General features: G+C 41.9%; 1 protein-coding gene and 2 long non-coding RNA genes across 5 annotated transcripts; 2 read left to right on the forward strand and 1 right to left on the reverse strand.

Moving 5' to 3' along the window:
- Nucleotides 1-34,193: 34,193 nt before the first annotated feature.
- LOC109023967 (uncharacterized) lies at nt 34,194-47,335 on the forward strand. 2 transcript variants are annotated; one of them, XR_002003439.4, is made up of 5 exons: nt 34,194-34,314; nt 35,146-35,314; nt 39,729-39,822; nt 45,216-45,302; nt 46,025-47,335. It is a non-coding gene; the product is annotated as an uncharacterized lncRNA (long non-coding RNA). The 2 variants fall into 2 exon arrangements; XR_008673541.2 differs by lacking the exon at nt 39,729-39,822 and having other exon boundaries at nt 46,025-46,188.
- SMIM21 (small integral membrane protein 21) lies at nt 45,296-82,732 on the reverse strand. 2 transcript variants are annotated; one of them, XM_004059560.3, is made up of 4 exons: nt 82,224-82,732; nt 63,865-64,125; nt 45,995-46,125; nt 45,296-45,401 (listed from the first exon to the last, which is right to left on the reverse strand). In XM_004059560.3, the coding sequence occupies exons 2-4, from the start codon at nt 64,042-64,044 to the stop codon at nt 45,398-45,400; spliced, it is 315 nt and encodes a 104-aa protein (XP_004059608.2). In that variant the 5' UTR covers nt 64,045-64,125; nt 82,224-82,732; the 3' UTR covers nt 45,296-45,397. The 2 variants fall into 2 exon arrangements, with proteins under 2 accessions (XP_004059608.2, XP_063555386.1); XM_063699316.1 differs by lacking the exon at nt 82,224-82,732 and adding an exon at nt 74,042-74,107.
- Nucleotides 82,653-95,613, forward strand: LOC134757383 (uncharacterized). Its single transcript, XR_010131258.1, has 3 exons — nt 82,653-83,906; nt 85,348-85,467; nt 91,661-95,613. It is a non-coding gene; the product is annotated as an uncharacterized lncRNA (long non-coding RNA).
- Nucleotides 95,614-144,179: the final 48,566 nt, after the last annotated feature.

Consider the following 144,179-nt stretch of genomic DNA (forward strand, 5'->3'; position numbering starts at 1 on the left):
TAGATCACAAGATCAGTAGATATCCCTATTTTTATTCTGAAGTGGACAACTGCTACCACTTACTAGGGCTTGTTTTAGTTTATTTTTGCTTTTTGATGGGTGACTTACATGCGTGCTCATTGGATTTAAAACAGCTCACTTCCCTCATTTTATCCATAAGGAATATTCTGAACTGAGGGGTTCCATGATCCATCCCACCAGTGGGCTATATCTATTGGAAATCTGCCTGCTGAAGAGGGTAACTTGGCGGTGTTGCCTGTGTATCAGTTAGCTGTGCTGCATAACAAACTATCCCTAAACTAGTGACTTTAAACAACAATATGTTATTTAGCTCACGATTCTATGGGTCAGCAATGTGGGCTGTACTCAAGTGGGCAGATCCTCTGGTCTCAACTGCGCTCACTCAGGCATCTCCAGCAGGTGAGCCCAGGCCTGCTCAGGTGGTGGCTAGGCCACAGGTTCCAGGAGCGTGATGGCATTCCAGGCCTCTGGAGCCTGGGCCTTGAGCTGGCCTGCTGCCACCTCTGCTACATTCTATGGGTCAATCCAAGTCACTGGCCAGCCCAGATTCAAGGGGTGGGGAAAGACTTCACCTCATGATATGAAGAGCTTCAAAGTCACACTGCAAAGGGACATAGGAAATGGAAGGAAGACAATTTGCAAAGAATTTCCCGTACCCTGATCCACTGCACACTCCCCGCCCCCTCATGAGTGAGAAGCTCTTGTGGGAGATGAACGGGGAGGAGAAGACAGCTTCTGCCCTTGAAGAAATGACAAACCACAGTTTCCAGCATGAGAAGGGCTATCAGTCTGGTGTGGAAGAGACCACCCTCTCATTGTGAGCTATCAGGGGTACGATTTGTTACCTGCATATGTGTTTATCCATGTTCTTCTGTGTTAGGGATTTTCTAACTTTTTTCAAAGGGTGGCATAGTAAATATTTTAGAGTCTTTGCTGCCTACCCACCTCCAGCATTGTGGCATGAAATGTGTCACCAAGTGGATGTGTTCCAATAACACATTTTGCAGAAACAGCCGGCGGGCTGCACTGGCTCTCAGGTCATAGTTTTCTGACTCCCTGATCAATTTCAAATCTATGTCTATCTTTTAGTTTTCTTTCTAGAGGGGCTGTATGCTAGGGCTCTTGTGGCAAAAAACTAGGTGTCAGTTGTTATTTTTCTTGTTGTTGAAGAGCCTCTTTCCTGGTGTTCCCAGACTCTGCAGTGATGAGGGAGCCACAGATCCACCTCTCTGAGCTCATGTGCATTTCAAGGCCTGCTTCCATGTCGTGAATGTGCATGACTCTTGAGGCCAACACTGCTGTCTGTCTCCTAAACACTGATGTGGCATCTCCTGAAAATGAGCTTTGGGCCACACTCGATTTCCTGAAATATCATCACAAAGAATATTACAAATAAAAGAATTTGGGAGCATCATTATATTATATCATCTTCTTGCTAAAATGTGAGATCGCCTTCCTGGGCTCCAGGCTGGAAGGAACAGTAGAGTATTATTAAAGAGTTAGCTATGACAAGTGGATAAAAAGCAAAACCGAATGCAGAAGTCTGCTATTTAATGTAGTGCGCGCCGGCGTTTACCCAGCTCTGTGTCTGTCATGCACGGCTCTTTTCTGAGAATGGCACAGACTGTTCTGCATTTGGTTTCCAGAATCAGCAAATTACATTGGCAGAACAAAGCTGTCATATTTGGTGGTATTTTGTTACATCCATTATTTCACTTAAGTTTAAACATCTCTTTGCAAAATCAGATCCTACTTTAAAAAATTGCCGTGTTTTGCAACATTAAACAAAATGACAAGCTAGAAAAAAAGTTGATTAGTAAGCAATGCATTGAGGAAAACTCTCCTTTAGGTTCAGAAATGCAGACTTAAGTCAACAAATGCAGTCACCTTTCTTATAAACAAGAATGTGGTTTGGAACTTGCAAAAATTTCCAATTAAGTTACGCTCAGTGAAACCACAGAGTCTGGACCACTGGCCCTTGGTAGCTGGGCAGAGGCTAAGTGGGTCTTGTTGCTACTGACACAAAGAAGCCTTGGCTCAGCCAGCACACTTAGCACCTCGTTAGCCCCGTCACCAGCACGTGCCGATTGGTCTCGCCCATGGAGACCAAACCACCTGCCAATGGACTGAGTGCTCTCCTGTACCGTCCTCTTGTTTGGCTTCATATAGACACAACCTATGTCTAAAGCCACCTTCTGATAAAGGAAAGATAATGCAGATATAGTCTATGTCTTAATCAGGGTTCTCCAGAGAAATAGAACCAATAGGATGAGATACACAGACAATGGGAATTTGCTCTAGTCGTTATGCAAGCTGAGAAGTCCCATAACCTGCCATCTGCAAGCTAGAGACCCAGAAAGCCTGGTGGTGTAATTCAGTTCAAGTATGAAGGCCTGAGAACCAGGAGTGCCAATGTCCGAGGGCAGGAAAAGAGGGAGGTCCCAGCTCAAGCAGAGAGAACACATTTTCTCTCCTTCCACCTCTTTGTTCTAAACAGACCCTCAATGCCCACCCACACTGGGGAGAGTGATGTCCACTCAGTCCACTGACACAAATGCCAATTTCTTCCCAAAACACCCTCACAGACACACCCTGAAATCATGTTTTACCAGTTATCTGGGCATATCTTAGCCCAGTCAAGTTGAAACTTAAAATTAACCATCACAGTCCAAATCTTTCTTTTCCCTATTTTTATAAACAAAGCATAGGGAGCAGAAGCACACTTTACAAATACATGTGCGACTGCCATGAAATTGCGCAAATAGTCACAGCTCGTGGTTGCACCTGTCTGCATCTCTGGTGTCCTCTGGCTGCGGGGGAGAAAGTGTGTTTCCCACAAATGTCTGTGGTCCAGATCCTGCCTGTGCCATCCTCCAAGTATTCAGTGCTCTATTCTTGGATTCTACTCCTCCCTACATTCCTCCGTGGTTCCCAGTCTTGGAGCCTGCTAATGGGGTCTGGCAAGTGTCTGTACACTTCACCTCACCGAGGCACCTGCATCTTCTGTCTCTCTTTACCAAGCCAGATGTCAGGTTGGGTGGATTTCTTTCCCACTTACCTTCTGACCTCTTCCTAAATAAGCACTTCCTGCTAGGCCTCGTGCAGCCAGTTGGTATGGTGCTGAGCAAGACCCCGAGGCCCTGGAATGTGAAGCCCCTGTACCAGGGGAAACTCTCCTTTAGGTTCAGAAATAAAGACTTAAGTCCACACCTGGCACAGGCAGGTGTGGAGAAGGCACTGGCTTTACCTGGATGAGCCTGGGAAATCATGGCGGTGATGGAATTTCAAATGTGTTTAAAGAAGGGCAGAGACTGATGAATAATGTTTATTCATTCTCAAGGGAGCAGATGCATTTAGAGCCATCATTTAAAACAGGGATCATCAAGCTTATTCTATAAAGAGGCAGACAGTACATGTTTTAGGATTTTTGGACCACACAGTCTCTGTCACAATGACTCAGCTTTGCCATTGTAGCGTGCAAACAGCCATAAACCATATGCAAACAAAGAGGGTGTGGTTGTGTGCCAATAAAACTTTATTTACAAAAGCAGGAGGACAGTGGAGTTGGCTTGCAGACAGTCATTTGTAGAGCCCTGATTTAAAGAGTGAAATGTCAGAAAGAAGGGATCTTTAAGGGATCTTTAAGTAGATGCATTTGTGATTGGAGCAGAGTAGGCTTGTTGCGGGGGTAGGTGACAGGTGAGAGGCAAATGTGAATGTGAGATTTATGGACTTAATTATATAGAGATGGCAAGGCACTTGGAGTTCCTTGGAGGGGTTGGGATGGACCAATCACAGGCAGAGAAAACAGTGTGTTACATTTTCTACTTTTAGGACATTGGTATATTATATTCTAAATTGTTAATTCCTTGGGGAGGAGGAAATAAAAGGAAACCTACAAGTGATTATTGGTTTTAACTGTGCTCCTAGTGAGGTGGACTTTGTCATCTCATTTTATACAAAAGAAAGTTAAGGGTCTGAGAGGTGGAATAAGTTGTCCATGGGGACTTTCCTAAATTCACATTCTCTCCTCTCAAGCACACGTCCCTGGTTGGTTCCTTTTGAATTCTTTGTGGCACCTGGCAGAGCTCTCACTTGTCCTGAGTGACAAATAACTGTTCTGGCCAGTCTTCCCTCTCTCTGCTGCTGAATCTCATGGGGAGCCTGCTCACCCTCCCCTGCCCTCTGTGTGTTTGAAGGCTGCATTTCCTGGGCTGAGGAGTCGGTGGCCATTGGCTAGGTCTGGCCCTTTCGGGGCATGGATGAGAGATGGAGGAGTCAGAGGGAGAGGCCTGGGTGTGCTTTCCCCTTTGCCTGGGGAGCTGGGTCTTCTCTGGGTCTTCTCTGTGGGTGATCTTGTTCTGGCCTTCCTTTGGCCCTCCAGCCTCCCGCTGTTGTGACTTTCTGCTCTTACAAATGTACAGGCTGCCTCAATGTCCCCTATTTGAGTCTTAAGCAACTCCATTACCTACCTGGCTGCTTCTCCGCATTTAACTCCTGGTTGGACCATGCCTGATGCAGAGTCTGTTATTTTAAAGCTTCACTTATTTGTAAATATATTACTTCTTTCAGGTACTATTTTTTTTTTTGTAGGCTAAAACTTTGAACCAAAGGAACAAATGTAACAGACCATGTCTGTTCTGCTTTCAGATAAGCCCATGGAGCAGATGTATTCCAGGAAAAACACCTCTCAGCCCTGGCCCCAGCAGCTTCATCCTGGTCATTTGGGTGCCCAAGTATTCCACTCATAAACCACACTGACCTTTCAAATACCACAGGACCGTGCACTTGGCATCTCACATGAATTGACTGTGGTCTTCTTAGTGAATTAAACGTATTTTTTTAAAAAGCCCAATTTCTTGCTAAGGATTAAAAACTCTAAGACTACATAAATAATATTGTTTTGAAAAGTAATTATTCTGCTTCTGATTTTAGCTCTCATTTTGCCTATGTGCAGCAGCAGAGAAGTTTCTAGATCATCATTAAAACAACAAAACAGTATCTAGATCTTCTTTCCCTTGTTTAACCTTTTAATTTCCATAAATTGAAAAACAAAATTCCAATTTAAGAAGAAACGTGACTTAAAACGTCCAAAATGTGTAAAATAGTTCATTCTAGCCCTTCTGTAAATTCTTACAACTTGGAGTCCAAAGAGAAGCAGCGATGCTATGGCCCTGTAATTATTGAGCCCGGGGGACAGCCTGTCCTTCCTTGCATTCGAGTTCACTTCAGCTGCAATAATACAGACAATGAATGTAGCCCTGGCCAACTCTTTCATTTTAATGAAATCCACACTTCTGGTATAAAAATGAAAAAGCAAGACTCAAAGATACTCAGAATCATCATATTTTTCCTAAAGGCAACTATGTCGCTGTGTCCTGCATGTCAACTTGTGCTGTGTGCACATGCTTATGTGGGCGTGCTAACGCGTGCGCACTCGTGTGCAGCTGTGTGTGTGCGTGTTTATTCCTAATTGAATGGTGGGATGTTACCATTAGTTTCCTGTTTGCAGACAAAATAAAACCCAGCAGAGACCAGTTAAACTTTGAGACTCTTGCGGCTTACCAAACTCAGACTTGCAGTGAAGAGAATAAGAGACAGAGAGAGAAAAGGATGAAAGTGGAAGAAAGAAAAGAGCCTGGTGGTTGGGGGGAGGGATTGTGTTTTTTTCTTTTCTTGAGAAAGTGAATAATGTCATCGTTGATTTAATTAGCAAATTCTAGATGTGCTGACAAAGGAGATTTTCTTGGGAGATGCACTGGGTTGTGTCAGTGCTGTAAATGAATAGGCAGAGCCGAGTTCCTGGTAATCACAGATGAACAACACAACTCGCCAAACCTCAAACAGTGCATAAATCAATTTGCTGGGAATTAACCACTCGCTTCAAAATTAGGGGTTACTTGACAGGGTTTCAGTGATTAGGTTGTCAGGGACCTGTATTTCTAGCTGGGATTTATCTATCATTGATATGAGCGTATCTCCCCCTGAGCTGCAGACTGACTTGCATCGCCAGCTTGCAGGCCGAGCTCAGAGGGTGGGGGCCCTGCCTTCCGGGGAGCAGACGGCCCTCTGGAGGTCACCCGGGCAGAGAGGAGAGGGAAGATGTGCTGGCTCTTCACACTCCTCCTAATGCCTCTCATATTAGTCGGAGAATTGTGAATGAGGGAATGTGTCTTAGAATCCTTCTGACATCACATGACCCCTTTGATAGCATAAAGAGCTTAACAATTTGTTAAATGAGATGCCTAAAAGTGTACAATTGCCCAGAGAAATTAGTGAAAAGCAATAAGGCACCGCGAGGTCACTGAGCTCAGGGAGCTGGATCCATGGTGTCGTCAGGGTGCAGAGCTCTAGGCCTCTGACTTCAAGCTGGGACCGGCTGCCCCTGCTGAGGGCGTCAGCAAGGGGCCTTCCACTCTGGGGCAGGCGGAAGAGGAAAAGGCTGTGATGATCCACCTCCTCAGGCCAGACTGAGCATGAATTGGGGAAGGGGCACGCCTTCGGGCCAGGTTTCTTATCTGACACGTTTCCTTTATTGGCCAGCCCTTCACTGACCATTACTCGGTGCACTCCTGCGCACTTAGAAGTGTACACTCCCACTTGACAGCTCCTTGCTCCCTAAGAACGATCCAGGCGTTCTATTAAGTTTAACCTGTAAGGAGCACAGTTTATTAGGCTGGACCCAAGGACATTAACCCTGCAACACTGTCAAACAACATGGAAATACAGGTCCCTGGTCCCATCACCATAATTTGATAGCAGCAATGCCCAAATCGTTAGCCACATTCCCAGAAATCTCTTACCATCCCTTCTCTTTTCCTCTATTTCTTTTCCCTAATTACCTTTTTCTTTCATTATTTCCCAAGTCGGTAAAGCTTAAGTTGGGCTCCCTCTTCTTGTTTGGGATTTCTGGAAGGGGGTTTGCTTGCATCTACCCTTGTGATTCATTCATCCTCTTCTCACACTCACCCCTGGCACTCTTGGAAAGCAATGATGTGCCTTTCTCTTCATTTAGATGACCTTCAGCACCTCAAAATCACAGCATCTCCAAGCAACCCTACCCAATTCTTGGGTGCCCAATCCAAGAGTGTCAAGGTCAACTTAAATAGAATGGGTTTGCTTTACTGGGAGGTAAAATAAAATGTTCCTCTTTCAATTACTAGAAAATGCCATTGGATTCAACTGTAGCAGTTGTGGTGTTTCCTTCCTGTAACAGCTCTCCTGCTAATCATGTTTCTTTCTCATATCGCTTCCTGTTCGCTTACAGCCCATTAATTGATCATTAAAGTCCTCCTCAATTTCATTGAGTACCCAACTTCCCTATTTCGGTGTCTTCACAAGGCAAATGTTTACAAGATTGTTATTTTTCTTCTTCACTTAAAAAATGAAACTGACCCATCAATTTCTGTGAATCTTTCTGCCACCCTCCCTAAAGTCCACTTTACTTTAGCCATGTTTATGGTCTACTAGGGCAAATATTCAAAAACCTCTAAGCTACTTAAAAACTAAACCCAACTTTACTGATGTATAATTTACATTCCATCAAATAGTTACCTGTTTTCACTGTACAGCCCAATGAATTATAGGAAATTTACATAATTGTGCGACCATCACCATAATCTAACTTTAGAACATTTCCATCAAACCCCACAAAGAAACTCCGTGCTCATTAGTAGTCATCCCCGCCTTTGGCTACCCAGCCCTAGCCAACCACTGCCGTAATTCCTGTCTTAATTGGTTTGCCTATTCTGGACATTTCAAGTAAACAGAATCAAATAATTTGTGGTTTTATGTGTCTGGCTTGTTTCACCTAACAATGTTTTTTGAGGTATATCTGTGTTGTAGCTTGTATCAGTACTTCATTCTTTTCCATGGCTGAATAGTATTCCATTGTATGGATATAGCACATTTTATTTATCCATTACCAGTTGATGGCCTTTTAGGTTGTTTCCACTTTCAGCCCTAATTTTACCCAAGTGCTGGACTACTTGAATAAGTCCATTATTATAAATCCTTCTTTCTCTGTTACAGGCCATACAGCTTGTCTATTTCCAGGAAGCCCAGAGGTCCTCAAGCACATATGTATTTAAAACCTCCTCTTTCCTGGTCCTCATTTCCTTCAGATCATCCTCCTAATGCGTCTCCAGCTTGTGGTCTGTAATTAATTAAGTCAACCAAATAATGTATTTTGTAGAAAAAAGCCAGGAGATAAAACTGATTGCTTGATTTAAATTTGGTCAAAGAGATGAACAAAAATAATTAACGCAATCCATCCCTGGACAGCACAACCCTAAAATCACTTCTGCTCCCTGATTTGTACATCTTTGCTCACTGACCATCTGGACCTTTCTCTTAAATGCTGACTGCAAACGTCTCTCTAATATAGCAAGCTGCTGAAATCTTTAGCCAAGGATCTTCCTGCTAATTCTGAGCATGTGATGTTATTGAAGACTGGCCTCTGCTCTGCCTCTGACACCAAGTCCCCATCTGGGTTCCAAGGAAGGCTGCTCTGTTTGCTTGCATCTAGTTTGAGTTCATTAGGATCTGAATATTTTTGCACTAAAAGAAATAAAACATATTTTGGAGTAGTTAGAGCATCTTGGAGAGTTGAATTTTGGGAATATGTTTGTGCCTTCTCACTTCCCATAATCAGGAAGTTGCTGGAACCAACGATGTTAACGTGTAGCTTTGAGACATGAGTCCCGCCAAAACTCCTCCGTGTGAGCTGCTGACTTCCACGTCCAACCGACATGGCTTTCCTCTCTCCAGGTTTCCTTCTGGATCACCAGGTCACTCCCTGTCAATGTCCTCAAGAGCCAACCTAGAGGATTATCTGTCCTTCAGGAGGAAATCAGGCCAGGAGCAGTAACTGAAGATGGGAGCTTTGTTTGTTGTCTGTTTTCTGTGATTACACCAGGGTCACAAAAGTCACAATGGTGAACTCTGCACAAGAAGGGCTATGGTTTATCCCTGCCTCAGCTCTCGCTGGGCCTCTGCTCGAGAGCTCGCTGCCCCAAAGATCAGCCCCAAGATGGGGCCTGTTTCTTTCCATTGATGAATCTCTTCTCTCATGACAAAAATGGCTACAGGAACAGAAATGGCTCCAAATGAAGCCATTCTCATGACAAAGACGGTAATGAGGACCAAAAAATGGCACAAAATCAATTTATTCTCATGACAACCTTAAGATTGTAATGAGGACAAGAAAAACAGCCTGAAATTTATCAATTCTTGTGACAACCTTGAGACAGTAACGAAAGCGGCAAATGGTATGAAATTGGCCCACTCTCCTGACAAACAGTGAAACAAAACCGGAAAATAGCACCACATTTACCTACCCTATAGACAGCCCGGCAACTGGAACAAGAAGAGAAAAGATTACAAGATTAACCCATTCCTGTCAAAAATAATCTTGAAAGGGTAGCCTCCCACATGTCCTTTAACAATGACCGCACCTAGGTAGAGTTACATGTTAACTCCAGACTTTGCTGTGAGATGGAATTCTTGTTCGCTTGGATTCCCAGTTGACAGTCACGTTTCTTTAGGATCTGTGAAAATTAACTTGTACTGATCTTACGGACTAGGCAATGCGACAGTCACTCTAGATCAGCTTTTATTTGATGGTCTTAAAGTGCTCTCTCAGTCTGGACTTATTAAAAGGATAACGCATAAGGCATATAAGCATTGCAACAGTGATACGGACAATCATTCTAGAAATACCCACGAAAGTGACAAGTGAAAGGGACGGGGAATGGAGGCAACTTTCCGAGTCAGTGGAACAGTTGCTGCTGCATATTCCATAGAAAAATGGAGTTTTGGGGTGTGTGTTACTGAACCAGTATCTGTTCCTCAACCTCAACTTAGCTTTCTCATGCATGTAGGAACTCACAGATACTCTCAAAGAAGACACTGGAGAAGAAGAGCTCCTCAGCAGAGTGAGCATTCACTACAACACGGCTTAATGATTTGGGATCACCTGGTTGCTAGTTAATAATCCAGATACGTGATTTAGTAGGTCTGGAAGAGGAGAATACCAGGAATATACACATTTAAAAAAGAAAATGTCATTTTTGAGCACGCTGAAGTTGGAGAAGCATCAATTTATTGTGTGCAAAGGTACTGGTTTGCAGAAGCTGGATTTATGATTCCTAATCAAAGACTTCACTCACTAATTCCTTCCTGCTAAAACTGCTAAGTTCCATCCTTGACATCACTGATGAGTAAGTAGCAGAGGGCCAAGTTTTAATGTCAATTCAAGTGCCAGTCAGCTTTTCCAGGGCTTATAATAATTATTGATGAGTGATTGAATGACAGAGATTGGAAGTAATGGCTTGCTTTGCTTGGCTGGCAAGTACAGAGATAATAAAGAGACGGAAGTCTCTCCTGTCTGACTGCTGGTTTTCATTACATGAAATGTGAAGTGGTCAAGTCTTTTTCTTTGTCTATCTGCCTATTTACTGTTCCAATTGATTTGGTAGGTGTTGAGTGATAAGGAAGGAGAATATTTTTTGTTCCCTGAGAGTAGATCAATTTCTTCATTATTGCATTCCTTAAACAATTAGATGCTAACTTGAGTTCTAACATTTTTTGTCTACTACAGTTTCTACATTTTCTCCCCTCTCTTTTGTTGGTGGTGGGATTCTAGTGTTTTTTGCAGAGCTCAAGGGGTTGGATGTGAATTGTAAGGTTTTGGCAAAGGCTCTGTGTCCAGTGTCTCATCTTTCCTCCGTTTTGGAATGAGTCCGGTAATGACTGCACCAATGTGTCACTGTTGTTTCCCCAGGCACTCTCTCTGGAGGCCTCTGTCAGTGGGATCAGTGGCCTTGATGATCTGAATATTTTCAGTCAAGTTCAAGGTCAGGACATTGCTGAAGGAGCTACTACAGTAACGGATAAAGAGGAATATATGAGGATTGCTTTCAGGTTAACGTGAATTTTGTCATATGACAAGTTTGTACAATTCTGTATTTTAACAATTCTAGGTGGCCCAAGAGCCAGGAAATTGGATACAATGTTGGGGATTTTCAGATCAATGTCAGTAGAGGTGCAAGTGGCTGAAGGGTGTTTAAGGTGGTAGAGGAGGCAGCTTTCAAGTAGGTAACCTCAATTTAGGGTCCAACAAAGTCATGAGGCTAATAGTCTGGTTGAGCTGGGAGGGGTTGAGTGATAGGTAAGGACAGAGTTTCTTCTTGTTGGTCAACGCTGGGCAGCGGGGAGAGAGACAGAGAGAGAGAGAGAGAGAGAGAGAGAGGCAGGGCGTGAAAGAGAAAGAGAGGAAAGAGAGAGCGACACAGAAATATCATAAATTGAAGACAATAATTAAGTCACTTTTTGTTCTCTTTTTTAGTCTAAATTATCTCAAGTGTCTTTTAACCTTTGTTCAAAGAATCTAACTTCTTCTTCATCATTTTTGTCACTCTTTTCTGCATTCTCTCCAGGTTTCCCCATAAGTTCAGAAGTGTTATCTCATTTCTTTCCACAGCATACCCATGAGGTAACTAGGGTCATTGCTAAGCTCAAATTTACAGATTGGATGAAAGTAAGGCTCGTGGTGAGTAGATGATTTACTCAAGGTCAAACTGCATGGAGGTGTCAGGGCCGGAATTAGACTGAGTCCCCAGGTTCTGCTCCGTGGACCACGTCTCTCCTGGTCCTTTCTCTTGAGATGCATAACAATTACTCAACTTCAAAACTCCTTCTAAAGGACTTCCCGTTTGTTTCATTCAGAATTTTACTTCTAGAAAATAAATACAAATGTAAAAAGTGCTTTAGTGTGGCTGCATAATTCTGTTTCTTTTTCACACTCTTATTTAGGCTGTACTTACACACAGCATCACTTTTACACATGCACAAATGCTTTGTAACTCATGTCAGTCAAACAAATCATTAATTATAAAATTAGTAAATATTTCCTGATGAGTTTTGACGGCCATGCAATTTTTTTCACATTGGTTTGTGGGTGTTTAGGAAGTCCTAGAAAAGATACCAAGCCTGAGGTGGTGAGAGATTATGTCCAGTTTTAGACCTGAACCCAGTCCAGGCTAGGAGAGGGTCCTGTTTCATTTCCATATTGGATTGTAACTCCCTCCAAAATTCTTCCTTAAAGACTGCCAATCCAGGAGAAGTGTCAATGCAGACAATAAGCAGAAAATTGTCCAGATTTTTTTCCTGTAATGAGATGTTGCTGTCTTGGAAACTGCATGGCAGGTAGCGAGTTGTCATGTCTGCCTCCCGTGGGGTTTACAGCAGTGATGTGTTGTCAAAATGGGCTTTGCTAAAGCTAAGTGCCCATGTCCAATATAATCCCTTCTACACAGGTGATACTCAATGAACTGTTAAGAAATCTTTAGTTCACATTCGTCTATTGTATTGGAATGGGCAGAAGCCACACACTTTGGAGGTGTTTGAGTGATTCTTTGCCTGTTCTTTCTTTGACTAGTTAATGAATTCACTCAGAGAAGGGAGTCCTCCTGTTTCACCCATCATCACATCCCTGTGCTCAGTATCATGCACTGAACATAGTAGAGTCTCAATTAATATTTGCTCAATGGGTTAAATGAGTGAAACATTGAATGAGCCTACTCTCATCTTTTCCAGATTTTGAGAGGAAGGAAAACCTGATCTTGTCACATCTCTGCCTAAAATTCTTCAAAGAGGAGAAGAGGAAAAGAGTTGCTACCCTGCATCAGGTCATGCTCTACAAGATGGGCCACCATAACTGAGTGACACCTGGGTAAGGATGTAATGGTGCAGTGAGAGGAGAAGAGGAGGGTTCGGTCAAAGGCTCGCAACAGTGATGTTGCAGCAGGATATTGCAGTGAACCTTGCAGGCTGATGGAGCAGAGGAGCTCCAATTATATGTTGAGACGAGACAGCCTTGTTGAAACATGCCCATATGCCTACTTGGAAGGAAGCAATGGTCACTTAGTGGTATGGTTCTTGGTATCTTTTTGGAAGAATTATGACATATTCAAAACAACTTATGACTTTTTTTAAAGGAATAGAATTGGGGAACATTACCAATTCCAGCTGCATAAATAATAAATAAACAAAGATCCCAATGTCAAATTTCAGAAGCCCACACTTTGTGAATGCAACGATAAATTTTCAGAACCTCCTGCAATAAACAATCGTATTTATTCACCAGGGATCGAATGTTAAGTTGTCCCCTTCACTTGTTGACAAATGAGATTCCTGAGTGTGTGGGGCCACGTTGCATTTACCCAAGTGAAATAAAAGAAGGATGAGCAAGATAAGAAAATCATTTTACAGTCTCCTGTTATTAAAGTCAGCATTTCCCAGCCTGGGTGATCCAGCCTTTGAAAAAGTGTTCATGCTTAACCTCAGTACCACAGGGTCACGTGGAAGACCCCAGCTGGCTCACAAAAACCCCTGGAGGAAGAGAGTGGCTGCAGGTGGAGGGGTGGAGGCATGTGCCCCCATCTCCCAGGATAGGGCTTTTCTCTCCTCTCTCCTGCTCCTCTTTCTAGGAATGAATGATGCCAGAAAACTCCATTATTCCTTAAGCAAAAACTCTCTCCAGCACTAAGAGTAGAGAAACGAAGGTGTAACATTTAGACTTTGCATAGATTCCTCTGTTTGTTTTGAATGGCAGTTCCTGGGTCCATGGGTCAGGGTATGGTATTTATCCCCTTGTCTCAATTTCTGTGATTGAAAATGGGATTGATAAATTTCCTTCTTAGCTCAAAGGGGACATTATACACATTAATGAGTAGAACAGGCTTAAATCTTCTTTTATGTTCTATGGACAACTATGCAAATAAATAGTTTTTCTTTTTCTTTTTTTCCTTTGGATTTCAGCCATATTTCTTCTTAAGGAAAATAAAAATCCATTGTTAAAATCACCGTTGCTCTAGATGCCTACTGCTAATGTGCTTCTGGAGGAACAGTTTTCAAATGAGAAGTAACAGGAGCTGCTCTGATTGAAACAAACTGGTGTTGATTGCAGATCAGCCATCTGTAAAGGAGGCCACCTCGGGAAGGGTGTGAACTAATGAAAAGACGGGCCTGATTTGGGAGCGTGATGGGCTTCGTGCCACCGGCCCCTGTGAGTGGCATGAGATTATAGCAGTGCGAGGAGAGGTAGATTGAGAATAAGTAACTTCTGTCTTAAAGATTAAATGGCAAATTTGCTATTAAATGTGAAAGACATAAAATGGAATTATTGCTTTGAGGACGTTAGCTGTGGCCATACCCACTCGCAGACAGCGTGACGACCTGTCCTCCTGTCAACAATACACCCATTCCAGCATGCCGATTACAGGCCTGGAGAACAGAGTGGTGAACCCTGGGAGTGGCCCACACAGCACCTTCTTCGCAAGGCACTTCCTATGGCCTTCCTTCCTCCAGTGACCTTCCAGACTCGTGAATGTTATTGATGAAGTCATTACATAGCCCAGAAAGCCAGTCGATAATTCCCAGGGATGTTGGTGATCAGAGGGTGGCCTGGGAGAGGACAATGAGAGGCTTCCACTGACTGCTGACCTAGAGAAGTGGTCCTGGAGTTCCAGGAGCCCAGGCTTGTGTGATTATAACAAAGGCAGAACCAGAGGTGAATTTTAACAATGCACCCAATTGCCAGGGCATTTGGAGTCAGTGAAGCAGGATCCCAGAAACTGACGGGCACAGTGGAAGGCGTTCACGCTGCACCTCAGTGCCTGGGAGTAGGCACCCCACAAATACTCCTTGAAAAAATAAAACTTCAATATGTGGTCAAATGTAGGGTCTGTATTGCCCTGCCTGGCTCTAGATACAGCTTCTTCTTCTTATGTAGTCTGTTTGCATGCACCAGCTATAAATAAACATTTTCCTTGGTCCCCATGCCCTGTGTTTGAGACTGTGAATGTTTGAACTTTTTGTCTGACTTATGTTTCTGATATCTGGTAATTTTCTCTGAAGTTAGAAAATCTAAAGAACAAAATTCTAAATTCTCTATTTCTCTGGTTCTACTTTCAGCTCAATCCAGATGTAAACTCTAGTTGTTGGCTTGTGCTACATTGTTCATTGCCATAAGTCAAAGGATGGCTTATGCCATGGCCGTGGGGTTCCCCACAGATTGTCAAAAAGTCCCAAGGCTTTTTGGGGTGAGACTTGGACAGCCTGGTTTCTCTGTCTACCCTTCCAGCCACGATGGGGTTTGCATCCTTCCCTTCTGGTGTAATTGCTGCCTGCAGCCCACCTTGCTCAGACCTCACTGTCTTTATGGGGCTATTGGAAGCTTAGCCTATTTGCACTGATTCCAGCCCACAGGAAACTCCTGCTTAGCATATTGGAGTTCTGTTGGTTTACTAGGAAATATTGATGAATGGGTGAATGAACGAATATGAGAACCAGTAGCAGTCCCTTACGACCTGTCCTGGATCAGTCTTAAATCCCTCTTGGCACCAGAATTCTGCACTCAGGAAAGCTGTATGTGACTGCAGGGAATGGGGAAGGAGCTGCTAGATCTTTCAATCATCCCCGTGCTTGCGTGAGCACGTTGACCAGCAGACAGGCGATGGGCTATGCGGTGTGGCACTTTATTGGGTAAAGGCTTATGTTCCACTATAGTGCATCATTTTATATGCTTATGTGACTTAAGATTATAGGGCACAATCAATGAAATGAAACACAAGTAGTGAAATAAAGTAGACAACACTATCTTTTAGATTGGATATGCGCCATTAATTCCATTCCTTTTTTTTTTCTTTAAAATTGGCCTGTGTGAATTTACTACACATGAATTCAGAGGGCTAAAGCCACTGGCTTGTGGCACTTGTGTAGTGTGCCGGCTGCTTCCTGGAAATTCCCTTGCCTGCTAAAGCATGGCCTGGATCTGCCACCATGCCCTGCAGCATTGGGTTGGAGACTCTCTTGACATGGCCTGGTGGCAATGCCAAATAATATGATAGTTTTGTGATGATGATAATGTCAACAGGGATCAGAGTGAGAGAACCAAGCTCATTTTCACTTTTGACCCAAGAAGGACTCATTCCCAGATTTTCAGATGTAAAAAGCTCATGCACTAATTAGCACTGTCTCTTGCCCTCAGCATCAATTTTGAAAGTCACCAGTTCAAACTGAACACCAGAAACTTCGCAATATAATCCAAAGGATATCCAAACAGATTTTAAATTAATCAGCTTATGAATCCAATTTGCTAGCTATAATAAGACTTTATATTTACATGGCACTTTTTTCTGTTATTATTCTTACAGCTAATAATGCTGGAATAAATATTGATTAAATGCAGTTCAGCATACAACGGACTTGCTATCTTACTAATCCTCAAAACGTTTCTTTTAGAAGGTCACTACGTGTGCTTGGGCTCACACCTTCTCTATCCACCAGTGCCCCTTGCACCGCGTGAGAAAACTCTTCCCTTCCAAAGACTAGATCTGCTGCCCTATCCCCAAGTTTCCTCCTTTGGGTGTTGGTCTGGAGCTGTTCTGAAGATCCTCTTTTACATCACTCTTTTTTGGGTTCCACGATGTCTTTGCTGCCCTATCCCATCACAGGCCTTTATGAGTCACCACGTTTATGTGTGCCCCATGCTGTCTTTGCCATACACCCTGACTTCTGTCTTGACTTTGTCCTGGGTCCCGATGGCATCCCACCTTTTTGCTGGCTGTCAGTCCAGTTTGGAGTCTAGCTCCAGGATTTCCATCTGTCCTGTAGTTGCAGGTGCTGAGACCTTGGATAAGGTGCTCATCATCTATGGCCCCTGGAGAGTCTGGTGGCCCCTCTCTCTTAATCCATGGCCCAAACGGGGCCAAACACTGGGCTAATGATCCTCCTTCTACTCGGAGTGTTTTTTTGTGGTGGCAATTCTTACAGAGTGATTTGCGGTGGTTGGTGAGAGATAAGTCCCCTCTCTACATCTTGCATTATCTGGCACATGGTAGACACTCAATACATATTTGCTAAGTGATGAATTCGCCAGTAACTGAAGGGGAAATGGTGCATATTAAATATTGCATTCATTCATTCATCATTCTTTCAGCATGTTTATTGAGTATCTACTACATCTCAACCACTGTTCTAGGCAACAATCCCTGCTCTGAAGGCGACTATCTTCAAGGGAGGGGAAACAGACACTGTAAACAGAGTAACTCAGTGTATTAAGCGCATAGGAGAAGGTGATAAATATAATGAAAAAGCAAAGGTGAACAGGGTCAAGTGAATGGGCTGTGCCAGGAAGAGTAGAGGGCTTGTTGCCATGTTGTAAAGAATGTCTCGGTGGGGAAGTGGCCTTTGACCAACACAGGAAGGAGGAGTGCTGAGGAGACACCTGAGGAAAGGACTGTCCAGGCAGGGCAGGTAGACGAGAGCCCTGGGGGTGGCTTTGGCTTACCTGAGCTCCTGGGCCAGGGTGTGCAAAGGGAATGGAGCTGGAAGGGAGGTTGGGGAGGCGATGAGGCTGCGTCATGGGAAATGAAGGACCCCGTGAGCTGCCACAAGGACTCCAGCTCTCCTTCTCAGTGAGGCCCAGAGTCTCTGAAGGTTTGGGCAGAACGGTGAGGTGACTTGACTGTAGGGGCCGAGTGGGTGCTGGGAGAGCTGGTGGAGGCCTCTGTGACAATGCAGGGGAGGGAGGAGACAGGCTGCAGCCAGGCTGGCAGTCATGGAGTTCAGGTTAAAGGCTCTGAGAAGTTCTGCAATAAAGAGTCCTGCTTAACCTTACCTCAATGCTTTCCACTTATTTGGGCACAAATCCCTGTGTTTTGCATAATGCCCTCTGATGCCCCATGGCTCTCGTGTTCTGCGGAACACAGTTTGGGAAATGCTGCTCTAGAGATGTGTGTGTGTGCCACGTGCTGGGGGTCATCCACAGCCTCCTCTGTCTCTGGAAATAGGTGTCAGGCTCCATGTCTGTTCCTGAGGCCTGCTGTTGGCTGGAGAGATGCTCTCTTGTGGAAAGGCCCTAGGTCTGAGCAGAACTGGGTTTGAACCTTAAGCAAGTAGCTTCTGCTCTCAAGGCTCCTGCTACCCAACTTTCTAACGATTACAAGAACAGCAACAACAATGGTAAAGTCTGCTTAGACCACTGTTGGGAGTGTATTTAAAGCACTTTGCCTTCGTCTGGTGGATAGGAAGACCTCAGATGCTATCATAGTTACTGCCATTGTTTCAGATGCCATTCTGCCTGCTGAAATCTCAGAACCCTGCTCTCTGTGGGATTCCTTATCAACGTGCCCTGCTCACAGTCCAGGGACCCTGTTCTTGGGTGTGGGCCCTTCTGGCCTGCTCCATAGCAGAGTGACTGTGTCTTCATTGCCCAGTTATTGGTGGTTCCACCCTCTGCAAGCAGCATGCACCTTCACCCCTGCAGCTGGGATGGCACCCTGGGTACCTACTCCAGACCCACAGGGGAGCCCAGTTCTGAGTGGACCCCATCCCCTGACCTGGCCTGCGCTCAGCTGAGTGCCCAAACATGACAGAAATAACGTTGTATGTCAACTAAACCAAGTATGACTTACAAGTGACCTTTCCATTGAGAACGCCAGACTCCCAGCCACTCCTCCTTCCTCGGGGGCATGGAGTCCGGCTTCCTTCCACAGCACTCACTTTCTTCTCTGGCTAAGTTGGGGGCTTAGAAGCACACAGGGTCTTAGTTTTCACTGGGGTTATTGATGGACCGGAATACTTTCCTGAGCACATAATTTAGTGTGATTTGAGTTTCGTGCTGGATTTCCTAGACGTCACTGCAGCTACCGTGCCAAGAGCCCTCCCTTCCTGTGGCAAAATCACCATAGACAAGGCCCGCAATGTTCCTACCTGGGGCCGCAAAGGGGGCTGTTGCAAGAGGATGAGGAAGAAGGAAAAATGTCTTCTGCGGCTGGGTGGCTCACAGAATTGCCCATCCTCTCTGATTCCAATTGTGGAGCTGTTTGGGGTCCCTTTGAAAGCGAAGCTCTTGAATCATGGCTTGTGTACACCTCTCAGGTAGGGTGTTGCATTTATGCGTTCAGCTGTTTGTCTTCTGGGACTCTGCTCGTTATTCCATAAAACCCATTGTCAGTCAACAGCCATCAATCACACAAACTTCACGCACACCACGGATCTGTCAGGAAATCAAAAGGCTGTTAGGGTTGTTGTGATTACCCATTCATGAGCCATTTTGACTGGAAATTTCACAGACCTTCCCTCTTGCTACAAAGAAGGGGGAAGTTTAAATCAATCATTTAAACAATTTGTCAGTGAGGTCTATTTTTGCCACTGAAAACCCCTTTCCCATCCTGTTGCCTGGCCTTTGGCTTCAGCAGTTTTTTGCCTTTTGTGCAGACAGGCTGCATCCGGTTACCAGCGGGTTTGTTTCCAGAGGTGGAGGATCCACAGCGATGCCTTCGTGTCATTTAGTGTCGTGAGTGTGAGGACAGGACCTCCTCCCATTCACCCTGGGTCCTCCTGTTCCTGCTCTGGATTCACATCTCAGAGAAAGAGGGAGGAAGGCATTCGGAGGGGAAACAGGAGAGCAGGGCAGCCTGGGATGATTCCTGTTCCTGAAAGGGAAAAGTCCCTGGCTCTCCAGGTTGGCATTTGCTGGTGGCTCCAGCTCTTTCATGGCGGTACGCCTTGGAGTTTGCCTCTGAACAGGAGGGTCGCTGTGGACTGGGCTCCCTCGCAGTGCGGGCGGGCTTCTTTCCTTCATCCGTCTCCCTGCTTGTCCCCACGTACCTTGCCATCACTGATAAATGAACTGTGGTCCAGCTGATAACCACTTTGTGTGTCGTTCTTTCTTGTCTTTGCAGCAAGCATGCTCGCAGAAATCCTGGAACTGCCACATCGAGCCTTCTGCGTTCAGGCTGACAAACGTCCCTGGGTTGGAGGAGCTGGCTGGCTGGCACTGCCTTGTGACCATGTGCCATGCTGCCATACCCAAGGGGGCACAGGCGAGGCAGCCAGGTGCACAAGAGTTGTGATGCCATGTCAGACACTAAAAACGCAACCATTTCCCAACCACAAGACTTCCTGGCAACTTGTCCAGCTCACCTTGGCCTGGATCTTCTCCTCACAGAGGAGATCATGTAGAGAGAAAGAACATCTAAATAAATGCAAGCCCATTAGCCAACCAACTGACCAATGGGCCCGGCTTTCCAAATAACCATGGGCAACAATAAGATTAGAAAACAAAATATTGTTAGATCAAATGAGCTCAGAAAGAACTGAGGGTCTGACTGCAGGAGATAGTTAAGAACTTTGGGAGGCCCCTGTGTCAACCACTGGCTTCCAGTAACCCCACATGAATGTAAGACTCCCAACATCAAGGGAGAGATGCTCCCCCTGTGCAGCTGTATCCTAGCAATGCTCTCCCTCTCATGGCTGCACGGATATTGATGATAATAAAGCATGCTGCACACAGGTGTGCTGTGCTCGTATCTGCTGCCCCTGGACAGCTGCTGCGGTTACGTGATATCTCAGCCAGTGTGGCAGGTGAAGGCATGCACCCTTCCCTGGAGTGACAATGGCACCCTCCTTGCCCTTTCCCCAGCGTGGTCCCCCCTAGACCTCCCCTGACTACTGCAGTCGTTCCTGCTGAGCGCCGAGCATGCCTGCAGCTCTGCAGTGGCCATGTGCCCACCGGGGGCTCCAGCCTGCCATCCCATCCAACGATGACTCTCCAGGTGGGGGGAGAGGGCACCAAGGGCACTGCCGCAAATCCTGCGTCCTTGATATCATCTTGACCTACTGAGATGCTACTGCTGTTAGCCAGCTCCAGGATGCAACCCCTAGATACTTGCATGTATTTTAAACCAGAAAAAAAATCAGCTGGAAGGTGACAGCTTCCAGAATCTGGATCTTATGCAGTCACACCTGGAAGGAAGGAGGTCTGAGGCCCATTGGACTGCATTTGCCTGCAATCTGTGGCTAGTGCTTAAAGGAAGGGGCCAGAACTAGGGTTGGAATGTGGAACATTTGAGGTCGCTCTTCACCCTGGTGATCTTTGCCAATCAACAGAGGCTTTGAGTAAGCAATCAGCCCAAAAGCAATTCAGAAGGGAGGCAACTTAAACAAATAAAATAAATAAATTCAAAAGGCAAAGGAGCTAAATATGAGAAGAAAACAGCGTCGGCTAATGTTGGGGATTTATGAGCATGAGCTGTGGTTTGAATCTTTTACGGGGTTATAAATAAAGATCCTGATGAAAAGCAGAAGTCCTTCCCTATGTCCACGTCCGTGGTGTTCCTAAACACTTATCTCTGGAATCTGCTGCAATGTCTAAAGCTGCTAGTCACATGGACCTGGCTCAAAGTCATGATTAGAAGATGTCCCGTGAGCCACCTTTGCTAGTGTGAGGACAAGTTCAAATAGCACCAGGGCCTTCTCTCTCTCTCTCTCTCTCTCTCAGAAATATTTGGACTAGAAATGGTTTGGGTCTTTGTGCTATTAACTGCATAATGCGATGTAACACAGGCTCTAATTGCTCACATCTGATATTCCATTTAGATACAACAATAGAAATGTCAAGTTTACCTGTGATAAAGAAACAGAAATGTCATTAGTAGATTTCCAAATAATTTGTCCCTGTGATTTTTAGCAATAAATAACACAGACCTCTCTGTTGCAAAAACTGGCATCCTGCTTACCTGTTTTCTTCTCACTTCTCTTTTGTCAATTGTTGTATTTGGGAATTCTCGTCCAGTGAATAAATTCATCAGCCACTATTTTTGGGCTTCTGTATTGAAAAGCTCATTATTTCAGAGGAAGTGCATTGTGAATTAAAAAAAACTCAGTTATTATAATTAAATAGCTGGTGGTGAGAGGCCCTCTTAATGTGCGTGAGAAATTTGTAGGAAGGAAAGATAAATATTCTCTCCTTCCCTGCATCAAAATAGGAAGATGTTACTTAAAGAATCATGCTGAAGATTAATTTTCAGAGTGGATTGTGGGTAAAGCAGGTAGTGTCACATGTAAAGATTGTTGCAGTGTGACCAAGGTGATTGTGTACTAATGATTTCATGTCGAGATTCTTTGAGGAAGTCAACTACTGAGCAAACCTGAACTGGGGTGTGAGAGTGAGTTGGCACCTGTTGATTGCTTGGGTCAATTTGGCCAACCTGACTGCACGGGGAGCTTCCCTTCCCTGACTTTCCACATGAGTGTTAGCTGGCTCTTCTGAAGAACAACATCTACAAGAAAGGAGCAGAGGTGTGCTGGGGGCCAAACCCTCTCGAATATTTGAGCAGGTTCTCAAAATCCACTTGTGGAAGCAGTAAGAATGATCAAGGAGTTTAATGAATCTTTAATCGGTCCAAGAGAATTTGTGATGGGGCAAGATGAGATTTCCTGCCCTTCTAAATTGTGTTCAATCATCCTGGGAAGAACCTTCTAAATCATGTATAGATCACAAACTTTTCTTATTTAAAAATGAGTGGAGCAAAATCCCTCTCACTCAGGAGACAGCGACGCCTCTCAAACTTTCACGTGCTCATCAATTACATGACTAGTGGGTCCGGAGTTTCGTGTTTCAACCAACTCCCAGGCGATGCTACTGGTGCTGATCTGCAGACCACCTCTGAGTAGCAAGGTCTTAGAGGAAATGCAGGTTTGTTACCTTGGACAGCACATCTTGAAGGAGGCTGCTGCCGCATGACCTGGGGAGCCTTGCCCTTGCAGAGCTGAGATTTCACAAAGAATTCATTTGCTTGCTTTCCCTAAAGCTCAATTTCAGAATTTGCTGCATGAAAAGTCAATATTTCTGAATGCTTAAAATAGTTAAAAAAAAAAAATCTTAATCGGCCGGGCACTGAGGCTCATGCCTGTAATCCCAGCACTTTGGGAGGCTGAGGCAGGCAGATCACTTGAGGTCAGGAGTTCTAGACCAGCCTGGGCAACATGGCAACTGTCTCTACTAAAAATGCAAAAATTAGCCAGATGTGGTGGCATGTGCCTGTAATCTCAGCTACTCACGAGGCTGAGGCAGGAGTCCCTTGAATCTGGGAGGCGGAGGCTGCAGTGAGTGGAGAGTGCGCCATTGCACTCCAGCCTGGGTGACTGAGCGAGACTCCATCTTGGAAAAAAAAATCTTAATTACTCAAACCCCCTTTAAATAAGTCCTACTTATGCTGTTTATTTAGATAGGAAATCCATTTTGCATAGATAATGCCAATTTAAACTCTATCCCAACCCAAAACAAACCTTTTAAAAAATCTGTATTTTTAAAAGATACCATCTGCTATAGAGTGAAGTTTAAGATCACACTTGAGTATTCTGTGTTCCTGTCACCGATCTTTAGTTCCCGAAGGAGCAAACCCTTTCAGAGAGGACACATCCACTTCAGCAGTAATTGCCCTGGAGGGGCCTGAAGATAAGACATTTCTCAACCAACGCAGAAGGCTCTCCCCTCTACTCATGCAAGTCGTGAAGTGCAGGAGAAGAGGAATGTATTCTACTTGCACAGTAAAAGGAATGTTTTTCTTCTTGGGTGAGTAGGTTCTGTATTTCCAAGGTTGTTTTAACTGAAATGTCTCATGGTACTCTATTGGCATTTTCAATACTGTATTTATTTTTGAATAAAAAAGGGGGAAAAACTAAAATTATTTCTTTGGATGACTTTATCCCTCCATCAGCTACCAGAATACTTGTAAACACACTTCGAGTCAGTTATTCTTGGACTACTCTGTCTTCATTGTACATTACGTATTGGTGTATTGAACTGAAACCAATGAAGGTATTCTAGTGAGGCCAGATGTGATCAGTGATTCAGGTTGGACAAAAGGCCAAGTTCACTTCTCTTAACTCCCTCTTCCTTTGTTACTAGTAGGAAGTCTGGAAAGTACACAGAAATAACTACATTAGAGTATATGGGAATGAATACTTTTCTCAATATTTTGTGCTCCATAAACATTAAAACCAGTGATGGATGCTACTAATCATCTGACCATCTATTTGTCTACTCAAGTGAAAAGTTCATCTAAGTAGTTTGTGCGACCCTCACTCAGCGCATGTGTGTGTGTCAAAAAATCTCCCTCTGTTTCAAAAGTAAACAATTTCTTGAGCATTTGACCAAGGTAGATTTCTTTGGAAACTGTTAGATATGGAAAGATGCCTTCAGCAGTAATTTAAGTATCTACTATATCTTGAGAATGATATTGGGTGTCTCTCAGGATATAGTACATACTCAATAAATTCCTACTGAATATATCTTTTCATATCTAATAAGAGGACATGGGCCCATGAAATCATTTCCTAAATAACAAATCCTTCAGGGCATGAAATCTAGTGAGTGGGACAGACAAGTAAACAACTAGCTATACGAAAGGAAAGAATCAAGAAGATGCTGTAATAGAAATGGAGGCAATGTGCTGGGGGTGAGAGGAAGAGACGGAATGCCAATAGTAATAATAACAACACTGGAGAAAGCTTTGAAGAAGGAACGAGGGGACCAGAATTTTGTAAAAACATACTGTATATAAATTGTGAGCAGATTGCTAGCAGGAGTTGGACCTATAATGGAAGATCAAGGGCCTCACATTCTGGGTTAGACAGTCTGGACTTTATTCTATAGGCAAATGGGAGCCATTGATGTTGGTTGAGAAGGAGAGTGCCTTCCTTTGTGTCCCATGACAAATGGGAAGTCAGCAGCAAAGCAAAAATTACATACTTATTGTCAGCCTCAAACTGCTATTTCAGCTCCTTTTTGTCAGTAAAAGGAAGAAGTGTTGGCCTAGATATTAGTGCATCAATTCCAAGTACACTTCGTTATATTTTCTTTCACAGCAAAATACTTGTGGGAAATCATTACAGCAGAACCAAGCTCATTGGGAATGGACACAGATATTGGGACAATTCTTGCTGCACTAGTCTCTTCCTAGATTCTTCAGCCAGTGTGGTAGGAATTGTTCATTATTATTTTTTTAAACAATTTAAACTTACAGAAAAGTTGCAGGAATAGTATGGACAACATCCCTGGACCCATTTCTCAGAAACTCCTTCCAAATTTACCAACTGTCTCACTGATGCCCAATGGACACAGGCCAGGGTCCCAGGCTGCACCCAGCCATCCTGTCTCTCTAGTGTCTTGCAATCTGTAATGGTTTCCTCAACATTCATGACTTTGATACTTTGGAAGGGGATAGGCCAACTATTTTTGTAGATTGTCCGTCAATTTGGATGTGTCTGATGTTTCCGTAGAAGCAGACCCAGGCTGTGCACCTTTGGCCGGAATGTCAGGGAAGGGGGTGCTCTGTCCTTCTCAGTGCATACTCTCAGGTGGACAGTCTGCAGGCTTGTCCCACTGCTGGTGAAGTCACCCTTGCCAAGTTCCTCCACTGAAAAGTCACTTTGTCTTCCTCAAAAAATTGTCAAGTGTTTTGTGGGGAGATGCTTTGAGAGCATGTGAAAGCTTTTCTTTGACCAAATTCCACATTCCGGTTTTAGCATCCATAATGGTTCTCACCCGAATTAATTATCATTGCGATGGCTGCCAAATGGCAATTTAAAAATTACATCATTATTACTACATTTTTTAGTTGGTTTTTCATTACTAGGAAGAGATTTACCTTTTCCCCATTTATGCATTCATGTATTTATATCCTTATGAACACCATGATTACTATTTAATCCACTGGGTTACAGTCTGCTTACTACCGTTATTTATTTTGGCTCTCAAATCGTCCCAGACTTGGCCAAGTAGTAACACCTTCAAGCTTACTGCTACGTCTTTTTGACATGTCCTTATCATTCTTTGGGCAATTTATTTCCTTCTTCCACAAAAATCGATTCTAAACTCATCTTATGTTTTCATACTCTGGTTTGATATTAGCCATTGCTTCAAGGAATCTTTGTTGTTTTAGTGGAAAGTCAAATTTAGAAACCAAGAACTGGGTGGCAGATGTACTCATTGGTACTTGTAGTATTGCTGCTCAGACCTTTAAGGCTAGAAAATGTCTGTCTATAAGTATGAATAAATATGCATATGTACAATATAGATGTATACATACATTTATATTTCTTCCTATATCTACCTATCCATCCATCCACCTGCCCCCTCCCTTCCTCTCTCTCTCTTTTCATCCACCATTGGTCTATCTATCTATCTATCTATCTATCTATCTATCTATCTATCTATCTATCATCTTCCTATCTATCATGAATGTACATCAATAACTCTAATTTGAATCTCACAACACAGGTCTCTTATAGCTTTCTCCCTTTTCATGTCTGTACCTTCTTTCTCCAACAGTCAGAACACAGGCTCCTATGATGTTTACACACACATGAAACATTGACATCTGTACTTATTCTCCTGCATGGGGCCAGTCTCCCACCCTGTCTACTGCTTCTTCACCCACCTGCCATTCTCCCAGGGGGCATCCACTGCTGCTGGCCACTGCCTTCCACCTCCTGAGCCAGAAAGGCTCTTATCTGAAAGTAAAGGAAGAGAGAGGTGAGAGTAGACAGAGAGAGAGAAGAAAAGAAGAAAGTCAAGGAGGTAGGTATCCTGAGAGATTTTAATCTCAATAGCCCCCATTTTCCAAATTAGTAATCAAGGTAAGTGAAAATAGCCTCTTTTATGCTACTGTTATTTCTCTCTACTGTGGAAGAATCACCTGTCTTATGACAAGTGCTGAAATATTTAATTTCTAAAAGAAGGTTCTTAACGGAAAGGTAGCCAGTGCTAAGCATAGTTGGTTTATTTGCGTCTGTGCCTGCGAGTGCCTGAGTGTGCCTTGAAAAATGGAAGCAGTAGGTGTTTAGACACCACAGCGTCACTCTTCATGGTACATACTTCTTTAAATCCAGATTAAATACACAATTTGAAGCCTGACCTTTCTGAGTAATTAAAGATTTCTACTTTATGGTTTTTATAGACATGGTAGGGTAGAGGCAAGATGAAGCCCTTTCATGATTAAGGTAGAGAATGCGTGGTGCTTTCTTGCTGCCTGGATTTTAAAGGGGAAACCCTGGGTAGAATTCCATTCCATCCCTTTTGCTGCTGCTGCTGCTGCAGTGATGGTTTTGGTGTCCATGGCCAGAATGGACCCAGTACTCTCTCCTGCTTACAGGAAGGAGACCACAGAGAGGAGCCCTGAGCAGTGGCTGGATTATAGAGTAAGTGGGAAATAAAGATGAATTGAGGCTCATGCATGGCATCTTGTAATGCACATGAGGATGGAGCAAGGTGCCAGGAGGGGTGGGGGTAAGATGGAGTCGTCCTTTCCTGGTGGGCACGCTACTGCCCTGACGTGCTTTCCAAAGCTCACTGCCTCCTTGTCTCAGGATAAGTACGATAGGCGATGGCCTTCTCACTTTACCATTTGGAAAATGCCTGGGACTCAAGGCATAGCAACCTCACTGGGGAGAGGACACACGTCGAATGCTGCCTACAGAGCTAGACTGGGTAAGTGTGGGTAAACGTGGCCCCAGCCACCTGTATTTCTCGCTCTGTAGCTTAGTTTCTGCATCAGTAAAATCCAAAGGTTGGATGAGACCATTGTGAGGGCCTGCCTAGCTTTGACATTCTAGGATTTTAGGTGCTGATGTGGATTCATGCTAATCAGTAGATTCCATCCAGGAGGAGGACTTTGAAAGGGGAGAGATGCAGGTTTACCTCTAAGGTGGAGAGGGAGACGTTGGGAGTGAGCCAGCAGTGATTGTGTGTGTTGAGGTTGCACAAGCGTCGACAGCCCCAATTCCTTCAACCCAGTTCTGTTCATCACAAGCCCACCTGCCCTTGTCAGACACAGGCCACACTGATTTTCCTAGAAATATGGTGCTGTGCCTGTGCTTCCTGCCTGGGAAACCTGCCATGGTTGCTGCTACCCCCCTTTGGCAGCAACTCCTCAATGCAGAGCCACCAGGGTGCCCTCCACCTGCCACAGCTGTCCTGACAGCTGTCACCCTGGAGGAGGGGCAGCGAGGAGATCCCAGCTGCACAAAGCAGCATTTGAGCAGGTCAAGGTCTGCCCTTGGTGTGCCACTTTGGGCTTCTTTTGCTCTTGCCCTATCGGGGGCTACTCTTCTCCTCCCCCATGTAGTGTTCAAATGTTTCTTCGCCTCTTCCGCACCAAAAGAACACAACTCTCTTAGGCCTAGAAATCAGTGGGTTGTCCAATAGTGTGAGGCGGGGGTCGATGTGTTCCCTCCGGTGTATGTATCTCCCTTTCACATCTGGCTGTGGAGTGCAAGGTGAAGCAGTTTTAAAGGAACTAATATCACTGCCTGTACACTTACAAGGAATCCTTATGCTGACAGGAGGCATCTTTTAGGGACAGGGTGGCCCTGGCGGTCTTCGGAGAGATATGGGGACTATGTACCTAACTTTATTCCAAGGTCAGTGGAGGTTTGTAGGGCGCAATGTCCAGGATGCTCTAAAGAAACCACCAAGGCCTCAGTGGTTGAAACTCCCAAGGGCCCCTATGACTCAGGTGGCCACGTGATTCTAGAATTCCTGTAACTGGGGATATCTTCCTCTTGGTGTTCATGAAAGGAGGACATCATATTCGAGGACCTCAGGTACCAAAGCTGGGGCATAAGGCAGATGATTTAAAGCTGGCATCTGTCAGATCAAAACCTATGATTGCAGTATTTATAATGACAAGGGCCACACTTGGAAAGGAAGCTGTGCACATGCTGGGGGAGACAAGCTCCACCACCCTCAGCAACTCACAAAGTGCACCCAAGCCTAATGAACCCACGAGCTCAGACTATGATCTTCATTTTGTATTTTGAATGGCTCTGTTTGAAGGTGAAGCTTAGTAACTCATCTTTCACAAACTACTGTTCTTCATAAGCTCAGCATTTCTTTGATCTGAGGATGAATGCACACTTTATCTTGATGTTGCCTCCAAATCTCTTTTCTAGAACAGTCATTTAGGAAACAAGATTTGGTATCTAATAGAAAAATACAGGTTGTAAATGAAGTAAATAAGAGATAGATAATTTAGGACATAGTTGATCTGCATATAAACTGAAAGAAAAATGCTGAATCAAATGGCAGGTTGTCATAGTTTTGTTTTAAATTAAAATCATGTTCTCGAAGAGAGAGATGGTCAAGACTCCTGGGGTCCCATCTTGGGCTAAGTTGAGTTTCTACAGTTTCTCAAACTCCATTGTAGCATCTCAAGAACCTTTCACACTGCAAGGGATTGCCCTCAAGTCTCTCATGCTTGAATACATTGATCCTTTTTCTGTTGGTGACCCTATTTGGTAGCATATTATTTTAAATATCTATTGCTATTAACATCAACTAATAGTTAATTACAAGAGAATTCCTATGGAAGTGCATAAGAGAGTCATATGAATGCCAAATGAGTACATTAATAATTGGTGTTATCACGATGAATACAAAATGATTTCATAATGACTGGGAAGGTAACATCTAATAAAAAAGGACTGCTTTTACTTTTATTCACTTGTCTCAGATTTAAAACTCATTCTTGGCCTCCATTCAGAAACCTGAGAGCTTTTCCCTGAAGGTTTCTCAGGAATCTATATATCCTCAATCAAAATCTAAACAGTGTTACTCATCATCAAGTTAAACTTGAGGGTAAATGTCACTTGATTTCTCTTTACAAAGGGCCCTAGAAACACTAGCTTATTGTCTTTGGTGAATTCAGTTTGCTTATTTATTCATCCAATCAGCCTGTAAACATTCATTGAACATCTATGATGCCCCTGGCATTGTACTAGGTACAAAGACTGCAAAGAGAATAAGAGAGAACTCTTGTCATTGAGAAAAGTCAAATGGAAGGCGATATGCAAAAATATAACTACAACGATACGTTTTGTGTGCTACAATAAAGAGAAAGGATGAAGTGTTCGGAGAGGAGAGAAGTAGCTATTACACTGTCAGGGGTTTTGTGGGGAGGTATCACAGAGAAGGAGACCTCTGAACTGGTCTTTAGTGCCTGGGTAGGATATTGGTAAGTTGATGATGGGTTGAGAGACAGATCATTTCTAGTAGAAATCTCAGCAGAAGCAGAAATAGAGAGGCATGAAATTATACAGCCACGCAACAGCCAAAGTCCTGAAACATAAAGGTAATGGGGAAATGTGGAAAGCATCCAGAGAAAAATGAGGTGTTACATACTGGGGAACAATGATCCGAATGGCAACTGACTGTTCATTAGAAGCAAGGAGACTAGAAGACAATAGAATGACTTCTTAACATGTGTAGAAAAAAAATCTGTTAACCAGAATGGTATATCTAGCAAAGGTACCTGTCAAGATGAAGATGAAATGAAGATATTTCAGAAAAACGAAAACTAAGAGAATTTGCTATCAACAGATTTGCATTACAAGGAAGATCATTCTTTATGCTGAAGTAAATGACACCACATGAGAACTCAGATTTTCAGGAAGGAAGGAAGAGTGTAAGAAATGGTAAGTGTGGGTAAAAATATATGGAATGCATATTTAAGATATGTACATGTATATATATGTAAACATATATGCTAGATATACACGTGTCTTAATTTCTGTACGGCATATGGTATTTAAAGCAAAAATTCTACCATTATATTGTGGTACTTATAATACGGACAGAAGGATATTTGTGGAAACAATAGCACAAAGGATGAATAGGGCAATAAATGTAATTATATTGCTGTGAGCTTCCGATGTTTTACTTGCAGCAGTACAATATCACCTATAATTAGATGGTGATAAGTTAAAGCTGCACTTGTAATCCCTACAGCAGCCTCTAAAAAATAATGCAAGAGGTACAGCTAAAATGCCCATGGAAAGATTAAAATGCAATACTAAAAATATTTTATTAACCAGACACAAGGCAGAGAAGGAACAGCAGAGGCACCAAAGAGATGGACAACAGAAATAATAAAAAGGGCAAAATGGTGCCTCTGTGCTTAACCGTATGAATGGGGTGGTGAGTCTTCTCACTGTTACTATTTCTGAGTTGCTTCATTATCCCCTAAATGTCTCCCCAGTCCTTTACTCACCTTTGTAACCAATTCCTTGCATTAAATTTCCTGTGTTTAATTTTTTTCTGTTTTGATCCTCACTGATATATATCAAATGCTAAGGGATTGTTTAACTGAATAATGCTGTGATTAGAAAATGGTACCCCATGCAGCCAGTAAAACTGATATAGGACAATATAAAATGATCTGAAAAGGCATCCTGGGAACACTATAGCTAACAAAACTGTATGCTTGTTTGACAGTAACTTCTAGTATTTACCTACATATTAATATTATTAATATTATTAATATTAGTTAATTCTGAAGATTATGAGAAATTTTTGCTCTCATCTTTGAAATTTCTATGTATTGATTTTTTTGTTGAAAATGAATTATGTTTGCAGTTAGAAAAATGAAATAAAAAGAAGAAATTGGTACGGATTGTCATCTAAGGCAATTGTAGTAGGGGTGAAGGAGAAAGGTGAGGGTTGTGAGACATTTCCAAAGTAGAATTAAGGTGACTTGTGATCAACTGATCACAAAGACAGAGCACCATGGAATTAAGGGAAATCCAAAGCTTGGAAACAGGATGACACATTCTCAGAGAGGAGGAGGAGCAGGTGCCTGAAAAGCAATGTCAAGTTTTGGTTCACCCTAGCTCCAAACTCAGTGCAGGCCTCCAGAGGCAGCCAGACCTAAGGTTCTGCCACTTTGAAATGATCTCGGAACCGGAGACACAGATTTCAAAGTTATTAACATCTCGAAATAGTAATTAAAGCCAAAGGAATTAATGTGTTAACACAGGGAAAGGATGTGGCTTCAGAACAAAAGACCAGAAGAACCCCTTTATTTCATGGTAAAACGCCAAGATTTGAGGAGTGGGTGGAGGAGGAGAATCCATCCCCAAGAGATTGAAGTGAGATATTCAGAAAAACTGGAAGAAAGTCAGGAGATACTGATATCCTGGAAGCTAAAGGAAAAATGTTTCAAGAAGTAAGGGATTGTTAGCAATATCAAATGCTATAAAGAGCTTGTTTAGTGTGCATATCCTTGGATTTGGCAACTAGGGAATTACTGATTATTTAGTAGAGAGCTATCTCAGCAGTGGTGTGAGCAGAAATTGACTTGTGATAGGGGCAAATGGGTTTCCATTTCTTTGCATACAGTTTTCTTTCTACAAGTGAGAGATAAAGATGGTCCTTAACCTGAGAGAGAGTTGGAGAAGAGAAGCTGTTTTATGATTTGGGGCACTTATGTTTTATTTTTAAGAAGAGTTTTGAGCATGTTTACAGATGGGAGAGAAGAAGACAAATTAAATGGAAAGATTAAAGATATATGTGTGTGTCTATGTATGTGCATGTGTGGGGAAAGGTTGTGGGGAGAGAGACTGAAAGAGTCAAAAGTAGCCTGGTCAGATTTGGAGAAGTACAGGAGTATCTTTTTCTCTAACAGAAGTGCAAAGATAGACTGGGTGGGCATAGATAAATTCTAGAAACTCATTATCTGATAGTCTGTATTACTTTGTGGAAAGTGGGTAGCTTCTACTAAGAATGATAGGTAGTGTGAGGTAGGATTTAGAAAGTGTCTTTGAAGGGCCATCAAATTTGGAGCTTATAAAGGGGAGATGATCCCAATTAGCCAAGTTTTGTGGCTTTTCTCAAATCATCGGGATCATAGCTAGATGCTTCCAGTATTACCTTTTTTTTTTTTTTTTTTTTCAGCGTCATAAACTGTCAGGACCTTGACAGGAAGGCGTGTGCCCTTGTATTCACTTTAGTTGTCTCAGTTTTGCCTTCCTGGTGGGTGATTCACAGAGTCACACACGGTAGGTAAGGTGTAGAGGTGGAGGGTTGGGGGTAAAGGAGGAGTGACAGCTTGTGAGGGGAATGATCTTGGTTGGCCCAGCTATTGGTCATACTAGCCTTGGAAAATCCACCCTTTTTACTCACCCACTTGTTATTTCTTCATCTACTCACCAAATATTTGTTGAGAACCTTGGTTTCAGGCACTAGAAATAAAATTCTGAGCATAAGTGGCAAAGTCGCTATTCTTGTGAAGTTTAAAATCTCGTGGGGGAAGACAGACAAGCATCATATAACCTCCAAGTACAGACCAACAGCGACATCAGCTACCTGCTGTGAAGGGGAAGGCCAGGTGCTCTGTGGGTGGCACATGGCCTGTTTTGAGCCCTCAAAAAGAAGGGCTCGGATGTTGCCCAGGGCACAGCATCTTTTGGAGTTGCCCGGCTGTGTGTGGATGAAGGAAGGCCTCTGAGGACCTTAGTGGAGGCCCCCATGGCCCCCGGTGATTTTCAGATGACAAGTCTTTCATGCGTTAGGGCACATCCCCAAATCTGCAGAGCATTGAGCCCTTCTGCTCATTCGGCTGCTGGGAAGGTCAGCCTGAACCCTGCATGGTTGATTTTTTTTTTTTTTGAACACTGGGCAGCTGATTTATACTTTCACCCTTTGGCTGTTTCTGTGAAGGAGGAGTTTTAAACATATCCCCAGAATGGCCTCGTGGGTACACCATGGTTTCCTCCAAGAACACTCAGAGGGGTAGGAGAGGCAGAGGTGGGAAACGTACGCAGGCCGTGAGCAGAAAAGGCAGAATATTCATTCCCAAGTTCGGTCTAAAGCCCATGGTTGACAACTTTCAAGAGATCTCACACTGTATGTTGTGCTGTTTTTGAAATGGGATTGAGAAGACTGAAAAGCAATCCTACAAAATGTTACCCGTGTTTATCTCAAGGGTGGGATCATCAGGTAGTTTCAGTTTCGTTGTTCTTCTTAATTTCTTGCAAATACTCTATTTTCGTGTGGCAAATAGAAGATAAACAGCAAACGTGATCTTTTCCAAGTGGCGTCTGTTTGGGAGCAGACATACCCTGAGGAGATGTTTCCCTGCCGGTAGCTTCTTTGAGGCGAGTTACTGTGAATCTCAACTGCGAAGTCCAGCTCAGGGTGTGGCGACAGCAGCCTCCCTCGGTGAGAGCAGCGGGCGGCAGGGATGGAGAAGGCGCCTGTGTCAAGAGATCCGAGGGGCTTCAGGGAACACTCGAGGGAGAAGGTAGTGAGGCTCAGCCCTGCACACTCTGAAGCCTCCACGTGTGTCAGGTGGGGGCGTGGGGTGGGGCAGGCCTTCCAAAATGACACTTTTGTTTTCAATTAAACATTATCTGCACTGTCCATGGGGCAGAGCTGTGATGTCCAGTGTGTGGATGGGGCTTGACTGTGAGGGCCTCGGACACCAAGCCCGCAGATTCCTGAAAAAGCTCCGGTTCAAAATTACCAAAGCCTTCCGGGTCAGGCTCTGGAAGTCAGTCAGGCTCCGGAAGTCAAGTTCCGAAAGTCAGTAAGGCCTCGGAAGTCAAGTCCTGGAAATTGGCCTTGCAATCATTAGGTGGAGATATTGTTTGTTCTGTGCTCAGGTTTGTCATCCTCCTTAAATTCAAAGGAGATAGAAGCTGCAAATACTTGTCAGAGTTTAGGTGTGATCGGAAAGGAATTTTAAGAAACCTTTATTATGTTTCAGACAGCAGCAGCCTCCCTCATGATGCGGGAAGGCAATGTGGGAGGGAAACCCTCTGGGGGCCTGATTCAGCTTGGCAAGTGTAAGAGAGCACCCGATGAACTTCTCGTAGGTATCCAGAAAAGAGCAGACCCAAATCCAGACAGAATCTTCTTTTCATGTTGGTGGATGGGGGTGGGGAGGAGTAGGCACATGCGTCCAGTCATAGGCATTCCAGAGATTAAAAATGCAGGAGCAGAGGAGGAAAATTGGAGAGATTTTAAACATCAGGAAATGTCTGCATGGGCTATTATATAGTCTTTGGAGGAGGTGGAGAGAGTCCCCGCGCGACCCCTTCGCGGCTACAAGCCAGCCTCATCGTAAAGGGACTTGAGAGCAGCCAAGGGGAGGAGTATTTACAGGTCCCGCATTGGTCGAGAGGCGGAGGCGAGCAGGATGCGGCTTTCTTTCTGGGCCTTGCGTTTCACAGTGAGGATTTTAACACTAATCCTGGTAAAGCCTGCATATCAGCGGGCAGTCAGGGTAAAACAATCGAAAATGTGGCCCTTCCCATTGAATAACCTGTGACCTTACAGCAATTGAACTATTGGCTGCCATCACTGCAAGTTAATAAACTATTTTATAGAACGGAGCCTACAGACTCTGTTTTAAATGGCTATTGGTTTTTTTTTCTTTCTTTCTTTCTTTTTTTTTTTTTTTTTTTTTTTTTTTTTGAACAACATTCCTGCAGAATTCCCTGGAGTGAGACTCAGGACAATATTAAATCCAATGAATCACGCAGCTTTCAGGAGGGCAGGGCAGCACGCTGCAGAGCAGCACTGAATGATGGCTTGGCCTGGCGTCCCTGGTGGCAGCAGTGGCCGCACCAGGCACCGTGTTCTCATTCAACAAAGACTCAGGTTAGTGAGCGAGATGCCTGTACCAAATCTCCCTTCCCTCTTTTTCAAGTTTCTGGATGTTGTGTAATTCTTTTTTGCAGCATTCAGTTCTGCAAGGAGCCTAGTGAATGCTTCCATCAGTGGACTATGCAAGGCATCTGGACAAGCAGTTGCCTCATGGTCTGTACACAATTCATTAATTTGAAAATTACTCCCGGTGACTGTACCTTGCTCTCAGGTCAGACTCAACTAACTCCAGGGAGTCTCATGGTCGGGGCAGGGTACACAGGCCTGGATGGGTTTACTTTGACTGTGCTGTGCTTGCCTGGGCCTGATCAACACCTACCCTCCAGCCCCTGGGGAATTCTGCTCTGCTCTTTACCACCTATTGGCTTGCTTGTGTGAGGGCCTTAAAGGCCATGCTCCCAAAAGTGGGCCTTGAAGACTGGGCTGGCCAAGGGGCCTGGTGCTCCAGAAACTTACCAGAGCACTCAGTTCCATCTACCTCCTTTGGAGTGGTAAATTGCTCATAGGACTTATGATTGTGCTCGTAGGATGTAGTTAGAATGTCTAGTATGTCTGCCCAACTGGATAAGGACCCTGGGGGAAGGAACAGAAGAGTTGAGGCCTTGATGCTCCCAGGATAGTTCAAACACAGGCAAGGCCAGCGGCATTGTCGCGGATTTGTTAGAATTGCACAATCTCTGGCCTCACCCAGACCTATGAATCAGAATCTGCATTTAACTAGGTGACTTCTGAGAAGTGCTGCTTTTTAAAACTCATCTAAAGTTGGGCAGAGTTAAGCATCCCTGCCCCTGATTTGTAGTGTGTGGCTGCAGTGGGAGCATCCTTGCCTCGCCCTGGTTTGCCGACTTCCTATGGAGGGGATACGGCCTACACAGCCCATTTCTCAAATGCCCATTTCTCCAAACACTCTCCCAGCTGTGACTCATTTGTGTGTCAGGTCTTCGAGTGATGACTCAATACTGAGAAGCCCCTTCATGAAGTGTGTCCTTGTGGTCTGATGATGCCACATGCAGTGCTGATGGGACTGATTCATCAGTGATGTGGGGAGATTAATCCCACTCAGCCCTTTGTGGGAAGCACTCAAGCTGGCTTCACAGAGCTTTGTGTTGACAGAGCTGAGTCTCTCCTCTCCAAATGCCTGTTGGGAAGTGCAGGTAGTGCAGATGCAGCCTGGGCATGTCCTCTGAGTGGGACTAGATCCTTCATGGGAGGACTGAGGAATGTGAACCTGGGGCCTCGATTGTCATCGCCGTCACTGCTTCTGAGTGCTTCCATTTCAGTGTACCCAGGATTCATCTCCTAGTCTGGCAGTGAAGGAGCCTGCCATGTTTTGGTTTGATGCCTTGCCACCTCTGCATGTGTGAAGAGAACACTATAGTGACAAATGAGATGAAAAATGGCTTCCAAGAACTTAATTCAAAGAATTGTAACAGGTCCCCTTCCATAAGCTGGTTTCTTTGTGAACACCATCCATTCGTTGTTGACCTCACTGGGTTCACGTGTGATGCAGGGCAATGGAATCTGGACATGACTGTGGGAGATGAAAGACAAAGACAGACTGTTCCATCGGTGACAAGAACTCTGTGTGTATGTGTGTGTGTGTGTGTGTGTGTGTGTAAGAATAGTCTCCATTATAGTATTTTTCTCTGTGACACACAGATGGAGGCTGTGGTGTAAGAGTTACACCTCTGTCATTCCTCCACTTTGTTCCAGGGAGCCCAGCCATCTGCACTCAGGTCCTCAGGTGGATTTGCCCTTTGGTCGTCGGGCTGCACTGTGAGTTCTGAATCCCTGGCTCCCCAGCCGGACTCTTCAGTGCACAGCTGCCACAGGCAACCTGGACGAATCCAGCCAGGCGGATAGAGCAGGGCCAACCTCGTCAAGGACTTTGCAGCCGCCTTAACTTTGAGTCTCCTTGCTTCTGTCAGGAGGTGCCACAACCTTAGACGTAGCTCTTGTTGGTGTTAATTATTTCCTTTTCATTTCCAGCTGGCACAGAGCTTTAGCACCTTAAGTTGCTCAATTTGATCTCTGCACTCAGGAACAAGGTAATTAAGTCAGCCACAATATAAGAAAACTCATCTGCCTCGACTTGTTGCCCGTCTTCAGACAGTGCTCCATCCTAAATCATTTGATAATGTAAGAGGCTTGGTGCAGTTTTCTACTTGACTGAGGGTTAGTTCATTAGGTCACAATCAGTAATTGATTCTCAGTGTGTCTCTGCTGGTTTTATTACAGTAATGAGGACTGTCGTTTTTTTCATCTCCTCTAATATGTTACCCAAACCTTCAGCTTCTCAGTTTGGTGTCAGGATGACTTTGACAGGTTGTTAGCAACTATATGATGTACAGAACATCACAGAAATATCTCAAACTGTGTTGCTGTATACCACACAGAGCCTTAGGTGGTCCCGAAATAAGTGAAAGCACTTGCAAGGAAAAAGTTACAGCAGCAATTGAAAATATGACTACAGGCTTGATGTCCTAATGAAGAAGTTCTTTGCACTGTTGGATCTGTTTCGACACGCAGGGCAGATTTCGCAGGGTTGGGTGGCATCTGCAGCTCTCCTCCGGAATATTCCTGAACAGAAAAAGGAAGAGTGCCCCTCAAGAGCAAAGCAGACATTATCGTTGCAAAAAGTTACACGTTCTTCATTCTTCCTGTGGAGCTCCTTTTAAAAAGTGAGCAATAATCTGCTATCTCTAAGCAATCTGATTTCCTCTTAATTTCTTTTCATCTTGAGCAGGGGAAATCCATGGTATGAAGGCCATGAGAGAGAAACGTGGTGTCATTTATTCTGCTTCTGCTGTGTTCCTGGATGACTTCAAACGTAGAAAGCTGCAAGAGACAAAAGGGGGAAAAAGCATTTTATTTTTTGATAGATATAATCAAAATATTACAATAAAATTGACCATTTGTTTTTATCTAATGAACACATTTTAAAATTTAATTTTTCCCCCCAAGATTTTGGAGTGTTTTGAGGCTGAGGATTGTACTCACCGGAGCAAGTACTGTTTGATGGTAACAGGAATTTTGAGTTCAGAATAGCTAGGAACCCTGGAATAATTCTCTGAGAATGAAACACCAAAGGCCACAAAGACAGTAATGTAGGATGCACTGGCTTCTCGAAGCCCTTACTAGCCTTGTATAAAGGATGATAGATAGAAGTCGAATATATGTGAACTCTGAAATAAACGCTCTCTCTGAACCTTTTCAAAAAGAAGCAGCACCAAAATAGTAGACCAGTCATAATGTTCCCCTAGAAACCAGAAGCCATGAGACCACTGGGCAAAGAACAAAGAGCTCAGGGGTTTGGCCTGACGGCCTCAAGAATGTGTTTTGTTACATGGTGGACACGGCTAACCGTTTTGCTGTCTAACTCACGAATGATGATCCTTGGAAGATGAGACTGTGAGATGTGTCCAAAGTTAGATTCACATGCATTGAGAAAAACATTTCTCCTACCCTGAGATTGCAGAGGAGGGACAGAGGCCTGGAGACAGCTCAGGGGTGGCTTTGCCTCACTGACATTGTGGGTGACATCGTTAGCCAGCTCCAGTGCGCTGGCATGGCATCTAGAACTGCCACTTTAGCCCATGTTTGCAGCCTGATATTATGAAAATCTTTTATCAACACTAAAAATAATATTTAGCAAGCCTCATCGATCCTTCTTTAAATGAAGCACCTATTTTAGGTGAGGTTAGCAATTTTATTCATAGGATTAATTTCATCCTACAAACTGCTGTGCAATGTCTGACAAAAGATCTTTTTATAAATTCAACGTTGGAAAATAAGTCATAATCCCATCTGCTCCCTTCATTTCTCTCTGCTCTATAGAAGGCATGCAGCAATACAAGGTCTCCTGTAGGCTGAGACAGGTAGAACAGATATTAATAAATCACCAGCAAATATATAGATGAAGGTGACAGTAGCTATAAGAAATCAAATCATTACACTTGTTCTGCTGCTACACACTGAGGGACTAGTTCTTGGCATAGAACATGGACCCCAGAACATCTAAACTTCCAAATGTTCCCCAAGACTTCCTGAGCTTCCAGGATCAACACTGTTCTGACCTCTGGCCTTCAACAGATGAAGCCCAAATTCTCCAAGAGAGGGTAAGTACATGTGAAAACAAACAAGGTTTATATTCTCAATCTCTGTATTCAGAGTTTTCACAATAGTTGAGTGTGGGCAACTTTGTTAAAAATAAAGAAAGAAGGAAAGAAAGGAAGGAAGAAAATACTGGTGAATTTAAAGCAGACCCTTAAATAAAACAATCAATTGCTATATAAAACCTGAGTTGAGCAAGATTTCTATTTGCCAGTCCTTAATTAGGTTTTGAAAGAAAGGGAATCCCTCCACCAAGTACTAAGAATATTTTGCTGCCTGCTGCTTTTTCTGGCAGAATCTTCCTGGTTTGTGGAAAGAGTGCTATTCTGACATTGGATGCTGCTGAGAATCGGGCAACAGTCTTAGTGAGGTGACCATCATCTGAGGAGGTATGAGGTTTGGAAGCATCACGGGGCCCTGAGCACATAGGCTCCCATGTTGCTCTGACATGAAACATTGACCAAATATCTTGGCCTCCCTGTGCCTTGAGTCACAGTAAAGCTAGTCTCTTGACGATAGTGATGAGTATTGCATGTGGGTACCAGAGGCCAGGCTCTGAGTGCTGAGTCTCAGGAAGACTCCCTATAGGTTTACAGAACCCCCACTCCTAGTAAAATACTTGATCGAACACACTTGCTGGATTTCTGTGATCAGTATCCGTTTTTCTTTCTCCTTCCCCCTCCCCCAGTCTCATTGCTGTTCGTTGTACCTTGAATTTCCCCTTGCCTGTATTTTCATTCAGATCCGAACTCTTATTTGAATCCAATGCAATCTCACCTTTGGGTCTATATATAGCCTCCTGTCTGTGAACTTTTGGTACAAATGCATCGTCTCCTCTTCTTGGACTTCCTGTGTTCTGATTATGAGACACTCAAAAACATGCTGGCAGTCGCTGAGGTCCAGGCTCCAGGCCTCCATGCTGATGCTCCTGGGCCCCCCTACCTGGGTGTTCCTTGGGCATCCTAAGGATGCTTCCTGAAGAAAGTCTAAGGTGGAATCCAACAGTCGCTCTCCCAGAGACACTTTCTTTACTCCCCATTTGAGCCTCCAGAGCCCTAGCCCATGCCAGATGTTCAGCTGCCAACCTTTCTGTCTCCACACTAAACCCAGTCCATCTCCAGGCTTTACTACTGTGAATTCTAAATGTCTTTGATTTTGTCTGCTTTTATTTTCTCCTGATCACCCCTGTGAAATTAGTTACCTGAACCAGTGGTCTCTGGCTTGTATCTGGAGAAGACACGTAACTATCATCCTGCCTCTAATCTTGCCTCTTTTGGTAACCTCCCATTTTGCTGCTGAACTCTTCTTTCCAGAGCAGAGATCCAATGTCTGTACTTAAACCCTTTAATGATTCCCATTGCTCTTAGGATATTAGTATAAAACAGGACACATAAGGCCATTCGTGGTCTGGTATGATCTGCTTCCCTCCACATCAATTTCTCAGCCTCCCCTGCCTCTCTTCCCCACTTCCCCCACCTTGCAATTTTCATTCCAGCCAGACTGAACAGGTTCTATGTCCCAGTCTCTAGAATATGACTGGTCCCTCTTGTCTCAGAATCTCTGTATAAGGGCCATCCTTGCTTGACTTAGGATGTCTTCCTTCTCCTAAGTCTCATGAGTGCAAACACCTTGTCTACTTCAACACGTGATCTGCATTGCCTAGAACAGGGATGAATAAATTGTAGACACCTCAAATATGTTTAATAAATTAATCAAATAAATGACATATAGGCATTCAAATGAGTGCTGTGCCCTTCATAGTATTTATCTTAGAAAACAATAGCAAAAACAAAAAAAACAAAGAACAACTATTTATTTTGCAAAGATACAAACTCCTGATTTGTACTTGCTTAGGATGATGATGCCTAGGAGTCTCTCTCTCTGTCTCAGACACACACACACACATACACACACACACACACACAGAGTCATTATCTAGCATGGCTATCCATGTTGTTTCCCAAGATGATTTCCAAGTTACTATTGATTATAGACATAAAGTTTGTTATCAAAGGATAAAAATAATTTTTTTTTGTCCCCAAGGAAATGTAAAGAATGTGGCTTGGTTGCAAAAAGTGTTTTCATGTAAATGCAAAGTTACTCCTCTATTTATTGTGCACTTACTACATGCCAAGTACTGTGCTAGGGACTGGAATTGCACTAAAGAATAAAAAATAACTCCTGCTCCATTGACTGCTGAAAAGATGCCTCGACATGCCTGCCGGGTTCCTACTTAAGAGGAACCCACTCCACATATCAGAGGAGGAAGAGGGAGGAGCACTGGGGGAAGGGAAAGATGGGTCAAGGAGAAGAGAGCCCTGCATTACCTCTGAGGCCCAGGGGCTTTCTGGAGAACTACAGTGGCTAAGGAGAATGTATTCAGTTGCCTTCGCTGTGGTAGGAATGGAAAACCTCCTCCAGCTCATCCGCATCATCCAAACCCTCAGCTGTCACTAAGAATGGAGGATGTTTCTTACTGTTGTTTTGTGTCTGTTTTTGAAGAGAGAATAAGAGGATCCGGGAGAGTGGGCATTTGGCACACACAAACCTGGTGGTCTGATGCTTCACCCTGGGTGGTTTTGGACCCTTTGAATGTACCACATAATTGGCTTTGGTATTTTGCGTACCTCGCTCAGGGATGAGTGACACCAGCAAAAAAGAGGGGGAAAGTTCATCTTGGTTTTTGAATTCTGAGAGCATAGAATTCAGAGAACACAAAATATTCAGTTTATAAAATGTGTTTGTAAGAATGGCTGACAATTAACAGTCATGCACCCAATCCTGACAAGATCAAGATTCCTTGGGACTTTCAGATAGGGAAAGAGGAGTGCACAAATACTCCCTCTTCTGTTAGTGGGTCCCTAATGGAAGAGACACTGAGCTCTGTCATCCTTCTGCTGCACCATGAACACCTCATACAGAGCTAACAAAAACACCAGAAAGGATTGGGGAATCTGGGCATACTTTCCCAGGTAAGTCTCCATGGAAGCACCAAGAGCCCACAGTGACAGTGGATATAGGGATCTCAAGGCAGAGGGGACTTAACAGCTGCCCGGAGCTTCCCATAGCCAAGCGGTGATCAGCAGTGGCAGAACAATTCTCTGTGTTCTCTGTGTGGAGATGGGTGAGAGCTTGCAGAGCAGGAGTGGGGCTGAAGGGTCCCTGATCCAGCGACTGGCTCCCCAGCCAGAGGGAGAGGTCTCTGCTGCTGGGAGTCTCTGCTGATGTCAGAATGGATGGCCCCGACATGTGACAACATCTGCGGTCCTGGGGAAGATGAGCATCCCGACTTGCCTGGGAGTGTGCTCCCATCACCAGGCGGAACTAGCATGTGAGATGATAGTGAAGCTCTTAGCTGCACACAAAACAAATGTCCTTACTCAGAGATCACCGCCACTAACAACTCTGAGGGTCCTTTTCTTCCGTGGACACACACAGACTCAACTAAAGTTATATAGGATGTATCTAATCATCCATCAATCATCTGCTTATTCATCTATAGTATCTATCATTTGTCTACAACTTTATTCACTTGAGGTAGCAAAGACATCTTTTCATCTATGTACAGCTCTGTCTCATTCACTTTAGTAGCTACATAATATTCAGCTTAATGGTGGCATTACAATTTATTTAACCATTCCCCTATTGATGGAAATTTGGTTGTTTACAGATTTTAATGAGAGGATGGCATTCCATTTTATGAACTTATCATAATTCATGAAAGCATCTCTTACTGGCAGATATTATGCTGCAGGCAATGTTTACTGTTACAGTACTCAGTCAAAATCCCTGTACATATACCTTTATGATGTTTTTATTTTATTTTTTGTTAGATCCATAAAAGTGAAATGGCATGGCCAAAGGGTATGCAAATATATTTTATTAGATAATTCCAAATTGCCCCCAAAATGTTTGTAGCAGTTGGTTGTTCCTGCCAACAATTATGAAGCTGCCTAGTTTTTAACAGCCTCGACAGCAATCAATGTTAACAATATATGACACGTTGACGATCAGATTTGGCAAAAACTATTTTGTTGTTGTTCACTTCCTTATTCCTTTAATCAATACTGTGGTTGAGCATCTTTTCGCAGATTTATTTGCCGTGTGTACTTCTTTTTTGCCTATAAGTATTCTTTATCCCTTTAGGGTATTGTCTGTCATTTTCTTCCAATGAGTTGGATTTCTCTGAATATGGGATATTAATAGTCAGTTGTAAATGTTTTCCCTCCCTTGTTTGTCACTTACGTTTTAATTTTGTTTAGTCTGGTTTTTATTGGGAAAAAGTTTATAAAATTTGGTAAGTCCCTTCTTTCCTTTTGTTTACTCTCACTGCAAGGCTACAGAAATGTTCCTCCATCTTTTCTTCCAGTATTCTTTGGATTTTATTTTTACATTTAGGTCTTTGATTTAACATACATGTATTTTTGTTGATAATATAAGGTAGGGATCTTCATCTTACTTTTTCCAAATGCATAGTCAGTTGTTCTCATTCAACGTATTTAAAAAACCATACTTTTTGCTAATTTTAAATGCTGATTTTATCATAGATTAGAGACCCTTGTGTACTTAACTCGGTGTCTGTGCTGCTTTTTTTGTTCCATTGGTGGATTTGTCTGGTGCCGAACTCTTACTTATATTTTCATCATCCTTGCTGTCAGTTGGGAGGCTTTTCAACCCCTGGAGTTTCTGGGAGGTAGAAACGACATGTTGGTTCTTCTGTTCCACAGAGGACAGAGCACACTGCTGAACACAGAGCTTCCTTTAGGAGAAAATTTGGATTTTCACACATTCAGGAAGAAATTATTAAACTAAGTAGCTAAAACTGAAGGTAATAAAATCCCTGTTAATGGGCAGGAAGGCCTCCCCAGAACTTAAATTCTTCCTGGTGCTCGTCGTGTGCATTTACATGCGGACAGCATCCTCCCAGGGCAGGGAGAAGCACCTCTGGGAGAGCCTTAGTTTACCTTCCAGCTTCCGGGGTACATGGCCTTTCCAGGTGCCATCTCAAGCAAGGGAGCACCTGCCTCAGGAAGGGCAGCTCCCGCTGAATCTTCAGATGTTAAAGGGCAGTGGGAGACGTCACATTCTCCCAGCAAGAGAGTAGAGAGAACAGGTAGGTGTAAATCTCAGGCAGCTGACTGTTGGAATCCATAAGGCCTACCTTGTAAATAATTCACTTCAGTGCAGAAAATCTGCATATGAGCATGAAATGTCATTTATAACTCATGGGATATTGGCTTGGCTGGGAACAACTTTCCAGCCAACTCATTAAGTGCTGCTAAGGAAGAGAGAATATAGCTGATGTAGAATAAACTCCCTATAGTAAGCCTGTGACTGTACAGACTAGTTAGCAGTATTCAAACTGAAAATAAAACTCAAGACTATGCCTGCGTAATCACTCAACTCTCCGTAAGCTCAGCGGCTCTCCAGGGTTAGCTTGGCTCTACCTCATTTCCCAAGGTGCTTCCAGGCCTGCCCTTCACTGAAACCCGGAGCAGACCAGGAGAAATGTTGGCTGCAGTGCTTTCTCGTGAAGTGATGCGTACTTACTGGCTGCAAAGAGAATATATAATGTTCCAATTAAGAACTTATCACCCTGAAATTCTGGAATCTCACATAGATGACTTGTGGAGAAACAAGATGGTCTTTGTAATGAGCTCCTTTTCTCTCTTTATTAAATATTGATTGACTATGGAAGAAATTCAATTTCCAAATAGAGTTTAAGTCTTATTCCTAGGGTATTTGGTAGTAAGCTTTTTATTTTTTTGTTTGCTTGTTTCAGTTTTGATGTGAGGACTGTGAACATCTCCAGAACAGGAGACATTTGGAAGAGCTTGTGCCCACTGGTATCTGAAACTTGGCTGCTCATGTGAGTGGGTGCTTTATTTTTATTTTTATTTTTCCGAGTGAGGCTGGGTATGTTGAAAACACAAAAAGCCTACAGTGGGAGAAAGAAGGAGTTTTTTACCTGTTGAAGGAAAAATAAAATTAATATGCCTTCCAGTTTAAATATAAGCCTCTGAAAACGTTTCCAGCCAATTGTACACCTATCTGTTGGTACACAGAGACCTTAACTAAGCACAACTGGAATCACTCTAGAAATAAACTCAAAGAAGGGCTGAGATTTCTTGGCCTTCTTCCCAAGAGAGTTATTTACTAAAAGACCAGGAGGGATTCATTATGAAATGGTTTACCTATTAGAAGGTCCCATGTCACTGGCTCTCAGAGGCGATTAGAGATTTGCAGGCTCTCGCTGACGAAATGCTCATCCTGTCTCAAGGAGCGACCTCAGATAGAAGGAGGTAGCTGCAGTATACATGGCTCACTCTGTCTATCTATGTGGCCCCGTGCTCTATCACGGATGGATATTAATTTCATCTGGCCTAATTTCCTTTTTACAAAGTAATTTGATAGCTACCCAGCATGTGCACTCTCCTAGGTGGCTACAGATTGATTGCTTGATGAATGTTCTAGTTTTTTTTTTAACTGCTAAGGTTATCGTTTACTCACTTTCAAAATATGTAGTATTTTTTTTAACTGCTAAGGTTATCATTTACCTACTTTCGAAATATGCTGTTTGTCCTTTTCCAGTCTTCAGAAACCCCTTGTATCCTGCTATGATTCCTCAGCAACACCGTCACATGGAAAAGAACCAACAATGTGAAGAAACGAATATGGTGTTCATTTTCAAACTGGAAAAGGAAATAATTACAGTTACTATTTACAGTGTCTGGCTTTTCAAGCTTCATGCTACAAGCAGCTAACTCTTTGTCAAACAATTAATTTTGTTTAAAATAAATAAGTTTATATATTTAAGGTCGTGTTTCAGAAGTAAAACCAGAACTATGGTTTTTATTGAGTTATAAAATTAGTTGGGGAAAAGGTAATGCATCCAAAACAACTCTTGAGATCTGCCGTGTAGAATTTTAAGTATCAGTGTAAATTAAAAGCAGATTCACAGAGAGTTCTATGAAACCGAGTTCCCTTTTAAGTTGAGGGTGCCAGATTGGATCATTTCTCAGGTTTCTCACAGCTTTTAAATACAATAAGTAAAAGCCCAGTGAGTTATCAAAGAGATCTGTGACCAGTATGACTTTAGTGTTCCAGCGTGATTTGAGCATATACATCACTGACTGATTTTTTTTAGTGGTCAAAAATACATTTGACAATGTGCCAACAAAATTTTTCTCAAATCATGCCATATATCATTGGTTTAGCAGAGGTTACAATTCATAGCAATAAGTTTTGTGCCTTTTATTCTGAATTTCACAGTCTTTTAAGAAAGCATCTTGACTGATAATTGGCTGAAAGACCATAAACAAAATCAATGAAAATTAACATCAATGAAAATAAATGTAGTCAAGGTGGTGGCCACTGGAATAACAGGAGCCCTGAAGTTAAGTTTTATTTAGCATTCTTCTTCTTTCTCAGAAAGAAAAACAATAAACACATAGCAAATTAAATATGTGATCCCAAAACCAACTATATCCAAAAATTCTTGGCTAAAAACTTGTAGATATACTTTCAAGAAGTGGAAAAATGGAAGAAAATGATTCCCTTAAGCTAACAAATGAGAAAATAGTTAATATGGGGCCTTATCCTTTCTGTGGCTGGTGGCTCTCTGGTTGCAGATTGTGTGCACAGGGAAGGACAATGCCTCTTTCGTGTTATGAGGGGTCATGAGCCACCGTGGGAAGGAGAGAACTCAGTATTACCTGCGGTTAACTAGATGAAGCAAAAGTTGTTTTAATTAGGTTGGTTCTCCCAGCTCCCTTCCCCCAATCCCAGCATCCATCTACTGGTAAAATAGGGCTAGGCACCATTGAAGAATGTAGGATGGAGCTTCCAATAAGCTGAAAGTAGTCAAGCTTAGGGTCAGGGATTCACTGATGATGGGAGAAACTGGACTCGCCTTGCTGCTGGAGTATTGCATTGAGAGAGAGAGCAGGTACTTAGCCACCCTTCTGTTTCAAAGCTGGAGCTACTTGGGTTGTATCATGTTTGCATTTTAATAATTTACCAGCTAATAGGCCTCTAGCCTTGAAGAAGTCAAGAAGGAAAAGGAGAAAGGTGGGACTTCTTAATGCTGCTAAAGTCTCTATTCCAGTTATAAAGAGGTGGAATTGGTGGATTTAATTATTGTTGAAATATATGTCGTTGCATCTTCACTACAAAATCAGGGTCTGTCTCTCTTTTTTTAAATTTAAAGTGGTCTTCAACATGCAACAATCATTAGAGAGCTACTCTGTGCATCATTTGGAGACAGTAAGGATTTTTAAATAATTAGGTTTGAATAAAATATACTTAGATCTGTACTGCTTGATTAAATGATGTTTTAATGTTGCAAAAGGGCCATCAGGAGGCATTTGCTTGAGTGGAAACCTGGGCGCTTCCTCACTGGGCTGAGGAGTAAGTGATTAAAGAAAGTCACTGGAGCATTGGGTCTCAATTCTTTCTTTACTTCTATGCTTGTCCTACGTTTGAAGCCAAGGAGTTGCTTGGGGATGTTATCTGGGCATTAACACAATAAAACCAAGTTGGAGATGATGGAGCAGAAAGAAATATTGGGAGCTTTCCTGGGCCCTTTTTCCAGGATCCTCCAGTTTTAGGATCCTCGGGCCCTGCCTGGAGATCCATTGGCCTGGGGATCCACAGGTATTTGTGATATTCCACAAATGCCACCACTGCTAGTAGTGAGAGAGAAGTACTTCCGCAGGAAAACTAGAAGCCAGTGAGCCATTCTTAATGGGAATCCTAAGAGCATGAACAATATTCTTCTCCTAATTAGGATTTCATAACGTGTGAAGTGCATGGAGGCACCTGGACTTCTCTAGAGTCTGAATTTGGAGATTATTTTGTTCTATTTGGGTTGATCGTGAAGCGGTTTTCCTGTGAATGTGACTAACTTAAGTAAAACAAATACAAAACAAAAACCAGCGTTAGGTCCCATGAGGAACTTCCAGAAATATCTAAAGTCTGTAGTCACTAAAGAACAAGTATAATTCCTAATGGCAATGCTTCCTACAGCATTCTGTGTAAACCTGGAACCCCAAGATATTAACAGGTTATTTTTAAGAAAGGAGGTTTTATTAATTTGGGAAACACTTGATAAAACAAAGTGCACAGGGACAGTATTTTGGGGGCAGTGAAACAAAATCCATTCCCCTCTATGATTCTGAGCTGCAGGCTCTCCTATGGCTCCAACCGTGAGATATGGGTCTGGCTGGCAGGACCTCTGCTGTGGCCACAAATCAGGAGTGGAGGGAGCTGAGGAGGTGGTGTGTGCAAGGTCTCAGTGGTCAGGGAGGGTCAGAAAAAATGGAAGATATCATCCTAGTGTTTCTCTCACTTGGAGCTCTGTGGGGTCAGGGTGGGGAACATGACAGGAATATCAAAATAGTGTAAGATACCCAAGAACTTTGGGACTAGATGCCCAACTTCTATGTGTAGCTTGGGGAAGGCTGCAGGCCTGTAGGAGAAGCCTTTGTTCAGCTCAGCTACATGTCCAGAAGAAAGTAAAATTGTGAGAGGAGTGGAACTGTTTCACATTTTTACAAACCTCTGTAATGCTCAGCTTAATAGAAGGCAACTGGGTTTTCTTATCTGCTTCTGCACTGAGTCTTTCGAAATACCTAACCTCATTCAGGCTCTGGAAAACCCCATTGCACATAATACTAATGTCTTAGTATTGTCATGCAAGTAATTTTGAGCTTTTGGATCCCTGAAAACACCTCAGGGACTCCCGGACTACACTTTGAGAACCAATATGACGTGATTGGGGTTGAGACAAAGAGACAACAGAGCCTTCACAAGTGGACAGCCAGAGTTCGGACTCCTTGGGGGACCAGCTTGACCCCCAGTAGTCCAGCCAAAGCCGCCCACCCAGCAGGGCCACTGGCCCAGAAGTCAGCGTAACAACTGTGTAAGAGAGGCCAGTGGGCATTCACAGGATGCTGTGGGAGGCTGAGACCCCTTATTCCTGAGACAGGGGCGCACCGTGGAGAGGGATATGGGGAAGCAGGGAGATAGGAATTTGACTCAATGGGCACCTCAAAGATTGTGTCATCTGAGTCACTGAACATCTTTCGCAGGGCTTTGCATCAACTGAACATTTAACCCCCAGTTTTTTTTTTTTTAATCAAAAGAAACTGAGCTGGCACACTTGAAAAAACAGACTGACCGTTCTTCAAAATATTAAATAGGGTTATCATACAACATAGCAGTTCTGGTCATAGACATATACCCAAGAGAAGTAAAAACATATGTCCACACAAAAACTTGTACTCAAGTGTTCAGAGCAGCATGACTCATAATAGTCAAAATGTGGAAATGATCCAAATGTTCATCAAGTGATGAATGGATATACAAAATTTGATAAATCCGTAGAGTGGAATATTAGTCAGCCACAAAAAGGAGTGAAGGCAGACACATGCTGCAACAAAGATGAACTGGAAAACATTATACTTAGTGAGAGCCAGTCACAAAAGACCACATGTTGGATGATTCAATTTATCTGAAATGTCCAGAATAGGTAAAGTCATAGAAACAGGATGTGGTTGTCAGGGTCTCTAAGGATGGGGAGGAAGGAGTGACTGCTGATGGTCATGAGATTTCTTTACGGGGTTATAAAAATATTCTAAAATTAGTTATGGTAAAAGTTTCACAATTCTGTGAGTATATTAAAAACCACTGAATTGGACACTTAAGGCTACATTTTATAGTAAGTAAATTATATCTCTACATGTTATTTAGAAACATTTTGTCCTTAATTTATCATAGTAGGACTTGAGAATTCAGTAAAAGACTTGAATTCTCACTAATTGAGCTCAATAAGTTTTACTGTGAGATCAGATCAGTTATGAAAATTAAAATTCTGTATTAAAAATAATGCTACACTTTTCTTGCAAATCCCCCCCCCGCCCCCACATTAATCAATCTTTTTTCCTACAGGACTTCCCAGAGGTTTTACACAGATGTCATTATGTCCGGTGAGGGTTCAAGGTTGAAGTGTTTCCCAAAACAGCTGCTCCTTGCACCTCTGCAATCTCAGAGAATTTTGTGTGGCTCTCTTAGTGTCCTAGAGAAATCAGTTAGAGAGGTTGTCCTTTTAACTTTAAGAGTAAAAAGAGGCTTTACTGATTTATATGGAAGGAGAAAAACCTTGGAAACAGAGTTAGGAGATAAATGTGTTTCTATAGAACAGAAACATTTAATTTAAAGGGACCTGAAGAGGAAGGCAGCCCCAGTGACCCTTCCTGGGGTGAGAGCTGTGCCAGGTGCGATCACACCACACCCTCATCTTTCCAGCCAGGCCGTGAGGCCAGCGGGATGTCCCATGTAGCACAAAGAGATATGGAGAAGTCAGTTTGCTTATGGGCAAACAGCGAGAAGGTGATGGGATGGGGCTCTGGCCTCAGGGATGTCTCATGGTTCCCATGCCCTTTTCTTTAAACTTCACAATCAGAAAATATGGAGCCAATAGCACTGACTCAAGCCAATTTCAGGAAAGAGCAGTGAATTAATAAATTACTTGTGCTGTGTTCACCTCTGTTTTGATTGGCTGGAGTATTTCTACTGTGATAAGTGAAATTTATCCATCACCTGTAAATTTCAAGTGTACAAGAGACATAAAAGTCCAAATTTTTTTTTTTACTAATGGCCTTAATGAGCAAAGACACTGTCATTTTAGTGACACGTTTTTGGAATGGAGGCGGAACACAATCAGTTTGTTAGTTGTTGTCTATAACTGTTTTATCCTTTAGTTTTCAAATCTACCACTCAGATTGAACTGTTCTTTGCAATGCGTTGCTTCAGGAATGTTTGACCATTTGTCTCTTCTTCATTCAACAATACAAAAAAGAAGACCACCCATAGTTGTAATCTGACACTTCTAGCTGTTCAGTTATGACTTCTCTGAATGTACAGATATCATTTCTGATCAACCAAGATAAGCCACGTTACAGTATTAATCCACTGGCACTTAAAAATAAGTAGCAAATACAATCAACAAGATTCTTATTTAGTGACTACATTTTATTAGGGGTGTCCATGTCAGGACTAAAAATGGAATATTTACTTTTCCTTCCTTGACCTGAAACTTTATGAATTATTTTAAGATTACACATACAAGTAGAAGCAATATTATGTAGAAATCTGATGAATAATATATAGTTTATGTAATTAACTCAGAGGAGGGAGGATTTCTTTCCATTATTAAGGGGGTGTGTTTAGGATACAGCACTTGGGAGTTTCACACTAATAATGTCCTTGCATGGGGTGGAGGATCACTCTTCCTTCAACTGATAGGACTGTTGAAATCCCTGAAAACTTTGGAAGCATCCCAGTGCACTTGCTATCCTGTCTGCCTGATGCCTGTATCACTCCAAGTCCTGTGCATAGTAATGGATTTTTAAAATCATTGTGACAAGGGATGAAGTGCATGTCCCTTGTCCTAGAGCCCATATCACATTGTAGTAGATGTCTCATAGTGACAACACCCCCGTCCCCCCAATCTCAGCGGTTTGTAACAATGAACACTTCTTTCTTGTTTAAAATGTCTCACTACTGTGACACTGTGTATCTTCTTATTCCCAGACTCAGGCTAAGGAGCAGAGATCTGGGAGAACAGGCCCTTTTCACGGAAGATGAGAAGTACAAGGGGAAGAACCAAAGCACACAATTGCTTTTAAAGCTTCTGCTCAGATATGCTGCACATCACACTCCTCATGCTGTTGTGGGCAAAGCAAGCTACAGGCCAAGCCTGGTAGTGGATCAGCTCCCTCAAGTCTCATGGCGATGGGGGAGTGTATCTGCTGTTACTGAGAAAAGAGAGGGGTAAATAGTTGTGACAGATGATACAAATGTGCACACCTCGCCTGACACAACTCCAGTGGAACAGGCTGTCTGTTGTACTGGAACCAATGTGAGCTTTTGGATTTTCGTTGTCTGTGCATGAGAGAGATTCCAATGGACACCAAGCTTATCCACAGCCTCCATCCAGAGATATCTGGACTTACTGAACACTCAGTCACTGCCTGCAAAAAGGAGATACTGAGTTTCCAGTACATAAGAACTCCTAGATGCATGAATATCTAAGAAGAAATTAAATGTGAAGATCTGATCAGAAACATAGTGGAACCAGTGAACACTGGCCAGAAGAAAAAAAAAAGTCCCATTCCACTGCCTGGACAATAGCAGGAAGGAATTCCTTATAGTTTCATGCCCTGTATTGGCTTTAGAGTCATTAATGAACAGTATCTATGTTGTATGATCCGTGAAGTAGTGAGAATTGTTCACACCTGAAACCATTTTCCTACTGGCTACAGAAACGTTACCATCATATGATTTATTATTAAGTGTTGTTTTCCTTGTCAACATTTTGTGGTTTAACAGCCCACCTAAGTGTGAATCAGTTATCAACTGGCTTTCTTATTGAAAAGACAGACGAGGCTGCATGAGAATGCTCAGCACGTGGGTAGGAAGCAGTGGATGAAAATAGCAGAAGTAGGACCCAGAAGATGAACTCTTTTACATTTGATTATTCAGATTATATTTAAGTTCCCATCCTGCTGAAATCTCTTCAGCAGCAAGTTAACCTCCAACCTAAGAAAGATGGAAGAAATCAAGAGTTGAAGATGGAGGGGACAGGGACAGTCTCTGTATCCGTGTGCTCCCTGAGGTGGGGGCCCCTACCTCTCCCATCTTTGCACTCCTCATGCCTACTGTGTACCTGGTGCAGACCAGCTGCCCTGAAATGTTTGAGGTGCTGTGTTACCATTGCCTCTTTTGATTGCCCACCGAGTGCCTCCTGAGTCATGCACCCCATCACAGCCCTCACGCAAGGCCTGGAGACAAACTCAGCACACACCGGCCTAGTATTAATTCATAACCATCATCATGTACCTAAGATTCTACCTACCTGGACGTTGATTGATGAAATTTATAAAGTATTAGAAGGACTTCAAATCGACTTACAACTATCACATATGAAATGCACAAAACCAGCTTTTAAAGCCTTCTATAATTTGTTTAAGACTGAAGAACTTTAAGACCATTACTCTTATTTATTTATTTATTTATTTATTTATTTATTTATTTATTTTTTGAGGGACAGAGTCTCGCTCTGTCGCCCAGCCTGGAGTGCAGTGGCACAATCTCGGCTCACTGCAAGCTCTGCCTCCCGGGTTCACACCATTCTCCTGCCCCAGCCTCCCAAGTAGCTGGGACTACAAGTGCCCGCCACCACGACTGGCCAATTTTTTGTATTTTTAGTAGAGATAGGGTTTCACTGTGTTAGCCAGGATGGTATCAATCTCCTGACCTTGTGATCTGCCCGCCTCGGCCTCCCAAAGTGCTGAGATTACAGGCATGAGCCACTGTGCCCGGCCCTAGACCATTACTTTTAAAATGTAAAAAAAAAAAAAAAAAAAAGGAAAAAGGAAAAGGAAATAAAGAAGCAGCAGTGGGAATCAAGACAGAGGAAGGAGATGCTACCTGCCTGCTCCCATCCATCTCCTCTTCACAGTCAGAAACACTAAGAGGAACCCTGTGCTACAGGAGAAGACATTCCAGAAATTTTGTCTTAGGACTTTAACCATTCTGATATATGACTGGGTCATAAACTTCCTTTTCAGAAGCTATTGATCACCCCATCACCTCTGCAAATGGGGTGTCTATAAAATGCCGTCTGTTGTTGGCACATTGGCTACTGGTTCATGAATGGTTAAATTTGTTGCAACTTTTGCTTCTGTCCTGTAATGAAGGAAAAGAAACTTTCTTCTAGGAGTGCAGTATCAAATTTGTCTGGGTAGGTTGAGTTTGTAGGTGTTGCAGGTGCACCTAGGCTTAAAGCATTTGGAGGTATCCTTGCATCTGTGTTAAGAGGCTCTCTCTGTAGGGGAGAGATCATTGACTCATTGGCCTGTATACTGATGTAATGTCAAGGGGAGGGCCCAGTACCTTTTCTGAAAGGGGCAGCTCTTCCTCAGATTGGGAATTGGAATTGGGAGGTTGTCTTGGCCAGAACTGAGAAAGAAAGAGCTCTGGATTGACGTCTCATCTTAAACTTCGTAGAATCTGGATTTGAGAGACAGAGCACTCACAGGAGACTGGGGCAAAAGAGTGCTTTGTAGGACCATAGATCTGCAGTGATACGTCTCTCTCGTAACCCAAAGTTAAAGACCCATAAACTCCCTGTGGTAGGTGCTTTCTTCTGCGGCAAATTCCCCTTGAGTATCTGTCCCTTTCCTGCAGAGTCTTGTTTAAATGTTCCCAGCTGTGCTATAGGGAATCAGGGAGGAGCTGTGGACACATACTGGTCCATGTGGGGGCTGTGGTGGTGACCAGTGAGAGGTCTCCTTGATGACAGCGACTCTGAGGACACAGAGCTGGTGCTATGAGACCTGGTAACTAAGTTCCCAAGGAGCTTTTCTCTTCTTTGCCAACCTTGAAGATCCGGCTATTATTTTATGAAGCTGGATGGAATCTTCCCACATGTAGAGTTCTCAGGTCCAGGTATTATTTTATGAAGTCGGATGGAATCTTCCCGCACATGGAGTTCTGAGGTTTCTCAGGTTGCTCTCTGGCTCAGTGATGCTGCGTGAGAATGTTTAACCATATCTCCACAGCACAAGCTTTGGATCTGATGTCAAGAAGCTTTTGTGAGTATTAAAAATGAACTGCATCTCCCTGAATCAAAATAAATACTACTATATGCACTTCAATGGAAACAAAATCTGGGATTCTTTTTGGGCCCTAAGCAAAATGTAGAAATTCATTTTCCCATCAGACTTTTCAGTAACTTTCTTTTAACCTAATGAGACACTCCACAGGAGACTAACATTTCTTTCACTAAATTCCAAGTGTAGGTTTCCTGGGTTGTCCATTTAATTGTTAAAGTGAGAGAGATTCTGCTGGAAGACAAGCACCATGGAACAGCAGGAGGAAAGCTGAATGGAGGTTACTTGGGAGCTACCCCAGGAAGAAGCCCTGTGCAGACCATCATCGCAGGGTGGAGAGTAGCCATGAGACATGTGTGGTGGCCTCTGGATGCTGCTGTGCTGCCTCATGGGAATTTTCACAGATCTTCCACTTTTGTAAATGGTGCCCAATAAGCAGAAAATTAAGTGGTACTTAACACACACATGTTGACCAAATACTTGCAGCGTTATCCCCATAGTGTGGATGGCTTTTGACAAGGTGCCTGATGAAGAGAGATGCACATATATATATAGTTGTGAGTCCCAGCCTACAGAAGCTCATGATGGGTGCTCCACAGTGTTGGTGTTGAGTAAAAATGCCCAGGACAGTATGCACTGTGCTTGACGCACAGTAAGACTAATAAAATACCTGTTATTATGTGAACAGGGAACATATGCACAGCATACAAATCAGTAGCCCAGTGCTGTTCTGATGGTCTTGTCCTGAGTGGTTTTTCCCATCTAGTTGGAGACAAGACTCATTTTCTAGAAAGAAGAGCAAACAATGGTGGGTCCCACCAAGGCCATGGACAAGGGAAAGGCAGAAACGTGCAGAGGGAGCAGAGACAGAGGAGGCTTGAGACCTGTGTGGAGGGACAGGAAGGGAGCTCGGAAGCCCATTTTGTAGCAGATCCCAAATTGTGAAAGTTGATAGTTGTGGAGCACACATATGCAGAGTAACATCTAGAATTCTCAGAGTTGGTGATTTAAAGAAAAGAGAAAAAAAACACTGACTAAAAGTTAATCTTCAATTTCCCATAGGCCTTAAACTTCCAGTTGCTAAAAGACAGTGGGGTGCAGGGGGTGGAAAGAGACCTCATCTGGGAGGGATGGCTTTGCCTATGACAGTTGAGACGGGTGCCAAGGAAGGACGAAGTTGCTCTCTGCCAACTAGACTCAGGGGGGAAAAGCAACCATAATCATGTTTATTTTCATGATAAGCATATGCAAATCAGGCCACTACAATCTGTAAACATGGTAATTCCTCTTTATGGATAAGTTCAACTTAAAAGTTGTGAACAAGAGCAAAAGGATATAATTTTCTAGTTTTCTAATGAGCTCAGAGTTTATGCCCAGTTATAGTTGAGCTCTGGAATGGTTTTCCTAGCTCTTCCTGTCCTTCTGTAGTTCTGGTAGAGAACCTATGAGGACCAGAAACAGAGCAAAGGTGGTTTAAATCCTGGCTGAACCAATTGCCCTCCACATGATCTAGGACAATTGACCCAACCTTTGTAGGCCTCAGTTTCCTTTCCTACAAAATAAGCAGGATAACCAGGAGGTCAAAGTGAAGTGACAAGATGTGAATCTGCTCTGTAAGATAATAAGCACTATTTGCTGGGAAGGGATTGCGGCTTCTTAACTGTCCTTTAAGTGTGGTTGTCTGTGGATTAAGGAAGGAAAATTGGGTGTTAATTCTAAACAGCCCTCTGAATCAACTGGGGCTGAAGACCTGGTTGAGGGTAATCTATAGTCAGTGGATTTTAGGTGGTTAACTTCAAATAATTAGGAACAACACTGAAATATTTTACCATATCTAGTGCATCTGCTGAAAATTCTTTTTGAAAACTTAAACCCTGTAGTAGATTAAACCAGCCTTGGGCTACAGCCTGAAGCATGTGCCAATGCAACGTGGGCCCGCTAAGACCAGGAGAAGTACCAGGTGATAGAAAACAAAATGAATTTGGTGAATCTTACCTTCCCCACCCCTCCCTCCTTTTCCTCCCTTCCCTCATTTGAGGTTTAGATGTCCTGTTTCCTATAAACTCTCACATGCCCTGGTTTTTGACTAAAGCATTTGTGATTAGACGAGGACATGGATAACTAATGAGAAGCCTCGTCACCCACGCAGCAGAGGAGCAGTGGAGAGATCACTCCTGAGTGTGCGTGCTGTGCTTAGCATAGCAGTGCGGCTCATAACCGTAGGTGGGTGTTTAACAGTGCCACTTGGTGATTTTTATGATGTCATGCCACAGTCTTCTTATGTCAGTTGGGCTCCTCCCACACCTATTATGAGGCATGAGAATGAAAGATCCCGCAGTTTATGGGCTGAGTCGCAGTAGATGATTTGTAGGATTAAGATTAATCAGTGGCCTCTGATTAGAGTCTTAGTTAAATGAATCTGCTCCCTCCGTGGGTCTTCGGTATTTAGAGACTTGGTCCTGGTTATCCTGTTAACCCGCTTTATTAGAGAATCTTATTGCTTTATTTATGGGATTGTGAGAGCCCAAAGGTTTTTACTTTCAGCTGCTGCTGCTATTTTGCCCCTAAAAATAGAGAGTAAGCCATATTTTTTTTCTTTGGAAGAAAATGTTTTCTTTAAACTGTCATAGAAAAGGAGACTTTTCAAGCACATAGAAGTTATCTCAACTTTGGACTTGTGAAGAGAGCTGTCTGCATACACCGCATCTGGAATGAATAGGCACGATTCCGTCCCTCTGAGGGGTCTGCGGTGTCCCAGTCAGTGCAGAGGAGTTCAGGACGCCAGTTCGATGCCTCTGAAGGAACAGCCATCATCATCCCTGGAAACATAGATTGTTGGTTGGTAGAGGTTATTGCTAAATTCGAAGAGTGTGCATCAGACACTAAAGCTGGTCCTTTTGTGAAGTGGGGTTTGGAGGCTGCACATTGCCAGAAAGAACCTGGCTTGCATCCCTTCCCTCTTCGTCACTCCCTGGCTTTTGGAGCCTCTTTATTAGGCTTGCTTGTGAAGTGTGTCCCTGCACTCGGGTTCTCTTTCTGGATCTCAGTCCCCCTCGGATTGTCTGGTCCTTACTGTGACCTTCACGCCTGACTCTGTTTTCTGAGTCCTGCTACCTAGTTCCAGCTCCAAGTCTCAAGTTCCCATGCAGGCCTCAGGCACACACAGACACATGTTCACTGTTGGGAAGATTCCACCCTGCCTCTGTGGCAGCCGTGCTGTGAGGCCTTTGAGAAGCCATGCACTATGTCAGCAGCGTTCTGTTCCCCCAGACTCTCAGACCCTGTGTGCCCCTCTCTGCACCGTGACCCTGTTTGTGGGACCCCGCTTTGGCTGTTTTGTCTCTTTGTTCTCTTCTCTTCCTCTTGAAAAGTGGACTCCCCTGGAGCTGTTCTTGACTGTTGTGTGATGTTGTCTACATTCCCTTTTGTGTTTTATTCACTAACTTCAAATTCCTGATCATCTGCCTGCAGACCACGCATAGAGCTTCTCCTAGTCAGCCTCACTGGCATCCCCAAACACTCCATTTGCCTGGCCAACCTCCAGCTCCACCTTTCTGTGATTTCCCTGCTCCTGTGAATGGTATCACCAGCCATCTAGTTAGCCGCTGCCATTGTCAGCCATCCCCTTCCTCCCACCCCTGGTGGTTCTGGCTTCATGTACCCTTCCCACCCCTCTTTAATATCTCAGAGTTCTGCACTAATCTGGACCCTCATGCTGCTGGAGGGTACGCATGGCTGCACTGGTCACTCAGCGGCCCAGCTATCTCCATAGAATGGCCTAATGCCCATGTCTAAATCATGTTACTCTCATGCTCAGCCAATCCTCAGACCTTCAAGGGGTGCTCACAGGTTGCAAAAGGAAGCCCAAACATTTCAAAGTATTGGCCATACCCCATGTTCCCTGTCCTAATCTACTTGTAGCTGCACCAAACCCTTCACTTTATACAGCCTCCCTCTGGTCCTGGGGACTGTCTCTTAATGTTGCCCCTTTTGTGTCCTTTGCTTGTGTGAGTCCTTCTCTCTGGGACACTCAACTCTTCTGACCAAATCCCAGCTCAAACACAGTCTCCTTCAAGAAGCCTTTGTTGGTCTCTGAGGAGATCCTTCTTTCCCTGGGCTTCCCCAGCCCACCCGCTAAGTTGAGTATCCTGGAGGCACTTGCCCCGGCCTCTAGCTGCCCAGGAGTGATTTGTGTTCTTAGAAGCCTCATCTTCCTTTCAACTCTAAGTCCATTGAGTCAAGAACCTTGTCTTCTTAATGTATGTATCTTTCACTTACTGTATGAACTTGCTTTACTATGGTAAGCCCTGACAAATGATTGATTTCATCTTGTTGGAAGAAAGACTGCCTGGCTTCCATGAGGGGAGTTTTATATGTCTTACATACTCTGCAAAAATCCTTACTGAGAGTTTTCTCCTATTTTAAATCAGACTCCAATTTGTGGATTAAAATTAGGAGGTGACATGAAAGAATTTACAAAACATGATTCTTCTTTGGTCGTAATTTTTTGAGTGATATTTTTTCTTAATTCCATGTACATCTATCTCTTTTGTTGTTTTAAGACCTTGAACTGGGGCAAGCCCTTGATAGTTTCTTTAAGGAAGAAAAGAAAAACACATAAATTTGAAAATTCAAGTAGCTAAAATGCTTCAAAAGTTAAGCTAATAGAATTAGCTCAAGAGAAATTATAATAACCTATATAATAACCTATATAGTCTCCAGTTAAGCATAATTTGCATAATCCCAGAATGGAATATGTCTGAACTTTCAGGAAAAAACTAATAAGATCAGCATTTATTGTTTTATTTTTTATTGCTTCTGAAAAATTGTATTGGTATTGCTTTGTGTGAATAGGTCTCCAGGAGTAAATTATGATCAAAATTCAAAGCCATCATAAATTAAATGTGTTTTTTTTCCTGCTTTGGTATACAAGACTTTCCATTAAGCTAGACTCATATAATATACCTTGGATATGTTCAAGAAAGCCCTGTAAATTATGGTAAGTATTTAAAATGGTAAGTAGACATTGGAAAAGGCCACATTAGGATTAATGAATGAAGGGGTTGATATTGAAAATGCACTTGTAAATAAATAACATAAAAAGTAAAAATGACACATTGTTAGGTTAGGGTTACAAGTAGAGTATGACACTAAATTGCAGGGTGGCAACAGCGTGTTCATGGAACTTCAGTTTCTTTGTAGGAGCGTTTCTAATTTCTGTCTAGCAAAATCTTCCCAGTTTCATCCAGTCTGAGTTCCATCCTGAGGCTTTTCCTGTGCCTTCCTTTCAGATGTGAGAAGTGCCTGAGATTTCCTTCCTTAGCAGTCAATCCCCTTCCTGCCAGCATTTGGAGGACTATTCACCCAACAGTAGGGGACCGATAGAAGGTAGAGCTGGCTTTGTCATAGAGATTGCATTTTCTCTCAGCAGCCCAGGACTAAATGATCTGGGGAAGGAGGAGGACGCAGGAATCATGTTACTTGTGACAAAATGGAGGCACTAAGCAAGAAATGCACACACAGGCCGGGGTGCACTTTAAATACATGTGCTCATCTGCCTCCAGGAAGGTTTGGGGCAGTGAACCGCGCTTTGAGGAAAACATAAAAAGAGGACAGTGCATATTTGGACTGTTATTTAAAAATTTGTGTGGCTTTGACAGAATAGAGTGGAGACACTTGGAAAAGTATCTCGGGTATATTTAAAGTTTTGGCACAAAGTTCAGTTAACACTCTCCTTAGGCATATAGACTTGCAGCTATATAAACTCAGCTTTCCTAAATTATCTATACATATATATGAATATGCATATGTTATATGATGAGAGAGATTTCCTTCTGAGATGTTCATTTTTTCTAACACCCAAGTTTGCATAGCCCCAGTTATGTGATTTGCAATACCTGTTAGATTTCCCATTTGCTAAAGAAGATGACTTCAGCTTGAACCACTAGAAATATGCTTTTAGAATTTATGCAGAGATGCTTCGCTCAGGTAAGTGGTAAGAAGAAATTCAAGAATAAAGGCTGGATTCTATATCATAGAAAGAATAATAATGTGGATGGAAAGTTTACAGTGTCATGTAAAGTACTGACAGGAAGCCTGAAGCTCTAAGAAACCATGAGAATTTCTAGATTTAAAAAGATGATTAGAGAGGCTCTGCTTCTGATAATAGTGGAGAAGCTTGCCCCAGAATAACCTTCCCACAGATAACAATTACAAAGTCTGGACAAGATGTAAAAACCAACTGTTCAAAAGCATTGGAGAATGATGAAAGGCAGGCAGCAACTGGGGAAGCAAGCCTCAAAAGATGGGGATTCACTGGGTACCATTTGCATTTCTTCTCCTTTTTTTTTTGCTTGCCTTAAGGTACTCCCAAAACTTCTTGGGTTCTGCCCATGCACGGCATGGGTAGAACCCAAGAAGAACTTTGTACCCTTATCTGCTTGAGAAGTCACCAGGCATAGTTTGAAGCTCATGGCAGCTAGAAAGTGGAGGGGGAATTCCAGAAATCAGGGGTACACAAAGGATAGCAACAAAATCTGTGCATGCGCTTTTTCCTGCCCCTGGGTAACCACTGGACTGCATGTGCATGGGGAAGCCCCCACATTTCCCTGCAAAAAGCAACAGCTGCAAGGCTAAAGACTCAGCAGTGTCCCCTCCTGCCGACTGCAAGGAGGACAGTTTGGAGTTTTGCCGTCAAGTTAAGTGGCTGCTAGAGCAAAAACTAATGTGCGTTAGAAGAACGTAACAGAATCCAAAGTCTCTAGACTATGCATCCACAGTGTGTAGTCTAATAAGAAATGATTACCCATGCACAGGAACCAGAAGATTTTACCCACAGCCAAGAGAAATGGACATTGATTTGATGTAGATGTTGGATTTAGCAGTCAAGGACTTTTAAAACAACATTTGTAAGTATGTTCAAGGACTTAAGGGAAAATGTGGTTATTATAAGTGGACAGACCAGGAATCTCAGCAGAGAAATAGAAGTTATAAAAATAGATGGAAATTCTAAAATGGAAAAGTGCAGTGTTGAAATACAAATGATTTCTGGATGGATCAAAGCAGTGATGGAATGAGAAAGTCAGCAGTAGATCCTAAAAGCAGTGGGTGAAAGTTAAAGGAGGAATAGGTCTCAGATTATGTCCCCGTAAATTACTTAATTACAAATGGAAAAGTAGAACCTCACAGTTCAGAAACCTGGTGAATTTCATTTTAAATAAGTGATCAAAGCTAACATCACTAATATTGGGACAGTGACATCCTGGGCTTCTCATTTGCTGCAATGAGAAGGATGCATTTGTGCGTAATTCCTGCCATAGTGCAGAACCAGAATCTAGTCACAAGGAAACCTCAGCAACCCCCAGTGAAGAGACATCTACAGAGTAAGTGGCCTGTACTTTTCACAGTGTTAAGATGAAGAAAGACAGAGGCTGAGCAACAGTTCCAGATGCAAAGAGACGAAGTAGACATGATAAGCAGATGCATGTGGGATCTGGCCCGTTCCTGGGCTGGAGGGGGAAGTTTTAAGGACACCATTGGGGCAGTTGACACAATTTGCATCTAGGCTGTGGATTAGATAATCGTATTGTTTCTATGTGAAAATGTTCTGCTTTGGATAATTGTACCTGGGCCATATAAGAGAAAGCCCTTGTTCTTATTGAATGCACACTCAGGTATTTAGGGGTAAAGGAACCCAAGGTTGCCAAATTACTTTCATTTCCATTTCTTTCCCTTTCTGTCTCTGTCTCTGTCTCTCTCTCCCTATCTCTTTCTTTCAATTGATAAAGCAAATGTATAGCAAAATAAAAACTGGTGAGTCTGGGTAAATAACAATGAATGGGCCCGGGGTGGTTCACGCCTATAATCCCAGCACTTTGGGAGGCCAGTGCGGATGGATCACGAGGTCAGGAGTTCAAGACCAGCCTGGCCAATATGGTGAAACCCTGTCTCTACTAAAAATACAAAAATTAGCTGGGTGTGGTGGTATGTGCCTGTAGTCCCAGCTACTCAGGAGGCTGAGGCAGGAGAATCACTTGAACGTGGGAGGTGGAGTTTGCAGTGAGCTGAGATTGTGCCACTGCACTCCAGCCTGGGTGACAGAGAAAGACTCCGTCTAAAATAAATAAATAAAAAATAACATTGAATGTTTCTTGTGTTGTTGCAAATTTTCTATAAATTTGCATTCATATTAAAATTCAAATGTTATAAATAGGCATAAATCAATAATTGATAGTTTTGAGCTCCTTCATTCCTAAAACCAATGACTTCCAAGTTTGTCTTCTTCTCACCCGCTATTTTGACACAATGAAGTCCTTTCTTGACAATTTATCTGACTTTGGCTTAGGAATCACCTTGTCTTTCAAAATTGTTCTCACATTATTTGAAAGAATATTTTTTATTCTTTTGTCTTGTGGATCCTCTCTTAGTCCCCTCCCATCTACTTAATTTAGGAAATTAACTAGAATTACCTAAAAAAATTGTGAATGAATGAATTTTGAAGTACTTGAAAATCACAGTTTGCTCTGAACCATTCAAAATAAAAATATTTACATACTAAATTTTTAAAAAGTGAGATACAGGTCTCCATACTATGAATGCTAAATTCTTTCTCTTTGCACTTCATCTTTCTCCATTTCTCCCCTTCTATACTCAATTGGCATGTGACTATCTCACTTCTACCAACCGCATCAGGTATTAAGGGGCATTAATTTATTTGAAGCGTGTAAAGTCATTCTGCTAATAAGTAACAAGTACCTCTAGTAGTTGGCACAAAAGGCACCAGTAATGAAGATTAACAGTTTGCATCAAAGCTATTCGCAGACCTTCCTTGACACCGGTGAGCACCTGAGGCTCTGCTGTCCTTTTCTGGATGCTCCTCTGGCCCTGGATCATCGATGCCACAAGATAAAATGTACTCACACAGCGAATATACATTCTGTGTCTTCTTACACATGCTAGGCTTCAGGGATTCAGCAGAGAACACAACGGAAAAATATCTTCATCCTTATGGAATTTCTATTTAATGAGAGAGCCAAACAATAAAAAAATAAAGACTAGGTTAGGTGGTTCACCATGGGGAACAGTTTGGAGATTCTTTGAAAAACTAAAAATAGAGCTACCATATGATCCAGCGATCCTGCTGCTAGGGATCCACCCAAAAGAAAGGAAATCAGTATATTGAAGAGATATCTGCACTCCCATATTTATTGCAGCACTATTCACAAAAGCCAAGATTTGGAAGTAACCTAAGTGTCCATCAACAGATGAATAAATTTAAAAAAAGGGGTACATATACACAATGGAGTACTATTCAGCCATGACAAAGAATGAGATTCAGTCATTTGCAACAGCTTGGATAGAACTGGATGTCATTATGTTAAGTGAAATCAGCCAGGCACAGAAAGACACGCATCACATGTTCTCACTTATTTGTGGGAGCTAAAAATCAAAACAATTGAATTCAAGGAGATAGAGACTAGAAGGATGGTTACCAGAGGCTGGAAAGGGTAATGGGGGAGGGGAAGGGGAGAGGTGGGGATGGTTAATGGGCACAAAAAAAATTAGAATGAGTAAGACATGCTATTCAATAGCACAACAGGGTGACTATAGTCAACAATAATGTAATAGTACATTTAAAAACTATAATTGGATTGTCTGTAACACAAAGGATAAATGCATTGCATGCCAGTATCAGAACATCTCATGTGCCCCATAAATATATACACACCTAGTATGTACCCACAAAAATTAAACGTTGACTAAGTTAGAGAGTGATAGGTACTCAGGAGAAAAACAAGACAGGAAAGAAGCATAAAAAACACTGGTAAGGAAGTGGGTACATTTGAGAGTGGTCAGGGAGTGTGACCTTGAAGTTAAAGTATGAAGGCGAAGAGAAAGGGGCCACATGGAAGGCCAGGTAAGAAACAGCAAGAGCAGAGGTTCCTGAGTAGGAGACTGCCTGACTTGGTCAAAACCAGTCAGGAGGTGAGTGTGGGGAGGGGTGGAGATGTGAGTGGAGCAGTGAGACCTTGGGGATCATAGAGGTACTCAATATTTTCTTTGGATGAGATGGGAAGCCAGCGGAGGTTCTGCAGCAGAGGAATGGCATGATCTGACACAGGAGAGTAAACAAGAGAGATTTGTGGGAGGAAGTAGGGAGAATGTCACGAAGCCACTGCCAGGATCTGGGCCACAATGTTGGTGGCTTGGACCAGGGTAGGAGAGATGCAAGTGGTGAGAAGTGGTTGGGCTCTGTGTGTATTTTTAAGGAAGAGTAAACAAGATCTGTGGATTGACTCAATGCACATTGGGAGTGAAAGAGAGGAGCCAAGGAGGATAATAAGGTGCTTGGCCTGAGTAACTGCAAGAATGAAGTTGCCATTTGCTGCGATAGGGAAGGCTGTGAGGGAGGATACCTGGAGCTCAGCTGGGGAAATGTGAAGCTTGAGAGCCTATTAAATATCCCCATGAGATGTCAAGGCCATAGTTTGATTTTTAAGTCTGGAGTTTAGAGTAGGGAATCAGGCTGAAGATACACGTTTGGGAGACATCAGCCTATAAACACTACTTAAAGATATGAGACTGTAGGAGATGGTTGAGTGGGCAGGTCTCACTAGAAAGGAGAAGACTCAGAGATTGAGGTCTGAGCATGACCACCATTGGGTGGTCATGCTGCCCACTTACCAGCAGTGTTCATGGGGACATCTAGGCCAAGGAGTGGGGAGAGCCACTGGGAAAAGGGAGCAAACTTGAATCACTGCCTCTGGCTGAGACAGACTCCATCCTAATTGCAGGCACCTGGCATTGACTTTTCAAGACTGCTCCTATCACGAGGACTGGAGTCAAAAAACACTGGAGTCAAAAATATTAAGCTGATCCCTGGGCACCACTCTTGTATTTCTAGATAGAGGTGCCCCCCGAGCAGGTGAAAGCATAAGAGAGAGATGGGAGGGCATTTGAGTTGTCAACAGGGAAATCCCCTAATCATCTACAGTTCCCAAATAGAGCCTCTCTGGGGGTCGCCCAGGCAAACACCAGCTGCCAGAGGTGATCCCCTTAGTCACTGAGCAACCCAGTTCAGGGTCCTGCTAAGGGCTCACCCACATTGAGAATAATTCTAGAGTTTGCCAGTTTTCCCACATTCTTTTCTTGGGAGTCTGGATGTTGGCTCACAATTTTGGCATGTGACTGTCTGTCTGCAGATGTTCATCTGTCTCCCTTAACCTTCACAGTGAAGCAAATATACACAGATGAAAGATGCAATGTGAAGTACTGAACAGGTTAAGTTAAAAATGTTCCCTGACACTCTGGAGGCACAGACACTAACCGTGTTTTTCCATCTAAGCAGGTATCTGTGCTGAATTGCTGGGACAAATGCACCGAACATTGCCTTCACCTTCAGCGTCGCCTTCATTCTGCCCCTGTTGAACTAGGCTAGCATTAGTCTCACCAGGGAACTGGGAAAATAAGTAACTGGGCAAGAAGGGAAAGTGAAATTCAGGGTTGAACATCCTTGTTTTATTGATGGCATGCATCCCCAAGTGTCCTATTATCCCCTGAGCAGCCTTGCGTACATGCTAAACAGAAGTGGTTGTCCTGGGGGTAATGGATGGTCCCCTGGGACTTTCTCCAGAAGAAAACTGCCCCTATATGGGCATCAACTGCTCTCAAGAGGGATGGAACTTTATTCATGTTCTTCCATCATAAACCTGGGCTCAAATGAGAACCCAGCTACCCATCCTGGAAAAAAAAATCACTGTTTTTTTTTTTGCTTTGCATTTTAGGAATCTCTCCTTGAGCAAAGACCTTGATCAATTCAGAGGCTGGTGAGTTTCCTTGGTTCTTGCTGATGAGGCTAACTGCATTCAATTCCAAGGCCAGTTAGCTTGGGTCTGTTCTAAGGATGCTGTCAACATTCTTATCCTGTGCGAACACTTCGAACCTTGTGGGTTGTTGGTCACGAATGGTGACAACCGTTCTTTATACCGCTTCATGTCGCAGGGGAAAATGTGTGTGTCTTGGACTCCAAGGGCGGCAGCATCCCCTCCACCCAAAGAAAGCAGCCCATTTGTTTTGATGAATACTCCTCAGGACTTCCAGGAAAGTGTTCTGCTGGAGGAGTAATGGGAATGGTGGCACTGCGAACATTGACACAGGTCTCACGCCAGGGTGGTTTTTAAGGAGCTTACTCACTCTTTCAGATAGGTTATTGCAGATTTGTCTGTTGTGAAACCTTTCTACATATTCCTTCTATTTATCCTGAAGATTTATCCATCCAAGAGGCACGCCCCTCCACAATTCTGTGCCTTTTTAGTCATTCAAATATCAGCCTTGGTAAGTGATTTAGTTTGAAATCACCATTCCCCAGAACCTTTAGGGGATCTCAAGGTAGGATGAGCCAATGAGTGATAGAACTGATTAGGTAAAAACTGGACTTCCACGGCTCATTACACACAAGGAAATGATTCGATATAGGGTGGGAGGCTGGCAGGGTGGGGTCCTGCTGAATCCTAGAAGGCTCCTATCGCTTTCAGCAATCATCTTTTCTCATTTGTTTGTGTCTAATCTCAGGATATGTTCTGGTCTCTGGCTTCTTCATAACCATTGGTCTAAATTCCTTAAAATACAATCTTTTCTCTTCCTTTGGTGTTCAAAGTGTGAAGCAGATAGCTCTAAAGGAATTCAAGTCGCCACCATAAATCTTAAGTGATTTTAGAAAGATATATAATACTCCTAAATGATGACATATTTCCAGAAGATCAGTAAAACGTTTCTGAGTGATAAATGGTTGGACAGTTGTGTCTCTGCAGTGAACCTAAGGGGGAACATCAAGCAAACACAGTATTTTATGAGTAATATTGGTCATATCTTTTGTTTTTAATCTGCCAAAAATGCAACTAAAGAGGCTGGCCACACAGAAAACTGGTCTACTTTATACCACGTCTGGCTGGGAAAAGCTCTGGGATTTTTGATTTGCCATCAGAACAAAAGGTTGGTGTGGGACCAGGGTGGGAGGTGTGGTGAGGGAGGGATGGAGGGTTGCAGCGGGGAGTTCAGTGTCTGGAGAGTAGATGACAGCCTTGGTTCCAGCATTTAAAAGCAATTACAGAGCTCTGTGTGTGTGTGTGTGTGTGTGTGTTTGTGTGTGTGTAGATTTATTCACAAAGTCTGTGCTGTACATTAACTAAATTTGTAGTTTTAATCACTGATAGAAAAAACAAAACGTACACACACAGAGCCATGAAATACCCAGAGCGGCAGGTCATTTTCTGTCAATCCCCAGAGACCTTCGTCTGTGAGTGCTGGTGTGGGGAGGAGGCGGCAGGAGACTGCTGCAGCTGTTAACAAAAGTCAGCAACAACGGAAACACCATTCTGATAGGTGAGCTGGGAAATGCAATTATAGCTAGTTAGAATTATGCATTGATTTGGCTTCCTGGGCAAAGTATCGCAATGCTAGGATAGGAGGATGGAACTGAGAAGGAAGGAAGGTTTTCTCCCCTCCACTGGGATAGAATGGGACGCGCGTGGCTCACTCTCAGCCGGAGGGGAGGCTGCACCAGTGCATAGCGCATCTGGCAGAGCTACTTTGAGGCATGTGATGCTACTTTCAGCCTTATGTGGACCTTTGGTAACAGCATTCTGAAAACGAGGAGCATTGTAGCTGACTTACACGCTGTTGAAAGGTCCTGAGGAGTTGCGGAAGCCTCCAGAATTAAGAATTGTGTCTGTAAAACCACATTTGCGTGGAATGTTCCTACATTTCCTTGCAGTGAGTTATCTGCTTTTGCAATTTGGTCACCAGCTCTCCCACTGCCACGATGGCCTCTGCACAAACAAGCCTTACCCTATGAAAAAGTGATCAAAAATAAACCCACAGGGAAGTTGTTGGAAGTAGAACCATATTATACCAAAAATGGAAAAATGATTTTCCTTGAAAACCACATAGGAAAAGCTTCATAAATCATAAAGGACTAGCAATACACCTCCTGGATTTAAATATCAGTGCAATTACATTTTGTTATATGCAACTTTGCTACTCAGTTATTATTTTACACACTCCAACAGAATAATTTCCCGTGGAGAAAACTGAGTCATTGAAATGTTCTGCTCTCCCAGAGTGCCAAGGAACACATCCGTGCATGTTTTCAGACATATTCCACAGGAGCCAGTTGGGGGAGCTTCATGTTGGACCCAGCAGCAGGGCAAGCAATGTGTGGCATGTGTCTTGGTGCACGCAGTGGGTGGGGATGGGTCCAGGAGGCTGGCAAGGACGAGTTCATGAGGATACACATTTTAAATGTCTCAGGAGTCCTAATTTAATATTGTTCAGTAACAAATGACCTATTAAGATCTTCCCTGTGAATTCGGAATAACCAACCACCAGGATTTTTCCGCCACTTCACTCCCATGACTGGTCTCCCACATTTTCCAGTGCCAACTTCAAGTCATCATCTGGCCACTTCAAGACCCAGAGACCAGCAGAGTTCTGGTCATGCGGGTTCTGTTTTGAACTAGCTCCTACTTTCCCAAAGTTAATTTACTTTAATGAGATATTAATAATAATCGAACGGGCACTGTCCCTTTCATGGGAATCAAGGTAGCTGGTTTCAAGGTGGAGCTTTTTCTCCAGTGTCCAGTTTCAAGGAAGCTACGTCCAGCATGGTGAAGTTTGCTGGATTTATTAAGGAGAACTGTCCTATGCCTGCTTGGGCTGGCTGAGCTGTTATATTGTCTGTTTGAGGTCGAGGGCTGGTTTGCCATCTAATGTGAATTATGCATTTGCTCTCGATTTCAAAGGTGTAGGAAGAAGGAAGGTCATCCTACATTCCATATCCTACCATTCAGTGAACTGCAGGAATAGCTCTTACTGTGGAAATCAATGATTGTAGAATTAAATGTGGTTCCCAGGAAAACTAAACCCCACATGCATCAAAGGTTCCGAGAAGTTTTCCTGCAATTTAGTCCGACAGCATACAGGTTTTCTGAACCTCCATTCAGCCGTTTTGGAATGCTGGCTTTAAAGGTCCCCCGAGTCCTATATTGCACCCGTGATTATAAAAATATTTAAAGCCGCAGAAAGAATATATAGCTGTTCAGACATATGTGCTGATTTATTGTATACCATGGTTTGATACAAACTGGAAGGCAAGCTTTCAGGCTGACAAGAGCATCAGAGTAGCAGGATTCAATCCATATATTACGGTGCCAGCCCCGGAACAGGAGCAGCCTAGAGCAAGCCTGTAATATAGGGTTTCTGAAACCTCCTCCATATAACCAGGAGACAACATAAAAAGTTACACGACTATTTATGTGACATGGAGTCGTATTAGTAGTGACGCGCCCACATAAATAGCATTGTGAATTTTTGGAATATGGAAATTAAAGAAAAATATTTCAAACCTAAGCTGTGTATTATGAAAAATAACAAATCTTCCCAAATGCCACAAAAAAATAGAGGTGGAAGGAAAGACAAAGGGCTAGAAGTCTATGAGTATTCTTTCTTGATAAAAATTTAATTTTCTAAAAAATCTCATAATTGTATAAATAGTAAATAAACATTTATGAAAGGAAGATATCTGGGTTTCTTTTTGTTTTTTGTGAATGTCACCCACAATTTTTGTGGTCATATTGAAATGTTAAACTACAAAGTCTGCATGCTTATTTCTTAAAGCGTTTCCCTACTGCTTTCCTGTGTGGAATCTCGGTCTGCAAAGCCCTCCATGTTCCTGCAGTGTCTGTTTCTTCAGCTCACCTCATGCCCCTCTGCCTTTGCTCCCAGTTCTTTGGGAGGCTAAAGTGGGCAGATTGCTAGAGCCCAGGAGTTTGAGACCAGCCTGGGCAACATAATGAAACCTTGTCTTTACAAAATACATAAAAGTTAGCCAGGCATGGTGGCAGGCACTTGTAGTCCCAGATACTCTGGAGGCTGAGGTGGGAGGATCACTTGAGCCCAGGGAGGTCGAGGCTGCACGTCTAGCCTGGGATTTGTTCTGCTTCTGAAACTCGTCAAGCCTGTTGCAGCTGTGGTCTTTGTGCTTCCTGTCTCTGTCTGGATGTTCTGACCTCAGATTTCCTCATATCTTTCTTCTTTTGTCCTCCAAACAGCCTCCCCACCCTAGTGCAGTACCCTAGCCCTTTCCTATTTCACCTCTGGACTTCCCTCATATTAAGAGGTAACCAGCAGCTTCCTTCTTCCACATGACCCCGATATAATGCCAGTTGCCTTTTGCAAATGAGTTTCCTCTCAATAGGAAGATGCTGAAGTACACAAGGACAGAGAGAAGGAATGGAGAATTCCTATGGTATTTGAATTACTTTAACAATAACCCAAAGAACAGTGCCAGATACATAGAAAATATATGGTCCATTCGTGGATTATGAGTTAATAAATGAATGACATTATACAGTAAATGAATAAACACGTCTACTGCTAGGGAATACAAGGCTGTATTATGACGAGTCCCTAGAAGCTTATTCTAATAATAAGTTTAATAAAAATCAATCATAAATAGCTACAATCAAATATGTAGAGGAGAAAATAATTATTTCATAAACAATATAACTGTATATACGAATGTTCCTGTCATTGTACGTGAAACCTTCAGAAAGCTTGAATTTGTTGACAGTGATCAGAAATTGATGTTAAATATATTTATGGGAAGTGTTCAAGTGTAGCAGTTTAATTACTGACACATTATACAGAGTTGGATATTTTCATCAATAGTATGGTACCTGCTTGGGCAGGAGTGAGAGCAGTATGAAATGAATCCATTTTTAACTACTTATGAACTGGTACACTTAAATATTTCAATGTCTGTCTACTTTATATAAAGCCTGAGAAGTGATTTTAAAAGATTACAAATAAGTTTCTGGCTGGGTGTGGTGGCTCACGACTGTAATCCCAGCACTTTGGGAGACCAAGGTGAGTGGATCTCTTGAGCCCACGAGTTTGAGAAAAGCCTGGGCAACATGGTGAAAGCCCATCTACAAAAATTATCCAGGTGTGGTGGCACATGCTTGTAATCCCAGCCACTCTGGAGGCTGACGTGGGAGGATCACTTGAGTCCAGGCAGGTCGAGGCTGCAGTGAGCCATGACTGCACTGTAGCTTGCATGACAGAGTAAGACCCTGTCTAAACAAACAAAACAAAACACACAAACAAACAAAAAAAAACAAAAAGAAAAAGAAAAACAAGTTTCTATTTCAAAAACCCATCAGCAGATTGTTTTTGGAGATGAGATTATAAATTGTCCAAGTATATTTAAACCAGTTTATGCCAGTTATCCTTTTTACTATAATTAGGTTATATAATAAAATACCATATGAATCAAATAAATTTATTGTTTTTATGAAAAGTAAGTTGAATTCTTTGAAAAGACTTAATAAAGTTAAGTTGATAAATTGCTGATGACTTAATTATGAACAAGAAAGCTGTAACGTTTGGGGCAAAAGCCTGAAAAGTCTAGGATTTTGCACTTAAATTGCTTCCCAATTCCTTTCCTCCTCTTTCTGCTTTAAAAGAATATATAGAAGAGAACACAGTCGATGAACTAGGGATGTGGTTTATACAAAAAAAAAAAAAAAGGGAAATCATTGATAGATCCAGCCTCAAAAAAGAAGCGTTCGTCTTCATTGGTTAAAGAGTATGAGTATATATTCATAAGTTTTGATTAAACTTTTAAGCTTTAAAGATGTTTAGGTTATGTAGTATTGTAATAGTTTTCCTCTTTACCCAACTTTCTCTAATGCCCTCATTGTATCTGATAACAAGATTTCGACTGTGTTTTGATAGAGGAACAGACTTGATAAAAAAAAAATTTGAGCATGTCTTTTGAGTAAAAGTATTCTGTTAACTAGAGCAAAAAAAAAAGCCAGATTATTTATGTTTTATGCCATTTAGTTATTAAGGCTAATCATTTAAGTTGGCTTGCTTTGACAAGGCCTCCAATGGCAAAGAATAAAATATAATGAATTGGAGCAAGTTTTTCGGTTTTTTTGGAAAAAAATACACTCAAATTGAGGTATAATTTCCTAATTAGCATGACTGGATACTAAGTGCTGAGGACAATATATTCAAAATTGTGAGGAAAGAAAATTTGAACTTAAAATATCATACAAGTAAAAGCAGTAATTAAGAATGAGAGTAAAAAACTCTTCCCAATTATAAAAGATTCAAAAAGTTTACTTTGTCTTTAAAAATTACTCCAATAATATTCCCCCAAAAATTGAAAGTGGAGGGGAGAGAGGACAGGTGGAAGCTAGGTGAATACATTGAATTCCTCATCTTTCATTACAGGAGTAACTTGATAAACTCTAAAATGGACAAATCAGCATTTTATACTCTCTTGTATTATTAGGTACTGCAACCACACCTATGCATTATTGCTATAATGAAATTTAATATGATAAGGAACGTGTTTTAAAGTACAGCAATATCTTAAAGTTATATGGTGATCTATGGTTTAGAAAGAAATTATACCTACATTATAAAATTTATTTCCAGCTTTTTCTAACCCATCATTCCAAAAGCTGAATAAAGCAGAAAAGAGAATAAGATTGCTCACAAAAGAACTGAAAACTGTAGAATCTGATTTTAAGATGTTTCCTTTTGTAAATGTTAATACTGGAAAGAGTATCTAATAAGATGTTTTTAACAGTTCTTCAAGTTTATCTTTCAGCTTACTAACAATTTTAAAGCCAACTTTAAGAAAAAAATTCACAAAATTATGAAAGTTTAGGCACAAAATGTGAATCTTTATTTAGAAAGAGTAGAAATCACAAAAATTACAACTTTATAAGATTTGTGAGACTTCAGGATTATAATTTTGAGTCTCATTTTAAGGCAAAGGAAATACATTTATGGATACAAAATTAAGTAAGAAGCCTAGAAAGGGACTCATGAAAATGAAAATGAAGGCCTCAAAACTTACGCTTCACAAACTTCATGGTTCATGGACCTTGCTCTCATATCCAGGTCATAATTATGGGTGCTGGGCCTGCATCAAAAGAGGCAAGTAATGTATCCCTAAAAGCCATTGGACATTGAGAGAGTTAGTAGTAACTTACACTTGGAAGTGACTGTGAACTACATAAATATATTCCATTAATCCTAAACTAAATGGACACTCAATTCAAATTCCCTGTGGTCAGATATCCAAAATGCCTATGACCACTCAATCACCTGATAAGCTTGCCATCTGATATGAGGAGAATGTGTCAGAGTTCAATATACTTAATATTTATTCACCATCCCCCAACCCAATAATTCATGTGTTGAAATCCTAACAGCCAAGGTGGTGTTTTAGGAGGTGGAGCCTTTGGGACGTGCTTAGATCATGAAGGTGGGGCCCTCATGAATGGGATTAGTGCCTATGTTAGGGTTCTCCAGAGAAACAGAGCCAATAGGATATATATAGGATCTATATCTATGTAGAAAGATGAGAGCAGGTTTATTAGGGCAACTGTCTCATGTGATTATGGAGGTTGAGAAGTCCCATGATAGGCTGTCTACACACTCGAGAGTCAGGGAAGCCTGTGGTCTGGCTCAGTCCAAGTACTGAAGCCTGAAAACTGGGGGAGCAGATGGTGTAACTCTCAGTCTGCAACTAAAGTCCTGAGAACCTGGGGGCTGCTGGTGTAATTTCCAGAGTCCAAAGACCAGAAAACCTGGAGTTCTGATGTTTAAGGGTGGAAGAAGAAGGGTATCTTAGCTCCAAAAGAGATAGACAGAATTTGCCTTCATAGACATACCTGGAAATAATGCTTTACCAGTGATCTAGGTATTCCTTAATCTAGTCAAGTTGACACCTAAAATTAACCTTACAGGTACCCTTATAAAAGATATCCCAGAGAGATATTTCCACCCTTTCACCATTTGAGGTAAGAAGATAGCTGTCTGTGAGGAAGCAAGCCCTCAGCAGACACCAAATTTGCTAGAGCCTTGATCTTGGACTTTGTAGCCTCCAGAACTGAGAAATAAATGTGTGTGTGTGTGTGTGAGTGTGTTTAATGGCATTTTTGTTATAGGAACTAAGATGGACTAAGACAGAGATAAAATAAAAATCAAAAGAAAAAACAGTCTTAACTGACTGTACTTGGAACAAATCTGTTTTTGGTTATTGTTGCAAGTTTGGCAAATATGACCTTCAGTGCACATGTGTAGGGCTCCTTCCAAGTCTTAGAAAGATTTGTGCAAGTGACGCACCCAGAAACCTGTGTCATTAATTTAACAATAAATCTGCTTTCATTTACAAATTATTATAAGGGTCTATTTTTATTGTCTATTTTTTCTTGGTTCTGTTTCTAGTATGTCTACTAAATTTTGATTGAATGTTAGACATTACGTAAAAAATTTATCGAGGCTGTGGATAATGTCATTTTCCTTCAGAGAGCATTCACTCTGTCCTTTTTGGCGGGTAGAGAGTTGGGGAAGTTTATCTTAATCTAATCAGGAACTGAATCAACTGGTGGCAGAAATACCTCCAGAGATAGGAATGGAAATCTTGGGATTTTTACTAGGGATGTTACTTCCTGGCAGGCTCTGAATTTCAATTGTGGTCTTCTCAGAATCATGAAACTGCTCCACATCCCCCTTTTCCATTCAGCATTTTTCTGCTTAGCTTCTTAGATCTTTGCCTTATGAAGTTTAAGAATTCAGCAAATGATTAGAAATGGAGAGAAAGTTGCTTGTCTCTAGATGTATATTTTTGCATAGTTTTGACTCTTAGAACCATAGTAATGTTTTACATATTCCCCAAATAAATGAGTAAGTGAACATATAAAACTAATCAGAATAGAGGGGTAACTCAAAATAGAATACAAATAGTAACATATGAACCCAACTGTACTGTAAATGAGTAAGTAAACAACACTGAAATTAATGGTGAAGAAAATAACTAACATTAATAACTTTGGAAATTACTATTTTTCCTTTATGATATAAAGCTGAAGATAAAAAGTTTACAAAAATACCATTGTTAGTAAATCTTTTTTTCCCCACAGGGTATAGGTTAGAAATTCTGTAACTACTTTATGTGCATATTAGGTTTGAACAAATAAGTATATATGTTGTAGATGGTGAGAACCAGGCTTATCACAGTGAGGAGAAATAGATACAAATAAAGAAATGGGGAAGACTAAAATAAAATGTGTGGTTTTTGATTATGAACTTATGATTTTAAATATTTATACAGGTAGATAAAATGTAGATATATATATATTACATCTACATATATGTGTACATATATAATATGTATACATATATTTCGTAGCTCTGTCTGCTAAGAGGAGAAGAAATTACAACTCAATAGCACTGAGCACACAGAGTCTAGATCTTGCTTTCTAAACACCATTTCCCATAAAAAATACCATGGCTTCTTGGAAAAGTGATTGATTTCAGAAGTGAAGCAAAGACATCATGTGAGCCTGGAACAGCTTACAGGCCAAGAAAATAAGGAAGAGCTTGAAAAATGGTGGAAACAAAAGGGGCACAGAACTCATCTGACAAAGCTCTCAATGGCTAACACTGGAATAACCTGAGCAACAAAATAATAAAAAATGATGTATTAAATTACAATCCACAAAATAAAATAAATATTAATGAGTCTATGCTGATATAAAAATGAACAAATTAATAAGTTGGAGAGAAGTGACAACTCTTCCTTATAGAAGAATTAAAATTAATATATGTAGAAGAAATTAGGGAAATAAAAAGTACCCTTAGGCAAACCTCAAAGTAATAATTAATGCAGGGAATAACCATTGATGGATACTGAACACTTGGGCAAAAGTTGGAAGAGAAACAGAATATTTGCATATACTCAAAGACTCCTTCCCAAGATATTTATCAACTACCAAGAGATAAATTATAATTTTGCAGTGGAGAAATATGGTAGACAACACCTTAACCAAGTGATCAAATCAACACTACCAGTAATAAGAGATATTAACACCAGGGCTGGGCATGGTGGCTCAAGCCTGTAATCCCAGCACTTTGGGAGGCAGTAGTGGAGGGACTGCTTGAGCTTGGGAGTTTGAGGTCAGCCTGGGCAACATGGTGAAACCCCATATCAACAAAAAATACAAGAATTAGTCAGACATGGTGGTGCACATCTGTATTCCCAGGTACTTGGGAGGCTGAGGTTGTAGGATGGCTTGAGCATGGGAGGCAGAGGTTGCAGTGAGCAGAGACTGCACCACTGCACTCCAGCCTAAGTGACACAGTGAGACCCCATCTCAAAAGGAAAAAAAAAAGAGAGAGAGAGAGAAATTGACATTATATATCTCCTGATACAGCACACTGGAAAGAGCACACCACTTCTGTTGAATTCTTGCCAAAAATGTATAACCCCAATCTAATCATAAGCAAACTTTACATGAATAAAATCAGGAGAGATTCAACAAATTAACTGACTGGGTCTCATCAAATAACTCAAGGTCATGAAAGATGAGGAAAGACTGAGGAACCATCACAGAGTGGCGCTGTTTAGGGAGTCACAACTCAGTGCAGTGTGAATTCCTGGGTGGGTCCAGGAGCAGAAAATGGACATGAGGGGAAATTTGTATAAGGTCAGCATTTTAGTTAATTATATTATACCAATGCTAATGTCCTGGTTTTAATAAGTGCACTATGTTCATACAAGTTGTTAATGTTAGGGCAATGGTTTTCAACCAAGAGTGATTTTGCCTTCCAGGGGACATTTGGCAATGAGTGCAGACATTCTGATCTTCATGACTGGGGAGGGTGCTACTAACATCTAGGAAATAGAAGCCAGAGATGCTGCTGGGGGAAGCTAAGTGAAGGGTATATGTGAACTATCTGCACTATTTTTGAAACTTTTTGTGAGTCTAAATTATTTCAAAATTAAAAGTTAATATATAAAAATTGAGTTCAGCAAATGCCTTGAGTGGGAATCCTCTGCATTTTGAGCCTCTTTCTGAGCTTTTATTATTTCAATATCTTGACCTTTTAAGATCCACTTGTGTTAGACGTTCCAAAGTCAATTTTTTCTCTCCAGCATTGTGAAGTGACAACCAAATTCTCAGCTGAATTATACAAATCTCAGCTGCAGCCTTCTGCTTGGATTCTCAGCCTCTTGCTTGGCATCAAGAATTGGCAAATGCAGCCTTCACTTCTTTCACTGAGTTTCTCTTCTCCCCAAGGTCATGGCCCCTCGAGTCCTGGCAAGTCCAACAAGCATTCTTAAAAAATTAATCCACATTTCCTATTTGTGTGCAGTGAGACCACTGATCTTCCACAAACTATGCAATCACGGCTGAAAGTAGAGTCTTGTTGCCATTTTATATAACAGCTTTATTGGTGCATAATTTACATAACATAAAGTTTGCTTGTTTAAGTATACAATTCAATAACTTTTAGTACATTTACCATATTATGCAACCATAACTATGATCCAGTTTTAGAACATTTTCTTCACCCCCATGCATTTGAATGCCCTTTTACAGTTAATCTTCATTTCTATCATAGCCTCACACAACCACTTATTTATTAATACTTTCTGCCTCTACAGATTTGCCCTTTCTAGACTTTTCATATAAATGCAGTCATACCATATGTGGTCTGTTGTGACTGGGTTCTTTCACTTAGTATACTTTTGAGGTTCATCTATTTAATAGTATGTGTCAATACTTTGTTTCTTTTTATTGCCAAATAGTCTTTATTGTATGGATATACAATATTTTGTTTATGTATTCATCAATTGATGGATATTTGGATTGCTTCCACGTTTTGGTTATGAATAATGCTGCTATGAACATTGGTGTACAAGTAAGTATTTGTGTGAGCATATCTTTTTATTTTCCTTGAGTGGATACCTAGGAGTAGAATTGCTGAATCATAAGATAAATCTATATTTAACTTTTTCAGAAAATCCTAAACTGTTTTTCAAAGTGGCTGAACCATGTTACATTCCCACCAGCAATATGCAAAAGTACTAATTTCTTCATATTCTCACCCAAACATGGTATTATCTGACTTTTCAATCATTGTGATCTCAGAAGGCACGAAGTGGTACCTCACTATAGTTCTAATTTATGTTGACCTAATGATTAATAATACTGAGCATCTCTTCATGTGTTTATTGGCCACTTTGTTATCTTTCTGGGGGTAAATTTCTATTTGAATCTTCTGGCTTTGTTTGTTTGTTTGTTTGTTTTTTTGACAGGATCTCACTTTATGGCCCAGGCTGGAGTGCAGTGGTGCAATCACAGCTCACTGCAGGCTTGATCTTCTGGGCTCAAGAGATCCTCCCACCCCAGCCTCCAGACTAGCTGAGACTACAAGCAGGCAGTAGCACGCTTGGCTAATTTTTAAAATTTTGTGTAGAGACAAAGTCTGACTATGTTGCCTGGCCTCATCTAGGACTCCTGGGATCAAGCGACCCTTCTGCCTCGACCTCTTAAAGTCTAGGATTAGAAGGCATGAGCCTCTGTGCCTGGCCTTTTTACCTAATTTTAATTGGGCTATTTATCTTGTTAGTACTAAGTTATGAGATTTTTATATGCTCTTAGATACTCTGGATACAAATCTTTTTTAGAGTATATGATGTGCAAATATTTTCTCCCAGTCTGTGGCTTATCTTTTTGCTCTATTAATGGTATACATTTGGAAGTGAAAAGATTTTAATTTTGACTAAGTTCAATTTATCAATTTTTTCCTTTATCACTTGTGCTTTTGTTGTTTATCTAATAAATCTTTGCTTAAATAAGGTCACAAAGATTTATTCTTATGTTTCTTTAAGGAGTTTTATAGCCTTAGCTCTTACATTTTGAATTAATTTTTGTGTGTGGTGTGAGGCAAGGGTCTACCAAAATCCACCATTTTCCATGTAGATATCCAATTGTTTGAGCATCATTTGCTGAAAATCTTTCCCAATTGGATTGCCCCTGCTTGATTTTTTAAGTAGGATTTTCACTTCCATTTTATTTTCTAATTTGTTGTCCTGGCATAAAACAGACACCTACTGATATATTATTTTAAGTTGTATTTAATCACTTTACTAAACCATCTTAACTTGATTTTTTTATATAGTAAAAATAATCTCCAACTAATGATAATTTCATATATTCCTTTCCAATAATTGTATTCTGCATATATTGTTATCTTATTTCATTGATTTGGAATTCCAGAGTGATACTGGAAAAAACAAACAGATTAATTTGGTCATTCTATCTTATTCCTGACTTCACTGGAGTATCTTTAGTATTTCATCATTTAGCATAAAATATTTGCTGTGAGTTTTGGAAGATATTCCCCGGACTGTTTAGGACATTTCTTACGAGCCTAATTTACTATATATTATTAAAAACAGGAAAAGCTATTAAATTCTATTTAGTGCTCTTCTTTTTTTTTTCATCTGATGAAATTCTTGTGTGAATTTTCTCTTTTTAACGCCCAATATAATCATGTTAACAGACATCCTAGATTTGATTTATTTAGTGTGGAAAAAACTCACTTTTTCAGAGTATTGTCCTTTTTTTACTTTGTCAGATTCAATACGTTAATAGTTAGAACTTCTTTAACCTATGTTAATAAGTGAGGTAAAACTATACTTTTCAGTTTTTCCTATATTTATCCGGCTTTGTTTTTAGTACTATGTTTGCTTCATACATTCATTTTGAAGGTTTTCCATATTTTTCACGCTATAAGAGCTTAAATGACAGAAGAAACTATGTATTTTTTTAAGTTGATAAATAATCTGGGCCTGAAGGCTTTTTGTGATAGCTATTTGATACGCTTTTAAATTTCCTTTAAAATGATTGATATAATAGGTTTTTTACTGTCTCCGGCTTTTTGGAGATAAGTTTGGTAAGATGTTTCCTAAAAATATTTTATTTCATTTGGTTTGTATGTTCAAATGATTGGCATGATGCTATCTATGCATGTTATTTGTCATGAGTCTAAAATTTTTATGGTTACCTGTTTATTATCCTATTTTCCCATTTTGTTGTTAGTAATGTATAGTTATATTCTTTCTCTCAGATTAGTTTATTGTCTATTTTATTAGTTATTCCAAGGAACTTCTGTTTTGCTGTTCATTAATTTCTGGTGCTTATTAACTTTTATATCTTCATATTGCTACTCTTTAGCACCTAACACTTGCTAAAAAGAAGTTTGTTGGATGAATGAATGAAATCAAAACACAGTTTCCTTGGGGAATATAGGAACTCAAGAAAGCATGTTTTTAAAATGGTAGAAGCAGAGAAGCAGAAAAAGTGATGTGTAAGCAATTCTAAATCTCCAGACATCAACCCCCAACTTATTTTCATATCTAAACTTTTAATAAACATTAAAATCTTTCCTTTTGCAGAGTGGTGCGCATTTTTACCATATAAGAATCAAATGTTGCATCTATTTCGATGTTTACATTGCTCTTGTTTTGAAAAATACCCAATCAAATCATCATTTATAAGTAGAGTTACTTGAAAAGCATTCAAACTTTTGGAGAAACTCCCAAGGACCTTGGAATTTGAAAACACAATAAATATTCTGCCGCGGGTAAGGCACATTTGAAATGGAATCAAGCATGATAGTGCAACGAAGCTGCGAAGGAAGGCCCGTGCTTGTTTCTCTGCCAAGTCAAAACTTCATCGCTCATGATTCAGTGGCCTCACACTTTTCAGCTCCCTTTCAGCCTCTGGGAAAATGGCATTTGCAGCTGTCTCCCTGACCTCAGGGCGAGGAGAGGAAGAAGGACCCGGAACCCTCGCCTGCCCAGGAACAGGGGGAGGCTGCCACGTTCTGTGCCCTTATTGCTAACTCCCGGCTGCCCACTATGAACCCTGACAAAGCCTCTGCTGGCTCATGTTTCCCGTTTTTGGAGCTACCAAGAAATCTCCCTTTGCTTTGTCTCCATTTCCAGAGTCCGTCTTCAACTTCCCCGAGACGCTTTCAGGGCCAGGGCAGGGCAGGGGTCAGGAACCAGGCAGCCTCGGTGGGTGCTTCAGCCCTGACCCAGGCCTCAGAGCCGTCAGGGCACCAGCAGCTCCCCTCTGTAAACCTCTCCATGGGGAATTTTAACCTAAAATAATTTTCTCTCTTTCTCTCTTTACAACTGAAGAAAAGTACTTCTTAGAGCGAGCTTAACTACCTACCTTTAATGTTTTACAGTCAGGGAAAGCAGTACAAAGCAACGTGTTTAAGTAGTTCCGTTACTAGCGTTGATAGAATCCTAAAATCTCAAGGGCCTCTGGTGAGGAATGAAATCATATCTCTGCTAAGGCTCGTGTGTTTTACGAGTTGATGGGTCCAGGCAATGCCATGGTCAGCACCACGGGGCTCCCTGCAGGGCCGGGGGAGTGGGGATGAGGGGCGCAGTGAGGAACGAATGGAGAGTCGCCCAGGCCGAGGCCAGGTGCCCTTCCGGTCAGTCCTCCAGGAGCTGGTTGACTTCTCAGCATCCTGATTCTTTGGAAAGACAGTTTAAAAAGTTGTTTAGTTTCCTAGGACATTCTCGCTGCGACTGTTGAAAGTCGGACAGCACCCGCCTTGTGCTCACCCCGCCGGGATACACGGGGACAGTTCCTTTCCAAGGAGGCCCGGGGCCGCCTCTGCGCCGGGACAGCCTGTGAAGCCGCGCAGGCCTGGCCGACTTCCCCTTCCCAGCCCCGCTGCGCCCTGCGGGGCCCTGTCCGCGGTGGGGGCTGCGGACCCGGGAGCGCGCGGCCGCGCTGCACGTGCAGGGACCGGTAGGCGCCGGGGTCAGCGCGAGCGTTTGATGTGCGGCGGGGAGCGGGCCGAGCCCCGGGAGGCCGTTTCGCACCTCCCCGTGTGTCCGGGTTGAGCGCGAGGTCAGGAGGGGACGCAGAGTTCACGGCGAAGACGGATCGCGGGGGCTCGTCCCGCCCGGGTTTCGCGCAGCGGTGGCCGCGTGATGGATGGGCCGGGCCGGGCACCCGGGAACCCGCGAGCGCGGGGCTGGGCTCTGGGCTGCGTCCGGGGGCCCCGACTTGGTTATTGATCGGCCCAAGCGCAGGAGAACTGACTCTATAATGCATCGCCTGACCAGGAAAAGTGTTTGCTTTTGTGGGAGCAAAAGACAACTTTCTGCCCCGCCAGAGCGTTGCTAAGTGAGCGGTAATGACCACGCTAGAAGTTTCATAGGGAGAGGCTAATGGCAGGCTGACTCTAAAAGTGCTTTTAAGTGCAACTTCTGTCTAATCCCTCGAGGGGGAAGAAAACATCGGCGACTAAGAAAGTTCAAGTTGTACAGGACCCGGGTTTTTAGAGTCGGGGTCACTTCTGCTCTGCGTGACTTTGAAGAGGAAGACCTGCGGTTTTTTCCAGTGGATTTTTACACGTGTTTTAAAGAGAACTCCCGGCTCCTGAAATGAAAGGCCCGCCTGTAGGGTTTTGCTGCCTCCTCTCTGCCCACGCCCCACCCCCACAGCCTGGATCAAAGCGATCAGACAAATTATTCAGAAGTAACACAGCCCTGAAATGTTCCTAAACGTGACTATTTGAGGCGATGAATCAAGCGTGTTCCCCCCGCCCCCAACCCACCTCCAGACCGAAAATGTGACTCTGGAAACGGACTTGCAGAGCTGGCTTCGGTTTATATGCGGTTCTGACCCCTTTTGACTTCAGGACAAGCCTTCCTGTTTCCAGGACTGCAGCATCGCCAGACAGCCTCGCCATGCAATCGGCTTTCCAGATACGATTTCACTCCTCACCAAAGACACTTCTTTAGGGCGATTTTAGGATTCTATCAACGCTAGTAAAGGAACTACTTAAACACGTTGATTTGTATCGCTTTCCCTGACTATGAAACATTGAAGGTAGGTAGTTAAAGGTTGCTCTAAGGAGTACTTTTCTTCAGTTGTAAAGACAGAAAGAGAGAAAATTATTTTAGGTTAAAAATTTCCACAGAGAGGTTTACAGAGGGGAGCTGCTGGTGCCCTGACGGCTTTGGGGCCTGGGTCAGGGCTGAAGCATTGAAGCTGCCTGGCTCGTGACCCCTTTCCTGCCCCTGAAAGCATCTCCTGGGAAGTTGAAGAGGGACTCTCAGGGCTGCTGTGGTCAGGCCTGAGGCCGCCCTCTGAGTCTACTGGGCAGAAGGGCTTTTTGCCAAGAGCACGTCTAGGCGGGCATGGTGCTAGGCACTGTTGCCAGGGCAGAGCCTGAGGGGCTGCAGAGCCTCAGAAAGCCCACGTACTCCATAGAAGGGCTCTCGTAGGAGAGCTTACAATTTCTAGGAAATGAAATTCCTGCGTAAAAATAAAACCATCACACCAAAGCTTCTAGTGCAGCATGATTGATATATGCATTGGTGTATACTAATCACTGACAGGCTGCCTTAAACCACTGCTAACATGTGGATTCTAGAGTCATTTCATAATTTAGTTTCCATAAATGTGAGCATATTTCAGTCCCCTTAAGGTCTCAAATTATGATAATATTATAAGTTACATTATACTCTATTTGCTCTGTTATAACCATTGTGAATGTAGGTATATTGGGGACATAATTAGTCTTTAGCGCTTTCTAGCTCAGTATTTATAATTAAATAGTTTGACATAGGTATAAAATATAGCTTCATATTTTTCTATCCACGTGTTGCATTCCAGTTCAAATTTACGAAAGAACAAAATATAAACTTCATTAATTTGATTATTGTTGTTTAAAAAATTATTCGTTTTGAGTCATTGGTGGCTAGCAATATAGTATTTTAAATACATAAATATATTTGAATTTCACAATCTTCCTAGAATAGATTGAACCTCACAGTCTTCCTAGATCTAAGTTGAAAAAGGATAGGCTCTTCCTTAAGCTTAAACTATCTGTGCTTTAAAACGAAAACATAAACAAGATCCTGCTTTAGGATTTTACTTGTGGTTCTATCTTAGGCATAGAAGGATTTATTAAAAGGTGAAGAAATCCTCATATAGGCTAAAGTGAAAAAGACCAACAGTGTCAAATGTTGGTGGGAATATGGAGCAACTGGAACTCTCATACCTGACTGGTGGGAGTGTGAAATTGTGCATTCACTTGATGAAACTGCTGCAGTTTCTTAACAAGTTAACCATACTTATGTTTTATACCTTGTGGCCCAGCAATTCCACTTGTAGGTATTTATCCAAGAGTAATAAAAACGTGTGTCCACAAAAGACCTTATATCAAAATGTTCACAGCAGCTTTATGCGTAATAACAAAAAGTGGAATCAAACCAGCTATCTAAAAACAGGAGAAAAGATAATCTAATTTTGTTTATCCATCCAGTGGAATACTACTCATCAATAAAAAAATATAAACTCCTGATACACCTCATGGATGGATGGATAGATGGATGGATGGATCTGAAAAACATCATGCTGAATAAAAGAAGCCAGTCATGAAAGAGTATGTACAATATGATTTCTTTTATCTGAGGTTCTGGAACAGGTAAAATTAATCTATGGTAACTTAAATCAGAACTGGGAGTACTTCTGGTGGGAGGATTTAGTGGGAAGGGGCATAAAAGATCTTCCTGTGTCTTGATAGAAGTGTGGGTTTTACAAGTGTATGCATTTGTAAAACTTATTGAACTGCATGCTTAATATTCGTGCATTTCACTGTATGTAAGCCATTCTTCAGTAAGATATATGAAAAAAGAAAGTCATATAAAAGTCCTAATATAACAGAAGAGGAATTCTGGAGTTCTTGTGGAATATGCTATGTCAGAAAACTGCTAAAGAATAAGTGGAGTGATTTTTTAAAGACAAGGAATCAGATAAATGTAAGAATTTCAAAATCAAAGAATGTGTTGAGTGGTAGAATTGCAATATTAATTATTCCTTAAAGTTACATTCCCCACAATGTGTTGTTTGGCATATTAAAAGGCATTCTATGCAAAATGATTCTACAGTCATAAATTTGGGAAGCTGTAGGTTAAACCAAGTTATACAGGATTTCTTCCCTAGTACTTCTCAGACTCTTTAAAACGCTCATCCTTAGTGTGGGCCTTGTTATGGGTTGAATTCTACCTCCCCAAAAAGGTAGGTTGAAGTCCTCATACCTGTTGATATGATTTTAATTGGATATAAGGGTTTTGCAGATGTAATTAATTAAGGTCATACTGGATTTACGGTGGGCCCTTCATCCTATATGACTGGTGTCCTTGTAAGAGTAAGACAGAGACAGAGAGAGGGGGTGGGGAAGAGAGAGAGAGAGAGACCGGGGAGAGGATGCCCATGTGATGATGGAAGCAGAGATGGGAGTGATGCATCTATAAGCCAAGGAGGGCCAAGAACAGCTGGCAAACACCAGAGGCTGAAAGAGACAAGGAAGGATTCCTCTATAGGTTTCTGTATCAGTTCCTTCTCATGCTACTAATGAAAGACATACCTGAGACTGGGAAATTTATAAGGGAAAGAGGTTTAATTGACTCACAGTTCAGGAAACTTACAATCATGGTGGACGGGGAAGCAAGCATGTCCTTCTTTACATGATGGCATGAAGGAGAAGTGCAGAGAGAAGGGGGGGAAAGCCCCTTATAAAACCATCAGATCTCATGAGAACACACTCACTATCACCAGAAAAGCATGAAGGCAATCACCCCCATGATTCAATTACCTCTCATTGGGTCCTTCCCACCACAGGTAGGAATTATGTGAATTACACTTCAGTATGAGATTTGGGTGGGGACAGCCAAACAAACCATATCAGCTTCAGATGGAGCTGGGCTCTGTTGACATCTTGACCTCTGATCTCAGACTTCTAGCCTGCAGAAATGTGAGAGAATAAATTTCTATTGTTTCAAGCCGCCTGTCTGTGGTACTTTGTTAGAGCAGACACAGGAACCATACAAACCTCTAGGAAAAAGATGTGATGATCTCACGTTTCCCAGATTGGTCTGATCATACAATCTTCTGCACTTTCCATGGCATGTCTGGAGAGTGTTTGGCCAGCCCAGTGTGGTAATCCCTGCCTGTTGGGGCAGCCTTTCCTTCAACTATTCATGTTATTCTTGCTTACCTTAAGAGCAGTGTGGTATGCAGAATGATGGCCCCCAAAGATGTCCACATCCTAGTCCTGGAACGTGGGAATATGTGAGTTACATGGCAAAGAGGAATTAAGGGAGCACATGGAGTTAAGCTTGCTAATCAGTGGACTTTAAAATACGGAGGGTATCCAGTTGGGTCTAGTGTAATCATGAGGGTACTTAAAAGTAGAAGAGGGTAGTTAAAGAGATTGACAGGGTACTTAAATCAGAAGACAGGATTGCAGATGGAGGAAGGGGCTGCCAACCAAAGATGGTGGGTGACCTCTAGAAGCTGGAAAAGGAAGGAATGGATTCTCCTCTCCAGCAAACAAAGAAACACACCCTGCCTACAGCTGGATCTTAGCTCAGGGAGACCTGTGTTTGATTTCTGACCCACGGTACAGCAAGATGATAACTCTCTGCTGTTTCAAGTCTGTAGGTTTGTGGTAATTTGTTATAGTAGTAATAGAAAGCCAACATAAGCACTAAGTGAAATAATTCTTTCTTCATTTTTTAGAACATTTGACTTTTGATGTCAAAAACTAGAATTTTAAATTTTTTAGAATTTTGTTCCAGAATGTTGTCCGTATTGCATAAAGTTGTGTCATTTCCTACTCAAACAAAGACTATCTACATGAATGCTTGCAACATGACAAGAATAATAACAGGTAAAACCATATTTCCCCTGGTGGCTTTTTTTCTTTTCCTGGAAAATATTTCATATATCTGTGGTATGGTTGTAATCTTCCTGTTTTAGATCAACACTTGTGTTCATGCTGCTATTTTCAGAAGCTTGAGATCATCGAAATCATTTACTGTGATTGGAAGTGTAGTGATGTAGACATGCTGTTGGCTCCCTCTAACTCATCCTGGATTTGCAGCATGATTGCGTTAGAGCTCTTGCTCCGGTAGTCTCCCTTTTCCACCCTCCCCTGCCTCTGCTCCAGGTTCCTTATGATTTGAGCTCCTGGGTTTCCTGGTCTATGGAAACTTCAGCATCTCTGTCTACCAGTCGTAGGATATAATGGCCCCTGTCTTAGTCCATTTGGGCTGCTATAACAAAAGGCCATAGGTTGTGTGGCTTATAACCTACAGAAATTTATTTCTCACAATTCTGGAGGCTGGGTACAGTGCCTGGTGAGGCCCTGCTTCCTCACTGTGTCTTCACATGGCAAAAGGGGTGAAGGGGCTCTCTGGTGTCTTTTTATAAGGACAGGAATTCCAATTATGAGGGCTTCACCCTCATGACCTAATCACCTCGCAAAGGTCCCGCCTCCTAATAAGATCACATTAGGGTTAGGATTTCAACATATGAATTTTGGGGGGGACACATTCAGGCCATTATAGGGATTTCATAGTCCCCATGGTTAGTATCTTACCTAATCAATACCCCTAGATGCAAGATACCAAGGCATTTAAGTATGTCTCACAGAATTGGGTTTGACAGTCAAATAAAACCATTAGATTTGTAAGTTAAGTGTTAGAAAATTATAACAACTATTCCCCACCTTCCTTCATGAAGGTAGTGGAAAACAGAAGCAAGTCACCTTGTCCTAAATGCAAATGAATTTCTCAGAAAATTCAAGAGGATGAGAATAATGCTGTGAACTGAGATGCTTCTCAACCTTCCCTCCCTCCCTACCTCCCTCCTTTCTTCCTACCCTCCTCACGGCAAACGAGAGAGTAATTGCCCAGCATATGCAAGCAAAGCCCATGGCAGCCCGGAAAATGAAGATTTTTTTTTTTTGGCACAAAATTCATAGCGATTTGACATCAGGATTCCAGCATGTCTAGCTGTATTTTAACCAAAAAATAAAGATTCAAGTAACTCATTAGCTAACTGGCCTGACCTCCTAGCCCTTCATCATGTTCTCTGTGTGGCTTGGTTTTCCAGCCTGCAGGTGAGGCTCACCACGTGGCAGCTCCTCTCAGATAAACTATCAACCAGGCACCCAATAAGCATGCAATTGAGGTCATTGAGAAAGTAGGGAACATGGACACATGCACACATATGCAACCATCCACACATGCACACATATGCAACAACCTACACGTGTACACGATACACAGGCAATGCATAAGTGGCCTATGCATGCACACATAGATGCCCTTGGCTCCACTGGATGGAGGAGTAGCTACATTGTGAAAGGCAGAAGAAAAACATTTAGTTGCCCTCAGGCAGGGTAGCAGAGTTAACTTGATTGGAGCTCCCCTCTACCTGAGACTCTGGGGAAGGTCAGATACATACACCCATGTTTACTGTGCAGATCCACCGTCACTTTTCCCATTGAGGGTGATGCCAGTGGGCCAGTGTTGTTGTTCTTCATTGTTTTTCCATGCTTCGGTGGTAGATGGGGTGGAGCCACTCCTCTGGGGAAGCCCAGTGTGCTTAGACATGGCGGGAGCGATCTCTTCCTGGGCAAGAGGGCGCTGTGACTATGGGATTAGCCTGTCTATTATTTTTGGGTGTGCACAGGGTGACAAATTAGGAAGGGTGTGCTCAAAGGTTATTCAAATATTTCAAATAAAGCATATTTGAGCATGGAAAGGCCAGGGAACATTAATCAAATGTCAGCGCCAAGACACTTTGTAGGCTATTTCTGGTATGTGTTTGCTGAGCGGCAGTCTGGCTTAGGCTCCGTGGGACATGTGATCACCCCAGTGTGAAGAAACGTGGAGCATTATGCATGGGAGGCCCTGGAAGCACTGGGAATTTGCAGATGGAGTGCAGTGGACAGGATGTGTTCCGAAACAGCCCGGAGTCATTCCTCTGAAGCAGATACAAAGGGATGCAGGATTGTGTTGACTGACAAGGCCAGAGTCTATTTCCATTCCTGCCCCTCTTGGGAAGTTAGATTAAAGGGGGAAATATTTTGCATAAAAGTGATTTTCACAGAGTAATGACTGAAATGATAATATGCCGGCAATGGGCATCCATCACAGTAATGAAATAGCCTCCTACAGGAGTCCTGCAACTGGCCGTTTCCCCCCAGAAGCAGTGTTCCCTCTCCACATCACCCTCTTGGATCCTTTCTGATCTGCCTCACTGAGGCTTCCTTCTTCAGAAAACCAAGCGAGCAAGCAATATTGCCTTTCTCTCCTTCAGCTCCTATCAAAACAGTGCAGCAGCCCCAGTCACAAACTCAAGAGTCTTTTGACAGCAGCAATTAAGCAACTTAATTAATGAGTGAATAAAAACGATAATATTTACTGAATGGGAGCATCCTGTTTTGCATTTTTATTCAAACTCTGCACCTGAAGAACACCACTAAGGAAAGCTCCCCATCCCCCTGTTGTAGAGACAACCCCCTCTCTGTGTTTCTCTCTCTCTCTCTCTTCCCTTGCTCTGTCTCTCTCTCTCTCTTGCTTCCTTTGGTTCTGGCCTCATAAACACCCCAAGGGTAAAACACATACAGTGTAAGATTCACACAAGGCTAATCCCTGTCCTCTTTCCAGGGGGAATGCACTTCTATCTTTGTCATGGTCTTTGTTCACCCCTAAAAATCCTCATTCGTACATGAAGGACAATTTCATGATACTTTTCTGAGCCTGAACTTTACATCAAAGTGGGTGATTAATTACTGATAAGGGTATAATAAAACATTAATGCATTTTGTAATTAACCAGCTTAGGAATGACATCTCCCATCTCCTCGTGAGTGACATGTTCACAAGCACACACATACACACACAGAACTTTTTTAAAAAAATTCTTTATTTGGCTATTAATCTCAGCAGTGCCCTCAATACATTACATTCTTTTTAAAAGCCACATATATTTTCCTCAATGAAATATCTAATCCATCTTGAGTGTAGGGAAAGCCCATACATAATTATTCCATCGTGACAGACAGTGAGCTTTCTCGCTATTATTTTTGACGGTGCTGTCATGGATGCCAAATGTATGTTGTGGTGGGAGCCAGCCAGAGTCGGGAACCCACCTGGAGAGCGGCTCCTTTCTTCTCTCGGGAAAGGTTCCCCACGCCTGACAGCCCCACCATTCTGGTTAAGCTTAATTAGTCAAGAGAGAAAAAGAACTGACTTCAGAGTGTTGTATTACGTTTCGGGCTCCCCCCTTTTTTTCCCCTTTCCACTCAAAATTTGACATTCTTTGGAGAAGATGAAGTTCCAAATGGGATCTGTGTTGGCACTTCCCACCCTCTTGTCATCCTCACGTGGGACCCGCTTCTCAAGGCCCATCTTTTGTCTACCAGGGGCCTCGCAGGACTCTGCACAGCCCGCACAAAGGACGTAGGACTCTGCACTGGCAGAACTGGATGTAATGTTGCCTTGAGAAACATTCATTTGTTTCAGAGTGAAACCCGTTAAAATGGAAGTGTGTAGGATTTGGGTTGGCTGGATGCAAGCTTCCCTCTGCAGCGGGATGAGGTACGCTGGGCCCCCGACATTCACAGCCTCCCACTTTCATGCCCCTTGGCTTCTCAGGCCTGTGCCTTCCCGCATGCACACTGGCCTTGGGCAAGCGACTTGTCCTGGCCAAGGGGATGGGAGTCACATCCATACTTGACGGCTTTAAAAATGTGCTTTTGTGTTTCTGCTTGCTGTCCTGGAGGCTGCCACTACCAGGAGCATGCTGGCCTGCCGGCGGGAGGAACAGATGCCAGAGGAGACCTGACTGTGTCCTCAAGGCCATGCCCCATCAGCCATCCCAGCAGAGCCCACAGCCACCCACAGAGGAATGAGGATCCCCATCCAGGATCACCGGAACTGCACAACTGACTCACAAACGTGTGAGGAGTAATGGGTAACGTGTTGAACTGTGAGCCTTTGAGCCTGGGGAGGTTTGTGATGCAGCAGTAGCTCCCAGACCCTTGAGGCTCTTCGGCACGAAGGTGCTGAGCCGTGCACCTATGCAAAGCCAAACTCTGCACTAGGCCTACTGGGGTGTGCAGAGAGAGAGGGCTGAACAAACCGCGGTTCCACCCAGAAGACCCAGAAGAGCATTTACGGAGCAGTCAGTGCAAGAGGCGAGAGAGCATGCGTGAAGATGCTCGTTCTTGTGGTGTAGAAAAGGAGGCCAGAGTCTCCCAGACCACGATTCTTTTCCTTTAGGTGTTTCTTGGGCATTTTCAATCTTAAATCTCTTCCCATGTTATTGAGATTTCTGATTGAATGTCCCCATTTTCCCTCAGACAGCAGGCCGTGTGTGAGTCACCACCTCCATCTTTCTATGTCCTGGGTGTGGGCCCAGTGAAGGACAGTTATGGAAATTTAGAGAGAAGAGGTCGCAGGTGTGGTGGGGGTGGTGAAGCTTCAGAAGAGAAAAGAAGCATGGTGGAGAGGGTGGACTCTGGAGGCCACTGCAGAGCTCTCCCCCAGGCTATGAGGGGGCATGATGATCCCAATAGCCTGAGTCTGTGTTCATTTCAACTGGCTACCTTGTGACGAGGAAGATGGCCCAGGTTCCCAGTGGGAAATCTATGGTTACCATTAAGAGCGCAGGGCCTGAGATGAAACCTGGCAGGTGAAAGGCACCTGGTTTTATGCAACCTGGTTTTGCAGAAGCCTGTGGGAGGGGGCCCAGGGGGGAAGGGAGCAGAGGGCACTGTTGGCTCTGGTTCCCCCACCAGGCAGGTGGGCTAGCACCCGGGTAAGGGGCTTTGCATCTAGAGCTGGTCATGCCTCAGTCCAGATCCTGCCTTTATCAGTTGATGGGCTGTTACCTGCCAGTGGTTATGGTGAGGACTAAATTACAGAAAGTCATCAAGGATCTTCATTCATTGCCCACCACAGAGCAGGCACTCAATGGAGAACACTCACCACCATCTATGTTGTTAATGTTGCATCTGCAGCCCTTGGTTTCCTGGAAAGACTCTACAGTACAGGGGCAGGTTAGGGGCCACAAACAGGAAACAAGACACATCTGAGAGAATGCATGGGAGCTTATGGAAGGATGTACAAGGCTGGGTGTGGGAATCCCGGCACTTCGGGAGGCTAAGGTGGAAGGATCACTTGCATCCAGGATTCAAGCCTAGCCTGGCCACGTAGTGAGACCCCAGCTCTACGAAAAATCAAAAATCAACTGGGCATGGTGGCATGTGCCTCTAATCCAAGCTACTCAGGAAGCAGAGATGGGAGGATCGCTTGAGCCCAGGAGGTTGAAGCTGCAGTGAGCTGAGATCATACCACTGCACTCATTCTGGGCAACAGAGTGAAACCCTGTCTCAAAAATATAAATAAATAAATAAATAAAGAAAGAAAGAAAGAAAGAAAGAAAGAAAGAAAGAAAGAAAGAAAGAATTTACAAGAGGGGAGTTTTAGTGGTTGAAAAATCATTCACTCATTCCAGGAGCAAGAGCCTTGTGAGTTTTCTTCCTGTTCTTGCCTGGGTTATCTCTACTGAACCAAAGAATCCTTGTTAGGAATGCTCTGGTGGTGTCAATCAATGTGTTTATAAATCATTTGCTTTTACCATGGAAAAAGATATCACAAAACAACACAGCTGTAGTGCAGGTGCAGATGACCATGGAACGGCAGCCTGGCGTTTTCAGTAGAGTACTGGGCAGCAGAGTCCCTGGGCCTCGGAACCCCGGCCCGTTACCACCCAACACCATCCCTGGGCAAAATGCGAAACTCCCATCAGATCCATGAATGGAAAATGGGCGTAATTATAATTGTACCCCACTCTCTACCTCTCAGCTAAGGTGAGAAATGAATATGAGGATGCTCAGTGAAAATGCTTTGAAGTCTGTGAAATGCGAAGCAAATGTGAAGCGCGAGGAATAATAAGGTTCTAAGGACCCACACTTGGGCGTTTGCTCTGAGCTGGCCCCTGTCCTCCACACTGAACCTACAGCCTCTCCTCTCACCTAATCTGCACAAAAATCTTACGAAGCGGACACACTTACCATGCTGGCCTTTCCGTGAAATTTCAGGTCTTAGTGTCGCCCATTACTGGTGGCATTTCATGCCACAAGTTGGGCCATCTGCACCTCCAAGCACAGGGTCACAGAAGACTTTATCCCGTCCCTTGGGTTGACTGAATGGCTGGTTTGTGTCAACCCCTGTTGTCCCTTTGAGCAACTCGGGGGCAATGGTTATGGGTAGGGCTTTAAAAACTGTCTGGCTGCAAACCCAGTGCTGATACAAACAAGGCCTAGTCAGGCACTAAGTGTTTTGTGTTCCCCAAAGAGATCTTAATGAAATCCCAGCATGCCACTCACTCCTACACTTGAAATACCTTTTAAGTGTAGGAAAGAAAGTGCTTTCAACCCCACCCCAGCCATTTGGATTCGGAGACTCCATTGAAGATGCACAGCTTTCCTCCAGCACAGGGGCTGGGTATCCAAACGCAGAGCCTCCCCCAGACTCTCTCTAGGCTTAGCCTGGCTTGGTGGGCTCAGGAGGGATTCAAGATTATTTTATCCTTTATGTCCATTCGATGACAGTTTATCATCATTGCCACCTCATCCTCTATTGTAGCCAAACATCATAACCAGCACCATGTGAACTACGTCACTGACGCCACATTCTTTTTCTCGGCTGTCACTAGGCTCAGGTCAGGATGGCCCTCCCGGCTGACTTCCGCGATACTTTCTGTATCTCCTTTTCAGTCTGCCCTAAAATGACAGCTGGACTTCCGACAGTGGTTTCTTATGTGGGACACATGGCTCTTATACTCTGGGTGGCACGGATTCCTTTATTGCCAGTGGCTTAATTTTCCCAGATCTATTTCCATGCAGACAGTGTGAGGTTGGACTTCATGCCTCACGTTCCTGATTGGGGCTCGGAAGTCTACCCCAGCTTCCTGCAGTGCCGCCCCCAGCTTATTCAATGCCCAGCCTGCAGGTCCTAAGTTGAACCCGCACACTGCACGCTCACCTGGTCTGTGCTTCCAGCTGCACTGGAAATGGAAGCATTAAACACAGTTCTCCACTGTCAGCCACCTGCTAGCTAATGAGTGACATCATTTAACACTGTTTTGAAAAGAGAGATTTAAAGTTGTTTTGAAAACTGAAGGAAAAATACAAATGTTTGAGTGTTAAACGTTTTGCCCAAATACTAAAATGTGAATGTCTTTTTATTGTGACAGTTCACAGGAAAGCAGGCTACAGCATGCCTGTGCTTGTCAATGAAAATCTTAGCACTGAGTTTGGTAAACATTCTGGCAGTCGGGAAGCCACTTAAAAATAAAGTTTAAAGAAAAGAAAGAGAAGTGTTCACTTTCCTTCTAATTTTCCCAGATACGCTCAATATTCTGTTTTATTTTTTAGTATTTTAACTAGAATAAGAAAACTCGGATTCTACCTCTATGTGTCCTATGACTGTTGTTGTTTTCTCTGATTATAAAATACAGGTTTGCAGCAGAAAACTTGGCAAAACAGAGATATGAAGAATAAAATAAAAATCACCTGTAGTTCTAAGTCATGAGAATAATCATATATATATTTCCTAGGTATTCTGAAGCATATGTATTACAGTCCAAATATTTAAAAACAAAATTTGGGTAATACTTTAGATAGAGAGTTGTATTCTGATTCCTTCTATTAATATTATAACTTTCAAATGAGGGACTTACATTGCTTTTATTTTTCTTTGCTATGTAAGTACTTATGTTCTTTATGAGAAAAATAAAAAATATAGAAAAGAAAGATAAGAAAATAAAATCAGTAATAATCCCCTCACTTACAAATGACTGCTGTTAACATTTTAGTTTTTTGGTTTCTATCTATTTATGTGAAATTTGAATGAAAATAGTATAATTTCGCTGTCTCTATATTGCTTGGTAACATAATGATTTAACTGTATAATAAATAGTATATTACATGAATATTTTGAGTAATAGTCTGTGTGATAATTTTTATTCGGTGTATGGTGTTCCACTACATAAATGTATTATAGTTTATTTCACAAATAAACTCTTATCAGAAACTTTTGTTGTCATTAATCTGTGATTTATAATGAAGCTATAAACATAACTTTTAGCTAAATATTTATGGATACCCTTCATTATTTATTTCCTAAATAGTAGAAGTAGAATTTTATGGTCAAAGGATAAAGACATGATTTTCTTACATTCAGGAGATATTCTATTATATGGCTCTACCATAATTTATTTATTTATTTATTTATTTTTAAATTGAGACAGAGTCTTGCTCTGTCACCCAGGCTGGAGTGCAGTGGTGTGATCTCAGCTCACTGCAACCTCCACCCACCAGGTTCAAGCAATTCTCCTGCCTCAGTCTCCCGAGTAGCTGGGACTATAAGCACATGCCACCACACCCAGCTAATTTTTGTATTTTTAGTAGAGATGGGGTTTCTCCATGTTGGCCAGGCTGGTCTGGAACTCCTGACCTCAAGTGATCCACCTGCCTCAGCCTCCCAAAATGCAGGCATGAGCCACCATGCTTGGCCTTACCATAATTTATTTAACCATCTTTTCATCTTCTGACATTTAATATATTGCAATGAACATCCTTGTACCAAATGTTGGTACTGATTATAGATTGTAAGTGTAGTTTTCTTGAAGGGAATTATAGGGCCAAAGAAGAAGAAATGAAAGGTTAAAGTGGAAATTGCCAGGTTGCCTCCCTGTAGAATGGGAGTAATCATAAAACTTATGGTAGCATTGCTGTCCAGACGAGGGCCTGGCACACAGTGTGTTCTTGTAAGTGCTGTACTCAGGTTCTCATCCTCACGGCTGCACCTAGAGCCCTGCTTCATGCAGTGCTGAGTTGCTGTTTTACTGTGACTTTGAAGCGCCAAGAGAATAAATGAAAGAAAATAGCTGGTATCTCAAAACAAAATCAGACTATGCACAGAAGTCGGGCTTGCAATGTGGAGCCATCAGAGTTTTGAATCACAGTCCCGGAGCTGCCACTCCTCAGCTCACTAGCCATTTTTTCCCCTTGTATAAAATAAAGGGCTTGTGCTAAAGAATTTGAGGTGCCCTTTGGCTCAGGAATTCTATCTTCCCATGAGTTGTGAATGCTTTTTAAAGACCTCCTGGGTGTCCAGGCATCTCAGTAAATAGAGTGATCATCTGGGTCTGATGAAATAAAAATAAGTTATTTCAGTATTTTTACCTTTTTTTCTGTTTTAGTGAGAAGTACTAGCTATCAAAGATGCCATCCTACTGATTGTATGAAATAGAATGAATGGCTTGGAGATTGCCTGATTAAACAATAGGTGGGTGGGCTGGTGATGAAGATCAACAGAAGGGAGAAGAGAAATAAAAAAGGGTGTTCCATGGAGAAAGGTGAGGTGATAAAAGAAACTGCTTGACACAAAGAGTCTTCTTTTGTTACCACGGTCATCAGTCTTCATTTGAGCCCCAGTGTTAGTGAGTTGTACTCAACGGCACTTTTAGGTCACATTCTCATCAGAACCACACACAAGTTGACTTGTGGAATTTAAAGTAAACATTTAGGTGCAAAAGAAGCAGAAGCAAAGTGAAAGTTGCTGCACTGACACAGAGCGTCCACATCATCAATGCTGCGGCTCGGGCATCTTATGACCTCCTTCACCCAGGCCATCCAATTCTGTGGCCTGCTGGGACTGGGAAGCTGGGAACTTAACGGAATGCTCTGGGGACTTTGCAGGACAGTGATGCTATCAATGATGAGAGTTTGGCATCTTCACAAAAGAAAAGGTCTCACAAGAAGTCATAAGGTACTGAAAAACCATGCCAATAAACACCAGGGTGTGGCATGTTCTGGCTCTTTGGCATTCCTCTTCCTCAGATGTAGCTTCCTCAGCACAGCTTAACCAAGTGCAAGAACGGGTTGTGTGGCAGGCTGTGCTGTCAGATGCTGGCCAGGTTTTAGACAGAGAGAGAATTGTGACCTCAAGAAGCTCCATGCTTAGTAGGGAGGTAGACACCTCAGCTGATAATTGCATGATCACATTTCATCTAGCGGATGCACATAGATAGGATGATAGCTAATCTTTTGACTTGATCCTCTCATGGTAACTTCGATGCTTGAAAACACGATCTGCAAGGCCGAACAATGACAGCTCTCTGGAGGATCTGGAATTTGCCAAAGTCCCTTCTGTGGGTTTTCTCTGAAGGATGATGTTTTCTCCCTGGATCTCTGTGGTGGGCTTCTAACATGCCTTTCAGGAGAAGGTCTTCAGGCCATCTGAGGACACAGGAGCCTGGCAGAGAGTGTTAAAACTCTGCAAAGGAAAGAGCAGACACTGTCCCACCTTTCTCCATGGTGTAGGCTGGGTGGGGCTGGGGGCTGGGGACAAAGGCAAAGGAATCCCGTCCTTTGCGTAGGTCGCTTCACTCTGGCAGAAACATCACATCCTGCCCTTGTCACCAGACGTCTCTGTCCACAATTACTCATCATCTGTGGATAGACAGCCCTGGAGGAGATCATCAATTGCCAATGCAATTCAGCAGATACACTTCATAAATTTTAATTACATTCCCACTGAAAATGAACGGTCAGAAAATATAAAACATCTGCCATCCAGATCATTTACATTTTTCATACAATAAATCATCAACAACATCCAAAACCATGGCTTAAATCATGTGAGTGTGGTAGGTCATGAAGAAGGAGCGCCATCCATCGTGCGATAACTATTTGGATCTCAGCCCTTCCTCGGATGTGGGAAGTGGGGCAAGGAAGGGGAGACCCAACGACTTATTGATGAGGGGGAGAGAATTTTAGCCTAGTTCTGAATAATATAAGTCCCCAGGTCTTATCTCAAACCTGCTAATTGATCTATTTACTATTATTTTGGCCATAGTAAAATAGGGGCCAAAATAAGTAAAAGAATATTTGGCCAATTATAACTGCGAAGAGCAGGCATTTATCACCCATGTGGCTTATTTATCTAACCTGCAAGTAGTATAAGAAAGATGCTTCGTTTTCAAAAATCAATTTTTATTAACATTATATTCATAGAATTCCCATTTGGCTCTAAGCATCTTCCGCGTCCTAAAGCATGGTGTGGGCATTCACGTGCTACTGGCCTCCCTCAAATTCCTTGGGAAGACAGGCATCTGTGCTAAGGACAGAGGGGCCTCTGAGGGACCTAGCAGCCCAGCCAAGGGGGCCTGAATCACACAGGTTGCAGACAGGACACACCGGCAGTGGAACCCCGTGCAAGCAGCCTCGGCGTCCTGAGTGGGGGCCTGTACAGCTGCCTCAGGAGTCGTTCAGGGCTTTTCTCCATGCATTGTTGAGTTTTCCTTTCTCTGTCTCTTTTCTAAACACTTCCACCTCTACAGACTGAGAAGTGTAATTGGGAGCCCTCACTCTCCTCCCTAAGGCTCTTTTGCTGGAGTCTGGAGAAAGCCTTCTCACATGCAGTCAGGGACGTGCTGTGCAACTAGAGAAAGTGCGTGGTGAGCAGGGGCTCAGCAGCTGAGTCCGAGGAGTGAGTGCAGATGAAGGCCGCTGGCTTTCTGGGATTCTTGATATGAAATTCCACAAGAATAACGAAGACGATGACCTTTTTAAGGTCAAAGAGATATTAATTCAATGTTTTTATTTTACTGTTGAAGACACTGGGACCCACAGAGGTGAAGTGACCTGCCCACAATCCTGCTGCAGTCACCAGCACTCTGTGGTCAGAAGCTGTCCCTGGTGGCTGGGGGACGCACCTGCTCTTACTCTCCTTCTGCACTGGTCCAGCTGCCGTCGCTTCTTCTGGCTAAACTGTGTCTTAACCACAAAGCGTTCATGTCTGTGTGGTGCAGAGTTGAACTGAGAAATATAGGAAAGTGATGTAAGATATGGTCCCCCTGTCAGTAAAACAACCAGAACCGTCTGTGGAATGGTGCACCATGGAAACCGGAGAACGAAAAACGGAATCCTACCATGAGTGCTATTTAGAGGTGCCAGGCGCTGGGGTGGCAGCACGAGGGGCTGCATATCCACCCTGTGGACTCCTCCTCACCCTGCCACAGTGCCCTCTGGTCTTCTACAGAAGGACGCCACAGACGTGCATCTCCCTACTCTCCCTTTGACTGTTTGGGACCATGCTGTCCAAAATTTAACACACAATTGAGCTCTTTTCCTGTCTCCTCAAATTCTGACTCTGCATCCTAGATCTGGCCAGCGTTTCTCTCCCCTGCAGGGTACATCTCCTTTGGGCGTGGCCTCAGAATCCCCACACAGGAGGATTGACCTTGCCAAAGGCCTGGAGAGGTGTGTTCCTGGGTCTCTGCCCAGAGGCATGTTAGACCCGGGCCCCTTCCTCCAGGTCCACTCAGAGGTCAGGTCGTCGATCTAGACACGCCTTTCACAAGCTACTTCTGCCTCTCCCTCTAAATATAAGCTGAGATGCCTGGTGGTTTCAAACAATAGAGATGATTTCATACACATGAAAACTTGATAAAATCATTAGAAGATGTCATTCAAAGTTAATGGGCAATTTTTCTCTCTAGGGTAGGTAATTATTTTGGTAGGCATTTTTTGAAAAATAAAATCTTAAAGTTTACTGACCAATTTTTTTGTTGTTGTTATATTCTATTTCCAGTAAGGATGTTCTGGCTGACTAACGTTCTCTTTTCGGATTCAATTGGACATGGTTCTCTAGTGCTTCTTGGCTCTAATTACAGCGGAATGTGCCTGTGAGTTGTCCAACAGCTGCCACATCCTTGTTAAGGTTAGCTGCTTTTGAAAGTTAGTCCAAAGTTATATATCTTCAGAAAAAGTGAGCAGGAAGTTGCCATATTTGTCTAGATAATTAAGAATGAGATGTGGTAAAAGTGGGTCTGAATTTCAGATAGAGATTTCCTTTCCTGCTTGAATGGAATTGAAAAGAATGCAATTGATTTGGCATTAACATATTTTTGCTTCCTGGAAAAAAAAGTTTTCCACTGTAACCATTTCTGACAGTTCTTGAATTCTCTAGAAGACCAAGAGTCCTATATGCCTAACAGACAAATATATTCAACATACATGTAGAATGTAATATTGAGGGTTAATATTTTCACTCCTATTCAATTGAATAGATGTTTCTGGCATGATGGAATTGTGAAACTTTATTTCTCTCTCAATGTTTTCTAAAAACAAAGAAAGGAAAAGAAAAAGAAATGAAAGTACATGAATTCTTAGGAAAAATATTTCCATATTTTCCATCTTCTCCCAAAACTTCATTTGTGGAAAATTCTAAAACAAATCTATTTAAGTTTATTACACTTCAAAGCAAAATTTTAAAAACTCTACAAGTAATTAAGATACATTTTGGTTAAGTGAAAAAATTAACTGTTAAAACTTTTCCTGGTTTGGACATTAATGAGAAAAGATCTTGTGAGAATTGAAGGAAAATAGAAAAAAAAATCTTGCAGTTGCAAGAGAAGAATGATGCCTGCTCCGTGGGAATAGTCAAGCCATGAAAAACCAGCCACCTGATTTCTTCCCCAGAAGACCATAAGCACATGGCATCTCACTTTGAGGGGCAAATTCTGAGTTTGGCACTTTATTTATATTTTATTAATGTAAACAATAACAAAACACGTTCAATCACAAGCACTCTACTCAGCCAGCTTTATGTCTACCTCTGAATCGAGGCACTTCTGAGATGCTCCTCAGTGTTAGAGAATGCTGGCCTGGAAGGCTTAGGAGCCAACTGGCAAGCTCATTAGAGGACCAAGAATTGCATCATGAAACAGTGGGACCAAATGTGTGGGCAGTTATTTTAAAACATTATAAAAACCCACCACTGTGTATTTTTCTATGAATTGTTGACAAATGTGCTTAGTAATAGGATAAGTGAAGAAAAATGAATGAATTAGGTGAGATTTACTTACATTTTAACATTAATAATAAAATACATGATGTTAGATGAATAAAATAATAAATATAGACACCTTTATATAGACATCCTTATCCCAGAACTCTTTGTAAAGGACATGTAATGATCATAACCATAACAGCAGCAGCAACTCAACAACAAGAGTGGCCCCACAGGTTCATGGAGAACGTGGGCCACACAGTCACTATGCTTGACCCGTGAATGCGATTGCATTCAACCTCTCCTTAGGAGAGACTTGGCTACCAGATCACGGAACTGTTAAAGATGTAGAGGCCCCCTGGATGGGGTCAACTGGATGTGTCATTTTTCTGTTTAATTTCTAGGAGGGAGTCCTAATGCCTTTGAAATAAGACGTAATTATGTGAACATCATATAAGAAATTTATACCTATGATGACGTCTTACTCTATGTGTCTAAGACAAAAAAATTATGTCTGTTCTTATTCTTCCTACCACATAGCTCTGTGTTTATTGCTTCCTGAAAATTAATGTTTTTATTGATCACTCTTAAAAAAAAAAACAGGGTGAGAGGAAACTACTAAGTTGATTAAACTGGTAACCAGTTCTGCGATTTCTTCACCAGCCTGCTTTATCATGATGATAAGACTTTGGTCTTATTTTCCAAATATCTGTGATGCCTCAGAATGAACCAATGATGTTTTGATCCAATAACTCAGCTTTTTTTTCTTAAAGAATCTTGCTGAGTCACTTTCCTAATACCATTCTCCAGTCATGGAAGTCAGCCAGCTTTGTAATACTGTCTTACAGATGCTCTTCAACTTTTATTGGTCACGATTTGTTTCCCTAAGATTTGTATGCCTTTCAAATCTTCAAAGTTAGTGAAGCTTTCTTCAGCCAGGATTCATCTGTTTATAGAGCAGAGTGGGTGGCTTTTGGAAAATACTTGACATGTTATAATATTGGGCTGAGGAGTCACACGCCACTATCCAAGTTGTCATTGAATGTGCATTTCCTCTTGGGAATGGAGTCCTTAAAACTTTGAGTCCTTTACCAATAGCAAAAATTAGCATCCCTTAACATTTTCACCTGCCTTAACATTGTGGCCTCTGTTCTGCAGACTTCAGCTATTAAGTCAGTTTATTTTTCCCCGACATTATAAGCTACACGCTTCCCACTCACTTCTATCCTGGCCAGCAAACACACTAGTCTTTTCGGTTACTACTTTAAATCACAATTAAAACTATGGTTGTGTATTCACATGCAACTATGGCGTGTGAGTTGATCCCATCCTCTGCGCCCAATCTGTGTGAAGGAAAATGTTTCTCATTAGGAAACCACTTCGTTGTGATCCTTTGGAACCATTTCTAGCTTGTACAAATTATTCAAAATAGACATCTTTCCTTTCCCTGGACTCCACCCCTGCCTTGTCTAGCTTTCTGGTGCTTCCAGAAGTTAAACAAGCAGATGTTATAAACAAAAACAAACAAACAAACAAAATAAATAAAAAATAAAAAACATGAAAGACAAAAACAAAAAGAAAACCACTACCATGAATAAATTTCATCTTCTGTGCATTTCTGTTAAAATTTATAAATTTTATATTCTCCGTTAAATCTGTGAAGATAATACCCAACTATGTAAACACATTGATATTTGTGGATTTTAGAGAAAATTCTAACAGTACTGACTACTTAAAGTACAGACTTAAAACTGTAAAATTATCCTGACACTTGAGGCTAAAGAACATCTTAGTAAGTGATTTGCTGTGTCTGTTAACATTTTGTCAAAATTTGTAGATGTGTACATTATGTTTGGGTTTGAAATATTTTCTCACCTCTAACTTTTTTCCTTCTTCACCCCCTTAATCACAGACACAGGAATGCAGCTTCCCTGTGTGTGTCTCCTTCATCCTGCTGGGGACGGGCACTGGCAAGGAGAGCTCAGGGGGTAACACACGGGCATATTTGGGGTCTGATGAAATAGGCTAATCATGGATCCACTAAGCAAATATTAATTTTCATTGGAAGCCCTGCCATTTTGTGAACTTATAAGAAATAAACAGAAGTACTGTTAGCCTCAGGATGTATCTCTTTTCTTTAAGAAAAAAGAAACCCATTGATAAATGTCTCTGAAAGGCTAACTCTCACCACTTCATGCTCTTCTAATGCTTCTGCACTGTCCTTTGTGAGGCTTGAGTGATGTGGGTGTGCCACTGAAGGGCCGTGGGTAGGAGCGGTGTGTTTTCTGAACACCTGTTACACCTTTATTACCAGTTCTATGAAAACATGTATAACATAGAAGCAAAGCACTCATGCTAAAGATCGCTTCTGCTGATCCTTGCTGCCAAGATCTCCCTTACGGTCCTCAGCGTCTCTTTCCTTGACCAGGCTCTTCCTGTCTTCTTGGGCTGCTTTCTCTATATTATTTTTCTCTTCTTCTTCCAGCTTATGGAAACCATTCCTACCACAATTTTCTCTTCTAAATTTGGTTTGATAAAACCAAATACTTTTCATTGTTTCACCTGCAGTGATCTTTTTCTTAGACTTTTGCATTTTGCATTCTTTTAGTTTTAGTATCTATACTGGCATTTCTTATATAGAGGCCCTGTTCACACCATGCCCACATTCTGCAGTGGATTATACACTTTGAATATCAAGCTCCAGCTATATGAGGTAGTTTGGGATTATTGAAAGGACACCAAGAGGCAGAATGGCCATGTAAGTTATTGTTCAAGTCAGGATACTTTTGAGAGTTAAAAAAGGCACGTTAACAATGTCACACCACGGATGTAACTGGGACAATTCCAGCCAAGAACTGAGATGGTCTTTTCTTTCCTCCTCTCCCACCCCATTCTCCTCCTTGTTCTCCTTCTTCTTCCTCCTCTTCCCCATCCTCCTCTGTTCATAGGGGAAATATACGTCTGTCTGTCTGTCTATCTATCTATCTGTCTTTCTATCTATTATCTATCCATCTCCCAAATTCAAACACTGAATCACTAGTCAATAAGTCTCATTATAAATCTTTGATGCTAGCCCAATGCCGGGCTCACTTTCTAAACTCCTAGGTAATTCCACAACAGAAAGAAATAAGATTTCAGGTATTATTTTATGTTTCTTATAATATTATCAGTATAGGATACTAGTTAAACTGTGGAGACACAGAGACAAATGGAGACTAGTCTGAATAACCTGGAGACAGTCGTCTCTCACAGCAAAGTAAAATCTGGTTTGGTGGTTCCGCTTTGCAAAGTTATGACGGGCTCAAGCTCTTCCTACCTTTTTGCCTCACTCTCCTGACCTGTTGTCCTCTCCACATAGCCCCAGATGACTCACCATCATATCCACATTCTAGCCAGTGGGAAGGGGAAACGGAGTTGGTAAGAGCATGTTCCTCTTTCTCTTGTGCACTGCAACTCTGCACAGTCCATCTGTTCTTACCCCATTGGCCAGAATGCAGTCACCTTGCTTCTACTGGCTGCAAGGAAGGATGGGGACTGTAGTTTTTCCCATGAGAACTCATATGCCCAGATTAAAATTGGTAACTGTATTATCAAGAGAGAGTGGGAGCAACTTGGGGACATTGACAGTTTCTTCACACTTAGCAATATGATGTACTCATAGAGGGATACACAATTCTTGCTGTTGTTGCCTATTGATAACTTCACTGTGCATTTTCTGGTCTTCAGTTTACCATATTGTGATATATACTGTGTACATGTATAGGGACTTCATTACTTTCACTCAAAAGCTCCAATAAAGAATCATGCAGGCTAGGTGCAGTGGCTCACACTTGTAATCCCAACACTTTGGGAGGTCAAGGCAGGAGGATCGCTTGAGGCCAGGAGTTTGAGACCAGCCTGGGCAACATAGGGAGACCCAATCTTTACAGAAAATAATAATAAAAAGAATCATGCAAATCTCTAATTTTGGAAGTGTTATTTTAGCAAATTACATGAAAAGCTTACGGATTATACCATTCATTTCCTTACCATGACATTTTATTTAATTTAACTACAAAATCTCAGAGTCTAATACTTTCTGATGCTCTTTTCGTTTTGTGCCTTTCACATTATAATTTATAGCTTAAAGCCACCTTTCTCAAAGTCTAAAAATCTCTTAGTCTATTTTTCCCTTTTTATAACCTTTCCATATATTCTGTCATATTAAAGAGATGATGAAGCCCATTATGGCCATTAGAATTCTGATGCAATTAAGTTTTATTCCACTATAAGTGACAGGTACTTGATTCCTTCTTGGAATGGGATAATTTTCTACAGGCCTGCAACTTTTACACCCTCGTTAATTTGCAAGGCTGTTTTAAAAAATATGTTGTCAGTGCTGAATGAGGTACATCTCTAACTTTGAACAAATCATTGTCTTAATGTTCTTCACGTTATAACATCCATTTTTAAAAAAACCTCACCATTGTCCCCAGGAGAGTCAATAAAAATGCTTCTGTGCTTTGTTTGTGGACACTTAAATAATAGGAGAGCTCCCCCTACTGATTGACGTTAGGGAATTATGGAGGAGGGGCTAATCTCAGGCCTTTCGCTCTTGTTAATTTCTCTAATGCTCATGCACAGACCAAGATGAAAATCAAAAGCAAGCCTGTTTGACACTGGCTTTTGAAATGCTTAAAAACATCAGCATTTGTCAAGTGGAAAGATTTTCATTTCAAAGTTCTAACAGGTTATTATTATTCCAAGCAATGGAGAGTTAAAAAAGGTTGAACAACTATAATAATGGTGGCATCTAAGTGTGGGGAGTGATCAGGTGTTATTGTTTGTTTGCATAAAATGATATCACCTAGCTTTGTATTGGGTTTGTTTAAGAAATGTAGGCTAATTAGGCCATACAAGTAACTTTGTTTTCTGAAAATTAATTAAGCTTTTGTGGCCTTACCAGGTTACAGGGCCAGGCTCACCTCCCACACAGTTGCTCTGGAGCTATGTAGGAGGCAAGCCTGTCTCACGCTGAACTGCCAGGTGATGCCGTCACGGGAAGAATGGAGTTTAGTAATGCTGCATTTGAAGTCTTGTTCAAGTCGTAAAATGTTGGATTCTATTTTTATTAAATCGCTTAAACTTTCAACATAGTGAAAAAGATTTATTTAACATACATTTCACAGGCCTTTTTGAATGCATATTTTTTTGGGAAAAAATACAGCAGAGGACATTTCTATAACTAAAGCTACTGTCCTGAAGGGACAAAACAAGCGCGTTAACTATTGAGGTCCTATTGTTTCATCAGGCCATCGGCAGAAACATTGAAAATGTTGTATTTGTAGGGTTATGAGGGAGCTCTACCCATCTCCTTCAAGTTAGACAGACATAAATCCTCTTTAAGATTCGAGAATATCATATAGAATCTACATAAAGTCTTAGAGGCTGTAGAGAAATAGGTTTTATTGTAAGAACCCCCAAGTAGAGAAACCAAACCAAGCATCTGGAGAAGCATATGATGTAGTGAGCTTGACAAAAAAATGCCTCATCTATAGGAAGAAGGACTGTTTTTAGCAACCTCCTTTTTGTATCTGAACACTTTTTTAAAACAGCTCTATTGAGATGTAATTTACATACCATAAAATTCTCCCATTTAAATTATACAGTTCAATGCTTTTAATATATTTACAGAGTTGTGTAACAATCATGATCTGATTTTGGAACATTTGTCATCACCTCCAAAAGAAACCTCATGTCTATGAGGTGTCACTTCTTATCACCCCCTCAATCTTCAACCCCATACCCATTAAAAGTCACTCCCTATCACCCCCCTCAATCTTCAACCCCAGCCTCTGAAAGTCACTTATCTGCTTTTGCCTCCATGAATTTACCTCTTCTGGACATTTAATATAAATGGAATAATAATACTTGATCTTTTGTGATTGGCTTTGTTTCATGGCATAATATTTGAGGTTTATCCTTGTTTTAGCATGTATAAGTAATTCATCTTTTTTTGCCAAATAGTATTCCATTGTATGGGCATACCACATTTTGTTTATCCATTTATCAGCTGAAGGACATTTGGGTTGTTTACACTTTTTGGCTGTTACGAGCAGTAGCTGCCCTCGGTCTTCATCCAGGAGTCTTTGCAGGGACATATGTTCTCATTTTCCTTGGGTAGTTACTTAGGAGTGGAATTTCTGGGACATATGGTAACTCTATATTTAACATATTGAGGAACTGCCCAAATGTTCTCCAGTGTTTCTGCACCTTTTTACATTCCCACCAGTAAGGTGGGTTCCAATTTCATCACATCCTTACCAACCTTTATTATTGGCTTTTTGATTATAGCTATTCTATTGGATGTGCAGTGGTATCTTATTGCAGTTTTGATTTGCATTTCCCTAATGAGTAAGGACATTGAATATCTTTTCATGTGCTTTTTCGCCATTTGTATATCTTCTTTGGAGAAATGTCTGTTCAAATCATTTGCCTGTTTTATGACTGGGTTATTCTTATCATTATTGTGTTATGTGAAGTTGCTTTTATATACTTTGGATACAAGTCTTTTATCAGATATATAATATTTTCTCTAATTTTATGGGCTGATATTCCAATTACTTGATGATATTGTTTGACTCATAAAAGTTTTTAATTTTGATGAAGTCTAATTCATCAATTTTGCCTTTTATTGTTTCTGCTTTTGGTGTCACATTTAAGCAATCACTGCCTACCCTAAAGTTCCAACAGGTCACAGAGATTTACTTCTAAGTCTTTTTACAAGACATAGAAATTGGTTTAGTTTTTACAGTTAGGTCTATGATCCATTTTGAGTTTAGTTTGTATACGGCATAAGGGAGGGGGCTAAATAAAGCCTTATGCATGTGGATATTCAGTAATCTCAGCACATTTATTGAAGAGACTGTTTACCCCCATTGGCATCTTTATGGAAAATTAGTTGACTATAAGTGTAAGGTTTTCTTTCTGGACTTTTAACTTTATTCCATTCATCAATGTGTCTATCTTCATGCCAGTACCACACTGCTTTAATTATTATAGCTTTGTAATAGGTTTTAAAATGGGAGAATGTGAGTCTTCTTTGTCTTTTTTTTTTTTTTTTTTTTAGCGTTGGTTTAGCTATTCTTGGTCCTTTGCATTTCTATAGGAATTTTAAGGTCAACGTATCAATTTCTGCAAAAAAAAAAATGGCCCCTTTTATTGATATTCCCTCTGTAGGGGTTTGGTATACCTTTCAGAGTCATATGCAATTTCCCCACCTCTGTCTCGTGCTAACTCAGCCCACTAAACTTATGCTGTAAGAACCCTCTGGTACATGGGGGACACCAGGGTTAGAATACTTTTTACCACCTTGTGTGTCCCTGTGAAATCATCTGAACTTTTCAGCCTCAGTTTTCTCATTCATAATATGAGAATGAGAATGCTTAATTCATGGGATGATTGTGAGAATAGAAAGTGATTCTGGATCTTCTGGATTCTGGCTTGGCATATGAGGAGCTTGAAAGTCGTCACTCCATTCTAACGATAAGTAAAAAGCTGAACAAATGGCACAATCAATGATTCATTAGATCTGTTGGAAAAGTGAGGTAACTGAGCAAACAGCCTGCCTCCAAAGTAGAGAGACAGACAGGTAAATACAGAGAATCATGTGAGTAAAGCAGAAACCCATGAGCAGAAACCTCCATGGGAACCAGAGCCCAGGAAGGGATACTTAACCTGCAATTGAAAAAGTGTTGGAGACTCAATGTGGACAAGGCTGAGAGTTAAAAACTCCAGGAGGACCCAGTAATAGAGAATGCCCCTTCTCCTGATACTTGCGAGGTTTACCTCCAGGAACTTGATTGGGCTTTCACAGAAAAATCCTTTTGTGCTCCCGGCAGGGGGAGAAGAAAAGTAACCATTTTGAAATATGTCAGAACATTCTGTTCTTAACAAGGACTGCCCTCAAGAAAGACAATTTTACAAGAGCCTAAACTACTGTGGTTTTTCTTTTTTCATCTTTTTTGTTTTTTATTTTTTAGACCCTAGCCACTCTTGGGGAAAAAAAAATGCCCAACTCTATCTCCCATTAGCCTTCCATGTGAAGAAGAAAAATACCCAACTAACTCACTCACCATCCTGTCTCACATGGCCAGGAGGTGGGGGGCTACTAAGAAACACTTGTGAAGTTTATAGTCTAGAGACCTAAGCTGGCTAAAAGACTGAGACTTAATCATAGGACTATAGAATACTTCACCTCCCCCCACACCTTACCACCACATTACTAAAGGCTTATTTATTTACCATAGTTCCTTTTAATTAGAACATCATGTCTGGCTATCAAGAAAAAAAATTACAAGGCATACTAAAAGGCAGAAAAATACAGTTTGAAGAGACAAAGCAAGCATCAGAGCCCAATTCAGATAAGGCAGGGATGTTGGAATTATTAAAGAAGGCATTTAAAACAACTATGACTAATATGATAAGGGATGTGATAGATAAAGCAGACAGCATGCAAGAGCAGATGGGAAATGTAAACAGAGAGACAGAAATTCTAAAAACGAAATACCAGAGGTCAAAAAACACTATAACAGAAATGAAGAATGCTTTTGATGGGCTCATTAGTAGACTGAACATGGCTGAAGGAAATAATGTTTGAGCTTGAAAATGTCAACAGAAACTTCCAAAATGAGAGAGTGAAAGAGGAGGCAGTTAGAAGCCAGCTAGGTGGATATAGAGGGAGGGTCTCTGGAGAGGAAAAACACTCACAGGACCACATCTGCACCTCCCCTGCAGCTAGAAGAAAGAAATGTGGTAAAGAGCTTCCCCTAATGCCAGGATGTTTGCTCAGAAGGGAAAGTCTCAACCCAGGTGCAGGTGCAATAAATCAACTTAAATATCCTTAACCTAGCTCATTGTAATATCATTAACAAGAAATTAGCATTGTAGTTTTAGCCCTGCTGTGGGTTTCACTTAGGCACTCATGGGTAGTAACCAAGACAGAGTAGCTATGACCAACCCCAGGCATGTGCAGAGGCAACTTTACCCCTCCCCTTAGGGTAGAACCCACAGGAGCCTTCCTTGTCTTTGCCACATAAAAGATCAAGAACTTGCCTCATTTCTGGCAACCCTCTTCAGGTCTCCTCTCATTGCTGAGAGCTTTTCTGTTGCTTAATAAAACCGTGCTCTGCCGTAGCCACTCTCCAGTGTCTGTGTGCCTTATTCTTCTTGGTCGTGGGACAAAAACTCACACTTAGCTGAACTAAGGAACAAGAAAACTGCAACAGTAGCAAAGAGAAAAAAAGACTGGAAAAGAATTAGAGCACAATGTCTGGGAACTGTGTGGGCAACTACAGAAGAAGTAGCATGTGTGTAATGGAAATACCAGAAGCAGAAGAAAGAGAGAAAGAAACAGAAGAAATACTTGAAGAAATTCAACACAGAGTCTTCCTAAATTAATGTCAGAGAGGAAACCACAGATTCAGAAGGTTCAGAGAAGACAAAGCAGGCTAAATGCTCCCAAAAACTATACCTAAATATACCATATTCAAACTGCAGAAAATCAAAAGTGAATAAAAAATCTTGTAAGAAGCCAGAGGAAAAAGGCACCTTAGTAAAGATAAGAAATACTTTCAGCAGTACCTTAATACCAAAAGCAGACAAAGACATTTTGAGAAAATAAAACAGACATTATAAGAAAATAAAACAGACATTATAAGAAAAGACATTATAAGAAAATAAAACAGACCAATATATGTTCTGAACATAGATACAAAAATCCTCAGCAAAATATTTGCAAAGCGAATCCAACAATATATAGAAAGAATTACACACCACAACCAAGTGGGGTTTATCCCAGGTAGCAAGGCTGGTTCAGCATTTGAAAATCAACCAATTTAATCCATCACATCAATAGGCTATAAAAGCAAAATCACGTGATCATATTAGTAGATGCCAAAAAGCTATTTGACAAAATCAAACACTCATGATAAAAAAGAAAGAAACCTCTCAGCAAACTAGAAATAGAAGGGAACTTTCTCACCTTGATAAAGAACATCTACAGAAAACCTACAGAGAACATACTTAATGGTGAGAAACATACTTAACGGTGAGAAAATTTCACACTAAGATCAGGAACAAGGCAAGGATATTCCCTCTCACTACTTTTTTCTTTTTCTTTTTTTTTTTTAAAGATGGAGTCTTGCTCTTGTTGCCAAGGCTGGAGTGCAATGGCGTGATTTTAGCTCACTGTAACCTCCAGCTCCTGGGTTCAAGCGATTCTCTTGCCTCAGCCTCCCAAGTAGCTGAGATTACAGGTGCCCGCCACCATGCCCAACTAATTTTCGTATTTTTAGTAGAGACGAGGTTTCACTATGTTGGCCAGGCTGGTCTCGAACTCCTGACCTCAGGTGATCCACCCACCTCAGCTTCCAAAAGTACTGGGATTACAGGCATGAGCCACGGCACCCAGCCGTCTTTTTAAGTATCATTCTGAGAGTTGTAGCTAATGCAAAAAGACAAAAATAAAAAAGGAAATAAAAGTTCTACTGATTGGGAAGAAAGAAAGAAGAACTATCTTGTTTGCAAAGAACATGATTATCTATGCAGAAAATCCAAAGGAATCAACAACAACAACAAAAATCTTGGAACTAATAAGCAATTACACAGCAAGTTTGTAGGATACAAGGTTAACAAGAAAGTTGATCACTCTCCTATATGTCAGCAATGAACAACTGGAATTTGAAATTAAAAACATAGTACCATTTACATCACCACCCCTCAAAATAAAATGCTTATGTATAAACCTAATGAACTATGTGTCAGATCTTTATGAAGAAAACTACAAAACTCTGATGAAAGAAATCAAAGAAGAACTAAATAAATGGAGAGATATTTCATGTTATTGGATAGGAATACTCAATAATGTCAAAATGTCAGTTCTTCCTAATTTGATCTTTAGATTCAATGTAATCCCAATCAAAGTTCTGCAAGTTATTTTGTGAATGTTGACACAAACTGATTCTGAAATTTTTATGGTTACTGTATGTCATATCATAATTTGAAGTCAGGTAACATGATGCCTCCAGCTTTGTTCTTCATGCTTAGTATTGCCTTGGCTATTTGAGCTTTGAGCTGTTTTTTTGGTTCTATATGTATTTTTAAATAGTTTTTTTTCTAATTTTGTGAAGAATTTCATTGTTAGTTTGATAGGAATAGTACTGAATATGTAAATTGCTTTGGGCAGGATCGCCATGATAACAATATTGATTCTTCCTGTTTATGAGCATGGATATCCATTTGTTTGTGTCGTCTCCAATTTCTTTGAGCAGTGTTTGTGATTTTTTTTTTTTTTTTGGTAAAGATCTTTCACCTCCCTGGTTAGCTGTATTCCTAGGTATTTTATTCTTTTTGTGGATTGTGAATGGGATTGCATTCTTGATTTGGCTCTCAGTTTGGAGGTTGTTGGTGTGTAGAAATGCTATTGATTTTTGTACATTAATTTTGTATCCTGAAAATTTGTTGAAGTTGTTTATCAGACCAAGGAGCTTTTGGACAGAGGCTGTGGGTTTTCTAGGTATAGAATCATATTGCCTGCAAAAAGAGATAATTTGACTTCCTCTCTTCCTGTTTGGATGCCTTTTATTTTTTTCTCTTGCCTGATTGCTCTGGCTAGGACTTCCAGTACTATGGTGAATAGGAGTGGTGAGAGGGGGCATCCTTGTCTTGTTCCGGTTTTCGAGGATGATACTTCTGGCTTCTGTCCCTTCAGCATGATGTTGGCTGTTGTCTGTCATAGATGGCCCTTATTATTATGAGGTATGTTCCTTCAATGCCTAGTTTGTTGAGGGTTTTTAACATGAAGGGATGCTGAATTTTATTGAAAGCCTTTCCTATATCTGTTGAATGATCATGTGTTTTTGTTTTTAGTTCTGTTTATATAATGAATCATATTTATTGATTTGTGTATGTTGAACCAACTTTGCACCCCAGAGATAAAGCCTACTTGATCATGGTGTATTAGCTTTTTGATGTGCTACTGGATTCAGTTTGCTGTATTTTGTTGAGGATTTCTGCATCTATGTTTATCAAATACATTGGCTTGAAGTCTTCTTTTATTTCTATGTCCTACCAGGTTTTGGTATCAAGATGATGCTGGCCTCATAGAATGAGTTAGGAAGGAGTCCCTCCTCCTCAATTTTGGAAGAATATTCCATACTTATCGATAGGAGAAACCAATATTTTTTAAATGGCCATACTGTTTAAAAGCAATGTACAGATTCAATGCGATTCCTATCAAACTAACAATGACATTCTTCACAAAATTAGAAAAAAAGCTAGTTTAAAATACATATGGAATCAAAAAAGAACTCGAATAGCCAAGGCAGTCCTAAGAATAAAAAATAAAGCTGGAGGCATCATGTTGCCCAACTTCAAACCATACTACAAGGCTACAGTAACCATAAAAAATTTAGAATCATTTGTCCAACCCCACAGAACGTATAAGAGTGAACTCTAATGTAAACCATGGACTTTGCATGACAATGATGTGTCAATGTACATTCATTGACTGTGACAAATATACCGCTCCAGTTTGGGATGCTGACTAGGGGCAGCCTATGTATATGCAGGAGGAGCGGATATACACAAAATCTCTCCACATTCTGTTCAATGTTCAATGTTGCTGTGGTAGCATGTGGTGATGTCCCATATGTGAATCTCCCTTCAGAATCCTGATGAAGTTGGAAGTTGATTCCACTCCTGCTGGGGGTCCATTTCTCCCATAACCTGAACAAAGAGAGCTTGAACAAGGAATTAAGATGAAACACCTGGGCTTGTAGCAATGAACCTATTCTTCCTTTATTTCTTCTATACAACCTTTCTTGTAATACATCCACTTAGACGTATTTTTTTTCGGTTATCTCTTCTATTTAGTCAGCCATTTCCCTGACTTCAGCCCACTGGAAATCATTCCTGTACAATTAATGATGATATATTTTAGCCATATAAATGAAATCACATTTTTGTTTTGTTTTTCTTTTTGTCTGGGGATATTAAAATATCCCCAGTCGACTATTCAATAGTCGACTGAAGCATCAGAAATCAATTTGCATTAGTCAGGATACTGTGAGAGTGTTTGGGTATAGCTGTTGACAAAATTTATGTCAAATAGCAAGATAGGAATTATGATACCTGCATTTATTTCTGTTCCTGTCATTATTGAATAGTGATATGACAAATATGCTGCCGAACTTTTCCTACAACTGATAATAACCCAAGTAGCTAATGATATCAAAAGTGCTCACTAGCATTCATAGCTTATAGACGTGGGGTTCCAGGCTCATTCTCTTCTGATAATGGGATAGGTAAAGAATAGATCAAGAGGCCAAGTTAGATAATTTTAAGGAGCATTTGGTTTACATGTGGTTGAAGTACAGAACCAGGTTAAAATCCTGATAACAACAACAATCGTAACATCCAGAATAATAATGGATGTAACAAAAAAAATTATGACCTGAGCCAGACATTCCTTTCCCTGTGGTACATCATGTAATTCTCACATTCTCAAAGGTCTGTGTCTAGGCAGGAACCAATGTGGCTGGGCTCCATTCATTCCCAGTAACGCAGACACCACTTCAGGGAGTGGGACCTCGCACAGTGGTAGATCCTGGGGTGCTGGGTGATGGATCTATTACTTTGGTACAATCTAAGTGATTGATTTTAAGTTAGATTGATTCCCACGGTCTTCACCACCCCCCCCCCCCCCAACAAGCTTTTTTTTTTTCTTGTCACTGTTGGGTTTCATTATTACTATTTGATATTTTAATGTTTGAAGTCATCATGGAACCTACAGTCTTGTGGGGCAAGAGTGACTAGTATGTAAACAAATGCATAAGACAAGGTTAATGACAAGAGTGACACTGAAGCTGGACACATTTCTCTACAGCCTACTCTTGCTCTCCCAACAGCTACTTCTGTGTTTGGATCAAGGCAAACAAGAGAAGTATCTTTTCTGAAGACTTTTCTTTAATGTAGTATGGGCTGTAACTCTCTTTGCCTCTGCTTTCTCTGTCTTTTTTTTTGTTAGTTTTGTGACAACATTTATTTTTTGTGACTTTGATGCTGTCTCCAGAAAAATGTGTCAAAATTTATGGCTTGCCAGTGATGTCTCTGTTTTCTATCTTGTTTTGAATTTGGTGGGATATTGGGCGAAAAGGGTCAAAAATGAGTGCACTTACTCTGCTATTTTGATCCAGACGGGGTACATCCATCTTTGCATTCTTATCAATTTTTCCCCCTTAGGATCAATTACTAAAAATGGAATTTCCAGGTCAAAGGGATGAGCTCTCTAAAAGTGTTTGATGCACATTGCTAAAATGTTCTCCATAAAGGTTATATCAATTTATTTTCTTGAGGTATGATGTGGTATGAAGTATGATTTCTTACACTTCTGCATCAACACCGTGTGTTCTCTTAAAAAGGGTTTTCACCAAACTCTTATGTAAATATCTCGTTATTATCTGCATTTATTTCATTGTTTGTGAAATTGATCACATTTAACATATTTTAAAATCATTTATAAATGTCCCTTTCATATTATTTGCACATTAAAAAATTATGGCTTAGTGGACTAAAATAAAAATTGTATTGTTACAAAATGTTTTTCTGAGTTTGAAGTTCACTCTTAAAGTTTCTTTTGATGGATTATTTTGTCATTCATTTATTTAAAAGTACTTATTGGTCTCCTTCTGAGTGGAAGCAGAATGCTAAGATGCCCCCAGCATCCCCACCCCCTAGACAGGTTCTGGATAATCGTCTGCCCTGGAGTGTGGGTGGAGCTTGTCACTCTCACATAATTTTGCTCCCATAAATATTTTATGGCAAAGTGAAGGGCTTTTGTAGATGTATTTAAGGTTCTTAATTAGTTGACTCACTCTGGGTTGGCCTGAAATAATCAGGTAAATCCTTTAAAAGAGAGCTCAGGCCTTCCCTGAAGAGAGATTCTAAGTAATAGAGTCTCCGGTGGCCTTGAAGAAGCAAACAGCCGTGTTTGAATTGTCTGCAGAGAGGGACACGTAGTGAGGACCTGAGAGAGACTGCTGGGAAGCGAGGGGTTCCTAGATGACAGCTGGTAAGAAAATGGGGGCCTTGGCTACACCACAGGGATGTGAATTCTGCCAACCGTCTGCGGGAACTTAGAAGTGGATCTTTTTTCTAGTCCAGCTTCAGGACGAGGATCAGCCAGGCAACAGCAAGACTTCAGCCTGGGGAAATGCTCAGCGGAGGCCCCAAGTGGAATGCATCAAATTCATGACTCACAAAAATCGTGAGATAGTAAATTTTTGTTCTTTTAAGGCATTCAGTCTGTGGTAATGTGTTACTCAGCAGTGGAAAACGAACACACCCTGTATGACAAGCACCAGTGGTACTCCCCGACTTGAAAGAGATGCGTCTCATCGGAGCCATGGCCTTTACGGCTTTGGCTTTGATGTCATGTTTGAAGACACTTTGTCCTCACTCCAAACTTTTGTGATTATTTACCCCATAATTTATTATTATTTTTATAGTTTCACTTTTACATGAATATCTTAAAATTCAACTGGAACTTATTTTCCTTGAAGGTATAAGACATCTAACTTTTTTTTCCCTTTGTAATTAATCTGTTGTCTGAAGAACATTTTTTGAATAAACCACCTACTCCTCATTGATTTGGCAAGTATCTTGGTTTAGAAGTACAGTCACTTATTTCTAGTAAGATATTATTTATGACATACCAACTTGGGCCATGGGTTAAGAACGGTTTAGTGCTGATTACTTCATTATTATAATTATGACCCAAGAGACAATGCAAGGAGCATAAAGATATAGTCATATTATCCCTTGCATTTGACTTCTTGCTTTTTTTGTCCAGGTAACCATATATTTGAAATGGTTTTGTATGAACCAACTAACTAAAATAAAACACTTTTTACCATTGGCTAAAGTAATTTCAATTGTATAGGTTGCTTACATTTTCTAAAAAAGACGTTTTCCTTCAAATCAACAGCAAGTATGATTAAAACCTGGTGTATTTTTTTAATAATGTGTGACTAGACTATAAATTCTTTGAGGACAAGGACTATGTCTGAATCATGCATTTGTTTCTAGTATCTAGTACAACCATGTTTAATAGTATTAGCTTAATAATTTCTAAATGACTGAATTATTTTAGCTATACTAATGCTGCTATGAATTTTACAGTGCTGGTGTATGCATTATTTTCTGTTAATCAGTGATGGTAAGAATGCAACCAAGTAAAACAGTCAATTTGGACTTTAATCATTACAAATAAATACATTCATCTAAAATTAAATTTAAGCATTCTTGTACAAAATAATTCTTAGAGCTCTTTAAGATAAATAGTCTTTGATACTTTCTGTTTTGTCAATGAGTAGATCTCACCGTTGTCTAGCATATCAAACTCACCTTCCTTACCTTACGTGGCTCTAATTCTTTCCTACATTGCTTATCATTATCTCTATCCCCTTTCTTTGTCTCTGTCTGTCTTTAATCAATCTAGTCTTCAGTATTGTCTTGGTGGGAAAATTCTCCAAAATATTATCCTGAAAACTTTTAGAATCAAGAGATTTTACAATGTACACTCTGTAAACAAAAACAGTATGATGAATTATATATTCTGAATACCAATGGGCTGACATTTCCAAAACAAATATTAAAATATTAATGGAGCTGTGTTTTGTGTCTTCCTCTATATCAAATGCAATTGTGTTTTTGTTGGACACTACTCTTTATTTTCCTGCGCAAGTCATCTTTTATCTTTGCAGGGCTGAATATGAGTCTAAAGGTGTCCACTTGCTTATTAATGAGGAAAATGTACTGAGAAAGAGGAAGAAGCATTCAAAATTTTGGGAATGTTTTGTGGTTTGTGGTGGGGGATGATGCTGGTGAGGAAGAGCGACCAAAGGAATGAGCATTCGTTGAAGATGCCTTCAGATGGCTTATTATTTTACTCTCTCTTTTATCTGTGCCAAATAAATACGTGTATTATTTATGGGGAAAAGTGGAAAAATGGGGACAGGTTAAAAATATGTTCGATTACTTACTTTACTTTTTTTTGTAAGCACAAAAGTCATTAAGTAAGCTGGCATTGGTTGTTGTGGAATATTGGCCCTACAAGTAAGTGGGACGGTTTAGAATACACATTAGTAATAAACCTAGGTTTGGTACAGTCAGCATTTCTCAAGCCTGTTTGACCACAGACCATATATTTTTCAACACATCTGTTAGTATTCTCTGGGTCCAGTGTTCCAGGATATATAACTTCCTGGAATGCAGGTATACAGCAGACCTGCACCAGACTCAGAGTCCATTCCTGATAATGCAGTTTCCCTTGTGTGTGCACAGCGTATACAGACATGTACACACCTCTCACGATGAGAGTTTGGAGTCCTGTTTTAAATACTTCTTAGTAAGTAATTTTCTCTGGCTTTTATTTTTGAAATATTTCCACAAATGTCCTTATATTTGCAAAATTGTCCTCGACAGACACCCTCACTCTATTTGATCACCCCCTTTTCACCCCATTGTGGGAGAAAGGATCCCCCACTCTAAACAGTAGGAGATGGCTGGAGACATGACACCCAAGACCCGATGGGGAAAATTAAACAGAAGTTTATTAACTAAACCTACTCAGGGCCCCAGGAGAAGACATTGCACACCACACAGGGCCACACGGGGACTGCACTCAACAGCAGAGACTCCAGCAGAACAAGCAGGGGCTTTGTAGTAACAAGAGGTGGGGTGCCCCCTGGTTTCCGTGGGGAGGTGGGATTGTGTGCAGAACTCTGTGCACTGGCAGGGAAGTGAAACCTGTTAGTTCAGTGGGGGGACCAGTGGGGTGGGGCTCTTTCAGCTGACAGGGGAATTAGTTGGATGGGGTCTTTCTCACTGTGTGGGGCCTTTCTGGCCAGAGCAGGAATGCTCATGGTTAAGCTTCTGGGGCCCCAGGACGCTCAGAGATGCCAGGGCAGCACATGAATTCTAGGCCTTCCAACGCCACCTCCTGCAAGTGCCTCAAGGTCTGTGTTTGGTGTGCTCTGGGTGCGGCTGGGCAGCTCACCTCTCCTTATCCATGGCAGATGTCTCTGACCCATGGCGTCAGCTTCTCTCCATATCAGATCTCAGTGTCGATTCACTTGGTATTCAAAGCCAGCTTGATTTTTATCCAACATAGCATTCTGGTACCCCCCTGGTGTGGCTCCTTGCTATTGCAATTGATGGTGGCTATTATACTTGATTCATTACATGCCATTGATCTTCGAAATTTTGATTAATGACAGGGAAACCTGAAAAGTTCAGAGTTTGGCTTTGGTTCAAATGAGCACCCGGAAGTTCAAATGCTTAATTCAAACTAAGACTCTTGGATAAGTAAATGTGGTTATGCAAAATTAGTCTGAAAAATCTCCTGGAAACAGTCCCTCTCTTGGAAATTTCTGGTATTTCCTTCTGCTTAGGCCATGGACCATAAATACTATGAAGACTTTTTCTTTCTTTTGTTCTGCTCACTTACTGCTGGCCATAGCCCAGGTTCTTAGGTTTTTGGGAATAGGTAGCGAATCAGGGGGAGAGTTCAGGGTGGCATTGTTGCATCACCAGCAGTGCATGCATTTCCCATGCACCTGGGCATACAGAGACACAAGCCCATCAGGTCCCAGGGTTCAGAGTAAAGAGATACCTGTTTTTCCCTGGAAAACTGACTTCTTTTTCAGATCCATGAGAACATGCTAATACCATGTGAATAAACAAGTGTCACCTAGACAAAGCAACGAGTTGACAAATGACAGTGGGAGAAATTCCCTCCAAAATGTACAGTTAACTCTTCTCAGCTCTCCCTTGCTTAATTCAGCCAGGCAGCCCTGAGTAACAGAGGGTCTGAGGGCTGCACTAAAGGCCGGTGGAGATGCTAGCTGTCAGGTCCACAGGAAAAGACTCTCCAGAGAAAGGGCTCTTGAATGAGGACATTCGAGGACCTTACCTACTCCAACCTTACCTCCCAATACAGTCCCTCTAAATTCAGACCAAGGGTTCACTTGGCATGCTGACAGTTTTGGGAGGTACCAGGCTAGATATGGCAGAATACAGTTCCATGGGGCTCATCTGGAACCGATGCTAATCTATGGTTTGTTTCTAGTCAGTGACTCATTTCAATTTCTTTGAGAACAGAGTATATAAAACAATGTGTTCATTATAACAAGAGATTCTATTTGGATTTGGATTATCCTGAGAATATTTAGAAAAACCAAATTAAAACTTCTGACATTGGATGTGTGCATGTGTTTTAGGTATGTTGCAGATCCCAGGAAACATTAAAATAAGCACTGAGCATCAACTCTGCAACTCAGAATTCTGGGAGAGATTTCGCTCAGGTCTTCACTCTGGGCGGACAGCTCATCTGGATGTTAATGATGGTTTGTTCACACCTGGACATAGCATAGGAGACCTGCTAATTATTCATGCTGTCCCAAATTACAAAACTATTTTGAGTAAAACAAAACCCAAAGCCTCCAGTGTCTGAAGAGTGAAAAAGGAGATCCCATTCGAACAGCACACATTATTATGGTATTTATAATATTGTTACATAATAACCATGTTAGGGTTCAAATTTTTAATTAAACAATAAAACATAGTAACTTTGGATTTTAGTTACATTTTTTTTAGTAGAAAAGACACAAATGTATTACTCCACTATCAATTCATAAATTGATTGACTAGAGAGTTATTATGAAAGACCAGTAGAAAATTTTGTTACATTGACTTTATTTAATAACTTAGTTTTAATAGTTTTGAATTTAAAAGTTAATGTTTAAAAGCCATATATTTCTAGTTTATTATTTTTATAAGCATAACGATTTAGAATTTTCTTTCTCAATATGTATTATATGTTTATTTTGTATGAAAGTATAATAATTTTTAAATATAAGGGCTTTGGAAGTTAACACACGGGCAAGCACTTAATAGAGATTTCCATGCTACTTATTCGGTGGGTTCTGTTCAATTATGTTGATATCATTTTGATTAATTTATTAGACTTTTCCTTTTTCTTAGGTCTTTCCATGGTAGAATTTATTTCAGTAAATGGATTCTTACTAGATTGACATGTAGCCATTTTTTACACAAAATTCTGCCCTATCAGGTGCTAATATGGAACGTGGATAGTAAATATTAACGTTTTCTAAAACTCTCATCTCTGTCTCTCTACATCTGAACCTTTAAGATGCATTGGTGTCAGTGGAGGAATTGTGTGACCTTACTTGCTTTCGTTTAGAACGCTTGTTTTCCTACCTAACACGACTCACGGTGGCCTTGTGATTAGCACTTGCATGTGTATCTGCAGTGAGTTCAGGCAGGTCCCCCGGTGCTCAGGAAAGCTTGCTTTGCCTTGCACCCATGCAGGGGTCTCGCTTCAGCCAATTGCCCTTTGGCACTGCCTTTCTTGCTGACGTTTCCGGGTACTGACCTGGCAAGCAGTGGACGTCCAGGCAGGAAAGAAGCTGCGAGAAAAATACACAGGAAGGAGCCCTCTGGGTGGAGGCAATGTCACCAAATACGAGTAGCCCCTTTAAAATGGAAAATGTGGTTTCTCCAATGTAACTTTCAGAGTAAAATTTAAACGTGAAGAAATAGATGGCTTAGATAGCAACTACATCCTTGTTTCCAAGCTATTCCCTGGAAGTACCGATGGCTTTTTAAAAAGTATATTTTTATTTTTGCCTCTGAAAAGCCACTTCTTATTCCGGCAGTGCATAAAAGTCACAGATTACATTTGGAAAAGAAAAATGAAATTTGAAAAAGAGTTTTTTTAAGCTGTCACAGCCAAATAGAGGCCACATGCATTTACACAAGGGAGTGAATCATTTTATTTTCATAAATGCAATTACTATTTTTGTTTGTTTGTTTGAGATGGAGTCTTACTCTGTCACCCAGGCTGGAGTGCAGTGGCACAATCTCGGCTCACCGCAACCTCCACCTCCTGGGTTCAAGCGATTCTCCTGCCTCAGCCTCCTGAGTAGCTGGGATTACAGGCGCCCGTGACCACGCCTGACTAATTTTTGTATTTTGAGTAGAGACAGGGTTTCACCATGTTGGCCAGGCTGGTCTCAAACTCCTGACTTCAGATGATCTGCCTGCCTTGGCCTCCCTAAGTGCTGGGATTATAGGCATGAGCCACCGCACCCGGCCCACAATTACTATTTTGAAAACAGCATCATGTAGACCACCATTGCACTAAATCAAGTGACACTCCTGAAACACATGATGGGTGAGTCTGTAGCAGCTTTGTTTGTGCAATCCTGCGTTAAAAGAGCTGCAGCTCACAGAGTGAGCTTTTTATATTCTCCTGGAGGGTCTCTAAAGAGAGGAAAAATAGAACTGATCAAGAATTTGGTGTCTAAATATTTTAACTCTTTGTAGAAGACAACGTAGTATGAATATTCTTAACTTTGGTAATTCGGTAAAAACATTTGGTAATAGTTTCCAGGAAACTTAAAGTGTTTTCAGGAAACGTAGATGCCACTAATGGGGAATTGATTAGATAGCTGAGGAGCCACACTCAAGAAGTGGTGCTAGGTACCGCGAAAGCCATAATTTTACAGATGATTTACAGCCGAAGAAGCAGGAAGATGGTATACCGGATGACTTCAGCTCCTTTCAACCACGACTGTGGGAGGGAATTCAGCAGAAAAGGCTTCCGGGGCAGAAAGCAGGCGTGGAAAGGCTGAGCCTCTCCCTCCTCCCAGCTCTCCTTTCCTCTCCACCCCTTCGACGCCCCACCTCCCACCTGATGTACCGTTGAAATGTACGTCTGTTTTGACACTTCTGGAGTCATTGCTACAACTTTAACCCTGACTGTCATTCCAAAGCTCAAAAAATGTGTTTATCCACTGATTCTGGGTTGAGACTGTGAATTTGGGTTAATAGCAATAGGAGATGAATGAGCGACATCTCTAAACCTCACAGCACCCTAAGGCGCTCCATGTATTCATATTTCTAATGACCAGTGTATATGTGGTTTTGTCTAATAAAATACTTACCTATATCTTTCCATAAACAGCTGTTTTGCTTCTAAAAAGGTGTGGTAGAAGTGAAAAACCCAGCTCCCCTTGATGGGATGGCTGGCTTAGTGTAAAGCAGTCCCTGGCTAGCTTAGTCTCTGAGCAATGGGTCTCCATTAGTGTTTTCTGTGATTCTAAGGATTTGGCTCATGCTGTGTGTCTCTTATCTGACATTAGTCACATCTACCCTTACACAGTGAGTCTGTTTTATGTAATTTCACATTAAAAATTCAGGGTGCTAGAAGGAATTGTCTTGGTTTGGTTTCCTGATCATCATGGATTCTCCCAGAATTTCTCCTCTCCCTTTCAACTACTATATAAAAGTTTCTTTTTCCAGCATCAGTGTGACAGTGAACTCTGCCACAGAGTGATTTACATAGGAATTATTACACTCAAACCTTGAAACAAAGCTGAGGGAGCTTAAAATATCACTTCCAGTACCTGCTATCACATGTATATAATTAAAAACCAAACATTTCTTTTTTTCGTATCGCTGAGAGAACAAAACAACATAGTGTAGATCCAGTTTGTTAGAAACCCCAGAAGATGGTCACACATCATTGCATTAAGCCTTTGTCCTGCTAAGAAAACTTTATATATAATAAATATAAAGTATAAAAGACTACCTGGGTTAAAGAAACAGATCCAGGAGCTGTTTGCCAAAGTCATCTGGGCCATATTCCTGCAGACAGGAGGGTCTCCCTCTCAAGCTGGTATTGCTCTGTCTCCAAGGAAGAAATGCCCCTCCACATATCTGAGAGTGCATTTAGGTACAATAACCTCGACTAGATAGCCCTTGGATGAAGGATAATGGAATTGTTTTGTATGATCTGAATTTAGAAAAAGGACCACATACCTAATCTTTAATAAGAAGAAAAGCAACGATAGGTTTAGTTTTGTACTACAACGTAACAGAAAGATCTTCTAACAATGTCCTGCGGCTTTCTGGTTTCTCTGAGCAGGAAGTGTTCTCTGGGAATGAGAGCCACTCTGGACGTTGCATTTGACTCATTTAGGCTGCTACCCACTTAAAGCATCTTTCTAATCAAAGCAGAGTCTGGGGTTAAATGGACTAAAAAAGCCATCAGTCCACCTGACTCAGTGTCTGAATCCACAGAAAACTTTGCCAAGTTTAGATACTAGAGCAGAGATTGTTTATACATTACAAGTTGTCTGAATTGATAAGTTATAAAGGAATTAGTAAGATGTAAACAACTTCACTCAGGTTCCCCCTCCCACCTCATTGAATACGTAGTGAAGATTGAATCGTTGTAAGTTGTCTCAAGAATAGATTTCATTACAATGTGAATTTGAATGGTGTGACTGATTCATGGTACTGCTGATTTAGAGCTTTTTTATATTGCTCAGGTGGTCCAGCTGGCTAGCTTTCAAATTCAAAGTTTTATCTTTACTTTGGTTTGTGTGAGCTACTTTATTCCTGGAACATCAAATGTAACATTTTAATCAAAAATAAAGGAAAACAGTATCATGTGATTTCTATACAAATAAAAAAAAGAAAGAAAGGCATATTCATCAACATAAAAGTCAATACTAAGAGAAAACTGGAACTTCCTAGCATTCATGCATTTTAAGAGAAAAAGAGAAGACTTTTAGAAAGAAAAGCTTTATGAAATAAACATACTTGAGAATATTAAAGAAACAAAGCTTTACCAATGAGCTAGGAAAAATTTAAGATTATAAATAAAATATATTTTGTGAAACTGAGATTAAGAAAGTAGAATGTGACTTTATTCACTTTTCTAGGTCTTTCAAATACTAAGCAAATTTTATTTCTATATTCATTCATATAAGGTCAATATTAAATTATATCCTATTTTCAATTCATTTATGAGTGTGTGAGTGTGTTTCATGGGTAAAATGTGGTATTGCCAATATTGAACTCATGTAATTCCTTTAGTGGTTTTGGAAGTTTGGGACTGATAAAGTAATTGCTACTTTAAAATTGAATTTAAAACTTAAATTTGCTTAAATTTAAAATTGCTTGGTGCAGTGTCCTCCTTTAGAAATAACTTTCTAACTAGACTTGTTGTCATCCAAAAAAGAAGGTGTGCAATGCCATATTCGAGTGTTTGCGGATGCAGAAATTCACAAAATATTGGCCTGAGGTTTGAATTAATAAGACCAGTGAACACATTTTGAATCACATTATTTGCCTGACCTTGGGTAACAGATTCCTAAAAACGTAGCCTTAATGTTAAGTTTGTTTCTACTTTGGGGAATAGAAAAAAAAAAGTTAGCATTTACACTTTTTATGAAAAATCCAATGTAAATCATTTTGAAACAAAAAGTGGGATAAAGATTTACAGTTAAATGAGGCGATGCTTGCATAACATTTCATAAATGTCACGTCTTTATTCTCATGAATGACCTTCTAATCAATAGGTTTACAGTTCTGACCAGTTTACAGATTCCACATTTTTCTGCTGGGGAGCTTCATGAATTGATGATGGGTGACCTAGTTTTTTATAAGAAGATCCAGGGGGCTCCCTTTGTGCTCCCATCCAGAGGCTGTGAGCCTCTGAGCCACTCAAGTACTCATACCACTACGGTCAGCTGCAAATTGTAATTGGTAATTTACACACTGATATCTCCAGAAAAAGTACTGACAAGAGGTTTTAAATCCAAAATATTAATACTTTCCTGCTGATGAAAGCGGTAAGAGGAAGAGGAGAAGAAGATGATGAAGAAACAAGAGGAGGATGAAGAGGATGAGGAGGAGGAGGTGGAGGAGGAGGAGGTGGAGGAGGAGGTGGAGGAGGAGGTGGAGGAGGAGGTGGAGGAGGAGGAGAGGATGAAGCAGAAGAAAGGAGGAGGAAGAGAAGGGAAGACGAAGGAGTAGGAGAAGGAGAAGGGAGACGATGTAAACCTTTCTGAACGTCATGTAAGATTCTACTTGGCTTTCAGTGACAAACATTGTATGTTAATTTCGCTAGGTGAATAAACATAGCTTTGCTTACGTGTGTCTTTTCGTCTAGTTATAGAGTGTCACTTCTTGAGGGAGGTGAAGAGATGAATAAGGAACTTCACACAGTTGAGGTCCTAGAACCAAATAACACCATTAAACTGTGCAATTGCAAAAGCTGCTTATAATGCTTTCTGTAAGTTATGCTTCTAAAAATATATTTTGCAGATGTCTCCAGGTATTGTATTCTTTATAATAGCAGTCATAACTCTTTTCTTCTATATCTAAATCATTACATCAAGGATGTAGTTACCATTGAGCTTTTGAGAGCACTGAGGGGTCCAATGCTTTGCTACTCAAAGAGTGGTCATTGGACCAGCAGCAGCAGCAGCAGCAGCAGCAGCAGCAGCAGCAGCCAGGAGCTTGTTAAAAACAGAGACTGTTAGGCCCTTCCTTTCTCTGTGGAAACAGAATATGTGTTTTAACAGGGTTCCTTTTGGGTGATTCTTGAGCTCATCAATGTTTCAGAAACACTGATTTTACTTTCTTCTGTATCTTCCCAAGCAGGAATATATCCATGCATAGATAGGCATTAATAATGAGAGTTTAAATGAAGAAACCAAGCCATCTTATTGGAGTGTTTAAGATGCACATGCTCTGTTTCCAAGTCATGAGGTTGTTTTGTTATTTATGTGGAGCCATAAAACACAATAGGATTTTAAAGTCTATTTATATGCATAAAGCTGGCATACATAGTCTCAAATCAATGCATTTATTTTCATTATCCTTGCATAATAGCCAATAACCCATAAATTATCAATCCTGTCATCACAACTTTTGCAAATCCTAAAATTGAGCATAATAAACTTTTTGGATGATTAAAATGTTACCCTAATTATTTATAACAATTAATTTTATCTCCAGCTCTTGGATTCTATTTGATCTGCCTTTACACATAGTTGTTAAGAAAATCATGCCAGTATGTTTGCGCATGAACATCTGAATCAGAATCTATCCAAATCCACTGGATTATTTCAACTCTTGACAATAAATCCCAGTTTCTGTGTGTGTTACATAGCAATTCCTATGACTCAGAAAGGCGATTTGACTAGATCTGCTGTTACAGCAGAGACCTAGCAAGAAGACGAGAAAGCTCAGTGGTGGAAATGTAAACACATTGTTGATGAGGTTACATTAGGCTATTTAAAACATTATTTAAGTACAGAGAAGAGATATCTGCTGTACTGTAAGACAACCCAAAATTCTTACTGATGGATGACTTGAAAGAAAGCATGGACTGAAACCAGGGATCAGAAAGTCAAAGCTATAAGGATCCACTTAAGTTAAAACGACTGCATATTTACAACAGTCCTTCTCTCTCCTCATATATGCAAGAGCACTAATGGGATCTGAGACCTTTTTTTTCATGGCCAATTGTCTTTCAGAATTGCCATATTTTTAATTCTCTGAGATAGTTTAGACATAAGCCTACATTAAATAAAAAATGGCAATCCAATTAAAATATGTAAACTATTTGTATATGTTTATTTCTTTTTGCTAAATTTAATCAATGTACTACCAAAATAACTGGTCATTGATGTATTGCAAAGTAGAGAAAGAATAAGGCATTGGGTATGTATTTATTTTTGCTGTTGTTCAAAGGGTGGCTCTTTAAGAAGCTAAGATTGTAAGAGCAGGTAGAAAAAAGGCGAACAATGTTTAATTGTCTTCTTGTTTTCTTTTTAGAATTGAGCAAATAGCTGGCATTCAATCATTAGCTATTAACTGGACTACACCTCTTAGCCTAGTTCCTACTGTTGCTAAATAGCCACAGAAGTCCACTGGACAGGGAAGGCAATGCAGCTTAATGCCTAATTATGCAGGTCATTTTTGTCCAGATGCTAGCTTCTGTGCTGTGGGAATAGGAAACAGCTTCTTGCATTCTTTAAGCCACATTTTTTCTCTCATCTGTAAGATGGGCTTACACCTATGTCAAAGGGTTATTTTATTTTAAGAATTAAAAATTACGTGTAAGAGTACTGAATATGATGCCTGGGATGCAGAAGGCCTCAATATACGGCGATACTTTTATTATTGCCGAGGTTGCAATGGAAAAGTACAAGTACTATCTTTCCCTTCTCAGTGCTCAAGGTGCTGGGAGTAGCAAAGACAGATAGATGGTGGAGAGGGGAAGCTGCATGGATAAAGGTACCATAACTGTTGCTCCGGAAGTAAACCCTTGCCTTTATTATTTGTTCACATGCTCCCAGCATGTATGGGTCAGCAAGGGAAACTGCATGTAAACATGTGGCTGTCTCTTTGTAACCCCAGGAGCCACATCATATGCCACCTTCCATTAAGGTTTACTTTCAATAGCTAAATCCTGGCATCCTCTAGCTACATTAAGAGTAAACAGGGTCCTTGAGGTTCATCCATATTGTTGCAAATGTCAGGATTTTCTTTCTTTGATAAGGCTGAGTAGTATTCCATTGTGCGTATACACCATAACTTGTTTATCAATTCATCTGTTGGGCATTTAGGTGGATTCCATATTCAGGCTGTTGTAAATAGCGCTGCAGTAACATGGGAGTACAGATATCTCTTCAACATACTGATTTCATTTCCTTTGGGTTTATACACAGCAGTGGGATTGCTGGATTATATGGTAGTTCTATTTTTAATTTTTCAAGGAACCTCCATACTGTTTTCCATAATGGCTGCACTAATTTATGTTTCAACCAACCCTGTAAAGGTTCTCTTTATTTCTACAGCTTCACCAACATTTGTTTTCTTTTGTCTTTTTGATAACAGCCATCGTAAGTGGAGTGAGGTGATATCTCATTGTGGTTTTGATTTGCATGCTTCTCGTGACTAACGACGTTGATTCATTTTTTGATATACTTGTTGGCCATTTCTGTGTCTTCTTTGGAGAAATGTCTATTTAGGTCTTTTGCCCATTTTTTTTAATCATGTTAAGTGAAATAAGCCAGACACGGAAAGATAAATACCACATGATCTCACCCATATGTGGAATCTTAAAAAAAAGCATATAATAGAAACAGAGTAGTACAGTGGTTATCAGAGTATGGGGAAGGAAGGGAGGAGCGAAGGATGGGGAAAGGTTGGTCAATGGCTACAAAGTTACAGTTCGATAAGAGGAACAAGTTCTGATGTTCTATTGCACAGTAGGGTGACAATGGTGAACAGTAAGGTACTGTACGTTACAAAATGGCTAGAAGAGAGGCTTGTGAATGCTCTAACCACAAAGAAATGATAAACACATGAGGTGATGGATATATTAACTACCCTGACTGGGTCATTATACAACACATATGTATCAAAACCCCAAACTGTACCCTCATTCACATGTATGATCACAATGTGTCAATTTGAATGGATGCATGAAAAGAGTAAACAGTGTCATCCCAAGGTACCTGAATATTAAGCAAATCCCAAGGATGTGCCCAGCCCCTGCTCCAAGTTCAGCTCCATTTTCTGGAATGTTCAAGAAAACCACTCTGACTAATGTTCAAGTCCTTTGGTTTCCTCAGTTGAGTAAAATAAAGAATGATTTCACAGAAAATACTTGGATGAATTTTTTAAAAAGCTGAAGGTTTGAGTGAAAAGAGGGAAAGGAAGGAGAATGTGTTTACTGCTGTTGGAAGAGCACATGACCTTTGCTTTATCACCCTGAAAAGTGGAACCCATCTATCAACTATCGAAAATGTCATTCAGCGACACAGTTCTGCTTTCTTCTTTATTTTAGGTGATGGCCCTGTGAGGTGCAATTATCTGTAGTTTAAACCTCAGGGAATTACATTTAAGACTCCCAAAATGGTACATTTGGCAAATCATGAAACTTTTACATTGTATTACCCCATCATTGACCTGTTTTGAATTGTGAAGATAATTTTAGCTCGTTTCTCTTAGCCATATTTAAGACACTATGCATATACTTGTGTGAAGCTTGTAGAATGAAAATAAAGCTGCTTGGGATGATTATGTTGACATATGCATGTTAGCATGTGGCTCTGTTCTCCTGCACCCTTACATCGTCATCTGGTAGCATTCCAGCAAAATCATTCCAATTCATCATGTATTGTCTTTTTCTTCTTACTATTTCATGATGAAAGTTTTCAATACTAATGCTGCAAAGTGGGTATTATGTTGATTTATGCTAATCAGTTTCATGGATGCTGTCATATTACATTGTTAAGCAATGACACTGGTGAAATATTCTTGCATCTACTGTTATTGTGCAGACAGGCCAGTAGTGCCAAAGTGAAACATTCAGGCACCTGCCACCTTTGCTTTTTGCTGGTTTCTGTCCGGCATGGATTTGCTAAGAATAGTGAGAAGGGAGGCAGAGAGGGTTTTGTCTGTGCTGTTATATGTCATCTTAAAGAAAGAAATAGTGTAGAAAAAGGGGTTTTATTTTTGTACACATACAATGTAGTGTGTGTGCATGTGAGTGCCTGTGAATTTATAGTGACTTCATTGGCACGTATTATTTTCATGGCAGTACTTCTGTAAATGGTGTGTTAGTATCTCCTAGAGGAGCTGCTGGCTTTAGGATTTTACCACTAGCTCATAAAACAGTGAAGCTCTACCGTTAAAGCTAAAGCTTCGGGAGGCAGTTTTCAGAGATAAGTTTATTTTAAAAGAAAAGTCTACAAGGGGAGATTGATTTGGCGGTTTTAAATGCTGCTTCTGCAAACCTTTTTGAGCTGTGTTTTCGCCTCTGAACATCTGAAGCCACTTTATAGGGAACTAGAGAATTGCATGGACAGAGGTATTCTTCCCAGTAATAAAGATATACTGCCAATAGAGTCAGCTCATGGGGAGCTGTTGGGTCGGCAAGGTTTGTCTTTATTGCCCCTCTGCCTGTGGGCAGAGCCTGCCCCACTTCCGGAGTCTTGGAAAGTCCCCAGGGTCCTGGGCCCGCTGTTCTGGAACTCTTCACACAGGCCACTCTCCCTATTCATTGTACCTGTGCCATCCACTTGGGATGCACTTGAGTGTTGGCTATTGAATCGAGTAAGGTAATTCAAAAGAAGTATTTTGATTGGCAACAGTTTTATGTGCTGCCACTCAAAGATGTCATGTGCCTTTCGACTGCATTCCAACGTCCTTAGAGGTGTGGTAAGATCTGGGAGAGCAAAACGATTGTACTGCCTTCTTAAGTTCCCCAACACTGCTCATGTGTTCTGTAGGTGACCTGCTGCCCCATCTGTGCCTAAAAGTCCTCCCTTCCTGTCCAGGTGAACATTATCATGCCGGGACGGTGGCTGATTACCCACAATGTGCAAAGCATTGTTGCAGGAACTGTGAATTCAAGGAGAAATGAGAAACAGTCCTGGTCTCTGAGGCACTGACACCCAGAAGGTTATTGAATGTTATTGTAATTGTTGAATAACGTGTGTGTACATGTGTGTGTGTGTCTGTGTGTGAATGCCTCTGTGTGTGTGCATGCCTGTGTGTGTGTATGTGTGTGTGTGTGCCTGCAGGATTGAATTGTGTTTTATTTTTCTCTGTATCACAGGAGCCTCTATCCAAAGCTTTTGGCAAAGTAGATACTTTATGTGAGTTAATTAAGAACTGATAATGGAGTAAAGAAAACTGTAATTACTGTGAAACATAAGTACTGGTGAGCTTCTTGCAGATCCACAAAACATGTGTAAATACCTAAAGGAGGGACCTGTGTTCTTTTACAACAATGGCTGAACAGATGCCAAAGGGTAACACATAATGTGATTTCATGGGAAAGTCTGGTCCATGATCTTTAAAAACTAATCACCAAGAAGGAGCTCCTCTTGGGGTCTTGTCTTCCACTTCAATATTTAGCAATCATTTTCACATAGATCTGTTAAAGCAGAAGAGTCCTGCTTTGGCTTTCCCACCTGTTGTGAAGTGTCACCTCAAAGCCTAGATTTTAGCTCAGTTATTTCTCAACGAAAGCAACTGGAGATTAATTATACACATGAAGCTTGCTCCCGAGCTCTCTTTTTGATCACTATGTTAATTTAACAGGAGAGCTTCTATCTAAAGCAAAAGGAACACTAGTTCCCTGGAAGTGGAGCATGCAATAAAGGCTGTGGAATGCTACCTCTGGGGAGGAAGTGTGGCCTGAAGATGCAGCCAGATACCCAGGTCCCTCCACACCTGCCCTGCTACAGAGAAAGAAGGCAGCACTAGGCCACTCCACTTCTGACAACGTTTATTTAAAAAGTGAGCTGGGTTTAACCAAAGGAATTCATTGATCATTTAATAGCGAGGACTTAGCCTTGGAAAAATAAATGTCACGTCACTGACAGTAATCCACGAGGAAAAAATAAATGACAAACAGTGTGAGGGCACCCTTTCCACTCGGATTCCTTCCTTCTGCTATGCTATTTGCCCCCAGCTGGTGTTTAGACTCTAAGTTAGAATAATCACGATGCCAAGTACCAACTAGAAATTATCACACTACTTTTCTTTTGACATTCATGATTTATTTTCCTAAAGAGTGTCTATATGTGTGGTTTGTAGGGCTTGGGGGTGTGGGGAGACGGAGAAGGAGATCTGGTATTTACCTCACGAGGAGTGTTATTCAAAGACCAGGAAAGAAACCCGATGTTTGCTGCAGCTAAATGACAGTATTTATTATGTACTCACAAAAGGGTAAAAAACGCTCCTGTTGATTATTTTGACATTAAATTGCTTGCAATACATGAGGGATTAATTATGACATGGCACACTTCATTCTGCAACCTGAATTAGCTGGAGTTTTAAAGAAGGGTCCACGTTCGCAGTCTCATTTGTCACACGGTAAGAATATGGGTTTCTCTGTGCTCTATTCTTTACGAGGAGGTTTGATCATAAACTCAGTGGCCTCACTGAATACACGCATTTCTTACTCAGATCAAACAAAGGTATACAGCCAGTCTTTATGTATCATCCTCTTTCATGCAGCCAGGCTTTTATTGACTTGACTTTTAACTGAGGTGTAGGTTGAGAAGGTTCCATCTTGTCATCTGCCTGGAAGGTGGTTACAAAACCTTGCAGCCAGCCAGTCTCCCCAGATACATATGTGGGTGTATAGAATATGACCTGCTGCTGCTCCTCAAATAGACAACTGTTGAGTTCTGTGGGTAGAAGGGATGAGGTCCAGTCATGCATGTGTACCTACAGGAACGGAGGTTGAGAGGAAAGTGTACCAGATGACAGCAGATGATGACATGGGAAGACCCTTTATGCCCTATGTTGTTGGATGACCAGGACAACTCTTGCCTCATCTTGCTGAATGAACAGGGAAGGAGATTTTCTAGTCCAAAGCCACTGGAACGGAATGCAGCTCTTCGACGCAAGTGCGGATCGCTCTGTCGTGCTTATTACTCCTAGTTCCCAGGCTAGAAGTAGAAAACCCCAGGCCTGGCAGAAGACTGCAGTCATCCCTGAGAGAGGAAGGAACTGCCATGTGGAACGGAGAGAACAGGGCTGGTGCTTCCCTTTCTGTGCCAGAATCTGCATCACCCGCAGGCATGGAAATGAAAACGCCCAGGCAGCTGTAGGGAGAAGTGTGGTTGAGGGAGCGGGGAGGAGGGCAGCCCAGGAGCTTCCTTTGTTATCATGAGGGCCTGATTGTTTCTGACCACTAGTTTTATGGGCTATTCTATATGGAATCCCAGTGAATACATCCCTAGGTAATTGAGAGAGCCCAGTTACTGAAACAAACACAAAACCCTCCTAAACTGCTGAACTGTAAAGAATAAATGTGATGAGGGGCTTGGCTGGTAGTGGTGGCTTGAAATTTTCATACGTGGCTTTTAGAGCACTTTTATATTTGAAAAATGTTTTTCAATCATTCTGAGCAGTTTTTGCTTGTGATGATTCAGCAGGTCACCTGAGATTGCCTGAGTGATAGATGACAACACCTGGGTGAGGTGATTTTCAAGGTCAGAGAACAGGTGCCTAGACAGATGCAGGACCAGGCTCACAGACTGCCGGACCCCAAATGTGCCACGCCCCATGGATTCCAAGGTCCCTTCTAAGGAGGCCCAGGATGAGGAGCTGGGAAAAGCAGGCCCCGGCTCTTTCCACCCACCACACGCTCCTGTTTGTAGCCGACTGGAAGACGTCCCTGTGTGTCAGGAGTTTGTGTATTCTGATCTCAGAAGCCAATGAGTGAGATACATGGGGAGAATCCAGCTCAGATAAGGGACTTGGAGCTACAGGATCAGAGAAGTCACAGGATTCTGCTGAGGGCAAAATTCCTTCACAAGAAAGAACTTGAGCCTACAGGTCACGCTGGGGGATCTCTGTGGTTTGTTCATTCCACCCACAGGAACTTTAGGTCTTGTGAAAAATGTACGCGTCATAACTGTGCAATATAATTTATTTAGCCAGAAAAATGATCTTTTATTTACAGACTTGTACTGCTTTGACAGAAATGCCAGAGTCTCTTACCTTGAGATCCACAACAACTGTGATTCTTGAAGGAATTTTGTCATCCCACTCTGTTTGTCTGTCCTAGTTCTATATCTAACATAAAAGAAAAATCCAATAGCATTGAAGTTAAATAATACATTTTCCCCTCCTAGAACCAATAAATCTGTTTAAAGATGCATTACTACTTTTCTGGAGGGATAATTTAGACTATGTATCAAAAAGGAAAATCAATAGTTTTTTTCTATTACAAATAATTGCCTGTTTGACTCTTTTCCACTTTTTCTTTTTTATTTATTTTGGCTTCAGAATATTTCTACTGAGAACATCTCATGCTTTAAGCCTAAACTAATAAGGGTTCTTACAAGACAATGTCTTCCATCAGAGGAGCCCCTCTTCTCCTGAATTTGTAGAGCTTCCCATATTCCATAAGAGGGGAAATCAGAACAGGCCAGGTTCTCATGGGAACAGTTTGAGCTGTAACCGTAAACTAACAGACCTTGCCCACAGCAGGCAAAGCTGCAGTGAGTGGGAATAGCTCCCAAGAGCAGGCAGAAAAGAATGCCCACTCTCTGGCTGATGCCAGGGTAGAGGGCTCAAGGCAGAGCTGCTGGCCCCAAGAGCATGAGTGAGAGTTATCTTTCCTACCTAGGTTTAAGCTAGTTAATTACAAAACTTCTTGTATAAACTGTGGCCTGGAAGCCTCCATCCAAGGCCCCTCTTTAAGCAGTTAGACTGTGATCAGATAGCTATCTGAGACTTCTCTGTCCAAAGAATATCTGGTGGGAAATACCTAATAAGGATGATAAGAAGATGGCAGATAGGAGACAAGATTAACTGCAGCTCCCATTTGGATGGACAGAACAGTGTTTGAAGATTCACATCACAAACTCTTGCTCCAAGAACCATGGCAGGAAAACCAAGAGAATTCACAGATCCTTTGAAAGAAGTGGCATAGCACTGCAAATTCCATGAGACAGGTGGAAAACTGTGAGTCCCCACCCAAACTGTGAGAGGGGAAAACATGCCTCCGAACACACATCGCCACTGGGGAATCTGAAAATCCAGATCAAGGGAGAAGGATTTAACCTTACCTGGAGGTGAAATGGATTTAGAGAGCCGTGCAAAATATAAAAGTAGCAGCAGCAGCAGCGGGCAGAGCCTTATAGGCGCTCCCAGTCTCAGCTTGAGCCCAGGGAAGCCATCCCTGGCTATACCTCACAGGGGCCTTCAGAAAAGGCACCAAGCAGAATTGGGGAAGGGTCACCGGCTGTAAGAAGCTTGCAACTGAATTTTGCATCAATTCTGACTGGACATTAACTTTTTGTAGCAGAATCTGGGGGTGATTGGGATCTGCTGCAGATAGGAGATAGGAGGGCAGGAGCCGCAGCCAACATAGTAGGCAGATAGGGAGGACTTACTTGCTCAGTGGAGTAGCTTATGGCCTGGGGCAAGATCTGAGTGTCCCCCCGCTAACAACCCCCCAACACACAGGCTGCCTGGAGATAAACTCAGTGCTATCAGTTGGGAATGGTGGGAGCGAGGCTGGCCTTGCCAACTGTGTGGGAGGTGGGAGAGGCCTTTCAATGCTGACTTTCCTCACTTCCCTGGTGAACAATACTGCTAAGCAGAGGTAGCTATGCTCCTCTCTGGAACATAACCCCACTGGCCTGAGAACCAACCCCACATCCCCAACACTGACTGCAACAATTCCCTCCCAAGGAGACTCTGAGCCCAGACCCACCAAACCCTGCCCCCATCTGACGGTTTTTCTCCACCTGTCCTGGTAGCTGAACACAAAAGACAAACACTCTTGGGAGCCTTATGACCCCAACCATTACCTGAATAACCAGAATACTCACCCTGGCCAACTTAGCACAAGCTTATATCCCCCTTCTATTACTGCAGTTGGTGCTCTCTTGAAAGTGCCACCTCCTGGCTAGAGGCCAACCACCTCAGGCCATTACAGTAACTCATGACAGAGTAACCCTGCTCCAAGGAAGGAGAAAACAACAGTTAATCCCACCACCTGCAACATTCTGGCTAACCAGAGGCCCTGAGTCTGATCACATGACAACTTCATTAATCTTATTACCAGCATTTAAGAAAGCCAGCACACAAAAACATATCTACAACCAGGGCCTCTCCTCTGCCACCTCCATCAGAGCAGGTGCTGGTATCCATGGCTGGGAGACCAGAACATGGACCACATCACAGGATGCTTTGCAGACACCCCCCAGCACTAGCCTGGAGCCTGGTAGCCCTTCTGGGTGGCTAGATCCAGAAGAGCAATAACTACCACTGCAGCCTGGCTCTTAGGAAGCCCCATCCCTAGGGGAAGGAGGAGAGCACCTCATCAAGCACCACATCTGTAAGACAAAAAAATCTGAACAGCAGTACTTGAGTTCCAGATCTTTCTGCTGGGGTGTAGTTTCTCACAGCAGAGACACAATTGCAGTGCTTGATGCTATAGGGAAAGTCTGCACCTATACCCTAACAGACAGGCAGCCTCTGTGATCATGAAGGGACTTGGAGAAGGGGTCCTTGTTCCCCTCTGGTACTCTCGTGAAGATATAGCTGGGGCTTCTCCCACAGGAATGCAGCATGGAGGCACCTATAGACAGGCTTTCTGGAACAGTCCAAATTGAGTGCAGTCCCACAGGAGGACCATGCTCCAGATTCAGGCCTGCACGAGAGGCAGAGTCACAATTCCTCCCTACTTGGAGCATCAACATTCCTATAGATGAAAAGAGGTGCCTATCTGATCTGAATAGCTAAAACACCAGGACAGCAGCGAGGCTGTTAGGTGAATAGCTTTGCTGCTGACCTGGGAGGGGAACTGAGGTAGGTCTCACTCTTCACCATGATAAAACCTCAGCATACCTGGTTGAGTGCTTCTCCAGCCACCCTCATTAAGGCTGGGGCCGCGGCCTACTGCTGGCTGTTACATCTACCCACCTGCCTTAGTGACAATGGGTGCCTACCCAGGGTTACCTCCTTGATCGGCCTGAAGCCTGAATCATCAATACAGTAAATAAAACACCAGGAAAAAATTAAATAAATAGATAAAGTATACACCATGAGAGAATGGGATAAGTTTCAAGAGATCCCTGCCATTCCAGCTCCATTGGAGACAGTGAACTCACCCACACACCAAGAATGTAACTACTACAAAGAGCATCAGGGAAAACCAGTGCACAAAAACTCCGTAACTAAGGATCTCATACAGAGTCTTTACTCCTGCAATCACCAAGAATCAAATTCGGATAAAATAAACATTAAAGTCTGATCCTTGAGAGGGAAAAAAGAAAGAAAACAAAAACAAAAAAACACAGTCCAATGAGAAATAAATTCAAGAACAATTTTAAGAAATAGTCTACTCAAACGACAAAGAACCAGAGAAGTAATTCTGGTAATATGACGAAACGGGGTTCTATAATACCCTCGAAAGATCACACTAGCTTCCCAGCAATGGATCAAAACCAAGAAGCAATCTCTGAATTGCCAGATAAAGAATTCAGAGGGTTGATTATTAAGCTACTCAAGGAGATGCCAAAGAAAGGTGAAAACCAACTTAACAAAATTTAAAAAACAGAATATGGATGAAAAATTCTCCAGAGAAATAAATATCATAAAGAAAAAACAATAACCACTTCTGGAAATGAAACACAACTAAAGAAATACAAAATGCGGTGGAAAGTTTCAACAATAGACTAGAACAAGTAGAAGAAAGAACTTAAGAGCTCAAAGACAAAGTTTTTGAATTAACCCAATCAGACACAGACAAAGAAAAAAGCATAAAAAAATGAACAAAGTCTCCAAGAAATTTGGGATTATGCTAAATGGCCAAACTTAAGAATAACTGGTGTTGCTGAGGAAGAAGGGAAATGTAAAAGTTTGGAGAACTTATTTGAGGGAATAATTGGGGAAAACTTCTCTGGTCTTGCTACAAGAATCTCAAAGAACTTCTGGGAAATTCATCACAAAATATTGTCACCTAGGTACATAGTCATCAGGTTATCTAAAGTCCAAAGGAAGGAATCTTAAGAGCTGTGAGACAAAAGTATCAGGTAACCTATAAAGGAAAACCTATCAGATTAACAGCTGATTTCTCAGCAGAAACCTTACAAGCCAGAAGGGGTTGTAAGAAAGAGATTGGGGTCCTATCTTCAGCCTCCTTAAACAAAATAATTGACAGCTAAAAATATTGAATCCAGCAAAACTAAGCTTCATAAATGATGGAGAGATAAGGTCGTTTTCAGACAAACAAATGCTGAGACAATTCACTATTACCAAGTCTACACCACAAGAACTGCTAAAAGGAGTTCCAAATCTTGAAACGAAACCTAAAAATACACCAAAACAGAACCTCCTTAAAGCATAAATCTCACAGGGCCTATAAACCAATAACACAATGAAAAAAACGAGATATTTAGGCAAAAACTAGCATGATGAATAGAACAGTACCTCACATCTCAATAGTAATAATGAATGTAAATGGCTAAATGCTCCACTTAAAAGCTACAGAATAGCAGAATGGATAAAAATCCACCAACCAAGTATCTGCTGTTTTCAAGAGCCTCACCTAACACATAGAGACTCACATAAACTTAAGGTAAAGGGGTAGCAAAAAATATTTCATGCAAATGGGAACCAAAAGTGAGCAGGAGTAGCTATTCTTATATCAGGCAAAACAGACTTTAAAGCAACAATAGTTAAAAAAAAAAAAAAGAAAAAGAGAGATATTATATAATGATAAACATAATGATTTCTTGTCCAACAAGAAAATATCACAATCCTAAATATATATGCACCTAACTCCCAAGCTCCCAAATTCATAAAACAATTACTACTAGACCAAAGAAATGAGATAGATGACAACACAATAATAGTGGGGGACTTCAATACTCCACTGACAGCACTACAGAGGTCATCAAGACAGAAAGTCAACAAAGAAACAATGGACTTAAATTATACCCTAGAACAAATAGACTTAACAGATATTTACATAACGTTCTACCCCCAAACTGCAGAATATGCATTCTTTCCATCAGCACATGGAATATTCTCCAAGATAGACCATATGATAGGCCAGAAAACAAGGAACGATGTCCAAGTCCCTGACTTTATGATGAGAAGGGGTGAGATGGAGCTGGGGCTGATGACAAGGGTGGAGGGAGGGTTTTTAAAAAAGCATGAAATGTCCTCAGGCTCAAGGGCTTTAAGAAAGCAGACCATAGAGAGGAAAAAAATCAGATGTAAGAACTCCCTCATGGAGCAACATCTAAGATGGAAACAAAGGGCGGGGGTCACAGGCACAGTGGAGGATTGGCTTTGAATAGGAGAAGGGGTGGTCCTTCATATGTAACTCCTCACATATAATTTCATTGTGAGAATGTCTGGCCCGTATCTCAGATTTTATGAAGATTATTATAAGTACTGTGTGCCCAGGAACATCCCAGAACATTACTGGGGAAATCTGGAGCCTCCTCTGGGAGGTACAAAAGAGTTGCAAACACAGGCATTTGGAGGAATGGCAGGTGGGCTGGGGGCAGAATTCAGGGCTGATTTGCTCATTTTCTTAGAGATGTGACAGCCTGGTCATTTTCTGGGGGTCCAGAATTGACAGCCTAATGAGGATGTCACTGGAAGCCTGCTGCAGCCGCTGCACCATGTGCATTCCCATCAACAGCCCCAGGAGCCCGGCAGGGAAAAGAAGAAGACTCGCTTAATGCAAGACTGAGATTTGGGGGGTATTGGGGGTGATGGCGAGCTTGGTCCTCCAGTGAGCAAGGGGCCCAGGTCTCAGAGTTAGAGTGTGGTCAGATGGAAGTTCTTTTCTCCCAAGTTGTGGTCAGACCCTGATGTACTGGAGCTGCCCATTCCAGAGATTTGCAAACAGAGAAGCAACCCCAGCACTAAGCAGCTCCAGTGGGCAGAGGCTCCCGATTTCTCCAGTAATGTTCCGGGATGTTCCTGGGACACAGTTCTTGTAATAATCTTCATAAAATCTGAGATATGGACCAGACATTCTTACAATGAAATTATATGTGAGGAGTTACATATGCACATTAAAATATTAAGAAGGTGCACTAAATAGAGATTCTAGGACTTCCTGGCCTGTCAGCATAATTTCTGTCACCAGCACCTGTTGATGCTTTGTTCCAAGGACCACAAACTCAGATCCCTTCCAGGGCCTGAGAGGTCACAGAAAGGAGGAATGGGTGGGGGCGAGCAATAGCGAAGAGTGGGGCCTGAGGGAAGTTGGGAAGTGATGGATGCGCTGCTGGAAGGCATCAGAGCCGAAGCCATTGCCTCACTGCACCTGCCCAGCCACATGTCTCCAGCCAGGGAGTGCTGCTTTCCTGGTTGGTGTGCGAGCCTCTGTCCTCCCGGCTCTCCCTGGACTCATGGTACCATGGGATGGCTTCCACTCCCTGTGAGACCACCCTGAGTGTATCTTCATCAGAAAAATTGCTTCCCCGCAGCCACCAGAAGTATCTTGTTCACAAAGAACATGCACCACATGTTTTTGAAGCATCCAGGAAAAACCTCTTCCATCCACACCGGTGCAGCGGTGAATTGCAGGGAGTGATTTTACCCCCAGGGAACATCTAGCAATAGCTGGAGGCATTTTCGGTTGTCAAAAGTCTTTGGGGACAGGTGTGCTGCTGGCATCTGTTGGGTAGAGGCCAGGGATGCTGCCATATATCTTACAATGTGTGAGATAGCGTCCTCAACATAAAGTATCCAACCCCAAATTTCAATTGTGCCGATGATGAAAACCTGGTGCCAGTGGGCAACCATTTCTCTACTGTCCACCGTTCAAAAGCCATGAGCCCTGCAGTGGCTGCTGACCTGCTTGGTCCCCTAGTTCCACCTCCCCAGATCTACCAAGGATGACAACTAAATCTGTTGCACCAATGGTCACCGTATTTTCATTTCTGTTCTCCTACCTCCTGGGGTTTCCTCTCGTCTTTTTCTGTTCCTCCAGTCTTTTCCAGGCCACACTTCCCAGAAGCCTCCCTTCCTAAGTCACCGCTATAGCCTTGGTTCACAAAAATCACCCTGGGAATAAAGCGGGCAGAGTTGTTTTCACTGGAGGCTGGTGGACCAGATAGAAGCTTCATTGTGGTACGAAGCAAAACCAGCCACACCACAGAGAAGCTGGGTAACTTGAAAACTTCTCCTTTAGTCCTTCCTCCTACCAGCCATGCCATGGAGATTACAGAATGAGACAGCTTGGATAATGATTGCAGACTATCTATTATCCAAAGCAAAATTCGGTGGTCCTTAAAAATGGAACCCATCCATTTGTGAAAATAAGCATGGCCAGGTGCGGTGCCTGATCCTCCTGAGAGTGCCAAGTCGAATAAGACAAGATTCCTGCCCTTCAAGGCTCTCATGTGGAGGAGAACATAGATCCACAAACACACCAGGATTCAAATGTGTTAAGGACAAGTCAGAGATACTTAAATTGTCACTGAAGAAAGGGATGAATCCCTGGAAGAGCCTTGGGGTGGGTGAGGAAGAGTGGCGTCAGCGTGAAATCTTAGAACAAAGGTTTAAGAGAAATTTCTTTAAAATTTTCATAAAGTGGAAGAAAAACTTGTATTTCTTTTTAAAAAGTTTATATTAAATGCCTACCAACAGCCACACACTTTTTAGGTGTTTAAAATACAAAACTAAGCAGGAATGAAAGGGTTCCCCCTCCCACTGAGGCCACCTTCCACTGTGAGAAGAAGACAAAGGCTCAGGCAGCATGGCTTCCACTCAGATACTGACTGACGCTCTGACATGGAAATAACGCCAGTGGCTGGGGACAGGCAAACACTACATCAGGCAGCCAGGGAAAGGCTCTGTTGGCGATGCGTATTTAAACTGAAATCCACAGGGTGAGAAGGACTGGCCGCTAAGGTGTGGGGCGAGAGTGCCCCTGGCAGAGGGAACAGCAAGTGCGAAGGCCTGAGGTGGGAACAGCAAGTGCGAAGGCCTGAGGCAGGAGCAGCCCAGGCTTCCTGGAGGAAGAGGGCGGAGCCAGCATGGCTGAGTGCAACATGCGAGGTGCTTGCGGGTAGGATACGGGGTGCCAGGGACGGCGGAGACCATCTCAGGGTGTTTGGATTTTATTCTAAGTACAATGAGGAGCCATCAGAGGGTTTGAAACAGGGCAGTAACATGATCCGATTGTGCTTGTAAAGACCCCTATGACTGCTTTGGTAGAAAGAAAGCAGCGAGACAGCCAGGTGTCCAAATGAGACATGGTGGCAACCAGGCGATCCTGGATGAAGTCGTGGAATGTATTAGTTAGGATCAGGGTCAGCCGCAAGTGACCCCAAACCCCAAGTAAAAGCAGGGTTTAAAGGAGATGGAAGTTCATTTCTCCCACAGAATTCTAGGTATGCAGTCCAGAGCTGGTAGGGTGCTCCACCGTACAAAAGACCCAGGATTTTCTATCTTGCTATCTTGTCCCACCATGCATGGCCTTCATTCTGAAGCTTACCTTATTGTCCAAGATGGCTGCTTTAGATCTAGCCATCAGGTTTGCATTCCAATTAGAAGCAAAGTATGAAGAGAAGGAGAAATGCTTGCCCCCTTCCTTTAAGGACATTTTTTGGAAGTTCACACACTGTCTAATTACATCCTATTGGTCATGGCGGGCTGCAAGGAAGATTGGGAAACGAAATATTCTTGCACCCAGCTAAAATTCCCAAGTTCTATTACTGAAGAAGATGAGGTGGATAGATGGTGGGGGACAGTGATTGCGTAAATGGATTTAAAATGTGTTTTAGATGTAAAGCCCACAAGACTTGCTGATGGGTTAAATATCTGTTTTTATTGCAAAAAGTGCCTGGGATGAAGGAAATATATGATTTTCAGGGTGTGCGTGTAAAGAAATAAGACCAGATGATACAGAAAAAGAGATTTAAGGATATATTTTCCCAGAAGAGAGTAAACTTTTTATAGCAAAGCTATGGTGATATGCCCACTGCTACACC

This window comes from Gorilla gorilla, chromosome 17 (genome assembly GCF_029281585.2).
Source record: "Gorilla gorilla gorilla isolate KB3781 chromosome 17, NHGRI_mGorGor1-v2.1_pri, whole genome shotgun sequence".
Lineage (NCBI taxonomy): Eukaryota > Metazoa > Chordata > Mammalia > Primates > Hominidae > Gorilla > Gorilla gorilla.

Bases quoted from the DNA above. Each gene is read 5' to 3' on its own strand.
- SMIM21 (XM_004059560.3), bottom strand. From the start codon at position 64,044: ATGTATATTCGCTGTGTGAGTACATTTTATCTTGTGGCATCGATGATC. The intron at 46,126-63,864 runs GTACTTGTTACT...TTCCTTTTCCAG, and splicing joins TTTTGTGCCAACTACTAGAG to TTTGAAAATGAACACCATAT.